Below are 139,812 nucleotides of genomic sequence, written 5' to 3' on the forward strand. Positions count from 1 at the left end.
GATTTACCACAAGTATTGCAGGCGGTATTTCCGTGATACCATTTGCTGGGAACTGCAAATGAAAAGAGTGGCTGTTGTGCTCATGTCCTTCTCGTGGGCTTCCTGCAGGCATATGGTTGGCCACTGCGAGAGCAGGATGCTGGACTAGGTGGGTCTGTGCCCTAGGGCGCCCTCTAATTTAGCCTGGATCAAGCCATGCCATCACCCATTACATCTCAGCCTCTGGGTGAGGGAATCACTAACATCTGCCTTTCCCCCGACAGCTGCCAGACAACGCCGGAACGCAGGGATCCTTGGCGGGATCTCTGTCATCGTGGCCATCCTCAGCATGTGTCTTTATTTCAGCTGGTAGGTGGCTCCATTTTGGCTTCTTTGCGTACCTTCCAGCAGGTGGGGTTCGAAGGAGGATGGAAACAACATGCAGAAAAGGAAATGCACATAAAAACCTGTGATTTAAAAAAAAATACCACTGCTTTACGCAGCGCTGCTAATATTGAACAGCTTTAGCATACTCAGGAATCACACGTTCCGTGTCCCTTTTGTAGAAAATGTTACAGTATACTTTGTGCTTGCAGAACCTGGCCATTGCATTTGCTCACGGTGCGTTATGACAGCCATTTGTGAATTCTCAGGGTGGGTTTTTTTAAAAATCCTAAACACTGAATCACAGAACTGTGGAGTTGGAACGGGACCCCAAGGGTACCATTTAGTCCAGCGTCCTGCAATTCAGGAAGCTCAGCTTAGGCATCCACGACAGATGACCATCCAACCTCTGCTTAAAAACCTCCAAGGAAAGAGAGTCCACCACCTCTCTTGTGAGTCTGTTCCACTGCTAAACAACTCTTACCGTCAGAAAGTTCTTTCTGATGTTTAGCAGGAATCTCATTTCTTGTGATTTGAATCCATTGGTTCTGGTCCTACCCTCTGGAGCAGGAGAAAACAAGCTTGCTCTGCCCTCTGTGTGACAACCCTTAGAGGTTTTGCTAAAAGCCCAGCCAGCTTTAGCTACTTTATTTTGTTATGATTGATTTGATCAGCGGGGGAACTTTGGTGCTTGTATTTGGGATCAAGATGGCAAAGAATTGGTGTGCAAAGTGTGAGTCTTTAGCTTTATTACCATTGTATTTGGGGAATGGAGCACGGGGGGTTGGAGTGCCCATGGCTCCTTTTGAAATACTGTGCTTCTGCCTTTTTTTTCCAAAAGTGAAAGTTCTCAAGGGTTAATCCTTGATTGAGAACTGTTTTAAAAAATGCTTTTCTCATGGTAGTTATATTACGGGGTGGCTGGGGGGTGGGGGTGGGATCTGCCCAACCGCTCCGGAGATCTTGTTTTCAAATGTATGGCACTTACTATTTTTATTTGGGTGATATCTCGGGCTCCCCCCCCCCCCAGCCTGTGGTTTTGTTAAAAGTGAAAGTATCGTTCTTGGTGTTTTGCTAGAATTGTACTGTGGCCCGCTTTGCAAGGCTGCTGCGAGAATGAAAAATTGTGGGCGCAGCCTGTGTATCATAAAAGAGCATGGATTACTCTCTCCCTGCCCAACCCTAGCAGACACCCGCACACTGGATCTGCTGAGCACACGCATGTAAAGTCTAATGTTTATAGGCCAGAAGGACCTGGTTGTGTCCCATATTCTTTTTATTTCATTTTTAGGTTTGCTTGGTTTTGCATTATTTCAAATGCTGCCTTCCCCACCCCTTTCAGAAGGCCCTATCTAGTTCCTGTACCAGGTCCAGAGTACTCCAACCGCCAATAGTCAGATCTGTTTCCCCACACCCATAGTAAAAACTGCTCTCTTCCACAATAATATGGGAGTCCCCTAGTACTTCTAGTCTAAGCCCATAGGAGGTCTAGCTCCCTTTAAGAAACTCAGAAACCTGGATCTGCCAAACCTCATCTTACCTTCCCAATCACCACTGACTTCACCTTTTCATTCTTGGGACCCACCTGTAACAAAGTACCCCCTTTTTTTTAACATGACAGGGGATGCCCCTTTCCGCTTGCTCTATTTACCACCCCCCTTGCCTTGCCTCAGTTTCCATCCTAGTTTCCCTTTCCACAACCACACCTCCCCTTGCCTTGTCTGTTTCCTCCTCGAGACCACCATTTGTTGTCTTTTCCTCAGCTTCGGAACCCACAAAAAGGCGGCCGCATCTCCCGCGATATTGCAGCTTCCCACCACATGAACGACACTCCTCCCCGTGCCCCACTGTCTTGCTCACCAAAAGGGCAACATCTGTCCTCTTCCTCCCTCCCCCTTTCCTTTCCTCCCTTTATTCTTTTCTCTCCCTCTCCTGCCAGAAAAATCCTCCCTCAGTGTAAGGGAGAAAGAGACAAAGTACAAGTCACCCCCCCCCCCAAAGTCATGGTCAGGCGGCCCTCCAGATGTTTTGGCCTACAACTCCCATCATCCCTAGCTAACAGGACCAGTGGTCAGGGATGATGGGAATTGTAGTCCAAAACATCTGGAGGGCCGAAGTTTGGGGATGCCTGGTCATGGTAGTGAAGCTCCCTCCCCCAAGTTGTGCCTCAGTCCCTGTGCCTCTTGTGCCCCCTACTGGCAGGGGTGTCACCTATTGTACAAAGGTGAGCATCTCACCTGTTTCTCTGCCAGATATTGCCACTGCCCCCCCCTCCACCAGAAGGCTGTCCCAACATGGCATGAGGCCCCCAGGCTTTTAAAGGCCTGCTTCCCCTTTCCCATTTGGGCTTAGCTGTATACAACTGATGATAATTAGTTCTAAACTAAAGAACCAGCAAACCAGAAATGAGTGAAGATTTGTAGTGAGGACGTACTCTTTCTCCTCCTCCTCCTCTTTGCCATATTTTGTGATTTCTCTCTAGAAAAGCAAATCCCTTAACTCTACCAGTGCAACCTTCCTCGGGTTAGGCCGAGGCCCTCTTGACTCACCAGTAACGCTACCCCACACAGGCTCCTGGAATGCTTAGGAACACAACTGTTGTTAAAGTAGCTGCTTTTTTTCCCTAGGAAAGGTCCTGGGCCTTGTCCATGACCCAGTGTGGCAGTGGGGTTAGCGGAGCTGTCAGAAACATGAGGAGCCTTACCACCAGTGGCCTCATATTTTAGCCAAAGTTATTAGAAAGGCTTGCTGTCAGAAAGAACTAGGGTGCGTGCAGAAGTACGTGATTTCAGGGGGCAGCCTGCTGTGGAAGAGCAGGTCCGTACTCAGTCGTGAAGCAGCACCATCCCTCATTCACCCCTTTGTGGAGCAGGCCTGTGCTGATTGCCAAGTCACCTCCCTCATCCCATTAGAGCTGTTTTCAAAGGGTAAAAACACAGTGAGAAGAACCGATAGATAATGAAGCAGTCCCCGAATACCATAGCTGCCAAGTTTTCCCTTTTCTCGCAAGGAAGCCTATTCAGCATAAGGGAAAATCCCTTTAAAAAAGGGATAACTTGGCAGCTATGCCGAATACTCCTCTCCCTGAGATCAAGAATCTCATGCTCCAGATAAGGGGGGAAGCAGCCAACTTGAATAACAGAAGCCAGGTGTATTTATCAGTAGAGGAGGGGATGTTGTGGCCGGGGTAGGGGGGGTAGGGGTAGCAGAGCGCACCCCATAGAAAACCCTACATGCAGACACCCACTCCTGCATGCCTGCATGCCCTAGGAAATCCACCTTTCCCTTCTTCCCTCCCCATGTTCTGATATGCTTCTCTCCCAAACAGGAAGTTTAAGGAGTTCCAAGTAAAGGAAAGAGAGATGGAGAGGCCGCGGAGCGAGGGCGAAATGGCCGATTATCTGGTCAAGCTCCTGGACGAAGAAAGTGAAGTGGACGACGCCCTAGATCACAGGAACCCTTGGATGCAGGGAAATTATGGGAATCAGCCGCGCTGGAGCACAGAAGCGAGGATGGGAAGCATGGAGCAGCCGCCGTGGAGTGCAGAGATCACCCCGGAACCGAGCCCAGGGCCAATGCAGCCAGCGGAAACCCTGGCGCTGGCCCCGCCGCCGCCCCCCCCAGAACCCCCACCAGCACCACCTCCAGCACCTCCGCCAGCACCGCCTCCAGCACCAGCGGGGGGACCTCCACCCCCAGCACCTCCACCCCCACCTCCCCCGCCACCTGCGGCACCTGCGGCACCAACCCCGGCGGCATCTGGAGAACCACCCCCAGCAGCTCCACCACCCCCACCACCTCCAGCACCAGCCCCGGCGGCATCTGGGGAACCACCCCCACCAGCTCCACCACCCCCGCCACCCCCGCCACCTCCAGCACCAGCCCCGGCGGCATCTGGGGAACCACCCCCGGCACCTCCACCACCCCCACCCCCACCCCCTCCACCAGCTCCTCCACCAGCATAACCACCCCATATAGCACATATATATTTATTATCAATAAAAAAGAGTTTAGTTTCCCCAGCCTCTGGTTATTGCTGTGGTATCTAGATCCAATCCCCCAAGAATCATTGGTCCCCTGGGAGAGAAATCAGGGGTCCCATTCCCCTGGCCACCTTTGACAATCCTCCCATCCATCCCAGCTCTACTTCTCGACCCCATTTTTCTGCCCTTGCGACTTCAAAAGCTTTGAGGCAAGAAGAGAGGAGGCCACTTTCTCGCCCATGGCCCCGCCACTGAGTAGAAAGCCAGAATTTCTGTTTGTTGTGCCTTTGTTATGGGCCCTGGTTTCAGAAGGGGTGCCCACCCACATTGCAGCAAAAGGAAAAGAACGGAGACCTTGGGGGTGGGGTGGGGGGAGGAACGCATTATTGAAATGTATGTAAAGCAAAATCCACACAGAAACGACTGGATGAAGATGGGCGCAGCTGGTGGAGAGATGAGTCTAATATCCCTTTCCTGGGATATGGTCAAAGGCCAGGTCCAGTCCCAGGAGTCCAACCTGGCGAGTCTATTCATTCATCCCGCAAGTGGGCCAGTAGATCCTCCAGTTAATGGCAAGCAGGACACCTGCAAGAAAAGGAGAATTGGGGGTTGTTGGAGCAAGAATGGAAATAGTGGCAACAGCTCCCAAGTCAAGTAGGAGGAAGGGGAGAGGCACTTAAGAGGGTGAAAATGAAATCCAGGCAGTGGCATGCCGGAGAGTCCCCTGCCCCGGGCAAGGATGAGAAGCGCCCAGCACTCGCACGAGGTTTTGTAGCTGTTAAATTTGTATCCTGCCTTTCCACCAAATGGTGCTCAAGGCAGCCAATGACAAAAATGCAAACATTGTAAGATGCAACAGAACACAATAGAACACAAAAGTTAAAAGAACACCACAAGGCCAGTAAACAGAACTAAAAACAACCAGGTACAACGGTTTTTCAGCGTATTTGCAAGTCACCTGGTGGCTCAAAGGCCTGTTTAAATAAAAATACTGTTGCCTGCCAAAAGCAGGGCATCAGAGGGTTCCAGAGCCAAGAAGGCTCCTCCCTGAAATTGCTGCCCAATGTGCTCCAGATGTTGGTGGGACAGGCGGGAGGGCATCTGAGGCCTTTAGCACCTGTGCAGGCTCACAATTTAGTACCATTTTTTTAAAAAGCCTTGCTAAAAAATGTAAAACAGGTGGCAAGCCTAGACGCCCGGACATTGCGAGGCTGCCACAGGAAGCAAAGCCCACACCTTAGTGGTAGGAAATGTGCAGACAAAGCCCAACCCAACCCCCAGCACCTCTAAGGTAAGGCTGCCTCCGGTCTGAATCCCCAGAGGACGTGTGGCTTGCTGGTGCCTCCCATGCTCAGCGAGGATGTTTATATGGCAGTAGTGCTGCTGATCCCAAGCCAAGTTTCCCCCAAAGAATCCTGGGAAGTGTAGTTTGTTAAAGAGGCGCTGACAGTCGTTAGGGTTCCCCTTGCAGAGATGCAATTCCCAGAGTGGTTTAACAATCAACTCCTCTTCTTCCAAGGGCACTCTGGGAATTGTAGCTGTCTGAGAGGGACAGGGGTCTCTTAATAGCTCTCGATCACCTTAACAAACTACAGTTCCCAGGATCCTCTGGGGGAAGCCATGACTGTCAAAGTGGTATAATAGTGCTGGTGTGGATGCTGCCCAGTGGTCTATCCTGACCAGCGGCTTCCTAGCATTTCAGAGAGGAGACATTTCCAGCCGTACTTGCAGATATGCCAGAGATTGAACCTGGGACCTTCTGCGTGCAAGACAGATGCTCTACCACTACACTTTGAGCTCTTCCTTTTCAAGCAGATGCTTCTGCAAAGCAGGACACATGGCCATCTTAATGGCAGGAAAGGTTCAGGTGATTGGTAGGCAAAGAAAAAAGCGAGAAATGGCTTGCTGGGCGGAGGGGGCAGGGGGGAGTCTGCGTATGCCGCTGTGAGCCCCTTGAAGGAAGGGCGTGAGAGCAATAAACTAAATAAATAGAAGTAGAATCATAGAATGGTAGTCCAACCCATCTAGTCCAACCCCCCTGCAACGCAGGAATCTCTTGACCCCACAAACCTGAGATTAAGAGTCTCCTGCTCTACTGACTGAGCCACATTAGCAAGTTTGGGAAAGCGGAGGGTGGGGAGATGCAGGTTTAGAAAGCTCAAGAAACAGGGCTGTGAAGAACTTGAAGAGCAGCTGAATGCAACCCAGTGAGCAGACATTTATGTGCCCCCACCCCTTCCACCTCTCATGCAGACAGAAAACAAAACTGAGCTTGTCACATATACAGGTGAAACTCGGAAAATTAGAATATTGTCGAAAAGTGCATTTATTTCAGTAATGCAACTTAAAAGGCGAAACCAATATATGAGATACCGGTAGATGCATGACATGCAAAGCAAGATACATCAAGCCTTTATTTGTTGTAATTATTTGTTGTTAGGCGGGTCAATTATAAATGGAATGTAATTAATGAAATGTAATAGCAATGTTTATTTTTGTATCATTGTGACTATTTGTTTTATTACTGTGGAATTTCCAAAAGGAAGCATTTGTAAAAATTAAAAGAAAATAAAAAAATATTAAGTTACATTACTGAAATAAATGCACTTTTCGACAATATTCTAATCTTCCGAGTTTCACCTGTATAGCAGGAATGATGCTGTGTTCAGCATAGAAGGTGGTCAGCCTCGCAGTCTGCCAGAGATACCAGGATGGGTGTATGGGTGTGTGTGTGAATGTGAGGATTGTCTCGTTTCATCCAGATTAAAAAAAAAAAAGCCCAACGACACCTGCTGTCTCTGGTTTCAGGCCATGTTGTGTTAAAAGTTTAATGATGATACTGAAAGAGGAACAAAAGTGAGAAGGGAAGTTAAAAGGCAGAAGAGAGAGCAGGGCTGTGGTCCTCAAAGGATGCGGAAGGACAGAAGCTGGCCTCTGCCGGATTAGACCAAGGCTCCACCTCGACCATCCTTGATTTAGGTCTCTTGGGCCATTTTTTCCAGGTCACCCCCTCCTGCCTTGCACCTGGTATCATGTCTATGGTGTCAGGTGTGGGATAGATTGGCATAGCAGCAGGGTAAAAAGGGTTTTTTTTCAGGCACAGCTGATGGACAGCACCTGCAAAGCCCTTTGCAAGGAGGCTGAAGCGCCGACTATCAGCTGAATCAAGTTCTTAAGATTCTAGAGTCAGAGTGCCCTGTTTCCAAGGCTGCCTTGGGGAAGATCCCTGCAAGGCCTTCCCCCCTCCCCCCACTGTGTCTTCCAGAATCTGGTATATATTGCCTCTGAACATGGATGATTCATTTAGCAAACATGGCCAATAGACCTGTTCTCCACGAATGTGTCCAATCCTTCTTAAAAGTCATCTTAGCTGTGGTCACATCCCAAAAAATCTGCACAACAGGCAGAAATCTATCAGGTGCAACTTCTTCTGGCATAGAGATAGTGTTGATCAGCAAAGTTTTGCTGGCTGAATTTATGCTTGCTGCTCATCGTGAAAGAACAAACACACACACACACACACACACACACACACACACACACACTTGCAGCTGGTCGATAAGGGTGACGGGGGCTCTTTCTCAGCTCTCCAGGGAAACATAAGTGAACAGGTAATAATGCTAAGCATCTGCTCTGCCATTCTCCAACCCATCCACAAAATGCTGCGGGTCAACAAGCCTCCCCTTCCATTAAGGCTGTGGTTCCCAAACGTTTCCCTGCCACGGACCACTTGAAATTTGCTGAGGGTCCCGGCAGACCACTAAATGAGTTTCTGCCTGTTGTAGTGTTTGCCACGTGCTGTTGCTAGAGGCCGAATGATTTTTTAATCGTAGTTTTATTGCATCTTTTATTTCTTACATAATGTATTCTTTTGTACTGCAATTTGAATTCTATAGAATCCAAATGGTAATGAAATAAAAAGTAAAAGGAGCAATGAAGATATGATTAAAAATCAATACTGTATATTTAACTCAATGGATGTGCCATCTTCCGTCTTCAAATTCAGAGACACACCACGGCCCACCTGAATGAAGCTTGTGGACCACCAGTGATCTGTGTTGGTTTGGGAACCCCTGCTTTAAATGATCTGCAGCAGAGGGGTGCTGGGGTTGGTAGAAGCAGCCCATTGAGGGAAAGTGTGGCTGCTCACCCTACAAATCTAATCTGTCCCAGAATAGCTGCTGGTTCGATTCTCACAGTCACAAATGCCTTGGGGGAAAGTCGGGTTTAACTCCACCTCTTCCATGCTAATTGTAGATCAAAAGGAGACCAAGGGAGCAACTGGTCCAGGTTAAAGCATGCACATCCCACAGTATTAAAGGATTATGACAGGTTGGGACAGACATTGCCTCAACCAAAGCATCCAGATGGCCAGGAAAAGAAAACTTCAAAAACACCTAACTCCTGGCGCCTTTTATCAGCAAGCTGGTGTGCAGAAATCAGCAGGGGAAGATTTTCACGGCATGAAAGCGAAACATAATCGCCCACCTGATGTCAGTCAAGCTATTAAAGGCAGCGGGTTAAAAAGTCTGCAGCTCTTGTGGCTGTAGAGACTTGCCCAAGGAAATCAGAGCAGGACACAGGAAGGTAATTTATGCCAAGGCTGGGTTCACACTCCCATTTACTGTGCACTCACTAGGTTTCCAGTGCTGGTTTTTTAAACAGAATAATAGAATCTGAAAATAATAGAATTGTAGAGTTGGATGGGACCCTGAGGGTCATCTAGCCCAACCCCTTGCAATGCAGAATTTCAACTAAAGCATCCATGACAGATGGCCATTCAAACTCTGCTTTAAGACCTCCAAGAAAGGAGTCCACTACCTCCAAAGGGAGTCTGTTCCGCTATCAAACTTTTTACACATGTATTCTTTGATGGATCGCTTCTCAAGCCAATTTGTGAACCCCTTTGCATCGTGCAAAGACATCCCGCCCCGTCAACGCCTCCTGGTGTTAACACAAACGAATCTGACCCTATTGATGGGGCGCTGATGTGAACAGTTGGACGGCGGGAAAGAGCCATCCAAGGCGTCGAAAACGACGGCGGACAACTCCACTGCACCCTGAGGCTAGTAACGTCAACACACCCCGAGCAGGACCATGGGACCGGTCCATCTAGCCCAATACTGCCGACCCTGACTGGCAGCAGCCGTCCATCGGGAGACGGGGCTGGCGGGCAGGGCTGAGTATTACCTCGTCTAGGCTGCTTCCCGGCTGCTCTGCATCGTCCTCATGGCCAGCCGAGTGTCCTGGCGCCGGGACCACGTCCGCGAGATCTTCCTGGCCAGGCGGGCCAGCGTGCCGCCCTTGGCGCCGTAGTCCCTGGCCAGTTCTTCGGGGGCAATCTCGATGTTGCCCGTATACCACATGATCCAGCCCAGCAGGCTCAGGAACACCAGCACGGCGCCCGAGTAGATCAGCAGGTCGCCGAAGTCGCGGCCCCGAAGGCGCAGCCGCGCGAAGATGCCCGTCAGCAGCGCCCCGGTGCCCGCGGCGTCCATGAGCACCGCGAAGGCCAAGGCCAGACGGCAGCGGCCCAGCCCCGAGGGGGAGCCCATAATGCCCGGGGATCGGCGGCGCCCGTCGTCGAGGGGGGCCGCGCGGCACGTCAGGGCTCCTTCCCAAGAGGGAGAAGCGGGGCGAGCTTCAGGATCAGGAAGGGCGCTGCAAAAAAAAAAAGGGGTGGGTGGGTGGGACGTGGGAGATTTTGGACGGCACAAAAAAAGCTCCCAAGTCACACCGAGGCAACCCGAGAGGGAAGGAAGAAGAGGGGAGCCAGGATGGTGCCCTTCCAGACAAAACCCCGTCCAGAGAAAGGGAGGGAGGAAGAGGGCGAGGAAGGACAGCGGGGAAGGCGTCCCGGGCAGGAAGGAGGAGTGGCTCAGGTGAGAGAGACCCGGGAAAGCGGCCCGACCAGTTTCATAAGGGGAGGGACCAGCAAACAAATACCGTAGTAGACGTATCGGCTTGGCTTTGCCCTCTCACGATCCGGGAATCCAGGCTCTCCAAGCCCCCTGCTGACCTTGAGCTAACCTGTGTCCCAGCCACCGCTGCCCCGCCTAATTTGGGAGTCCGCGATGCTTGCTCGTTTTCTCTCGCAAATGGGAATAACTGCCCCACCTCCCCAAGAATGCAAGAATCTGCCTCTCAGTTGGCTTGCAGGGGGACCCAGGAGTCCCCGTCTTGTCCTCTCAACCCCCCCCCGCACCCCTCCTTTTCACCATGTACAGAATTAGTCATCAACTCATGCACTACAATGGGCCCAATCATAAAGGCGCAAGAGAAGCTTCCTGCTCCCTTTTGTGCGGACAGCCAACCAGACCCAAGGAAAAAGTTGGAAGGGGTGTGGCGGGTGGCGGTGCTATTTACAGCCCAGGATGTGCAGGAATGCATTGTGTTTCTTATTAAGCCGCCTTTTATCAAGGATGCAGCCCTGCAGGAATACAGTAACTGCCGTCAAGACTGCATTCCTAAGCGCACCGACAAGAGCCTAACGCCCACTGAACTCAATGGGACTTGCTTAGGTAACATTTGGAAACAGCCCGCCATCTTTCGCCTCCCTAAAGTAGGCATTTCACATTTGCCGTCATGGGTGCAGGTGTCCTCTCTTGACTACACACACCTGTCGTGAAAAGTTACGTGGTTTCAGCAGGAAGTTATGGGACATACAAGGATTGGAAACGAATCGGTATGTCCCTCCCGTAACTTTGCCGGCACAAATAATAGTATTGAAGGCAGGATGACATGTAACTGCCCCAATAGCGCCATGAGCACAAATAATCATGAGTGCACAATAAAAAGAATTCTGGAAGGACTGCAGGCATTCCCAAACTGCGGCCCTCTAGATTTTTGGCCTACAACTCCCATGATCCCTAGCTAACAGGGCCAGTGGTCGGGGAAGATGGGAATTGTAGTCCAAAACATCTGGAGGGCCAAAGTTTGGGGATGCCTGGACTAAGGTAACCATTATATTGTATTTGAAATCAGGGTGGTAAAGAGCATTGAAATGAGAGCAGCAATAATTTTCTCCAATTATTAAAAGACCGGGGAAATTCATGGAGCATATACGGCTATCAATGGCTACAAGCCACAGTGGCTATGCTCTGCTTCCATGGTCAGAAACAGTAATGCTTCTCAATATCAGTTGCTGGAAACTACAGGAGGGGTGAGGGGTCTTGTGCTGGACTGGATTGTTGGCCATTGGTCAAATCCATGTGTGATGATGACTGCAGATGACATTAACAGATAAGGCATTATGGGTGTGCATCCCACCATAAGCTTTGGGTCACCCCAAATGATACACATGCAGCTCCAGGAGACTGTCTTTTATTAAAAGGCATTGGGTGATTTTTTAAACCTTCATGCAAATAAGGAGCTGGGAACATGTAGAGTTCCATCTCAGAGTGATCTCAGGTGGTGCAATGGGTCAGTGTGTCTGGCTCTTAGCCAGAGGTTTGATGGTTTGAACCCAGCCAGGGACGGCGGTAGACAGAATTCTTGCATTGCAGAGGGTTGGACTTGGCATCCCTCTCAACTCTACAGTTTTATTATTTCCTGAGATCTAAGGCCATTGTGCCAGAAGCTACACAGAGCCCCTTAAATGCTTTCTGTACGTTGCCTCTAAATGGTGGCCACATATAGCTTCTGACCATGTGGCGAAACTCAGGTTTGCCGCCTCTCTGCAGCTTCTTGGGAATTCAAGGAAGCGGAAAGCTTGGTTCGTGTTTCCTGTTTAGCAGGACAGTTGCTTCCTGGTGGGAGGATCAAACACACTTTGTTTGAACAGCAGAATCGTGAGAGACCAACAGATCACATGCGAAGTGCTGGCACTGGCGCTGCAGGTCCTCAGGGAGACGGAGCGCTGGTGTGGGAACTCTTCACATGATCTTCCTATCTCATGGAGTTCTTTCATTCATTCCTGCATTGCCAGAGCTCCAATGGGGAGAGCAGCATCCTCAATACCATGCTGGTGACATGTGAATCAGATCTCTGGCACATCAGATGACACAGCTAAGGATCCCGTGGCTATCTCCAAATGGCCAAGATCCCCCCCTTTTCCATGGAACATAATAATTTTGCACTGTTCCAAGACACTGCACTGCTATTTCTGAACATACAGTGCACACTTTGATCTTTGCAACTGTTTGATGTAGGAAAAGCTTCATGGCAGCCTCCCCCCCCCCCCCAAGGCAGTAAAACGATTTGCATTTTTAACAAGCTTTGTTCTGCACTCCACTTCTCCCTCTGGCTGGAATTAGCTATTTTTCCATTCTGCCTGATTAAAGTTTCTGTGTAACTCAAAAGTTTGTAAGCTTCTCTCCCAGGCAAACCTTAAAACAAATCAAAAACCTAGTTCTTTTTTTTTGGGGGGGGGAGGAGTGTATTGGAGTGTCTTGTGCAATGGGTTTGGTCATTTGGGTGGTAGGATTCAAGCCCCACCTCAGCTAGAGACACACCAGGAGGTGGTTTGGGCCTCAGTATCTCTATCTTTAAAATTGGAATGTTATCACCAGGTGGTTTATGAGAGCACTATTTATCCTGAACAAGTAGGAACAACAACAAAATGTTACAGTGTATTTTCACCTTCTACCAGGAGTACTCCTGTTCAGAGTTCTAGCAAGCTGGCCACATCCTCTTCCAGAATACTGTTATCTAAAACATTTCCTCTTGCTGCAACTGTTTTCACTGAGCCTCTTGTGCTTGTGGCTAACTGATTGAGGTTGAATCCTGACAAGACAGAAGTACTGTTTGTGGGGGACAGGAGGTGGGCAGGTGTGGAGGACTCCCTGGTCCTGAATGGGGTAACTGTGCCCCTGAAGGACCAGGTGCTCAGCCTGGGAGTCAATCTGGACTCACAGCTGTCCATGGAGGTGCAGGTCAATTCTGTGTCCAGGGCAGCTGTCTATCAACTCCATCTGGTATGCAGGCTGAGGCCCTATCTGTCTGCAGACTGTCTCGCCAGAGTGGTGGATGCTCTAGTTATCTCCCGCTTGGACTACTGCAATGCGCTCTACGTGGGGCTACCTTTGAAGGTGACCCAGAAACTACAACTAATCCAGAATGCAGATCAGCAGGTCGCCGAAGTCGCGGCCCCGAAGGCGCAGCCGCGCGAAGATGCCCGTCAGCAGCGCCCCGGTGCCCGCGGCGTCCATGAGCACCGCGAAGGCCAAGGCCAGACGGCAGCGGCCCAGCCCCGAGGGGGAGCCCATAATGCCCGGGGATCGGCGGCGCCCGTCGTCGAGGGGGGCCGCGCGGCACGTCAGGGCTCCTTCCCAAGAGGGAGAAGCGGGGCGAGCTTCAGGATCAGGAAGGGCGCTGCAAAAAAAAAAAGGGGTGGGTGGGTGGGACGTGGGAGATTTTGGACGGCACAAAAAAAGCTCCCAAGTCACACCGAGGCAACCCGAGAGGGAAGGAAGAAGAGGGGAGCCAGGATGGTGCCCTTCCAGACAAAACCCCGTCCAGAGAAAGGGAGGGAGGAAGAGGGCGAGGAAGGACAGCGGGGAAGGCGTCCCGGGCAGGAAGGAGGAGTGGCTCAGGTGAGAGAGACCCGGGAAAGCGGCCCGACCAGTTTCATAAGGGGAGGGACCAGCAAACAAATACCGTAGTAGACGTATCGGCTTGGCTTTGCCCTCTCACGATCCGGGAATCCAGGCTCTCCAAGCCCCCTGCTGACCTTGAGCTAACCTGTGTCCCAGCCACCGCTGCCCCGCCTAATTTGGGAGTCCGCGATGCTTGCTCGTTTTCTCTCGCAAATGGGAATAACTGCCCCACCTCCCCAAGAATGCAAGAATCTGCCTCTCAGTTGGCTTGCAGGGGGACCCAGGAGTCCCCGTCTTGTCCTCTCAACCCCCCCCCGCACCCCTCCTTTTCACCATGTACAGAATTAGTCATCAACTCATGCACTACAATGGGCCCAATCATAAAGGCGCAAGAGAAGCTTCCTGCTCCCTTTTGTGCGGACAGCCAACCAGACCCAAGGAAAAAGTTGGAAGGGGTGTGGCGGGTGGCGGTGCTATTTACAGCCCAGGATGTGCAGGAATGCATTGTGTTTCTTATTAAGCCGCCTTTTATCAAGGATGCAGCCCTGCAGGAATACAGTAACTGCCGTCAAGACTGCATTCCTAAGCGCACCGACAAGAGCCTAACGCCCACTGAACTCAATGGGACTTGCTTAGGTAACATTTGGAAACAGCCCGCCATCTTTCGCCTCCCTAAAGTAGGCATTTCACATTTGCCGTCATGGGTGCAGGTGTCCTCTCTTGACTACACACACCTGTCGTGAAAAGTTACGTGGTTTCAGCAGGAAGTTATGGGACATACAAGGATTGGAAACGAATCGGTATGTCCCTCCCGTAACTTTGCCGGCACAAATAATAGTATTGAAGGCAGGATGACATGTAACTGCCCCAATAGCGCCATGAGCACAAATAATCATGAGTGCACAATAAAAAGAATTCTGGAAGGACTGCAGGCATTCCCAAACTGCGGCCCTCTAGATTTTTGGCCTACAACTCCCATGATCCCTAGCTAACAGGGCCAGTGGTCGGGGAAGATGGGAATTGTAGTCCAAAACATCTGGAGGGCCAAAGTTTGGGGATGCCTGGACTAAGGTAACCATTATATTGTATTTGAAATCAGGGTGGTAAAGAGCATTGAAATGAGAGCAGCAATAATTTTCTCCAATTATTAAAAGACCGGGGAAATTCATGGAGCATATACGGCTATCAATGGCTACAAGCCACAGTGGCTATGCTCTGCTTCCATGGTCAGAAACAGTAATGCTTCTCAATATCAGTTGCTGGAAACTACAGGAGGGGTGAGGGGTCTTGTGCTGGACTGGATTGTTGGCCATTGGTCAAATCCATGTGTGATGATGACTGCAGATGACATTAACAGATAAGGCATTATGGGTGTGCATCCCACCATAAGCTTTGGGTCACCCCAAATGATACACATGCAGCTCCAGGAGACTGTCTTTTATTAAAAGGCATTGGGTGATTTTTTAAACCTTCATGCAAATAAGGAGCTGGGAACATGTAGAGTTCCATCTCAGAGTGATCTCAGGTGGTGCAATGGGTCAGTGTGTCTGGCTCTTAGCCAGAGGTTTGATGGTTTGAACCCAGCCAGGGACGGCGGTAGACAGAATTCTTGCATTGCAGAGGGTTGGACTTGGCATCCCTCTCAACTCTACAGTTTTATTATTTCCTGAGATCTAAGGCCATTGTGCCAGAAGCTACACAGAGCCCCTTAAATGCTTTCTGTACGTTGCCTCTAAATGGTGGCCACATATAGCTTCTGACCATGTGGCGAAACTCAGGTTTGCCGCCTCTCTGCAGCTTCTTGGGAATTCAAGGAAGCGGAAAGCTTGGTTCGTGTTTCCTGTTTAGCAGGACAGTTGCTTCCTGGTGGGAGGATCAAACACACTTTGTTTGAACAGCAGAATCGTGAGAGACCAACAGATCACATGCGAAGTGCTGGCACTGGCGCTGCAGGTCCTCAGGGAGACGGAGCGCTGGTGTGGGAACTCTTCACATGATCTTCCTATCTCATGGAGTTCTTTCATTCATTCCTGCATTGCCAGAGCTCCAATGGGGAGAGCAGCATCCTCAATACCATGCTGGTGACATGTGAATCAGATCTCTGGCACATCAGATGACACAGCTAAGGATCCCGTGGCTATCTCCAAATGGCCAAGATCCCCCCCTTTTCCATGGAACATAATAATTTTGCACTGTTCCAAGACACTGCACTGCTATTTCTGAACATACAGTGCACACTTTGATCTTTGCAACTGTTTGATGTAGGAAAAGCTTCATGGCAGCCTCCCCCCCCCCCCAAGGCAGTAAAACGATTTGCATTTTTAACAAGCTTTGTTCTGCACTCCACTTCTCCCTCTGGCTGGAATTAGCTATTTTTCCATTCTGCCTGATTAAAGTTTCTGTGTAACTCAAAAGTTTGTAAGCTTCTCTCCCAGGCAAACCTTAAAACAAATCAAAAACCTAGTTCTTTTTTTTTGGGGGGGGGAGGAGTGTATTGGAGTGTCTTGTGCAATGGGTTTGGTCATTTGGGTGGTAGGATTCAAGCCCCACCTCAGCTAGAGACACACCAGGAGGTGGTTTGGGCCTCAGTATCTCTATCTTTAAAATTGGAATGTTATCACCAGGTGGTTTATGAGAGCACTATTTATCCTGAACAAGTAGGAACAACAACAAAATGTTACAGTGTATTTTCACCTTCTACCAGGAGTACTCCTGTTCAGAGTTCTAGCAAGCTGGCCACATCCTCTTCCAGAATACTGTTATCTAAAACATTTCCTCTTGCTGCAACTGTTTTCACTGAGCCTCTTGTGCTTGTGGCTAACTGATTGAGGTTGAATCCTGACAAGACAGAAGTACTGTTTGTGGGGGACAGGAGGTGGGCAGGTGTGGAGGACTCCCTGGTCCTGAATGGGGTAACTGTGCCCCTGAAGGACCAGGTGCTCAGCCTGGGAGTCAATCTGGACTCACAGCTGTCCATGGAGGTGCAGGTCAATTCTGTGTCCAGGGCAGCTGTCTATCAACTCCATCTGGTATGCAGGCTGAGGCCCTATCTGTCTGCAGACTGTCTCGCCAGAGTGGTGGATGCTCTAGTTATCTCCCGCTTGGACTACTGCAATGCGCTCTACGTGGGGCTACCTTTGAAGGTGACCCAGAAACTACAACTAATCCAGAATGCGGCAGCTAGACTAGTGACTGGGAGCAGCCGCCGAGACCACATAACACCGGTCTTGAAAGATCTACATTGGCTCCCACTACGTTTCCGAGGACAGTTCAGAGTGTTGGTGCTGACCTTTAATGCCCTAAATGGCCTCAGTCCAGTATACCTGAAGGAGCGTCTCCACCCCCATCGTTCTGCCCGGACACTGAGGTCCAGTACCGAGGGCCTTCTGGCGGTTCCCTCGTTGTGAGAAGCCAAGTTGCAGGGAACCAGGCAGAGGGCCTTCTTGGTGGTGGCGCCCGCCCTGTGGAATGCCCTCCCATCAGATGTCAAAGAGAAAAACAGCTACCAGATTTTTAGAAGACATCTGAAGGCAGCCCTGTTTAGGGAGGCTTTTAATGTTTAATAGATTGTTTTATTTCATTTTTCTGTTGGAAGCCGCCCAGAGTGGCTGGGGAAACCCAGCAAGATGGGCGGGGTATAAATATTATTATTATTATTATTATTATTATTATTATTATTATTATTATTGATTGGAAGGTCGGCGGTTTGAATCCACTCAACAGGGTGAACTCCCGTTGCTCTGTCCCACGTTTTGCTAACCTAGCAGTTCGAAAGCACGCCAGCGTGAGTAGATAAATAGGTACCACTGTGGCGGGAAGGTAAATGGTGTTTCAGTGCGCTCTGCTTTCCGTCATGATTTTCCATTGCGCCAGAAGCGGTTTAGTCAGTCTGGCCACATGACCTGGAAAGCTGTCTGTGGACAAACACCGGCTCCCTCGGCCTGAAAGTGAGATGAGTGCCGCAACCCCACAGTCGCCTTTGTCTGGACTTAACCACCCGGGGGTCCTTTACCTTTTTACCTTTACGCTAACCCAAGGCTTATGGTCAATTGCTCCCTGCTTGAAAAAAGGTAGGAGTGCAGCACTCAGTAGCATGCACTACCATCCCTTAACCATACATTATGGAAACAAAATAAAAAAATTCCTTCCAGTAGCACCTTAGAGACCAACTAACAGAATTCTGTTTCAGTGTATCTGAAGAACTGTGCATGCACATGAAAGCTCATACCAATGAGAAACTTAGTTGGTCTCTAAGGTGCTACTGGAAGGAATTTTTTTATTTTGTTTCGACTACACCAGACCAACACGGCTACCTACCCATACATTATGGCTTAGCCTGAGACACATGAAGCCAGTGTGTACAGTCATCATGAATTCACAGGAAGGGGTTAAGTTTTCTTCCCATATTTTCTGATAATGCTAACTGTGGAGACTGTTGTAAATGAAAGAGTAAGGACCCAGAGCAGTTCTTTTCTTCCTTTTCAAGACCATCCTCTCTAAGCTCAAATAAGAAGAACACCCTCTTGTTTATTACAATGCTGATTGAGTCTGTTTTAAACTATCTTTCTTTCCCCTTTCCCCCAGCTGGCAAAAACCGAGATGTGTTTGGTACATTAGCGATGGAGCCGCAAGGTGCTGTATCTGTCCCAGTTTTTCAATGTTCAGTTGAATTAAGGCACTTACATTTGTGGGATGCAAAGGGTTAAGTGCAGTCACAGAGCTGAACAGTTCAATTCGATGTGCTAAATTAGACAATGCATAGGTTTAGAATCGACAATAAAAATAATGACTACACATATTTCTGTTTCCTAAAAAGTTCAATTTGAAGGGGTTTGGGGGGTGTGTGTTTTTCACATATTGCGTCAGAATTTCCAAAAACTTGTGCACCTCTAGTCCCCTTCTAGAAGGAGACAGAGAAACAAGCACACTGCCAAGCAGAGGCAATTGAGTACAGTACTTTCACAGTTAAGTCATTAGTAATATTAGCTCAGTGGCAGAGGACATGATTTGCCTACAGAAGACTCCCAGCATCAATCCTTGGCATCTATGATTTTTTTTTTTTAAGGGCTGGGAAAAACCTTTAAGGAACAGCTGCCTGTTTGATTAGTAGCCAGTAGCTTAGTTACTTCCAATTCATTATTTATATCCCAATTCCGTGAAAACACAAAATTTACACACACAGATTTACACACAATTTTTTTTAAAATATAATTTTATTAATCTAGATTTTCAAGACAACCTGCAAAAGAGAACCATAAAACAGATTTTTAAAAATCAGAAACAAAAGAAATTATTGTAGCAACGTTAAAAGTACAAAGAGCAGTAGATATAAAATCAGTTAAAATCACAATAAAAATATAAATAATACAAGATAAAAAGCAAAATTAAAATGATTATTATTTGTTTATTAAAAAATTGCTGCTTGTTTTTAAAACCTCAAGGTTACAAAAAAGAGAAACATTGAAATTATCAGTAAAAAACAGTTGAAAATATTTAAAACATTCAAAAATAAAATCAACAATAAGCTAAAAACCAGATTAAAACATATGTTTACATTCTGTATTGCTGGATAGGCTTGCCTAAACAAAAATGTTTTCAGCAGGTGCTGAAATAAGTAACATGAATAATTATATTAGCACTTTAAAAACATCAAAGACAAGAGTTCTAAAACACCCAGCAACTAACAGCAATATGCAGTGGGTGAAGTTGTAACCCTGGGAGGAAGCTCCTTCGGACCCAATGGGGCTTGCAAGTGGACACATACAGGAATGAGATCATCACAAATCCCAGCACCTCCTGACTCTTGTATCTGCCCCCCAGATGTTACACACAGATGGGACAGATAGCAGGGCTTCCATGGCCTATTTTTAAGGTCAGGCAGGTTCATATTGGAGCAGAAGAGGAACAGCCAGAATATTCATTTAGCCCAGTATTCTGCTTTCCATAAAGGCAAACCAGATACTGTATCTATGTGAAACCAAGTTCCAAAGGTCTAAGTCAGTACCAGAAAGATAAATCTATTGATACACAAACAAAACTTCTTCCTTTCAGGAAACAACACAGCGACAAGTACATTTAAAACTGTCTAAGGCAGGCTGTTCCAGTGGACGGGGTGGAGTGGGGGGGCACCCTCCAGAATAACAGGAGGCAGGGGTTCCAATTTAAATAAAATATTGGGGAGGCCCAGCCAAGCCCCCTCAATAATCGTTCACACATGACACAGTGCACACACACACCATTTGAATGGCAACTTATTGGGGGGGTGGCGGAGCAGTCCCTCAACTATTTTATGGAGCGGGGGGAGGTGAAGATCCCTCGGCCCCTACGAATTGGCTCCTATGGCAGGAGGGTGAAACTTTTCAAGGTAGGGTTGATCAGGCATTTCGGCACCTGAAGCAAACCACAAAACGGCACCCCACTCCCCGCCAGGGAAAAGGGGATGAGAAGATCTGCATCAAGAACAAGGCGGGGGGGGGAGAGATCTACACCAGGATCTTGTGGATCCTACCATCCTTGCCTCATGGGCGGCTGGCCTTGGGGTTGACCTGCTGCTACAGCAACAAGTGACTTTGAAGGGAAGCTGAACTGAAAACTGATCAAATAATCCAAAGTGCGGGGAGAAGAACCATCAACCTCAGCCACGAAACGTGCATACTGTATATCTATATACAGTATATCTACAGGCAGGCAGGCACGCCCAACCAGCTTTAACATGTCATATGACACGTGAGTGTCACGTGAGTGCAGAAAGTTAATACTTCTTGTCCCTCGGCTGCTGTTGCTTCTTCATCCCCCCCCCTCGCGTCTCCTGCCGGCCCTTTTGCAGGAAGACTCCCACCCCCCGCGCGCCATTGGTCATCGGAGCCTGTCTCGTCGCGCTATTGGCCGCCCGCGGGGCTTCCCTCACGAAAGCCGCGTTCCCATTGGTCGCTTTACGGGCTTCTGGCTCCGCCTCTCTTCCCTCTTGGAAAGTGACATGAAGTTAGGATCGCAGCTGTCGACGGCACCGGGCGGAGGATTCGCGGTTCACTGTGCGCGGGGTGGAGAGCCGTAAGGAAGGGGAGCCAAAACTCGAGGCAGGAATCGAGAGATCCCGCCCCGCGATCCCTCGGTACAGGGGGTGGGAGGGAGAGGCAGGGCTCCTGGGTTTCTAGGCAGTGTGGATCCTAGTGGTTAGAGCACAGAACCTGGAAGCCAAAGTCCTGGCAGAAGGAAATGGGCGTATTGAGACAGGGTGTAAAGGGAGTGCTGCCTAGTGGCTATAGCAAGGGGATTGTATATACGTGCATGTGCCTTGTGCTGGAAGGGACTGGGAAGGGAGTTAGGGTGTAACTGGCTGGAGGCAGGGTGGATAGTTTTTTTGGGGGGGGTAGATAATCCTGTGTACCCTGGAGAAAATTCAGGGGCAAAAAAATAAGGGGTCCTGGTTGCTCAGAGAGAGCGCTGAGAAGTACCAGTAGAAGCTTAGAACAGTGGCTGGACTCCTAGGTTCTGGGATCAGGGAGCTGAAGTGGGGCAAGAGATTTTGTGCTTAATAAGGTGGGATCTGGTGAATCAAGGAGCCAGGAAACCCCTGGGGTGTCTGAGGTAGGAGGCTGGAGAGCACAGTGGTTAGAGCAGGTTACGATGGATGACCCTGAGGAGATATTTGGAGGAGACCCCAACCCTGCTCCTTATGAGGAGCTGGTGTCTGCGATGGCCGGCGGCTTGTATGGGGAACTGGAGCGGCTTGTAGGGGCCCATGGGCCTGGTGCAGTTTCAGGACTCCTGCCACAACTGGTTTCTGTCCTGGAGTCGCTGCAAGGGGCTTGTGGGCAAGTGCGAGAGCGGGACCAGGCGCTGGAACGCTTGCGGGATGACCGGCTGCGGCTTCTGGAGCAGTATGAGCGGGAGCGATCTGGGCGCAAGCGGGCAGAGGAGGTTGGTGTCGCTTTCTTACTACTTGTTTTGCTACAACTACTATTTTTAAATGTTTGTCCCCCCCCCCAAATACTGGGAACTGTAGTTTATTAAGAATGCTGGGAATTGTATTTCTGGTGGGTAAACTACAGTTCCCAGGGGGTCTTTTTTTGTTGGGGGGGGGGAGATGCTTTAAATCAGGCATCCCCAAACTGCGGCCCTCCAGATGTTTTGGCCTACAATTCCCGTGATCCCTAGCTAACAGGATCAGTGGTCGGGGAAGATGGGAATTGTAGTCCAAAACATCTGGAGGGCCGAAGTTTGGGGATGCCTGCTTTAAATATATGGGGTGTGTGCAGCCTTAGTCTTGGCTGTGTGTTGCACAGGTCAGAGATGGGTGACAGTCTTTGGCCAAAGGTTTTACAACACTGGTTGGCAACTACCAGATTTGGCTAGCACACCAATCTGAGCCAAAACATGGTGAGTGAAGGCAGAGGTCATATTCCCTCCCTTGTCACGTTTAGCAAATCTAGTACTGTATTAGTTTCTCCAATCTGGTGCTTGACCAGGCTGGTGCTTTTTAGCAGACAGCACTTTTGCTACAGAACTAGCAGCAACGGAGAGGGATTTTCTGTCTGTGTGGTGCCACTTGTGAATGTACTTTTCTCTGGGGGTCTTGGTGTTATATGGAACCAAGAAACATCCAGTTAACAGAAATAGAAAGTAATAATCTAGGCTCAAGTTGCAAGCAGGGGAGGATGGCAGTTTCTGTCCCCGGTTGCTAATCCTCGGCACCTGCTAATGGAAGGGCAATTGTATTATGAAACTGAAAGTGTTCTTCTGTGTATCACAGGCAGTAGGTACCAATGGCCCTATCCTTCATGTAGTCATCTAAACTATATATATATTTTACCGTTGTTTATGTGAGCTGCCATTGCAGTATCTTGTGGCAAGGCATTCCATGGGCTGGTTACAGTTGCTATCAGGAAGTACTTACAGTATTTTGCTTTTTCTTAACCTATGGCCCGTCAGTTTCAGGGGATGCCCCTGAGCTTTCATGCTCTAATAGAGAAGGATCAGGAGGAAATTATTCATCCTTCTTTGTGCATCAGTTAAGATTTTAAAGAAATTTCTTTACATTACCACCACCTTTCTATTTAGCCTCTGCAAAGCTTCAAAGTATTAGCAGTTTGCAAGCTTTCTTGATAAGGAAAATGATCCTTGTGCCTTCCGTCTACATATTTTATTCTGAGTGTTAGATATGGGTGCATTGCAGGGGTCTGATGATTCTCAGGGTCCCTCCCAACTCTATACTCTCGAATGCCCATTTTAGCATGTTGAGACTTGGATTGGGTAGCCCAGGGCAGATGAAGTTGCAGATGAAAGAGACCCAAGGCTGTATATACACACCACACATTCAAAGCAAACCCGCCCCAATAAAGAATAATGGGAACTCTGCTTTCTTAAGAGTGCTGGGAATTGTAGCTCTGTAAGGGGTAAACTACAGTTCCTGGGATTCTTGTACGCAGCCCTCCATGGGTTTGGGAGAAAGTGCTGCCGACCGCAGCGGAGCTGGGACTGGGTGGGAGAGGATGTTGGGATCTCCTGGACTCTCGGGGTTCTCTTCCTGCAGAGGTTTATGGAGCTGGAGGACGCGATGGAGCAGGAGCGCAAGGCGCATGCAGTGGCTGTGAGCCGGCTGGAGGTCCAGAGCCGTGCCCTGGAAGGAAAAGCACGCAGCTACGCAGACCAGGGTGAGAGGGGCGGGTTCCTTCGCATCCTGTGCCTTTAAAATCAGAAGTGCTGAATGTTCTCCCCTGTAGATTGTTTGAAGAACCTGCGTTTGATACCGACACTCTAAGAAATTATCTCTCTGCCTGGGAGGAAGCCAGTTAGCCAGGCCAGACAAAGTGTGGCCTTGGATGAATTCTGTTTTCCCATCTTCCCGCAGATGGAATGCCTTGCCCGCCCACCCATGCCCCTCCCACCGACAGGCATGCCCTACCCTGCACCCTGCCATCTTTTTCCCCACTCTGCTTTTTGGAAGTTCTGGCTAGGCTGGTCTATCGAGTTTGCCAAGATTGGGGTGTAAGGCAGCGGGGAGCAGTACAACCTCATCGTATATCTTTTGGGCTCTTTGCAAAATGGGGCAACTGTTGGTCACAGTTGCGATTGTTTCCAGTATATGTTTATATGTGCGCCCACACACATATGTCTGGCTCTCTTTAGTTTCAGGTTGGGGGGGGGGATACAATGAGGGACATGATGGAGGATTATAAAATTATGCAAGAAGCAGAGAAAAGACAGAGAGGTGTTGTATTTTTTCCACTCCCATAACATTAGGATTGGCAATGCTCCACATAAACCGCTGGGCAGCAGATGTAGGGTAGACAGAAGGAAATACTATTTCACACAATGCATAATTAAATCATGGAACTCCCTGCCACCTAATGAGGCTGTAGCCACTGGCTTAGGTGGTTATTTTTTTATTTATTAAGGAATTAGACAAATTCACAGGTAGGGATAGTACCTGTCAATATCTAAGTGTCTTAGGCTGCAGTCCTGCACACAATTATTTGGGAATAAATCCCATTGAGCTCAGAGGGGCTTGATTCCAAGTAAACACATATGGGATCAGGGCTTGTAGGTGCTTTAGCAAAAGCTGAGGCAAAACTATATGTGACCTTGACACTAATGTGCAGGCTTTATAAATTGGCAAATTATGTCAGTTTCAATAATCTCATAATTCAGGGAGTCTGACAAGATTTGGAGAGAGAATGCAATCCTTTCTTTAGAACCACTGAAGGGAAGGGAATTTCCTGTTCTGAAGCTGATATTTGCTGGTGGTGGGAGGCAGGGGAATTTCTCACTGACACGAACAGAGGAGTTCCTCCCCTTGCAAATACCAGCTTCAGAAGAGAGATTTTTCTCAGAACTGCAGCAGGTGAGGAAAAGGTTAAATTCCCCCACATCTTCTCTACTCAACATCACAGGGCATATTGCCATGCTAACACCCATAAGGTTACACGTCACCTGTTCTATTTCTTTCAAAGGGTCTTAGTTATAATTAACTCATGTTGGATTTTGCCCTCCAACCAGCAGCTCTCAGCTGCTTTGCAGAGTCCGCAACCTAATTCTGCAACCTGCTATTATCTGGACTGGGTTACATTTAATGATGCTCTTAGACCCTGACCACATACCACCCAGGGCTGTTACCACTAATTTAATATCCCTTGCCAGTGATCCATTCCACAACCACCAGCATCGCCTTTATCAGGGCTGCTTCTCTTTTAGCTTAATTATGCCCTCCTATTCACAAGTTGTCATAAAAACGTTATGCTCAGTGCTGTTAAAAAGGTCCCAGCCCAATACACACAATGACATTTTTTGCAACCAGACAGGCTTATTTCCCCCCCTCATTCATTTAAAAAAGACGAAAAGAATTGTATACCCCATCAAAGTGTATCTCTAACAAAATTCTCCATACCCTCACAAAATGAAAACGTGGGTAACATTGCAATCATTGGGACATACTTTCTGGTAAGTATCAGATTGCAGCTTCAGTGTTCTTGGTGTGGATCTAAGACATTAGGATATTCTTACCCATGAGGCTTGAATCTTTTCTTCTTATTATTCATTTGGCCTATTTTGCCACTGCAAAGCTTGCATTGAGTATAGTCTGCTCAATGCAAATCTGTCTTTATTTAAAGATAGATTTTTCTGGCCCTTTCATTAGGCAGAGTGAAGCAACTGCCTTGGGCTATAGATGCTCAGGAGCAGCCTGTGGTTATTCCTCTTGAGCCTCCAGCCATTCCCTTCTGTTACCACATGGGGTTTCCTGGGCCCCCTAGTTTGTTATTGATTCTACTGCCAGTCCAGTTGGCTGCAGTACATGGATTTGGGAGGGGGGTGCCATTTTGTCCTTCGCCTCAGGCAGCAAAATGTCTTGAGCCGGCCCTGCCTGCACAAGATGCATTTTTAGCACCATTTTGAAAATGCCCTTAAGACTAATGTAAAACTGGTTCAGGTTTCTTGTATGTACAGCAAAATCACACCGCCATGCCTCCCTGCCCCCCTGCTCTCTCTTCACAGTGGCGGGTCTGGAAGAACAAAAATCTTCACTCCTAAAGGAGCTTTCAACTCTCAGCCAGAGCCACACAAAGGTACCGTCAGCCTGCAGCTGCCTTCCCTCGTTTGCTTTTTTATTTTCTCCACTCTTAAGCCAAGCTGGGCCACAGTCTCATTTTGTCTTCTGCCTTTTACAGATTGTGCAAAACTACAAGGAATTGAAATCGCAAAGGGTGGCGTTGGCTGCTAAAAGTCAAGCTGGATCTCTGACTACAGAAACGAAAAGGTTTGGAAGAGGAAGCTGGCCTGTGGGGTGGCAGCGGGGTTTCTTTCTTTCAGGGGTTCACTTAGGGGCACAGTGCCACCAATAATGATATTTTTTTGCCCAAGCTGCTGAGGTTGCAGAGTGTGCTGTATATGGCCAGCTGCTGTGCACTCCAGCTTCTTATGTTCCTTACCACAGCAGCTATCTAACCACAAACTGTTTTCACTCATTTCACGGGGAGAGGTAGAAGTCATTTTTTGTTACCTAGCAGTAGCTGGGCCTACTGCAAGTACCACATCTGGATTAAGGCAGGAATGGATGGGACTCTGGCCAGTGGTTGCCAGGCAACCCAACAAGGGCTGCATGTGACAGAATAGTTAGTTGGGGTGGCTCTGGGGTTCAAATCTAATCTCCCCCTACCCCAAGGCGAAGAAAGGTTGACAAGGACAAGCTGCCCCAAGGCAAACCTGGTGGAAATGGGGTGGGGTGTGGGGCTACGGGCGAGGAAACATGAGCCCTTTCTCCAATTGTCTTCAGGGGTTTGATGGGTTTCTTGGAAGAAGAGGGCCTTTTTAGTGGTGGTGCCCCCGTTACAGAATTCCTTCACTCCTCAGAAATGCCTGGCTCAAATATAGTACCACATGATACTTTTTGAATGTTGGCCATAGGCCTTGGTGAAACACACGTTTTTGATTCAGGAGGTACCGGGTTCAGTTCCTGGCATTTTTAGGTATGCCAGGGAGGAAGAGTCCTGTCTGAGAGCTGCTGTCAGTCAGTGCAGGCACTTCTGAGAAAGGACCAATGGACTGCTCTGGCTCTGCAAGGCAGCTTCCGAGATTCCCACATTTTGGCTATCTTCCGATGTCCCCCCCCCCCCAGTCCACTGTAGTGATTTCTTTTTAATTTCTGTGTAATGTTGGTGATTGACTTTGGCAGCCACATTGAGGGCTTTATTGTGTGAGGTGAGTAAGAATCCTTTTGAGAGAAGGAGACATTGAAGGGGTCAAAGGAGGATACAGGCATGTCTTTTCCAGGGCAGCCAGTCATGTACAGTAACAAGTAAATAAAAATAAATATTTTTTTCTCCCTCCTCCCCCTGCTCAGGTTGAAGCCCCCACCAATCCAGGCACCCCCAAAGTTCCTCCCAAGCACCTCGGATCCTGGGTCTCCTGAATTGCCTCATTCCCCAGGGGTAAGTGGCTTGGTGTGGGGGTCAAGCCCCCGAACTGTTCATTGGCCCTTCCCTTGGCAAACAGCAGCAGTGGTGGACAGGGAGGCTGGAGGGAGAAGCAGAGGCATTAAGGGGAGCCAGGAATGAATGGCCTTTTATGTTCTCCCCACCACCACCCGTCTCTTCAGAAGCCTGCAGAGTTTCGAGAGCTTCCCAGCACAGAGAAGGCTCCCCAGAAGGACACAGAAAGAAACGATTTTCCCTTGGCACAAGAAATGGTGCAGCCGGAACAGGATGGTATGAAGGGGGAGCCTCTGTTTCGTCTTGGTGTGGCTAAGCCAGGGAAAATAACTTGAGGGGGGGGCAGTGAGGGGTGTGGTCAGGGGTGTGGGCGTGGCCAAGGGAAAGCCCCGATGGCCAAGTGGAGAGGACTGGTGGGCCATATTTGGCCTCTGGGCCTCAGGTTCTCTGGTGCAGCTTTAATGACTTAGTAGCGTGCCGGTTCTAGAGTTGTGCTATATATTTTGCATTTTTACTGGGCTTCTGTTCCTTGTAAGCTGTGCCTCTTCCACACCCCTGCTAGAGTCGTTTCCACCACTGCCAACATTTAGATTTTAAGTTCTTGCGGGGCAGGGACCTGCCTGGTCCTCTTTATTCTTAGAACAGGAATTTCCTCCACATGCAGACAACAAAATGCCATATAGGCCCTTGCCCAAAGGAGCAATGCTTTTCTTGTTTTTCTAGGTTATTTTCAGTCTGGAAAGGACTGTGTAGAGCAGGCATCCCCAAACTGCAGCTGTCCAGATGTTTTGGCCTACAACACCCATGATCCCTAGCTAACAGGACCAGTAGTCGGGGAAGATGGGAATTGTAGTCCAAAACATCTGGAGGGCCGAAGCTTGGGGGTTCCTGGTGTAGAGGTTAACAAACAAGGGATAATCATCTTGAAAAAATAATGTGCTTTGCGTTTGCGTCCCCACAACCTTCTTCTCTTGTCAGCCTCTCCTACTCTGCAGCGGCGCTTGGAATTGGACGATCTCCTGAGCTCCACTCCAGAACTGGGATTGGACCAAAAGCAGCCAAGCAGGTAAGAGGGATGTGTCTACTGTACTTATTAAGCCTCTGAGCAGAAAGCACATGTGGGCAGAGTGGTCTGTGCTTGAAAATGGATGCTCCTTCACTGGAGTGAAGAAACAGCTAGGCTCTTCCTTCCTGTGTCCTCCGACCACAGCATGCCCAAACTGTCCTCTAATCCTCCAGGGTCCCATCTATTCCCTCCCCTCTTCCCCACAGGTGTTTTAATTTTGGGAGAGCTAGCTCTTCCAGTTATCCTGTTCACTGCTTTGAAGGGCCGCACATCGCAGAGTTTCCCTGCCAGATAGCCAACTTCTTTTTCTCCTCGCACCCGCCTTTGAAACTGCCGTTTCGAAAGCACTGCAACCATAGGATGGCAGACGAGGCCGAGGGAGGACTCCTCTGTGTTCATTGTCTCCTTAGGAAAAAAAAAAGTCCCACCCTTGGTTTCTGTCTACTGTGACGTCAGATGTGGGTGTGTGTTGTTGCCAGGTTAGGAGCGGGTGGGTACTCCTGTCTGTCTATCTGTCTGTCTGTCTGTCTGTCTCTCAGCCCCCTGAGTAACACCCTCGAGCGCAACACGGTGTCCCTTTTCGCCGAGGTCTCGGGCCTCAGTCCTGAACTCCTCAGCGATATGGACGGCGGTGCCGATTTGCAGGGTAGGTGAAACTCCCACCTTCCCCCTCCCTCTGCCTCCTTGTCCTGCTGGGACCTTATTCCTTTCCTAGAGAACCCAGGAGTCCTAGCTCCCCCCCCCCCGCCACACACACCCCAATTTTAATCCAGAAAACCTGCGTCCCATAGTTCCCCAGCCTGTGGGGGAGTTAAGGTTTCTACCTGTGTCCTGGTAGCTCAGCAGTGTCCATGCTTGACCATCTTTTCAGGGGATGCCTTGGAAACCCTGCTGGCAGAAAACGCTCAGCTACAGGAGGCACGGTAAGAGCGACCAGCCTAAAGCGATAACATTTGTTTATTTGGATTTATGAATCTCCTTTTACGTGTGTGCCAAGGCGCCTCACCAGCCAGCTGAAAATAATTATAAAAACAGTACAAAAATGCTCCCAACAACTCAAGGTAGGTGTTGGTTTTGTATTGTTTCTGAAACCTAAGGCAGAGACTTTTTGCATCCAGCTGGAAAAGCTTGCCAAAAAAAAATGAAAAAAAAAATGCATTCATTTGGTTCCAGAAAGTATACAGATAGGGGCAGCTTCTGATAACTTTGGAAGTTGAAGGAGAAACTCTCCTGCAGAACGCAGTGGCCCTGCTTGGGTGTATAAGGGATAAAGTCACCTCTCAATTTACCTGGTCCTGAACTGTTTATGGGTCTTTATATCTTGATGGGACCTGGAGCTTCTTAGAGAGGAAGGTCCATGTCAAGGGTGCTTTACGTGGCAGGCAGTTAAAGAGAAATGGGCCGAGGCCTGGCCTGCTTCTCTCCGCTGGCCCACCTGCTTTCCCTCTTGGATCAGGCCCTCCACCTCTTCCTGGGCCATCACAGCCAGTCCCAGGCTGAAGTCTTGCTGTTCCTCATGTTCCCACCTCCAGGACTGCTCTGGATACATGTATGCAACAACCGCGGCTAGGACTTTGTTAGCCCCAAAATGGAAATTACAGGAATTACCTACAATTGTGGAGTGGCAGATAAAAATGATGGACTATGCTGAACTTGCTAGATTGACATGCAAGATTCGTGACCAGGGGGAGACAAGGTTTCAAAAGGACTGGAGTAAATATGTGGACTATATGGAGAAAAACTGTAGATCATTAAAAACTCTCGCAGGATTAAAATAAACCTTACGAATTGACCAATATGTTAAAAAAGGAACTGCAAAAAAAAGGAATTAATAAGAAACCCGCATGAAGGGAGGGGGGGAAGTCATAGCTCGGCGGAGCAAGGTAAAAGTTGTGAATATAAGATTTTGTATAAAAGATTGGTTTTTGTTAATTTGTTGAATTTGGAAAATTGGAATAAAATGTATTTTTTTTTAAAAAAAAGGACTGCTCTGGATACAGCCCGCCGCCATCTTATTGACCGCGTAGAGGAGCTCACCGAAGAGCGCGAGTCGCTACGGGTGGAGCGTGAAGGAACACTGGGGGCCCTGAGCCGCTGCCAAGCCCAGCTGAAGGAGGCTGAGCTGGAACTGATCAGGTAAGGCCTTGTAAACTGCCGTCCCTGGTGTTTGGCAGCCATCTTGATTCCACCACCTACTGGTTGCGCTGGCAAAAAAAGGGAGAGGGGCACCTCAAAGTTAGTAGAACACAGGAACAACTCCTCCCCAACAAAGTCACAAAGGCAATGCAGACAAATCCCAATGTGTTTTGAGTTAGCCATTCTTTCAGAGGTCACATGCCTGTTCCCCCCCCCCCTTTATCCTCACAACAATCTTGTGAGGTAGGTTAGACCGTGTGTGTTTGAGAAGGGGGGGAGGAAGGGGGAGGGAGAATTTATGGTCCCAATTTCAACCAGTAAGCTTTGTGGCTGAGTGGGGGATTTGATTCTGATCCTACCCAGCACTCTGGACATTGCCACTCACTCATGGTCTCTAACAAAAAGCACCGTTTAAATGAAATCATTATATGCTGCCTTATGACAGCCAAATCGTAAGAGGTGTATTACAAATGCTCTAGTAATAATAATAATAATTAATAATAATTATTATTATATTTATACCCCACCCATCTGGCTGGGTTTCCCCAGCCACTCTGGGCAGCTTCCAACAGAAAAATGAAATAAAATAATCTATTAAACATTAAAAGCCTCCCTAAACAGGACTGCCAATACATAGCTAATGTAGGAAGCTCTGTCCAGTTTTCTTCATGCAGGTAGTCTTATATGCTTTAACAGTCTGTGTTGTTTGTATTCTTAGGATTATATTGTAGTGTCTTTATCCTGATGCTGTGAAGCAGTGTGTTCCCAAACTTGGGTCTTCAGCTCTTGTTGAACTACAACTCCCATCATCTCTAGCTAGCAGGACCAGTGGTCAGGGATGATGGGAAGTGTAGTTCAAAAACAGCTGGGCAGACACTGCTGTTAAGTAGCTAAGCTACAATAATAAGAGCCGCGTATCTGACAGCAACAAAAACCATAGCAGTACTGCTAATAAGGATTAATAATACTATAATAAAGGTAGTCTATGGATTTGTGTGCTTCTGCCTAAGCACTTCAGACAAACCCGAATCTATCTACACTAGCCTATTCCTCCGAACAAGTGCAGCTTAGCTCAAGAAATGCTGGAGCTTTATTGGAATTACTTAACAAATCATTGTGTACCTATCAGGGGTTAGTTACTGCAGCCTAACCATTGTTTGGCATGCAGTAAAAGAAACCCCTGTGTTTGTGTGTGTGTGTGTGTGTGTGTGTGTGTGTGTGTGTTCCGTTGTGCGTGTGAGGGGAATACTGTTTGTATGAGGTACGTTTTTTCTTTACATTGCAATGTAGTCGAAGCAAAATTCCAAGTATGGTTGATACTTGGCAATAAATTATTCTATTCTATTCTATTCTATTCTATTCTAGAGCTGGTTGGCAATAAATTATTCTATTCTATTCTATTCTATTCTATTCTATTCTATTCTATTCTATTCTATTCTATTGAGCTGGTCAGAGGATAAGGCTATCAACAACCACTAGCCACAATGGCTATGCTCTGCCTTTACTTCTGAATGCCAGTTTCTGGAAACTGCCGGGTGCTCAGGTCCTGCTTAGAAGCTTCCAGTCCAGTTGGCCACTGCGAGACCAGGACATGGGTGCGGATGGGCCATTAGCCTGAACCGGCAGGCTTTCCCTATGTTCTTCTGTGTGACCGACAATGTGAGCGTTCATTAGTTAGAAGGGAAGATGGAATCCACCCTCCCTGAGACATCGGCCTACAATGAATTCTTTTCCAAAAATAAACGAGCGAGCCCAAATTTCAGTCGTTCGTATTTCTCTTTCCAGGATACGGCAGGAGTTTCAGGAATCGAGACGTTCCAGTGAGGACGGGGAGGTAACCAGAGCAATTTCTGCAGAGCACCCTCTGCAAGGATGTTGTGAAAGGCCAGAGGGGACCAGGTTTCCCTTGAAGGCTGAGGGATGGGGTTGCGGAAAGGGTCTTCTACAGGGCTGTAACTAGACTGGGGTGGGGGTCAGGATTCTGGGAGTGGCATTTGTGTGCGTTTGAGGCTGGATCTGCCCTCTTCCTCAGCAGGCTGAGGGAGGCCTGTCCCGGCCTCAGCGGTTCACCCGGGCCGAGATGGCTCGTGTGGTGATGGAGCGCAACCTCTATAAGGAGAGACTGATGGAGCTGCAGGAAGCTGTTCGGCGCACAGAGCTGCTAAGGTGAGTGGCGCCGAGGTTTACGGCTTGGGGCTGGGGGGGGGCAGATGGGTCTGTGACCCCATAACCTAACGTATGACTCCGTGTGACAGGCCGCCCTGTTCCTCAGCTTGACGTGAGGTTGGATTTTCCCCGCGGAGCCGTTTTCTTTTTGAATGGTCTGAAAGCAGCTCAGTGACTGTGAGCCTTGTTGGAGCTTGCCATGTGGCACCAGGGGCATGATGGGAAATCGAAATCCCTCCCCCAACCCTCCTTGCTTCGCTCTTGCAGAAGAGCAGCGAGAGGCTTCTCCTCCTTTCTGGCGATCCTTCCCAAACAGCATCCCAAGTGCCAGGGAGTTAGGACTGGAGAAGACTCTCTCTCTCTGCTGCCAATGCAGCAGTAAGTAAAGGAATTAGTACTTCTGAGGGGTCTCAATGCCGCCGAGACCACTTAACACCGGTCTTGAAAGACCTACATTGGCTCCCAGTAGTACGTTTCCGAGCAAAATTCAAAGTGTTGGTGCTGACCTTTAAAGCCCTAAATGGCCTCGGTCCAGTATACCTGAAGGAGCATCTCCATCTCCATCTCCATCGTTCTGCCCAGACACTGAGGTCCAGCGCCGAGGGCCTTCTGGTGGTTCCCTCGCTGCGAGAAGCCAAATTACAGGGTACCAGGCAGAGGGCCTTCTCGGTAGTGGCACCCACCCTGTGGAATGCCCTCCCACCAGATGTCAAAGAGAAAAACAACTACCAGACTTTTAGAGGACATCTGAAGGCAGCCCTGTTTAGGGAAGCTTTTAATGTTTAATAAATTATTGTATTTTAATACTTCTGTTGGAAGCCACCCAGAGTGGCTGGGGAAACGCAGCCAGATGGGCGGGGTATAAATAATAATAATAATAATTATAATTATAATTATTATTATTATGCTCCCCCTTAATGTTGGAGGTGAGCAGTGGCTATTTTTCTAGAAAAAGAGGTGCCAGAACGCCTGCCTTGTTCTCTTAGAATGGCAATGGCACCCACCTGAGAGGTGCTGGAACTCAGTGCCTGTGAGTTCCAGCTTTAAAAAAAAGCCCTGGAGGTGAGAAGGACAAGTCACGGAGGCTTGTGTTGTGAGACAGGGAATTGGGAGACTCAGCAGCAGCACGAATGACACCATGTTATCCATTACGTCCCACCCCTACCCACCCCACGACTGCTAGCAGAGTCTTTCCCCTCTCGGGAGAAACCAGCAAGTGCAAGCAACCTGCTCATTCCATTCCCTAGGAACCGTTCCATTCCATTCCCTAGGAATGTGTCCCTCCATATGTTGTTGAACTCCAGCTCCCATCAGCCCCAAGCCTGCATGGCTAATGCTCAGAGGTGATGGGAGCTGTGATCCATCGGTGTTCAGAGGGCCAGAGGTTCCTTATCCCAATCCTTGAAGCTGCTCAGGGCAATCAATCACTCTGTGGTTGCCCAGCCAATAATTATTTTCCCATAGTACAAACTGGGCGGGAGGGAAGTGGGTCAGAATGGAGGCCGGGAAGAGAATTGGCTTATAGAAATACACTCTGGAGAGGTGAGATTTAAACAGAGGATTATAGACTCAAAACACAGGTTTGTAACTCGGACAAGAGGAGGCAGATGGCTCTTAGGTGTAGGAAGTGAAGTGCTGCCCTGAGTATTAACAGATGATCAGGGAGCCAGTCGTGCAAATGACTTGGGTTGCCTGTTTCCCCTTTTTCCAGCCTTGAACTAATGGCTAATGGAAGGAGTCACTGCATGGTGGCAGTCTTAAAGCAATTGTTTCTCTCTTCTCAGGGCTTCGCGGGAGGAACAAGCTGTTCAGATGAAAAAATCCTCTTTCTGGAAAATGTAGGTGCCGCCTAAGATCTGCCCCTGAAGCTGCAGCTGTGCATACTCTGCTTTGACATTGGATATTGGGCATGCAACTTAGCATCCTGAGAAATTTCTTTCTTTCTTAGCAAGACATTATGGCTGCATGGATTAGTTTGAAAGCGTGCAAGGGAGCAATGCCGAGTGAAGTCTACCAGTTGGAAGATGCTAGGCATAATGGCTGTGTTCTGTCTCCATTGTCAGAGGCAGTTGCTGGGAATCACTAGTGGGGAGGGTGGCTGTTGCACTTAGCTCCTGCTTGCAGGCTTCCCAAAGACATCCAGTTGGCCATTGTGAAAACAGGATGCTGGACTAGATAGGCCATTGACCTGATCCATCAGAGCTTTCCTTACGTCCTTGTGAGAGAACCTTCCTTGTCATTCATGGCAATGGCCCTGCCTTGGACCAAAGCTAAACAGGACTCTGCAATCAATCAATCAATCAATCAATCAATCTGTGGGCTCCTTTTAGTCTGGTTCCGACAGATCACAGTTCCATCATTCTTGGTGCAAAACCCCCTTTTCTTTCTGTCGAATTTTGATTTATTTTTCAAAACCGAGTACTGACAGTGCCCCCTGCCATTTCCTCCACATTTCCCCTGAACGCATTGTATTTTCCTCTTGCAGTTTTGATCGCTTATTTAGCCCCTCGGACTCCCCAGAGAGGGCTCCTGCATCCCCACTGCCACCTGGGAGGGCCCGGTCCAGCCCCAGCAGTCGCAGTGAATTGGGAAGGAATGGGGGGCAGCTGTCTCCAGCCTTGAGATACATCCCACGAGCTACCTCGCCAAACGAGTAAGTTGTGCAGCAATTGCTTGGCAGGGGGAGAGGTGCGAGCCGGAGCGTGCATAAGCTGATTTTGCAATCCCATCATCGGCACCTCTTGGGGACCTGATGCTCCCATTATATGGAGTTGGGCTGCTAGTGGATCCATCTAGTCCAGCACAGGCCAACAGCAGCTCCCAGGTTGGACCATTGGTTCGTCCAGCTCAGTATTGTCTCCTCCAAGCATGGAGAACCCTTTGGCCCTCCAGATGTTGCCAAGCTACTACAACAATCATCACCCCGGCCATTGGCCATACATACGGGGCCTAATGGGAGTTGTAGTTCAGCAGCATCTGGAGGGTCAAAGGGTTCCCATGCCTGGTCTACTCTGACTGGCAACAACCCTCGAATGCAGGGGTCAGCAAACTTTTTCAGCAGGGGGCCGGTCCACTGTCCCTCAGACCTTGTGGGGGGCTGGACTATATTTGGGGGGGGGGGTGAACGAATTCCTATGCCCCACAAATAGCCCAAAGATGCATTTTAAATAAAAGCACACATTCTACTCATGTTAAAAACACGCCGATTCCCAGACCATCCGCGGGCCAGATTGAGAAGGCGATTGGGCTGGATCTGGCCCCCGGGCCTTAGTTTGTCTTGGGTAGAGATGTTGCCCAACCCCAATACCTTCTTTTTTATTAACTGGAGACACCCTGGCTTGCACCCTGGAGCCTTCCACTTTCAGAGTGTGCCTTGTGGGCTCACTCTACATATGGTAAAATATGGAGTCAGGTTGCTAATGGGATCTATCTAGCCCAGCAGAGGCCGACAGCAGCTCTTCAGGGTCTCCGGCAAAAGTCCGCTCTGGGCAACAATTGCATGCAGGCCCATCTGGGTAAATCCAACTGAAACCTGAGCATTTCCCCTGGTTGCAACTGGACGCTGGGTTGTCACTGGAAGCTCTCTGCTGCCCCCTACTCTGTCTTTTATATCCACAGAGACGACGCCTCCCCTCAGCAGAAGCGGAGAGAGCTGTACCGTGAGATCCGCTCCCACATCTGGCAGGAGCATGGCCGGGCGCAGATCCATGGGTGGAGCCAGCCGCCTGTGCTCCAGGTGAGCATTCTAGCAGGAGCATCAAGGTCTCATGCATCCAGGTACCTGACCCTATGGAAATTCCATGCCAAGGGGTAGGTCCTCAAGTACTGACTTTTCAAACCAAGGCAGGAAAAATGTAGATGCAGCATTGTGTGTGTGTGTGTGTGTGTGTGTGTGTGTGTGTGTGTGTGTTTTATCATACCAGACAGTGTGCAACAATTTCCCCGCATTTGACAATGAAGTGATAGCCTAAAATTAATAAATAACAATTGCCATCAGCATTGGCATCCTGCCGGCTCCTGAAGACACACCTGTTTGGGCAAGCGCTTCCCAAAACTGAATTCCTGATGTTATTGCTTGAACTGTTATTTCATTGTTAGGCTTTCAGTTGTTTGTTTTTATTGTATATTTTTTATTAAGGATGTTTTACTGCCCCCAATGGCTCTGTTGTTGGGTATTTTAATTCATGCACTGATTTTCAGAGTTGTCAACTGCTTAGAAACTGTTTTGGGCATATAACAAATAAACAAATTCCATCTAGGAAATGGGGCCCACTGAATTAAACCCTATTGAGTCACCCAACAGCGTGGTGCTTTAGACCAGGCACCCCCAAACTTCGGCCCTCCAGATGTTTTGGACTACGATTCCCATCTTCCCCGACCACTGGTCCTGTTAGCTAGGAATCATGGGAGTTGTAGGCCAAAACATGTGGAGGGCCGCAGTTTGGGGATGCCTGCTTTAGACTATACATTTGCCTTGTTCCATCCCAGTCATGGGATCTGACCTTAGTTTTGAACTGGCCACTCTTGCGGCGAGTTTCCACACATTAAAATCCAGCCACCTTTTCTTTGCAGGGCCCTGACCCCCTTTCAGGGGCTGCCGACGTACCTGTGCTTGCACAATTACGGATGCTAGACCAGAAGGACCCCAATACAAAGGTAACAAAGCAGTGCGTTTCCAAATGCTGAATAGCTAGGGGTGTTATTTTCCTCCTCCTCCCCCAAGTTCTTATTATTACCGAACTATTATTGCATTTCTATCCCACCTTTCTTCCAAGAAGCTCAAGGTGACATACGTGCTTCTCCACCTGCTCTCCCCCCCCCATTTTATCCTTACAACAACCCTGTGAGGTAGCTTATGGCCAAGGGACAGTGACTGGCCCAAGGTCATCCAGTGGATTTCATGTGGTTGAGTGGGAATTTGAACCCTGGTCTCCCAGTGGCACTCTAACCACTGCACCACTGAATTGAAATCTGAGGCTACTCTAGGACAGCGTTTCTCAACCGCTGTTCCGCGGCACACTACTGTGCCGCGAGACGCTGGCTGGTGTGCCGTGACGTGAGAAGGGCGATTTTGCAGCATCGTGGTCCCCTTTCGCTCTAGCTGCAGGAAGCCGGCCAGAGCCTCTCCCCTTTTTTTTTTGCAAATAAATTTTGGGAGGGAGACCGAGGGAAAGCCGCCCGCTTCTCTCTCACGCCGCTTTACGGCTGCTGAAAACCCCTCGAGAGAGAGCAGCGCCGCCGTACAGCGCCCAGGCTCCCTCCTCTCCCAAGGTAAAGGGATCCGCCGCCGAGAGTGGGAGGGGGGAGAGGGGGCGGGGGGAAGGAGGAGCGCAGGCGAGAGCTGGTGGGCAGAAAAGTTGGCCAAGTCGCGGCAAGGCGAGGCAGGCGCGCGGGGGCGCGCGCGCAGGTAGCGGCTAGCGAACTGCGAGGCGCCAACCCGGCAGCGGAGAGCTAGAGCGCGCGAGGAGGGAGCGCGCGCAAGCGCCACCGCCGCTCTTCCAGCCCAGCTGCCATTCTCCCAACACTAAGCGCTCCCCTCTCCCCTCCTTCCTTTTATCCCACACCCCCATCTTTGCCTTGCTTTCTCCCGCCCTGCCCGTGGCCACAATGAGCTTGACCCGCCGGAAAGCAATATTTGGCAAGTGTTTCTTACAGTCATAATTATAATATGGGGCGGAAAAGAGTTAATTTTTTAAACTTTTTTAATGGTGGTGTACCTCGTGATTTTTTTCACGGAACAAGTGTGCCGTGGCCCAAAAAAGGTTGAGAAACCCTGCTCTAGGAAATGGTATGGTTTTCCTGCTGTAAAGTGCCCAAAAGGGGTTACTGTACTTTTTCATCTATAAGACGTCCCATGTATCTATAAGATGCCCCCTATTTTGGGAGGACTCAAATTTAAGAAAATGGGGGGAGATGCCACAGAGGAGCTTTTTTGCGGAGGATTGCCCACAGTTGTTGAGATAAATCTGCCTCTCCCATCTGTCCCATCACCAGCAGAAGCTGCCAGTCGGCCACCCAACTGCCGGAACGTCAGCCAATCAGCACCACCCATTGACCAATAACTAGCACAATGCTGACAGCATTGGCAGCAACCAATCAAACGTCCAGCCTATGCACTACCCATGTATAAGATTACCCCCACTTTTTAGAATGATTTTTAAAGAAAAAGATAAGTCTTATACATGGAAATGTACGGTAGTTTGAGTAGGTGTAGGAGTAAGAGTGGCTGGGTTCAGAGCACGAACTCGTCCAGAGAGGCAGTGGGCAGCCTCCTGTGAAGACAGGCTACCCAGCTGCACGTCTGCTTTGGGAGCGATTCACGTGATCTAGTTGCATTGGCATTAGCTGAGTTATCAGCCCCTCTGAAGGGTGAGTGGAAGGAGACCAAACCTGAGCAGTGAACCCTGCAGAGACTCTGGCAGTTCCTGTGTGGGTGGGCTCAGAAAAAGCTTAAATGTTATTAAAGTGGCACATTTGCAGTTCCTGTGGCAAAGATTTCTGGCTGCAAAATTGGGAAGGGTGGGGTGTCAGTCTTGTATGGAAAGCGACTCCTTTTACCAGGAGGCCAGCAGGTCTCAATGTCTTGCCTGCCTCTCTCTCATTGTAGCTCTGGTGTGCTGCAGCATCAGTTGGCGCTGAGACTCAAGAAGAAGCAGAAACCGTGAGTATCATCATCATCAGTTTTGCTCTTGCTTAAGAATTCTCACTTAAGCTCCTTCCCTTTTTAGGTTTTTGTTTTTGGTGTCTGTGAAGTGAAAACTGCTCATTTAGGCTGACCTTCCGTTCAGAGAGATGTTTGTCTCCTGCAGCAAGAGTCTTTTAGCACTTTAAGGACTAACAAAATTTATTATGACATAAGCTTTTGTGGACTCGAGGCCACTTCATCAGATGTGTTAAGTGGCAAGTATATAGATTGCCATTCAAGAATTACAGTTGGTGGTCACTGGAGCTTAAATATATACAAAATAGGCACATTTTTATAGCAGCAAGTTGATGATAACGGGCTGGGATTATTGCATTAATGCATTTATTGGGGCAGAGAACCATTAGCAAGAAAGAAGTCATGACTAGAACAGATATCCAGCACTGGTAACACATAAGCAATGATGTGTACCCCTTCAATAAGGTTTTTCCTCTGACTTTTCTCAGCGTTTTGTTTTTGTTCTGATGCTGTTTTCAATTTATTTCATGTTTTCATTGTTGTTATAATCACACACACATACACACATACACACACAAACACACAATTGTAAGGCACGTCAGCGGCTTGTTTTGTTCTGTTTTTGTAATTTATATATTGGCAAACAAGCCATGGTTGCAGTTTGGGGTTCTTAACTCGACCGTTCTATGACGCCCCTTCAGATTTAAGTCCAGAAACATTCCTTCCCCACCCACATGCTTAACCTGCTGTTGTGAAACGGAGAACTTGAACACAGGATAGGATGGGGGGGGAGGAAGGAGAAATTATGTAAATTTCCTTGCCTGGCTGCCTGGAAAGCCTAGGCATATGTGTGTTTGTCAGCTGAAGTGACAAAACAGGTACAAAGGCTGAAGTTTAGGGATTGTCAAGGGCATGCTCGTGTGTGTGTGTGTGTGCGCACGCACACACACACACACATGGCAGCATAAAAGGGAGTGAGGCTGGTCAAGGCCCACAATGTCTTGCTGATCTTTCTGGTTCTTTCTCTTCCAGGGCACCTCTCATCACTGCTCTCGGCTGTGGGTGGCCTCAGGGACCCACTCTGCAAGCGAAGTGACTCTGTTTGATGCCCAGAACCCAAACCAGCTCCTGGAACATTTCGTGCTGCCTGGAGTTCATGTCCTCTCCATTGCATGCGTGCCTGGTCAGTGCAAGGAAGGAGAATCTATCATTTTATACTGTCTCTTAATATGCACACATGCACACTTAGGCTTGTTCTTTAGTCCTGTGCTTTGGCTCTGCCTTTTGGTCCTCATTGCTGTCTTGTTTCATGGCTCCTGATACCCTCGCAACCCAGCCCTGGCATGGCTCTGTCTCTCCTGCTGCTCCTACATGTGGAGCTCCCTCCTTGAGATTTGCACCTGGGGCCAGCTCTCTTCCTTCCTTCCATCGCCTCTCAAAACACACCTTTTCCACTTGGCCCTTGTCTTCATCCTATTAATCCTTTTTCCTAGCTGTAGTCAAGCTTCAAGTGCACAAAACTTTGCCAACTTTACATATTTTAGACTGCAAGCACCATAGATTTTGGACTGAAGTTGTGTGTCCATTGAGATTTTATAGCATGGGTGGGAAAACTTTGGCCTGGTGAAGGGCAAAACCTGCCCTTCCAGGGGATCCCATTTGGCTCACGATGCCATTTTTCCAAAACCACATCCATCTTTCAATCAACTGATATCACTATGATGGGTGGGCGACATCAGCTGACGGGTGTGGGCAGGGCTCAATCCTGTATTGTCTCCACCCACCAGTTCTCCAAAGGGACCAGGGATACCAGGGTTTAAGCAACGTCTCACTCAAGAGCTGATGAGTGGAGACTCCAATCCTGCTTGGTTCAGCTTTATTGGTTAGTATCTCCCCGCAATCCTACAGGCCAACTTTGAAAGCTGGGCAGGACTCCTCATTATCACACCAGATGATTGGCAGATTGATAGGCCTATGTGCAGCTAGATAAAGATTTCACCTGCTGTGCCGAAAAGGTTCTCCCCGGCCCTGCCTTGTAGGATTCCTAAGCGGGGACTCCAGCTGTTTCTGTGCTCCCTGAGGAAGGCCGCTTTGCCTTCTCCGTTCCTCTTCCATAGGCCTCGCTGTGCCTGGTGGCGAGAGTCCCGAGCGAGAGCCAGAGATCCTCGAAGACCCCCTGGCACCTGGATCCGACAGTGAGGATGAAGTGCTGGAGATGGAGGCGGTTGGCACAGAACCCACCGTGTGGTTTGGCACCCAGGAGGGCTGGTAATTGACACCCAGCAGGGTTGAACGGGGAAGAAATGGGAGGTGGGGGTAAACCCCTGTTCCTGAATCAGGTTCATTGAGCTTCTCTGGCCAACCACTGCCTCTTCGTACTCCCACGAACTCCAACCACCAGGACCAGCATCCTGCCCTTTTGCTGCTGTTGTTGCTGCTGCTGCTGCCACCATTGCTTTGGCTGCCATATTTGACAATCCCATGGGTTCCGCCAGGTTTATTTACACTGAGCGTGCCCAGCATTCTCAGGAGACGCGACAGCCGGAACCGAAATACTGGTGGCTGATGAGAGCGGCTAATGCAAGGGAGGGAGGGAGCAGGCCTGGAGCTGTGCTGGGGGTTGGTCTGGTCATCAGGAGGGCTCAGGTGGTGTCACCTTTGGAGGCTGACCGCATCTTTCTCCCCCTGTAGCATCTATATTCACTCCGCCAAGTCTGACTGGCGCCGCTGCCAGGGCAAAGTGCAGCTGAAGGATGCCGTCCACTGTATTGTGTGAGTATGCGGACTTCCATCACTCATTGAATGCTGTGGAGCCCCACTGCCTATCCCTCGTGGATGTCACCTGCCTTCCCATGCTGGTGCTGTTGCAACTTTCCTTAGTTTTAGGGCCCCGTCTACGCTAAAGCAATGTCACATCGCTGTAAGCAGCCGTGGTTTCCCCCCCAAAGAACCCTAAGCTTAAGGGTGCTGAGAGGAAGCTAAATTTCCCAGAGTTCCCTGGGAAGAGGGACTGACTGTTCAACCACTCTGGGAACTGTGGAGGTCTGTGAGGGGAATAGGCCGTCTCCTAACAACTCTCAGAACCCTTAACAAGCTATACTTCCCAAGATTCTTTGGGGGAAGCCATGTCTGTTTAAAGCAGTATGATACAGTGCAGTGCAGATGGGGCCTTACTCTGCTGTTTTTGTCTCAGCCACACCCAGGGCCGTGTAGCAGCTGCTCTAGGGGACGGATCTCTGGCCATTTTCCACCGAGACACAGGTACGTCCTGCTCCTTTAATTCCTCCCTGCCCTGCCTTCCCCACAGCTCAGGTCCTCAGGTTCACCTAATTCCTGTCTTCCTCAGTCCGGAATTGGGACCTGCGCTCCCCACGCCTGCTTGACTTGGGGCGGCCACGGCGCTCCATTCGTTGTGCCATCCCCGTGCTTGACCGGCTATGGTGTGGATATGGGAACAGAGTCTATGTGCTGGATCCTCGCACTGCTCGCATCCAGGTGAGTGTGCCCCTCATGCAGCTTGAGGCGGTGGCTGAAACCCATATGGCTGGTTTTATGGTGTAAAAACGGGAGTTTGAGATGGCCAGGATCATTCCAACCTGATCTGTGTATTGGTGTTAGAACAGTATCGCTACAAGAACTAGCCAGTGAATTCATTTTGGCTGTTCTCTTCTTTTTTAAAAAAGAAAACATTGTTTTTATTGGGATTTTAGGACGAGTGCAAGAAGCAAAAACATATAAACTCTACAGAGGGGGGGGGGGAGAAATAACTGAACAAAGAATTGAAACATGAGACAGATAAAACTGTGAAATTAATTGGGGTGTAAGAACAAGCCTGTCAGGCAAAAGTATCAATGCATTACAAAAGTCTGGAATTTTGGCCATTCCTATTGAAATGGGTATATCCTGAGGAACAACTGCTAGCTGGCACAACTTGGAGAAGTGTTGAGATCCAAGATCTAGATGCACCTGTTGTGGATGTGGGTCTGGGGACAGGGTCTTGAATCCAGGCATGCCTGTTGCAACTCACTTGCTCCTCCTCCTCCTCCTCCCAGAGGTACTTTGAGGTGACTTCGCACCCTGAAAGCCAAGTGCGGCACATGGCAGCCGCCGGCAACGGCATCTGGGTCTCGGTTCGACTGGAATCCACTCTGCGCCTCCTCCATCCCGAGACTGGCCAGCCGCTGCAGGAAGTGGAGCTGGGGCCCTACATCAGCCACATGCTTGGTGAGTGTCAGTGACCACCATGACTTTGAGGCTTTGGGTGGGACTCTGAGCAGAATGCAGGGACAGCGCAGCTTCCGGGAAGGAGTGGGCAAAGCAAAGCTGTTGGATTAGCCACAAACAAGCCTTGGCAGAGAAGAGCAAAGCAGCAGGCTAGAGGGAGAACGTCCAGGACAGGAGGGTTTTCTGAGGGCAGGAAGCTTTTAATAGAAGATTTCCGGCCAGTTGTGGCCTGAGCGGGGTATCCTGCTGCTTCCTCCTGTGCATCAGTATCTGGGCTGGGTCAAGGGCAGTAGTCCGAGGTGAGTCAGGAGCTGGGAACCAGCCATTAATCCCAAGGCTGTGTCTATTTTACCATTTACTCTAGTTCCAGTGCACTCCCACCACAGTAGTCGTGTGTAAGTGACAAAAGCAAGCCAGAAGTCAGTTCCAAGGAATAACCAAGAATACAGAAACAGGCCAGAGTGCAGGCAGACCTTGGAACAGGAAGGCCTCACATGCTTCTTCCTGTCTGGGAGGAGCCAATGGCCAGCCTGGATGGGCAGTTAGTCCTGGGCTTTGGGGGAGCCTCACTGTGAAGCTGCCACTTGCAGTTCAGTGGCTCACCAAATGGGGCAGCTGGGCTCTCCTTCATGGGAGATCAGATGGCCATCTGCTTTAGGGGGTTGGACTAGATGACCCTTGGGGTCCCTTCCAACTCTACAATTCTCTGATATGATTCTAGGATCCAGGTACCCTACTTTTGGAATCTCCTGCCTGTTTAATGGAAAATTCCTCCCCTTTTTCCTCCTCACTCTCCAGGGCCGAACAGTCTTAGTTTAGCCATGAACATCTCAGCACTTGGCGCTTTTGGGAAACGGCTGTGGGTTGGCACCTCTGGCGGCACCATCATTTCCCTGCCCTTCATCTCAGGTGAGCACCTGTGTGGGAGAGGGAGAGCAAGAGCAAGAGCAAGTGCAGCTGCTATTTCTGTGAATTTTCTCTCTTGGGTTTCTCATAGAATTTGCTGGGAGCTCAGAAACGTCTTCTCCCACTGGCATCCCTTACTGTGCTCTGGAGCAAGCCCAGATCAGCTACCACGCGCACCGCGATGCTGTTCGCTTCTTTGTCTCAGTCCCAGGTAACCAGCACAGAGGAATCGATGCCCATTCCTTGGTTCTTTTGGGGAAATAGAATTCAGTGGATTAAAAGAACTTAAGAGCATGGAATCCAAAGCTGCTGCTGCTCCTGCTGCCGCCACTATTCTTTAGATAATGCCAATGATGTGCAGTTTATAGAGCACTAGAGGACAGGTCCTCACCCCAAGGAACTTACAGTAGTCCAAATGGGATGTTACTGGATTAAGAATCACTGTAGCCAGACTATCGCTGTCCACAAGAGGAAAATGGTGGATATATAAATACAAACTTCAGCTCTTGTCTACTCTTTGCTTACTTTAGGGTGTATGAACCCATCTTCTGAGAGCACCAAGGACTCGCATGGCCAAGAGGCACCAAGCAAACCTTGCAGCTTGGTGCTAAGTGGAGGGGAGGGATATATCAACTTCCGGATAGGTAAGCATCTTACTTTACAGGTGTGAGGGAATGACGTGGGAACAGGATATGGGGGCATCCCACCCCATTATCCCAGCACCAGGTACAATGTCTTCTCTGACTTCTTTTGGCCCTCTGGTTTCCTCCCCTCTTTACCCAGGTGATGATACCGACGACCGCTACGGCGACCTGCTCCTCCCGAACCCACGCTTACGCCGAGCCGAGCGAAGCCACCTTATTGTCTGGCAGGTGCAGGCCTGAGGCTCTGGTGATGGGCACAGTCACTACTTCAGGGTGGTGTGGCACAGCTCCAGCCTAGGAGGGAATTGCACTGTGGACAGATAAGACGCTGGTGGTTGCGGGCTTCCCATCCCTCTCTCCTGCCCTCTTTCCCCACGTGTTTAACCCTCTGGTGTCTGAGGGTTGGGGCAATGACTTATTGCAATGTTCTCAGGCCGATGATTGTAGCAGAAGCCATCTGGATGCCAGGATCTGTTTTTTGTGAATCTGCACGGTGAGGGGATCTGCAATGGGTAGTTCCTTGCCCCCAACCCCAACTGAATAAGCACTTCCACTGCTAAGGAATTGGAGCACTCTGCTGCTTTGCAGTCAGTCGACCTGCTCTGATATGGACTACACCCCTGTCGAATCCTGCTGTGTTCATGCCTCCCTCGGTTATATAGCACCAGCAACTTCCCTCTTAGTGGCCAGGTAGTTGGGAGCCAGATTGCAGCTACCTGGGCCATGTAGAAGGGAAGAGGCCTCTGTTACCAGTTGGGAATAAAGGAAGCAGATCTGGTGAGTTAGAGCGCATGAGGCCGAGAACCAGAACTCCTGGGTTTATCTGGAAAAGGAGCAGCATCCAAGCACATTGGAGCTACAACCACCACCATCCCATCCTCCTTTCATGTGTGATTCTTTGATGCACTTTTGATTCCACGGGTTGAGACATGAGGAGAAGACATGGAAAACCTTGAACTACAGGCATGGATTTGTTGAAGGCTGTGAGGCAGCACTACTCAGAGAGGCCTGAAGGGGGAGCTCTCTCCCTGCTGTGCTGCCTTTGATCTGGAAGCGGAATATTGATTGAATTGATTCCTGGTGCTATTGAGCTGACCAGATCCTGGCTGCAGTTTTGGAGTGATGCTAGGGCCAGCCGGGGCACACAGCTCACTGTTAAGTTTCTCAGGGTTGCTGTTCCTTGTTTGTCTGTCTCACCTAAGGGTGAGGGTCTCCGGCGGCCTCTCAGGGCCTATTTCTGTGGGTTGGTTTCTAATAAAGCTTTAATTATTATTATTACTATCATCATCATCATCATCATCATCATCATTGTCATCAGGTCATCCTCTTGTTTGCACATGAACTGGATTTAGGGTCTTTGTTGGCTTCTCCCACCACAAGTTCCCCATCTGTTGTAAAAGGTGTCCTACTCACACACACTTTTTTGTGTGTGTAAGGTAAAGGGTAAAGGGACCCCTGACCATTAGGTCCAGTCGTGACCGACTCTGGGGTTGCGCGCTGTACTCGCATTATTGGCCGAGGGAGCCGGCGTATAGCTTCCAGGTCATGTGGCCAGCATGACAAAGCCGCTTCTGGCAAACCAGAGCAGCACATGGAAACGCCGTTTACCTTCCCGCTGTAGCGGTTCCTATTTATCTACTTGCATTTTGACGTGCTTTCGAACTGCTAGGTTGGCAGGAGCTGGGACCAAGCAACGGGAGCTCACAGGGATTCAAACTGCTGACCTTCTGATCGGCAAGCCCTAGGCTCAGTGGTTTAACCACAACACCACCTGGGTGTGTATCTGCTGCTTTCTCCGTAGATGTTCAGACGTTACTAAAATGAGGGCTTTCCTTCCTACGGGATGACCATAAACACAACTCACATAGTAGAACCGGCAACGGGCATGGACATTGACACTGATAAAACCAGCATGACTTTTAGCAGGCAAGTCCTACAGAGAAACGGGAGGGTTGCTCTTGCGATAATTGCAGCTACCGCCATTAAGCACCGTCAAGGCCTTAAAGTGCATCACCGACTGGAGGAGTTTTCAAGAACTGGGTGTGCTCACTGCAGGGGGCTAGTCTCACTGCTGCTCTTTCCCACTGGGGAAAACCACTCTTTCACACTCAGTCGGAGAAAATGGGTTTCCAGCAGATTGCCTTTGTTGCAGTTCCAAGTACCCATAGCAAACTACAGTTCCCATGATTCTTTGGGGGGGACATCGTGGGCTTTAAATGTGCACTGGGTGTGCTTTAAATGTGTGGTGTGGCTCTCATACTAGAGAGGGAGCAGAACTTTTCCCTGTCCACTTTCTGCACATCATTTTATACACGTCTACGGTGCTGTCTTCTGTCAAGCTGCTAAAAGGAGAGAGCAGGATGCACAACTATCTGGTCTCGCTCCACTACATTTTGATCCCATGGGTATAGCCAAGGGGGGAGGCGGGGAGCAGCTGCTCCCCTAAATCAAGTAAATAAAAAAAACTAACTGACCAACCGTGTTGCAATAAGCTCGCTTCTGCTCCCCCCAACATCATTCCTGCCCCCCATCATAAATCCTGGCTATGCCCATGTTTGACCCTGTCCCCTTTTACTATTCGTTCAGCTGCCTGACAACAATTGAGCAGCCTGGCCCCTGTTGGACAGCTGATGTCACAATGTGGAGGCTTGCAAGCCAACATTATATTACACTGGGAGAGGGGTGCCTGTCAGTTTCTGGTGAACCAGTTGCAGAGACAAGAGGTGTTCGCAAACACTGATCCTTTAAGTCACAAAAGACAGCAGCTATGAACAAAAAACGCAGCTATGAACAAACACACTCAAGGTAGGAGGAGCTAAGATGCTGGGTTGTTGAGCTGGGTGGGGTGTATAAAATGCAAGCTACTTCCATGAAAATGTAAACCTACAGACTCCATTTTTGATTCTATAGCATTCTAAAGATAATTTCCCAGGGGCGTACCCAGGATCAAAACTTGGGGGGGGGGGGCAAGCCATGGTCGTTCAGGGGCGGGGCCAAGGCACGGGAGGGGAGGGGCCACAAAGTGGGAATGTGGGTGGGGCTACAGGGCCAGCGGGCCCGATGACTCAACAGTGGCGGCTGCAGCCGCTAAATGAACCCCCTAAACTCTCTCACACGAAACCCCCCTGCTCTGAAGCAGGGCCGTCTCTAGGCCCGGGGTGCCAGGGCGCCAGGCCACGAGGGGCACCGCTGCGCCCGCTGAGAGGCGCGGCAGAGGCCGCCCCAGGCGTGCCTCTCAGCTGTTCAGCGGCTTCAGGCTGCTTTCCAAAGGTGCACGGGCCTGGGGCCGCCTCCGCCACGCGCAGGGGCGTCGCAACAGGGGGCGGGCAGCACCCCCTGGCCCAGGGCCGGCCCTACGGCCAGGCTGGGTTGCGCAGGGCTCCGGCCCTCCGCTGCACCGGGAAATGGGGTGGGGTGGGGGCACCAGAGGGATCCGTCACACCACGGTGCCAGGGCGCCAGGTATGCTTAAGATGGCCCTGCTCTGAAAACACCGCTCCCATCCATTTATGGCTAGCCACCCCCCCTGAAAAACCCCTTTGGGCCCCGCTTTCCCTCCTCCAGGTCCCCCTGAAGCCTTGCCAGTTCTCACCCTATATATCTGGGATGGGGAAGGAGCTCAGAGGTCTGCTAGTCCTGGGGGGACATCCCCCCGTGGCCTGGGAGGATACTGGGGACCCCCCCCGCCAAGCTGAGACCCTCAAAGAAGAAGAAGAAGCTGCCACCGCCGGCACCCCATCACAAGGGAGCAAAAGATGGGAAAGGTGGGGTGGCGTAGCGCAGGCGAGCGAGCCCCCCCCCAGCTACGACCCGGCGGCGGCTCCCCTGCCCTCAATGCCCCTCTCTCAGCAGGGGCAGCAAGGGAGAGTGGCTGGGGGGGCATTGCAAAGAAGGAAACAGCAGCCAATGCCAGGAGAGGGCAACGGACGCAGGGGGAGCGGAGAGCTGTGCCGCCCCCCAAGGCAGCTCCTTTCCTATTGCCGGGGGTGGGGGGCAGCGAGGAAGGGTCACTGCCACTGGGCTACTCCTGCCGCCGGCAATCCGGCGCAAACGCCCCCACGCAGCTTCCTTGCAGCAGCCACGACCACCGCCTTCGGGCGCCACCCCCCACTCCTCCTTTGCGGGCTTCTGCCCGCCGGGGCTGAACTGGCTCCTATCGGTGCACTTCCTCTCCCGGCCCAGGAGGAGTCTCAGTAGCAACTGCTAACTCAGGGGGGTAGGGGGTGCGGAGGGGGGAAGGGGGCGATTCCCAGCCCGCGGCGCCGACGATTGCAGTGCAGCCCACCGGGAGGTAGAGCGCGGCAGCGGCTGCAACCAATGCAGGGAGCCGCGTCTCCTTCGCTTGCCAGCCCAGCAGAACTTTTAGGCAGGAGAGGTTGCCGCCCAGCAGGGCTTTCCATTGGGAGGCGTGAAGGCTTTAGTGGGCAGGAATTGGTGCAAATGTAGGCAGGGCAGGCTGAGAGGAGGAGGCGCGGCACCAGCAGCGTTTCCTCCCCCCCTCCCCTCCCGTGTCAACAAGCGGGGCGCCTGCGCAGGGTATTTGCTTCCCTAGTCGGGCCCACAGTTTGGCCTTCTAGGGGGGCAGCTGCACCCCCCTGCCCCATGCTGGGTACACCCATGTAATTTCCCAGTTTTCTGAAAAGGCGTTTTACACACATGCAAAACAACCAGAAGCATGACATGCAAGGCGACTCAGAATTCCTTATTTTGTTCAGAAGTTCAGTTCACGGCCCTTTGTTATATTGATAGTTTTGCTTTCTTTCTTGGTGAACTGACAAGAAATGTTACGTTAGGAATTAAATCTGATGAGCTTAGAACAATGAGTTTGCTACATTGGTCACAAAAACACATACTCAAACCCACCCCACCCCCCAATAACAGAAATGTCTACCGGTATATGTTTTCATTTTATTCTTTTCTTTGAGCTAGTTAGCATTAAGAAAATGTGATATTAACTGAAAAGTATTTTACATACAGCTTTTCTTGTGACCAAAGTCACGCCACAATGGTGCAACTTAAATAGCATACAAGTGTTGGCATATGTGTTATTTAAACCTCTTTTGAGGACTGTCAGATTCCCCCCCCCCGAGAATTTAATAATTATTAGGGGAGCAATCCTATGTACAGTACAAGAAACAGGTGTAAAGAAAGCTAGTGTGTCAACCTGGAGTAAAAGTGCCAGCTCCATTCAGCAACAGAGTGAGCAGAGAGAAAACAAGCTTTTAAAAACTGTTCTAATGAAAATTGTCATCATTTTGACAACCCATGAAATATTTGCTCTTTACATATATTGCCACAGATGGTTGTTCCCCCCACCCCACCCCCAAAATTCATACTTTTAGAGAGAACATCATGGCCCCAGATGAATTATCAAGGTTGCAGAACCTTTACACTGGCCACATCTTTTAAATCACAATAAGAATTAAGCATTCAAACTCCCTGAGGCATACTTCTTGTTTTTGTAGGGAAGATCCAGCCAGTTAACAAACAATTGGAGTTCAAATAATGTTAACTAAAACACAAAAAGGTAATGTCAACACAGAATTACCGCCCCCCTGTTAAAGCAACACACCCTCCCGAAAAATCCTGGAAGCTGTATTTACCCCCTTAAAGAGCTATAGTTTCCAGCCCCTTAACAAACTGCAGTACCCGGGATTCCTTGGAGGAATTCAATTTGGACACACTGGTATGTGCATGCAATCTGTGATCTTAAGGGAGAGGCCTCTAGGCTGGGGGAGGGGTTATGGTGGGATTAATTTTTTCATTTTATTTGTTTGTTTTTATTTCCCTGTCTGTCTCCTAGAACGTCAGTGGAGGAAGACTCCACGTAAGCCCCCCAAAGGCAAATGGGTTCCACAGGGCCGGTCCTCAACAACAGGGAGACTCAAGCAGTTGCTGCGGAGGCCGGAGTATGCTCCATTAGGAAAAGGGGAGATCTTGGAGGGAACCTTTCTACAGGTGATGGACCATTGGTCATGGCTGGGCAGAAGGGAGAGATTTATCTTGCATGGATCCCTGTCGGAGCAGGGGCATCAACTCCCAAGGGCTGAGGTGACTTCAGCCCACCCAAAGAATGCCACAACTACAATTTAGAATGGAGTATGAGAGGTGGGGTGCGCCAAATGTTGAGATTGCACAGGGCGCCACAGAAATGTGAGACTCCAAGATCTGCCACTGCTGGTGCCCACTGGGACTGATAGGGCAGAGAGTCAGGGAGCCCAAACAGGAGGAGGAGCCGGAGGCAATGACCATTTTGTGCCTCCTTCCACCTGGTTTTGATAGCGAGTTGAAGAGACTCCAGGCCCGCAGAAGGCCATCCTTTAAGGAACAGCTGGGGAAATGTCCCATTAGTCACCCCCTGCATTGCCCGGTCAGTTCCAGGTGCTCTAGCTTGTTTGAGGTGCCCATCACCCCTGCATTTGTTCTGTTCTTAGCAGACTCCTTACCCTCCTCTCTCTATGCAGTTAACCAAGACGGGGGAATATGCCGTGATCCACAACCAACCCAATTTAGTTATGGTTGGCATTTTGTCCAGCCGTCCAGGTTTGCTACTTCCAGACATGATGGTCATTGCCCGGGTGAGAAAAGGCATCAGAGATATAGAGGCAAAGGCTAAAGACCTGGAAATCACTAGGTGAGACTAGCACAGCCACCCAGCTCCTGTTCTCCATCGCCCCAAAACCTTCCCAGAGAAACCACCACCACCACCACCTCAGAGGTTCCTAGGCTGAGTCTTTCCTCTGCCCGCAGGCTGATCTCTTTAAACCTGGTGGCGTTTCAAGTGCATAGCATGAATGAACGGCAGCTGAGAGTGAAGATGGCGAATGGCCGGAAATATTATCTGCAACTCTGTGCCCCTGCAGGGCAAGAGGACATCATCTTTCAGCGCTGGCTGCGTCTCATTTACGTCTTGAATGTGGCCAATGGCAGGATCAGTGATCCAATCAGCTTTACGTCAAAGCAATCCGGGCTCCACACGATATGGAAGAGCGCTAGTTTTCGTGCTACGCCTGAGAAGGTCAGTCGCATGAAACAAAGCCCTCTCAAAGTCTACCACATTGGCCAAGCCATCGGTCTCTCTGTTTCTGATGCATACATGCACCATACATTTAAAACCTGCCTTTCCCCCAAAGAATCCTGGGAAGTGTAGTTAGTTTGTTATGGGTGCCTAATCCTCCCCCCCTCCCCGCATCCCAGTCCCTGGCTGCCATCCTTACTGTATCCTTATACATATGCATGACTCGCTGTCTTTCTCCATCAGCATTGGCTTCAAATTGTCATGGCTGAAGAAGACTCCAATGAAATGGTAAAGGAGCAACTGCGTGAAGCCAACCTGGTCAAAAGCACGTCAAGATCCATGTATGTGTTTTGTCTGTATTGGGATTAACAACCCTAAACATGATATCATTGCACGCAGCCCTAGTCTCCAAGTGGCAAAGAGACTCCAGGGGTGCCTGTGCTTACCCAGGGTTCATTGCCTTGAAATGATGGCCAGTGGAGACACTGTTGTCTTTAGGATATACAACCTGAGAGCATAGGATGGATGGACTTAATAATGATGATGATAATAATAATAATAATAATAATAATAATAATCTATTATTTATACCCCGCCCATCTGGCTGGGTTTCCCCAGCCACTCTGGGCGGCTTCCAACAGAAAAATAAAAAACAGTAATCTATTAAACATTAAAAGCCTCCCTGAACAAGGCTGCCTTCAGATGTCTTCTAAAAGTCTGGTAGTTGTTTTCCTCTTTGACATCTGTTGGGAGGGCGTTCCACAGGGCCGGCGCCACCACCAAGAAGGCCCTCTGCCTAGTTCCTTGCAACTTGGCTTCTCGCAATGAGGGAACCGCCAGAAGGCCCTCGGTGCTGGACCTCAGTGTCTGGGCAGAATGATGGAGGTGGAGACGCTCCTTCAGGTATACTGGACCAAGGCCATTTAGGGCTTTAAAGGTCAGCACCAACACTTTGAATTGTGCTCAGAAACGTACTGGGAGCCAATGTAGATCTTTCAAGACCGGTGTTATGTGGTCTCGGCGGCCGCTCCCAGTCACCAGTCTAGCTGCCGCATTCTGGATTAGTTGTAGTTTCCAAATCACCTTCAAAGGTAGCCCCATGTAGAGCGCATTGCAGTAGTCCAAGCGGGAGATAACTAGAGCATGCACCACTCTGGCTAGACAGTCTGCAGGCAGGTAGGGTCTCAGCCTGCGTACCAGATGGAGCTGATATACAGCTGCCCTGGACACAGAATTGACCTGCACCTCCATGGACAGCTGTGAGTCCAAAATGACTCCCAGGCTGCGCACCTGGTCCTTCAGGGGCACAGTTACCCCATTCAGAACCAGGGAATCCTCCACACCTGCCCGCCTCCTGTCCCCCACGAACAGTACTTCTGTCTTGTCAGGATTCAACCCCAATCTGTTAGCCACCATCCATCCTCCAACCGCCTCCAGGCACTCACACAGGACCTTCACTGCCTTCACTGGTTCTGCTTTGAAAGAGAGGTAGAGCTGGGTATCATCCGCATACTGATGAACACTCAACCCAAACCCCCTGATGAGCTCTCCCAGCGGCTGCATGTAGATGTTAAAAAGCATGAGGGAGAGGACAGAACCCTGAGGCACCCCACAAGTGAGAGCCCAGGGGTCTGAACACTTATCCCCCACCACCACTTTCTGAACACGGCCCAGGAGGAAGGAGCGGAACCACTGTATAACAGTACCCCCAGCTCCCAACCCCTCTAGACGGTCCAGAAGGATGTTATGGTCGATGGTGTCAAAAGCCGCTGAGAGATCCAGCAGGACTAGGAAACAGCTCTCACCTTTGTCCCTAGCCCGCTGGAGATCATCAACCAGTGTGACCAGGGCAGTTTCAGTCCCATGATGAGGCCTGAATCCCGACTGGAAGGGATCCAAATGGACTTACAGTATTAGCATCCTAACAGGTCTTGCTTCCCTACTTGGTTTCCAGGGGAGCCCCAAGTCCAGCACGGAGCAGACATGCTTCTGTGCCTCTGGCTTCCAGCATCAGCTCAAGGCACAAACATACCTCTTACACACAGAGCCCAGGACAAGGTGGCCTCCAGGGAGTGGAGGGAAATGCCCACCTCCCTTCCTGGAAAGCACTGCAGCCTAGCTCATTGTCTTTGCGATGCTGATGAGAACATTTAAGCTGGACAGGCCCTGATACGTTAGTCCAGAGCTTTCCAAACTTGTGTGTTGCGATGTTAGTGTGTTGGCTGCAGTGTGTAGGTATGTCGCATGAATCCTCCCCGCGCTCCTCCCCGGACTGGAAAGGGGTTAGTTTAACCTCCAGTTTGCTGGTAAAACTGAATTACTGTGTCGCAAAATGATGCATGTCTAAAAAAGTGTGTCACCAACATGAAATGTTTGGAAAGCTCTGCAGTACTGTAGTCCATTGAAGCAGTACTTTCCCCCCTTCAGCCTTTGTGCCCAATGCAGCTGCTCTGGAGCATGGAAGGAGTTGTATTTCATTTATTCATTATGCTTTGCACCATGGTCTTGTACCTGGCCAGCTACACTGGCTGTTCACATCAGCACAGCTTCATTACTGTCAGATTAGTTTCTGAATGCAGCAGGGGACATGGATGGGGCGGGGATGTCTTTACCCTATGCAAAGGTGTGTATCTCGGCTAGAAATTAGGAATGGTTTAAGCACTCCAATCAGTGCGAAGTTGGCTTGAGAAACATTTCACCCAACAGTATTATCTTATAACAAAACCCAGGAGACATAGGAATTTTGGATAATGTCACGTGAACATGGATTAACGACCCAACTCTGGAAATGCAATGAGTTCACAATCAAGGGGTATTTGGAAGTACTGGTACATTTTGTAGAGAGAACACATTGTCAGGCACCTGTGTTTTGCTCTTTAACCAAAAGGACAAACACAGTTGTTGCTTTTAAGTTGGTGGTCAGGCCACTCCAGTCCTAGGGGGTGGGGGGAGGACTGAGTCTTCAACAATATGCAATGGGGTGGTGAGGGGTAGTGGCGGAGGAGAGGCCTTGCTAGCAAACTTTACAATGAGAATACAGGTAGCACAAGTGTGTCCCTGTTCCCATCTCTGTGAAGTGAGTAAATCTGCTTTCCCCAATGTGCTGCCTTCCAGATGTTTTGGATTACAACTCCCACCATCCCTGACCTTTGACCATGCTGGCTAGGGGTGATGGGAGATGAGGAACAGTGGGGATGAGGCACAGTGAGGCAGTTGCCTCAGGTAGCAGATCAGGACCGAGGAGCGCACTGCTCTCGCCACTGCCTCTGTGCTGCCTCCGCACTGCCTCACCTGCCACCTCATCTACAACCATGTCCTTTCCACACCACAGCTGCGTCTGCCTGACATACTCCACTGCCGCACAGGCCAGAGTAGCAGGGAATCGAGGTGGGATGCCTCAAGTGACAAGGTGTCCTGGGCCCAGCCCTGGTTAGAGTCCAAAACATCTGGAAGGCACCAAGTTGGGGAAGGCTGGAGTCAATGATTCAGCTCTGGTCAAACTGTGGTGTGTGGTTTTTTTTGGTGCAGTTTTCATTCCAGCCTTTCCATTGCAGGGAAAGTGTCCCTGCTGCAAAACGTACCATCCGAAAATCAGGTAAGGATGGAAGGATTGAAGTCAAGGGCCCCGCTCAGGTTAAACATCAGCTTTTATGCAGCTGAGTGTCTGAAGCGGCTGGGGGAACAGGGGTGTATTTCCCTTTTCTACAGACCCCTCTTCACCCACAGGTCTCTCTGGAGCCTCCACAACATTCACTATCTTGCTTCCTGCCTCCTCTCCTTTTCCTCCTCTAAAGGTGTTGCTGGCCGCTCTGCTCAAGAAACCCGTGGAATCCCAGCCAGGGAGGTAAGGACAGTTAAAGAGTCTGAACGTTTCCTTCTCTGACTCTGTAGATGCCATTACAGATGAACCACTGGCTGTCAGACTCGGGGTGCTTTGTGACAAAAAAAAAATGGAACCAATGTGGGAAGCCAGAGCCTGGGAGAAGAGCAGTTTCAGTTCTTCACAAGAAATCAAATGCTGTCCATGTTCTACAATCCATATTCAGAGCTGCTTTATTGGACCTGCTTGCAGGTTTCCTGTAGGCATCTGGTAGGCAGTTGTGAGAACAGGATGCTGGACAAGATGGGCCATTGGCCTGATCCAGCAGGATCTTCTTATGTTCTTATGACCAAGTTACCAAAATATAACAAAATGGTGTGCAAGCTTTTGAGTTCTCCAGAACTACTCTTCAGGCAAGATGTTTAAAAGCAAAAGATCGGGATGGGGGGGGTGCTCCATGTTTTATATTGTAGTACTATAGGCAAAATGTTTTTACATGGTCCCCTGCCCATGTAGTCTAGTGGACTCTCCCACCCAACAGCTAGAAAGCGCTCAGCTGGCAGTGCTCAGGTGACCACCTTCCTGAATGGATTCAGAAAGCAGGAGCTCTAGCTCATCAAGAATTGGGTGGGCCAAGCTTTCCTTGGAAGCAAAGGTATGATAATTGCCTTTTTCTTTCCCTGCCTTTTGGGACTTCATTCCCCACCTAGGCCAGGAGGATAGCATCTCCTTTTTCCTTTCCAGGGGCACACTTCCAGATCACCACCAGCCACTTCTGCCCCAAGATCTCCCACCTCAGTGGCCGCTGGACCTCGTGGAGTGGGTGCTAAGGCAGCCGCGTCTAACCCATCCAGACAACTCAGCTGGCATGATCGAATGACTTCTGGGGAACTGGCCACTTTGGCTGCTCCTTCTAAGTTTGGGAGTCGGAATCGGAGCAGCCCCTCACGTTCACAGACAGCAGGCGTGAAATCCCCAAAGCCAAGCAGGCCACAGACTCCTTTAAGCCCCTCCCCAGAGCAGGGGCGCCCCCCTTCTCAAAGTCCATCCTCGAAGGGGCGCCCCCCTTCTCAGAGTCCATCCCCGAAGGGGCGCCCCCCTTCTCAAAGTCCATCCTCAAAGGGGCGCCCCCCTTCTCAGAGCCCATCCCCGAAGGGGCGCCCCCCTTCTCAGAGTCCATCCCCGAAGGGGCGCCCCCCTTCTCAGAGTCCATCCCCGAAAGAAAAGAAGCCTTCTCTACAACTCCGCACAGATGTGAAGTCCCCAAAGCCAAGTAGGCCACAGACTCCTTTAAGCCCCTCCCCAGAGCAGGGGCTCCCCCCTTCTCAGAGTCCATCCCCGAAGGAAAAGGAGCCTTCTCTACAACTCCACACAGATGTGAAATCCCCAGAGCCTAGCAGGCCACAGACTCCTTTAAGCTCCTCTGCAGAGCAGGAGCGCCCCACTTCTCAGAGTCCACCCCTGGAGGAAAAGGAGCCTTCTCTACAACTCCGCAGGACAAAGGCATCGCTGGCAGTGGGACCTTCTGATCAAGGCTGGGATAATGCGGATGTGAGGCCCTCCAAAGCAGGTGGCCAGATGTCAAGACCTCAGAGCAAAGCACTGGAAACAGAAAAGCAAAGTAGAGATCTAGCTAAGCAAATCCAGTCCAGAAGCGCCACAGGGAAACCACACAGGTAAGCTGGGAGAACCAAGTGGCAACTGGCACTGAGAGCCCTTTCTTCCTATGATCAGAAATCCTGCACATTCAGGATTCTCTGTATGTTCAAAGGGAAGGCACATGGGAGCAGCCTACCACCCTATCACCCCCCATGTCCATTCATTTCTATTCTGTATAACACTTAATGATATCTGCAGTCATATTATTTTCTCACTTCTGCCTCAATGAGATCTAGAAGGTGTTGGTTCAAGGGGAAAATAATATAGAAAAGAGAATTCCTGGATGCCAAAATCCAAGTTTGGGGCAAGTACTTTTTGCTGAGAGAACCCGAGCAGAGATTTAAAGTCACAATATGTGCAGCAAAGTAAAGCGTGGAAATATAGGAAGTTAGACCTTTAAAATATGCCCTTTCAAGTGAAATCCAAAATGTCCCCTTAAAAAGTTTCTTTCCAAAATCCCCCTGCTCCATAGGAAAAAACCACACATTTGGTAAGTTAAAAACGGTTTGCTTACAAACTCTCTAAAAGTCAGATTTATGTGTTTAAAAAAGTTGCACAGACCTTAGTTACAAAGTGGTGAAAGTTCCTACATTATTGGTTTAGGAACCCAAGTATGACTGATCAGAGTCATGCGGTTGAGCTGGAGCAAACAGCTCAAATCTCTTCACCCACTAAGCTTCTCAGGTAGACTAGGGGAGAACAAAAACTTGATTACCTAGTACAGGGGGGGCCAAACTCAAATTCATCGGGGGCCGCATCAGCAGTTTGGTCACCCTCAAAGGGCCGGTTGTATCTGTAGGACTATGTGTCCACTCTTTATTATCATAAATTATTGTCACTGCATTCAATTATTACTGTTTTTTGTAATAATGTAAGTAATAACTAGCTCTGAAAGCAGAAACATAGAATAATGACAAGTAGATATTCAAATGTACAATTATTGTACAATTTATTGAAAAATGATTTTTGGTAACTGCACTGGGTGGTGGAGGCTCGCTAGGGTTTCATGCAGAACCTTTGCAGAGCTACTAGTACCTGGAGATGCTGGGGTCCTTCTGCATGCAGGACAGATGTTCTGCCAGTGAGCCACCACCCTTCACCAAAGGGACTGGCTGAGGTTGACTCACTGGAGCTGCTCTCCTGGTTCCAGGGTTTAAGGGCCAGAAGTATAAAGCAGCATCCTATGTTTCTGAGGAGAGGGAGAGGGAGGGGAGGGGGGAGGAAGGAAGGAAGGAAGGAAGGAAGGAAGAAAAGAGGGAGTGGGAGGGAGAGAGGAAGGAAGGAAAGAGGGGAGAGAAAGAAGAGTAGGAAATAAGGAAGGGAATAAAGAAGGAAAGAAAAAGAAAGAGGGAGAGAAGACGGAAAGGGAGAAAGAAGGAAGGAAGTAGAGGGAAAGAAAGAATAAGAATGAGGGAGAGGAAGAAAGATGGGAAGGACAGAAGGAAGGAAGGAAGGAAGGAAGGAAGGAAGGAAGGAAGGAAGGAAGGAAAGAGGGAGCAGGGGGGAGAGAGGAAGGAAAGAGGTGAGAGAAAGAAGAGTAGGAAAGAAGGAATAAAGAAGGAAAGAAAAAGAAAGAGGGAGAGAAGACAGAGATAAAGAAGGAAGGAAGGAGAGGGAAAGAAAGAATAAGAACGAGAGAGAGGAAGAAAGAAAGGGAAGGGGGGGTCGCCGCCTTGATTCAGCGCCAGAAAAGAGCGCGAAGGGACCCAGGGGCAAAAAGCATTTCCTGTGCAGCGTGAGGCAGCGGGTGTCCGTTTTAGGAGAAGTGCGTAAAGCCTCAGAGTTGCACATTCGTGAGGCTGAGCCGCAGCAGGAGGAGGAGGAGGTGAGGCAAGAGGAGGAGGAGGCGGCTTTCCGGGTCGGTGCCCGGCAGTGCCATGCGGAGAGTCCCAAGCCTCTGGGACGCAGCAGTGCTCTGTAGCACTTTGAATCCTCCTCCTCCTCCACGCGGCGCTGCTGGGTGCTTTGTCTGGGCTTCAGCAGCAGCAGCAGCAGCAGCAGCAGCCGTTTCCAGGCGCCGAGCCGTGGCAGGAGGAGGAGGATTCAAAGTGTTACAGAGCACTGCTGCGTCGCAGAGGCTCGGGGCTCTGTGTGCGGCGCTGCTCCGGCCGCCTTTCTACCCCCCCCCCCCGGCCCCAGCTGTTTGTCGGCGCTTTGTCGGTGCGGTGCTTCAGCAGCAAGGTCCCGCTGCTGGGGCGCGCTGGCTGGGGTGCTCGGCAGGCCACATGACGAGGTCTGGCGGGCCGGATTTGGCCCCCGGGCCTTGTGTTTGACACCCGTGACCTAGTAGTTCCAACGTGAGGGGACATTGCTAAATCTCATGGGCACGGCCAAGGGCAGACAGCTGCTCCCCAAGCCTCAAAAAACATTAAAAAGCCTGCCTCCCCAACAAAAGCTTTCCTCCAGGTTTGTTTTGTTTTGTTTTACATTTTAAAGGAAATGTCCGTGATCTGTGATCTCCCAAAAAACTTCAACCATTTTTTTAAAAAAGTTCAACAACTCTTTCATATGTTAATTAGACATAAGCATGTTGGTTATATACGATCTCACAGACACATACTTCTTTTAATTAAAACTTGATTCCTGGGATTCCAAGCAGGCCAGTAAATGGTCTCAGGCCATTTTAAACCTTAGAAGAAGAAGAAGAAGAAGAAGAAGAAGAAGAAGAAGAAGAAGAAGAAGAAGAAGAAGAAGAAGAAGAAGAAGAAGACTAAGGAATCAATAACTATATGTTTAACTCTTTGTACAAATTGAACTAATTAAACTTCTTTTTTACTAGGAGCAATAAGTCCATGAGCAAATTGGGGAAGGCTCTGAGTTCAGGTAAGACGAAATGCCAATTAAGTGATCTACAGCAATGCTTAGCTCCCATATCCCCCACCATAATGGTCACTGAGAGCCAGGCACCTACGGTACTAATGGCTCCATTTGCTTTGCAGTGAGACAAAGAAGCAGCCCTACTTTCATAACCATCTATAGCGTCCTGTCCTCATCGCTGGAGAGATTGAAAGGCAAAGGTGATTACAAGGTACTGGACTCTAATGTAAGTTGCTAAACCTAACCCACACCATACATTTGAAGTACTCTAATGCAACTTTAAAGATTTTGTCTTCTACCAAAGATTCCTGGGAACTGTAGTACTGTATATGCTTAGGACGCGGAACTCATAGACCTACAATTCCCAGCACCCTGAACAAACTACAGTTGCTAGGGTTATCTATGAGACCATGATATAAGAGTGGTATTAAATGGATGGTACTGGTGAGACAGCAAAATGTGCATTTCAGGTGATGATCTGTGATATTAAATTATTATTCCCATGTGCCAGCCTTCACTTGAGGTTGCAGTCATATATGAACCAGCCCATAGTGTAGAAGTTCTCCCATGCTTTCTTCTTTCTTCCAGGGGCTTCCAGGGATACCTTCTTTCTTCCAGGGGCTTCTTTCTGCATTTATAAACTACTGAAGCTCCAATGGAAATTTGTCCATAAGTGTTAGTTTTACCGCCCCTCCCCAAAACACTTTCCATTTTAACGATAATGACAATAATGATTTAAAATATAATGGGGGTCATAAAATGACACAAATCACAAGGGTTATGGGAAAGGTGTGCTGCCCCACCCATTGCAGCTACATCATGGCCACCAGGCCATGATGATGATGATGATGATGATGATGATGATGACAACCAGGGTAGACAGAACATTAGCCCCGAGCAAAAATGCCGGACTACTGATAGTGTGGAAAGTCAAGTGCAGTTCCACTTATAGCTTACAACAGAAGGGCAAAGGCTGTATCCTGCTTAGGTCCTAAAAAGGTAAAGGTACCCCTGACTGTTAGGTCCAGTCGCAGACGACTCTGGGGTTGTGCGCTCATCTCACTATATAGGCCCAAGGGAGCTGGTGTTTGTCCGCAGACAGCTTCCGGGTCATGTGGCCAATATGACTAAGCTGCTTCTGGAGAACCAGAGCAGCACATGGAACACCATTTACCTTCCCGCCAGAGCGGTACCTACCGTATTTATCTACTTACACTTTGACGTGCTTTCGAACTGCTAGGTGGACAGGAGCAGGGACCAAGCAACGGGAGCTCACCCCGTCATGGGGATTCGAACCACCGACCTTCTGATCGGCAAGCCCTAGACTCAGTCCTAGTAGACAGCTAACAGGGAGAGGGTTTCTCTGCCTAGTCATGCTTGCCTGGCACCATCATTACTATCCTTTAGGTCCCTTCTAGTTACCCAAGCTTTTTAATGGTATCTAAGATCCTGGATGTAGGGAAGCAATGATAAAGAGGACAACCACTCTTTGATAGTTATGATTTATATAGCTTGCATTTGTTAGGTAAGCTGCCTTGAGGCCTCTAAATTGCAAAACAGGATAGGACCACCTTAAATAGATGGTGTGTTGTAACCCATTGTGCTCCCCTGCTCTTGCTTTCAGAAGTTGTAACTGAACCACTTTGAAAGGACCATGTCTTGATGGAGTCCACAGCACATTTGGTTCCCGTCACAGCCCGTGTTGAAGTGATGAGTGAGCCAGGATACTACTCAATAAAGGTTACTTATGTATATAAAAAGAAATTGGAACAACTCGTTGCTATGGATATGCCAAGTATCAGACTATTTTTTAATAAACATAGAAGAAAGAGGAGGAGGAGGTCTTGTTTTCTTTCCTTTTCTGGTTAGAGCCAAACCCAAGCAGAACTCACAAATCATTGACATGAGGCCTTGATGCCTATGACTGTAAGCCAGATGGTCACCCTCAAGTGCAGGGGTCAGCAAACTTTTTCAGCAGGGGGCCGGTCCACTGTCCCTTAGACCTTGTGGGGGGCCAGACTATATTTTGGGAGGGGAAATATGAACGAATTCCCACAAATAACCCAGAGATGCATTTTAAATAAAATGACACATTCTATACTCAGGTATAAGCCATCCCCACACACCGACTCTACCCTCCCTTCTCCACAGCACTGGACGAGCCCCGGCGAGCTTACCTGTGTCTTGCGAGCCGCAGGTGCTGGCAGCGGCAGGACGGTGCGAAAGGGCTCTGGAGAAGGGCTGGCAGCAACAAAGCCCGAATTGAGCCTGCTTACAATGGCGGGCACTGGAGCACTAATGCTGCTGCTGCAGCCCCCTTCCTCTCGGCTCTCGGCAGAGGCAGGGAGAAGCCAGGAGGAGGGAGGGAGGAAGAAGGCGCCGCTGTATGCGCGTGCTGGCACAGCCCGAACGATCAGATCCACGCTGATCCACACAGTGATTCCCGGATAGTCTGTGGGCCGGATCCAAAAGGCAACTGGGCCGGATCTGGCCCCTGGGCCTTAGTTTGCTTACCCATGCTCAAGTGTGACCTGCCAAATGAAGAAATGTTATCACTCCACTTGTGGATAATTTGTTGGGTAGGTGGGTGGGTGAGGTGGAGGGTTGGAGCACCATTAAAATTTTCTCCCTCAGGAGAAAAAGCTAGCTTGGAAAATCCAAATTGCTGCTTGTTCCAACCTAGTGTTTAAAGAGCAAGTTTTTGCAGGGAAAGTGCTGGTACCCAAAAAAGTGCTGAGACACAGTGCTTTAAAGTGCAGACCTGTACCTATAAAGCTTGGGTCAAAAGGTAAATGTGGATAAGTCCACAGCTTTTGACAAAGTATCTTACCCAAGACTCCGGAGTAAGCTTTGCAGTCAAGGAAGAAGAGGAGAGGTCCTTTTGTAGATCAGGAATTGGTTAAGCTGCAAAAAGCAAGGAGTAGGTATGAATGGCCAGTTCTCTGAATGATGAGATGTAGAAAGTGGAGTGCCCTAAGGATCAGTATTGGAACCTGTGCTTTCTAACTTGTTCATTGTTGTCGTTTAGTCGTTTAGTCGTGTCCGACTCTTCGTGAACCCATGGACCAGAGCACGCCAGGCACTCCTGTCTTCCACTGCCTCCTGCAGTTTTGTCAAATTTGTTCATAAATGATCTAAAATAGGAGTGGTCAGTGATGTGACCAATTTTGCTAATGATACTAAATTTTCCATGGTAAGTTAAAGAAAAAGAGATTGTGGGGAACTCCAGAAGGAACTACCTAAACAGTGTATGGGTGGGAAAAGCAGGGCTTTTTTCAGCTGGCAAGTGCTGGAACAGTGTTATGGCACCTCTCGGGTGGGCCCCAAAGTGAGGGGAGAGACGCGACCAGCCTCTGCAAAGCCCCTCTGGCTCGCAAGGAGATAGTCTCTGGGGACCATAGATGATTTCCCCTTCAGGCTCCAAGGAGGGTCTACTTGTGAGCCGGAGGCAGAAAGGGGCTTTGCTGAGGCTCTTCAGCCTCCCAGAGAGGCAGGGAGACCCTCATTAAGCTGCTCAGCTGAGTCACAGAAGGCTCCCCTTGTATCAAGTGAGAAGCCTCAACAAGCCTCTGGCTTGGAAGGAAATCCACACACACACACATATGATGGTGCTGCCGGAGGTGCCAACTCTCAGCTGCTTGCCCAAAGCACCAAGTGCTGAGATGTCCATGGCTAAACTAAGACTATTTGGCCTTGGAGAGTGAGGAGGGAGAACATTATGGAGGATTTTTTACATTAAAGAGGCAGGAGCATCCAAAATCAGGGTACCTAGATCCTAGAATCATATTAGAGAGTTGTAGAGTTGGAAGGGACCTCCTGCAATGCAAGCAATCTCAACTAAAGCAGATGGCCTATCCAATCTCTTATTAAAAACCTTCCATGAAGAAGCGCCCACCACCTCCTGACAAAGTCCACTCCACTATTATTTAGTTACTCAGGCCCAGGAGAGGGCTCACTGACCGCAGGAGCTGCTGGACCTTTTGGAGTGGAGTGTGCTAAGGCAACAGCATCTAGTCCATCCAGGCTAGTCAGCCAGCCAGCCATCTGAAATAACTTCTGAGAAACTGGCCACTTTGGCTGCTCCTATGCTAGGGAGTCGGGATCGGAGCAGTCCCTTACACAGACAGCAAACATGAAATCCCCAAAGCCAAGCAGGCCACAGACTCCTTTAAGCCCCTCTCCAGAGCAGGGGCACCCCCCTTCTCAAAGTCCATCCCAGAAAGAAAAGGAGCCTGCTCTACAACTCTGCAGGACAATGGCGCCACGGTTGGAGGATGGGTGGCGGCTAACAGATTGAGGTTGAATCCTGACAATACAGAAGTACTGTTTTGAGGGGACAGGGGGCAGGTGGGTATGGAGGACTCCCTGGTCCTGAATAAGGTAGCTGCCCCTGAAGGACCAGGTGCGCAGCCTGAGAGTCATTTTGGACTCACAGCTGTCCATGGAGGTGCAGGTCAATTCTGTGTCCAGGGCACCTGTCTACCAGCTCCATCTGGTACGTCAGCTGAGACCCTACCTGCCCGTGGACTGTCTCGCCAGAGTGGTGCATGCTCTAGTTATCTCCCTCTTGGACTACTGCAATGCGCTCTACGTGGTGGGGCTACCTTTGAAGGTGATCCGGAAACTGCAACTAATCCAGAATGCGGCAGCTAGGCTGGTGACTGGGGGTGGTCGCCGAACTACATTGGCCTCCAGTACATTTCCGAGCACAATTCATGGTGTTGCTGCTGACCTTTAAAGCCCTAAACAGCCTCGACCCAGTATACCTGAAGAAGTTTCCCACCGTTCAACCCGGACACTGAGGTCCAGTCTGAGGGCCTTCTGGTGGTTCGCTCCCTGTGAGAAGTGAGGTTACAGGGAACCGGGCAGAGGACCTTCTTGGTAGTGGCCCCCGCCCTGTGGAATGCCCTCCCATCAGATGTCAAGGAAATAAACAACTACCTGACTTTCTGAAGGAAAGTTTTTAAAGTTTGATGGTTTATTGTGTTTTTAATATTCTGTTGGAAGCTGCCCAGAGTGGCTGGGGAAACCCAGCCAGATGGGCGGGGTATAAATAATAAATTGTTGTTGTTGGCAGTGGGGCCTTCTGGCCAAGGCAAAAATGCTGGACTACTGAGAGTGTGGAAAGCCAACTGCAATTCTACTTATAGCTGACAACAGAAGAGCAAAGGCTGTAGGAGTATCTTTTAGGGAACAGTCCTAGTGGATGCAAGTTGTCTACCCTGCCTTTCTGGTGTGAGCTGCAGGTAAGATCTGTTCAGCTGAACAATAAACATATTTGCTTTGTGCCTAACTCTTGTGTCTACTTTGCTTTCTTTTGGGGACACTGGCACCCTCCAGGGAAAGGACACGGCATAGATTTATGCAAACACCAAACTCACTGCAGTTACATCCCCCTCCCCCTTAAAAAAGAGCCCTCTCCAAATTTGGCAACAGCCATCATTGGGAGTCATAAAAAGGGGGTGTGGGGAGGCGGGATGGACAGACTTCTATTCTATAATTTGAATCAGGAAGATTCCACATCATTTTTTCCCTCAGCTTGTGTGTGTGTGTGAAACAGGATTGAACGGTGGCCTCTTTTCTCTGGCAGAGGTGGGAACATTTTGGCCTATCTGGCTGCTAAGACACACCACTGTCCATTCTTCTCTTTGTACGCCTTCCAGAAGATTCTGTGGCAGTTATTCCCAACCCACTGTCAGTTGTGCCAGGAGGAGGGTATCTGCCATTTGATTGGCTGAAGGGCTTTCCCTTCAGCACCTTCTGGAAATTTCTTGGGCTGCTACTCCATGCGGGGGTTGGGGGAGAGAAAAGTTGGAACGAAACCACTACCTCAGTCCTCTAGGAAAACCTTGCCAGTTTGCAGCTGCCATACAATCCATAATCCCGGGGTTGGTTTTCCTTCAGTGCTTTGATTGGCAGAGAGGCCTATGAATGCCCTAGGAATCACCAGTGAGGACGGAGCAGGATCATGAGGGGATCGTGAACGAAAGAGTACCATTGTACTCAGGTCCTGCATGCGGACACATCCGGTTGGCCACTGTGACAATAGGATGCTGGACTAAAAGGGCCTTTGGCCAGATCCCAGAGTGTGTCTTTCACCCCACGTAGGGTGAAAGATTCCTGCATTGCAGGGGGTTGGACTAGATGAGCCTCGTGGCCTCTTCTAACACTACAAGTCTCTGATGCTGCTCTGAGCGGCAGAGTAGCACAGGCTGCTCTAGGCACCTTGGAAGAGGAGCGCAAGTGTCGGGTGGGGGGCACCGATACAGCTCCTTGCCAAGGGTGCAAGGGAGCCTAGGTACACCACTGGTGGCAACAGCTAGGAGTTAAGAGGCCCATGACGAGTCATTGTAATGTGACATCTGTGGAAAGGAAGGACTAAAGCAGAGAAGTCGATGTTGCAAGGAGGGGAATAAGAGTTTGGAAGGAATATGAGAACTGCTAGGCTAAAGCATGGGCCGGGTTGGGTTGAACACTAGGCCAAGAGAAAACCAGGGGTGTATCAATTTTGCAGCGCCTTGGGATTGTTAGATAGGACTGCCACATGTCGGAATTTTCCCAGGCGTTACTGGGATTTCAAAGGCGGAATTGATGTCTGGGATCAATCGAAAAATCGCGGTTTTGTAAAAAAAAATATGCTCAACAACTTTGGGGTATCCTGGTTTTTACTTTTTGAAATGTGGCAACCCTGCTGTTAGAGCAAAGGAACTGGGAATTAAACGCTATTTCTTAGGTTCTCTAGGATGTAGCTGAGAGCTGGGGTGGTTGTCTGCTCTGACGATGAGCGGTGTTGCAGGTTACTTGAGTCTCTCATCTTTCCCCCACTCAGAAATGCAGACCTTTTCAGCTGCTGCACCATCAGCAGAAGAACTCAACCAACTGAAGAAAAAACAGGGTGACTATCTCACAGCCCCATTTGACCCACGCTTTCCAAACACCAACCAGACCAAGAACTGCTACCAGAACTACCTGGGTGGGTAAAAGAGGGTGATATGGCTGCATTGGGCGAGATTATTCATGCATTGTATTGAACTACTTTTGAGATATTCGGGAGGGGCAGGCTGATAAGATATATTTTATTTGTCAGAGGCTTTTCATCGTATATATGCTTAGATGCACTTCCTAACCTCATGGGTAGGCAACCTAAGGCCCAATCGCCTTCTCAATCCGGCCCGCGGATGGACCAGGAATCAGCATGTTTTTACATGAGTAGAATGTGTGCTTTTATTTAAAAGGCATCTCTTGGTTATTTGTGGGGCATAGGAATTCGTTCATACTTTTTTTTTCTTCCAAAATATAATCCAACCCCCCACAAGGTCTGAGGGACAGTGGACCGGCCCCCTGCTGAAAACATTTGCTGACCCCTGCTCTACAGCTTTATGTATTGTTGTTGTTATTCCTATATAGCTTTAGTAGTGTGGTGTACTATACACAGAAGTAATAAAGACCCATTGCTAAGAAAGTTTTAACTTTCTGTTGCTCAGGCAACAAGGCAGCTGGGGGCTGCCTGTGAAAATGGCAAGAAAAAAAAAGAAATTGTCTTGGGTATCAGGAGGATCCCTTTTTTCAACTAAATGCTGCTTTGAATACATTCTGATACATAAACCAAAAAGTCAAAATTCTCCCCATCTGGAAGTAGCACTCTGTCTTTTAAATTAGTGGTCCTCAACCTTGGGCCTCCAGATGTTTTTGGCCTACAACTCCCATGATCCCTAGCTAGCAGGGCCAGTGGTCAGGGATCATGGGAATTGTAGTCTCAAAACATCTGGAGGCCCAAGGTTGAGGACCACTGTAAATGAAACTCTATATTCCATTGTAGCTCACCAGCACCTCCTGGAGAGTTTGGGATTTCACCCTAGTGAAATGGTGGGTGGGTCTGCCAGTAAGCAAAATCCCCCTCCACTAGATCTTTCACACTCCCATTGAGCTCAAGAGGGCTTACTTTTTCTGACTAGACATGCATAGGATTGTACTGTTAATGTCGCTGGAGTCAAAGCCAAGAGGAGCCATGTGCTCTTCTGCTTCAGTATATCCTGTTGGTAGGTTCAGACTGAGATGCCAGTATCTTACTTGAATGTATTCCGGCTGGCTAGAGGAACTTTTAATCATTACAGGGAGGGTGACTCCTGCTGGCTGACACAAAGCTACAGCTGATATGGAACTGAAGCAGACATTAAATGTCCACCATTGCAGAAACAGGAGTGATGACACTTTAGAAGTTGACATGTTGCTTCTCTTTCCTTCCGTGCAGATTATCACCGCTGTGTGAAGACTGTAAAAGCCAACGGCAAGGACATCAAGGTGTGTGAATGGTACCACAGGGTCTTCAAATCCCTGTGTCCCGTTTCCTGGGTAAGTAAAAAAGCATCAAGTTAGCTGCACTCTTTCTTTTCAACAATGTCAATGAAGTTATAACCAACATGGAGTTGAAACAACAGGTATGGTTTCATTTTGTTTTTGCTTTAAAATGCTCTTTAACGTTTTGGGAATGAAATGGGGCTTATTTTGTACCTTGAACCAAATTTCGGCCTTGGGGAGGGGGATGACAACTTGCCTTACTTTAAAAGGGGGCAGCTTGATCCAAACGTAGCAAATGATATTTTTTTTGCCAAGACTCAAGTTGTATCCTGCATTTTGGGCAATTTTTAGTATCTTTATGCAAAATCCTTTATCACAGAGGATCCTTGGAGCACAATCAGATACATAGCAAGATATGCTGGCTGAACAGCAGAAATATATGTATGTACACTATCTTTAAAGTCACTTCAGACTGCTAGTGCTCCTTTGCATTAAAAAACAACAACCTTCCAGTAAGAAGAAAACTACCACAGCAGATAGCTGATCTGGTAGCTTTTTATTTGCCTTGAATGTTTTATTTTATTTTCTTATGAGGACTTTCACACAAGAATGGTATCCCACAGCTAGTGTCTGAAGTGTTGTTGTTCTGCCTCAGGATCATTCTGGTATCTTAGTTTGCTGCATAGACCAGGCCCAAAATTCCAGGCCACTAGCTCTTCAGGACTAGCAAAACCAGAGTTTTGAAAAAATACAGTATCAAGTGCAGAATAAGCTATACAAAACATTTTCTAAATTTACATAATTTATATGGGTCACAAAATCCAATTTTCTCAGCATAGAATTTGGATTGCTTAGCCACAGATGGGGAACCTGTGGCTCTCCAGCTGTTGCTGGACCACAACTCCTGCTAGCTCCGACATGGTCAATGGTCGGGATGGCATAATGGGAGTTGTCACTCTAACAACAACTGGAGTTTCCCATGCCTGGCCTAATCAGATTATTCTAAAATTAAAAAATACAGCAAAGTACACAGGTTCTTGATCACAATATTTCTCCCTCAGGTGGGAGATTTTGGAATACTGTTTGAGAATACTGTTTGAGAACTGATCATTGTGAATTATGATAACGTTGATGATATTCATTACTGTGGGAAGATATAACTTGATTTATTTTGCCCTAAGTACTACAATGTCTGGGGCTGTTGACTAAGCTTCCGCAACCTCCTTTCTATTTCCCTCCCTTCAGATACAACGCTGGGATAGTGAGCGTGCACTGGGAACCTTTGCTGGTAGAATATAAACTTCAACCTCCCCTTGCCTTATGGGCCTACAGCAGATGTTCTACCAAAATGTTATTTTGGTAGGTTTAAAGAAGGGGAAAACAACATAAAATGTTAATTCAAAACAAGCTGAGGGAATGATCATTCTCAATAAATTTTTTCCTATAAATGACAGTGTTCAGGTCATTTTCTTTCCTTTATTTCACCCCCTCCCTCATTCTTATGCATGAATGTTTGATTTATCTCCATCCAATATTGTTTAGACCTTTTCCATTATCCTGAGGTGGCTTTTGAAACTGTTGAGCGTTTCTGCAATCATCTCCCTCTGTGAACTCTGAACATAAAAGCCACAGAAAATTGCTACATTTATTTTTCATTTAAATCTGTACAGGTAAGTTTTCCCTAACAGGTCAAACAACAGCTTCAGAGAGATGGAGGTGCTTTTAATTTGGTGGGTGGGGAGCAGATCTAGTAAGAAAGTATTAGGATTAAATCCCCCTCCAGTGACATGGTCATTGTCTAAATTCCACCCACCCACTGCTGTGTCTTTTAAAGAAGAAGAATATAAGAAAACTGGTCAGTACTTCTTGTCATCTGACCTTGTGGGACACAAGAGGCTTGAAGAATCACAAGATCATGGAGCTCAGAGTGACTCAAAGATTACCTAGATCAGCAATTTGCCCGAAGCCAAGGTCCTGCGAGCACATTCTAAAGGCACACCCAACATACACTGGAAACAAATGAAAGGTGTGAAGTCAGGTCATAAACACCCACTCCCTGGCCCACACCCAAGCCTACAGGACCAGGGAAAAGGGTGTAGGGGAAATGTAGGCTCATGTACTGTGCAAGCACACCCCCCAAGTCCCAGCTGAAAAAAAGGATTGGGGTCGGGGAAAGTTACACACACCCGAGGCGGGTGGGTGAAAGTGCATATGAAGGGGAGTGTGGCAAAGGGGAAGCAAATCTCCGCCCAGAATAATGACTAAGGAAACAGGTGTGGGAAATATATTTACGTACATGCAGCATCCAGAGGGTTGGCAGCACTCATGAAGCTACGATGCCCTGGCCCCTGCCAAATACTGTGCCAAATTCTCCCACCCATATGCCATATCTGAGCCAAGAATACTGCCCCCAACATTCACACACCTATGATAGCATGCATACGGACTGAGTGCAGACAACACACTGTTTTTCCTTAGCTTGCAATTAGTTTTGCTTTTCCTGAACAGTGGGGATCTAAGTGGAGCATATGGCTCCTGATTTCTATGACTCCCATAATACCCATCCTTTGGCCATGTTGGCTGGGCCTGACGGAAATCAGAGTCCAACAACATATACACACTAGCCATCATGGGAGTGGTAGTTCAAAACATCTGGAAGGCAGCAGGTTAGGGAAGGCTTCACTAGGCTGTCCCTAAGGCTGTTTCCCAAGGTATCTACCCTATTTTGATCTTTACTATTGCATTTATTGCATTCAGTTTTACAGTTTTTGTAAATCGCTTTGAGAATCTTGCCAATCTGCCCATATCTTCATAGCATAGGCACAACTACAGTGGCTGGTTAAAATGTTGGCAACCTTAGCAGCATGCCACAAAGCTGAATCCTGCACATGGTAGTGGAGGGATACAACCAGCTCTGAGGAGCCAAACTATGCAGGCTTTTCACATAGCTTTCCTCAAGGCCAAATGACTCTGCCTGTAGGCCTCACTGATGACAGCAAAGCCATCAAATGTCAAAAACCGCACACCCCAACTTCTGATTTTCTAAATCTATCCCCTCCCCACCTCTGTTTAACTGCCTGGGGCTTCCTGCTCTTGCTAGTTCAGATGTCTTATTAGCCTGTCTGCCCCACTCCCTGCTCCTGCCCCCTCCCCGGTTCTTGGGAGAGGCCCTGCTTCCCAGTCAGTTTCCTGCCCCCCCCCACCTCTCTTTCCTGCCCCACCTCCTGTGTGTGAATGACCAGAGGCACGGGAAATCCGTGCGCAGTCATCGCTGGACTTAAGTTGCACACAGCACACTCAGGAACGCCAGAGCTGAGAGTGGCCATCATACCCCAGTGGGAGATGCAGCCTGGCCTGCTGGATGCGTGAGAGTGGGTGACAGTGGGAGACTGCAGCACCTGGGGACACCCTGTGGAACAGGTAAACATGCGGCAAAGCTACAGAATTCAAAACTGGGGAGGGACATTAAACAGGTGGGAAAATGTGTGCTGAACTCGTTTCCTCTTCTGCCCATTGAATCTCATGCAAAGAGAACCCAAAGAGATCTGTCTTTGGCCTTCCTTCTTATGCCCAAAACCACCTCTCAGGGAACCCAGGAGACCTGGCTCCTTGCTTCTGATTTACCTGCTTGATAGATTCTATTTCAGTATATAAAGTGTTCAGGCCCTCCTGCCTTCTCTTTCTTTCTGCCTCTAGAAAGCTCCTGATAGTGTGGAGAAAGGAGACGCTTCGGTTCTCTGCGAGATGTGCAAGTTTACAGTCTGCTCCGGCCCTAACGTTAGGCAGGGTGAAGCATTCTGATTGGAGGGGCAGATTTAGATGTACCTTTATAAAGCAGCAGATGTTGGATAGATGGGGTGGGAGTGGAGGAGTGGAGCACCATTTAGGTTTTCTCCCTCTGGCACCAAAGAAGGGTTTGTGTTGTCCCTGGTTACAGTTAGAGGTGATGAGAGCCAAAACTCATGGGTTTTCTTATGGGGAGACGAAAAGAAGTCAGACACCAGAATTCTAGAGGGTTAAAGAATTAGGACTCAGTATTTTGGAGAGGACCCTACTGATTATGATGGAGAAGCAGGAGGTAGGGCGGGAATGGGCTATGAGTTGATGTGTTTATTGCTTTCCTTCATTGTGTCCCATCTCCTAACAACCCAGTAGCTTAGAGGGTACCTTTGTGAGGTGTGGCTTCAAGCTATCCTAACCCCTCAATTCATTTTTCCTGCTTTTCCTGTTGACGTAACTGTTCGATTCAGGGCCTCTGACTCACCCCTCGTGGTCAGGGTGGAAGTACAGGCCTGGTGCCTCTGCTGCCACTTTGATCTGGGCTTGAACTCCACCAGGCAGCTCTCCCCATGAAGCAAAGTGAGCGAGTGTGTTCTCTGGGAAATTAATCACAGTGCCATGAGAAAACCGCCAATCAAAAGCATAACATTAAAATAAAAGAAAATTATACAGTATGATTGCATCTTAAGTGTATTTGACTTGCTGAGATCCCACAAATTAAATGCAAGCAAGGTGGAAATCTTAAAACCTCTTCTTAGATTGGGAAAACTCAATGCAAAAATAGCTTTTAAAGCTCTCCGCCTTGCTTGGGAAGCAAGGTCCTTGCCTGCTTCCCACCTTCTGCCTCAGCTGACATGCACTACAGGGCTGTGAATGTGGCAGTTGCCCCAAGGTTCCATTGGCCAGGGATCAGATTTCACTCTTATATAATTTTAGGCTAACTGTGTTTAAATTTTGGCTGCTCTAAAACTATTCCCTGCCCCCTGCCTCTCTCTCCTCAAAAATAGTTCAGTTGGTACAGCATGAGACTTTTAACCCCAGGGTTTTGGGTTTGAGACCAATATTGGGCAAAACATTCCTGCATTGCAGCGGGTTGGACTAGATGACCCTTGTGGTCCCTTCCAACTCTACAATTCTAGGATTCTACAATATATGGCCTGGCAGGCCTTAATGATATCCAGGGAGCAAGTCAAAACAAGGCTTGGTGTGGCCAGGTAAGAGAAAGGTAGAGAAAGAGGAAGTCTGTGGCACAGGACACCACCAAGCTTCTTGCTCAAACCAAAGAACCAACCTGACTGGAAGCTTTTATAGGTGTTGGACCTCATCATGTGATCTGCTCTGGCCAGTTGAAATTCCATATTGCAGATCTCTGATGGGCCATGCTGTCATCTCCTCCTTTGGCTCAGTGGTGGTGCATAGAAATTTTGTTCTCCTCTCCCCAGATTCAGGGCACTTGGAAATAAAGCCTAGAAGAAGCATGCTGTTTGGGGTTGCCTGTGTGTTTTTAAAGAAAGTACAATCAATCAAAGCTGAAATGTTCAGCTGTTTCTTGTGACAAATGTAGATGGACAGGATGCACGGGTCTGCTTATTTTACGTGGGGCTACCTTTGAAGGTGACCCGGAAACTGCAATCAATCCAGAATGCGGCAGCTAGACTGGTGACTGGGAGCAGCCGCCGAGACCACGTAACACCGGTCCTAAGAGACCTACATTGGTTCCCAGTACGTTTCCGAGCACAATTCAAAGTGTTGGTGCTGACCTTTAAAGCCCTAAACGGCCTCGGTCCTATATACCTGAAGGAGCGTCTCCACCCCCATTGTTCAGCCCGGACACTGAGATCCAGCACCGAGGGCCTTCTGGCAGTTCCCTCAATGCGAGAAGCAAAGCTACAGGGAACCAGGCAGAGGGCCTTCTCGGTAGTGGCGCCCGCCCTGTGCAACGCCCTCCCATCGGAGGTCAAGGAGATAAAAAACTACTTGACATTTAGAAAACACCTAAAGGCAGCCCTGTTTAGGCAAGTTTTTAATCTGTGATATTTTAATGTATTTTGGTATTTGTTGGAAGCTGCCCAGATTGGCGGGGGAAACCCAGCCAGATGGGTGGGGTATGTATGTATAAATAAATAAATAAATAAATAAATAATTTTACGCCTCTTTCTCTCTCTCTCTCTCCCCCCCTCTCCGCGCGCATATTCACCTGTCAAAGGCTCTAGGTCCCTGTGATCATGTTTTCGGATGAGCGAAAAGACGGGAGCCCCCGCTTTGGGAAGCTTCACTTTCCTGTTGGCCTTTGGATCAACTCCCCAAAGAAACATTTTGCCAAGCTGGGACGCAGGTGGCCTAGTGTAGGGTCTGTCAAGTAAGTGACTGCCTTTTGGGGTCCAGCTAGACTGATCACTGTCTTGTTGTTTTGCTCCCCTGTCCTTGTCCCTGTCCCCCTCTTTTTAGGGGTTTTTCAATTAAGATTTCTTTGTATTTTTGCAAACCTTAAGGATTCCACAAGCCTGCTGGTGCCTCCTCCTCCAACACGGATGGTGCCATTTTGGCTATATATGAATAGGTACCTGAAGAATGAGTTCACTGTTGGTACATAGGTCGTTCTGTTGCTTGTCGGTCTGCCTAAAGCACTTACTCGATCAGGCAAAAGAGGCACCATGAAAATAGTGCAACTGTTAAGAAGATTCACAGCCCTGGGACATGAGAAATCACCTCTCAATAATTCAGAGAAGAAAACTACAGCAGGGTGGTCTGTGTATGTGGACTTCTGTGCCTTTCTGACATCAGTCCAATCCAGTTCTCACATCTATTTGCATAACTGCAATCCCTAACAGTAATTGGCAATTAGCAGCTGTGCATTCCATGCCACCACTGGCTCTCACCTCAGACTAAGCTGTGTACATGCACTGTAGCCTTTGCCCAGTTGTGCAGCATTCAGGGAAGCATCATGTGCCAGGGCTACGTTACAGGGGGATTCAAAGTTAATCCATTCAGAAATCGTATGGAATATTTTAGTAGACAAAGCACACAGCAGAACACAAATGTGTGATCTGTGCTAATGAAATGGGGACTGCAATGAACGAACATTCTCTGGGGCTTGGGTAAAATGAGCAAAACAGACAAAAACTAATTTGCAATCAGAATTGAGCAAGAACTTCTCATAACTTATTTACTCAGAAGTGAAGCTTGCCTTACATCAGGAAAATTCCTGACATATCCTGGTTTTCAGGTGTAAAAGTGCCATCAGGAGAATTTTGCCGAATCGTATGTATGGCAGGAGCAGAAATAGCTCAAAAAGCTTAAAATCAATTTTGGTGGGTTTCTTTAATGCGGGTGTCAGGAATTTAACTTTTTGAAATATGGCAAGCCTAAGTATTGCTAAACTGTCCCCCTTCACCTTTGTTTTGGCACCAGCCATTTCCTGATCCTGGCAGCAGCAGTGATCACACCTGCAGAAATTTCAGCTGCTGGTGGGCACCATTTTTCTTTAACCCACCAAACTCCAAAGTGAGGGCAGGAAGAATTGCCCTCACTCTTATTTGGCTTCATGATGACAACTAATGCATGATGTCATCATGAAGCTGGTGAGTAAATGGGGGGGGCATGTACCAGCAACCTTGAGTACTAACCCTCTAGTAAGTTTGCCCTATACTTGGCTCCTTTTTGCCAAATTACTGAAATGTTCCCTCCTAGCCTTGCAGTGACACAGTAGGGGAGGGCACTATTTATGATCACTATTTATGATTCTACTTGAGCAGGCTACATCATAATTTAACTCATCTTATCCTTGTGAAACTTTCCTGCCGTCCTCCAAGGCTGCCTGTCCATAAAATTTCTGACTATGTGCCAGAGAGAAGGTGACTTGTTTAAGGGGAGAGATGACTTTGCTGGAAACCAAGGGGGTGGAGGGGAGAGTGCTCTTGTACTTGGGTCCTGCTTTGGGGTTTCTCATAGGTGCCTGGGTGGCTACTGTGAGAACAGGATGCTGGACTTGAAGAGCCACTGGCTTGATCCAGCAGGCTCTTCTTATATTCTTATGACTTGCCCAACAAGCTTTGAGGCAGAGCAAGTTTGTTACGGTAGATCTCCCACCTCTGAACCCAGCAGCTTGGCCGCTGCATCATCCTGTCATTGTGGTGCCACCCTTGCTGTCTCTTTGAGTCTGTCTATCCTCTTCACAGATCGACATCCTCGGATACAGCCAGCCGTGGCAGTGAGCCTGTGGAGATGCGCCCGGCCACCAAGAATAAGGCCAGTCGACACAAGAGGCTTTCAACACTCTTCCAGCGGGGTGGGGCTGGAGTGCCCACCAGCGGGGGCAGAGGTCGCTGGGCCAGTGAGAAGAAACTGGCCGATCTCATTGACCCACTGCCCGAAGACCGAGCTGAGCCCCCGTCTCAAGGAGAAGTGCCAGGGATCCTGAAAATCTATGGAGGCGACATCTCCACAGGTGCCAACTACAAGAGTGTGTTGGCCACAGCGCGCTCCACTGCCCGGCAGCTGGTGCAGGAGGCGCTCGAGCGCTACGGCGTGGCACAGGCCAATGCCGAAGATGCGTATGTCTTATGCGACGTGGTTGGCAACATCCACAGCACAGATGGCTCCTGGCAGGCCCAGTATCTTCGTGCAGTAGGCGATTCTGAACGCCCGCTCGTGCTGCAGGATGTGTGGAAACCCAAGACCGGCTGCACACGCCGTTTTGAGATCCGCCGGCGATGTGATGTGGAGAGGATGGCAGAAAGCGAAGATGGCGATGGGTCTGGTATGTGCAGGGTTGTTGGCAGTGGGTGAGGCTTCCAGGGAACTGTCAATAGATGCTCTTCTGGGTCCTAGGTCTCAATTTCTGCTCTAGGGTTTCATGGTGTTTTCAAGTTCTTTAGAAGCTTGGCTTTCATTCATTTCATTTACCATTGTAAGGGGAAAAGAGTACAGAGAACCTCCCCCTATCATCAGAAGCAGTTCCTCCCCAAGCAGCAATGGCAGCGAGGACGCTGAGGAAAGCAGCCAGGAAGTGGGGAGAGAGGGCCATGGCTCTGGCAGCACGAGAGAGCCCCTGCGACACAGGAGGGAGGAAGAGAGAGGGGGGAAAGGGTGGAGAAGGAAAACATGGAGCGTAGACCCTTTCCTCCGGTTCCGGAATTACGCAGGAGAAGGCGGGGAAGGAGGTTTGCTGTCCCAAGACTCTTATGCTGGAAGAAGTCAAGGGGCGGTTCAGTGCCGGATTCTGCATCGGACTGAGCAGACATGTTGTACATACCCAGCTCACTGTAAATAGCCTGCACTAATAAAAAGCTGCTTAAAGACAAGCATGCGGAGCATCGTTACTCTAGAGTAGTCGCAAGAACCCCTGACAACCATCCAGTTAGGTTTCTAGAACTTATGATTTGTCAGGAAGAGATCAAAAAGCTTTGCTGCTGCAAAGAGGCTAAGCAACTGCATTGTCAAGTGCTTAATTAGCATGTGGAATTTGTTTTGCCACAATATGATGTGGTGATGGTCTTTAGTTTAGTTCAGGCATCCCCAAACTGCGGCCCTCCAGATGTTTTGGCCTACAACTCCCATGATCCCTAGCTAACAGGACCAGTGGTCGGGGAAGATGGGAATTGTAGTCCAAAACATCTGGAGGGCTGAAGTCCAAAACATCTGGAGGGCTTCTAAAAAGGCTGAGGCCAGTGCATGGGGGATAGATTAATAAATGGCCATTAGTGCTGACAGCTGAAAGTATATTCAAGGGCATTATACCTCTCTGAGTACCAGATACTGAGGGCTAAGTAAGAGTGCTCTCTCTCTCTAAGTTTTATTTATGATTTTCCAATAAACAAACATACATTGCATACATTGGATTCCTAAGTACTCACACGTTACCTTTTTTACAAGAACAATTTTCTTTATATTGGAATGTGGACACACAGGCAGCTGCAAGGGGAAACAGACTAATGTGGTCACCTTTCACACATTCCATACATGTAAATGGAGCAAAAGTCCTTAACTAATTGAAAGGGAGACAGAATTCCAGCTCCTTGTATACAAAGATATCAAAGGGGAAGTGTGACAAAATTATTTTTTCCCCAAACTGCTTGGATATTTCCCAGTACTCCTTCCCTTCCATGGGCCCCCAACTTGGGAGATTTTTCAAAATATATCGGTTAGGTAAGGGCATTGCTTTTATTTTGCACGACTATACACATATATTAGATTTGCTTGCCTTCTCTCCCTGCCTCTTGTAGGTATCTCCCAGGCCCGTCGGCAACAATCTCGCCGCTCTCGGGCCGCTTCAGGAGGCCATGTGGCCCCCAAAGAGAGGGCGGACAACCTTTCCCTCCGCCGCAGCATCAGCGAGATGAATCTCAGCACAAAACGCCGCAGGGACCGCAAAGGAGTGCTGAGCATGGCGGTTGGGGAACCACAGGAAGCGGGTCTGGCTGAGGAGTCACGACTGAAGGCAGCGGAGGGGGCCGAGGGCACAGCGGCCCCCCCAGCATCTGAAGCAGAGGCCATGGATGTGGCCAACTTGGAGCAGCTCTCACAGTGCCTCATACAACCACCAACAGAGCACCCCTATTTCCTACAGTTGTTGGGCTACAATGAAAAGCAGGTAGGTACTTTCCTGCTTGGAAGATTGGGGCAGCTCTCGTCTTTTCAAACTCTATGGTTTTGATGAAGCTGAGTGACTGTGGGGTTCAGTGTCCTTCAGGTTCCATGTCAACATAGAGTTGGAAAATACTAGAAACTTCTGCTGAAGGAAGGTTGGTTGCCCTCACCCCCACCCCTGTCAGCCACTCTTCCCCTCTCTATTATCCCATATTGCCAGGAAAAGAGAGCAAAATTAAATAAAGAGGGATCTGCCTAGGGGTAGGGAAGAAATTCAATCCACTTTGGATCTGGATGCAGACTTAACAGATTCACACTTTCTGAAACCACGTGCAAACTGAAACACAGCTATCCTTCAAAATTTGCACTTGTCTGAATTTTGTGATGCAGTTCTTTAGCCAAATAATGTGTACAAGCATGTGTCTATGAAGGGAAAGTATTAAAAAAGTGTGTATTAGTAATAAATAAATAAATAAATAAGCATTATATTTGGCAAAAATTCTGGTGAAACTGTGTATCTCACGGGAAATTGCATAGGGAAACTGTGCATATTTGGAGAAACGTGCACTCACATGTTGACAATTTTTGTGAAGGCTTTAAAAAAAAAGAAATCACAAACTACTGCAGAAATGTGTAAAGCAAAAAAAGAAAGAAAGAAAGAAAAGAAAAAGAAAACTGGGAGAAACTGAAATTGACAGACTCTTCTACATTGAGGCCTGTGGAGCAAATAGGAATGAATGACCCAAGCAGGACACTTCAGTGTCAGGCCACAGAGAAAGGCAAACACACACACATTCTGATGCGATCTAAAAACGGTACAGCCCAGAATGCTCTCACTGCAGCCTACCACCTCATTCAGATTCAGGTGTAACCTAAGCCTGAGTGAAGTCAAGATGATCCATAAACTTTCTTCAAGTTTAGTTCAGGCAACCTCTTAGAGAAAAGGGAGGGTGATTTCCCATACATTTACATGGGAGAGGGTGGGAAGCCTCCTCCTTCCAAGTGAGCCACATCTGAGCCACCAGTATAAAAACCTCTGTTGTGGTGACTTAGGGCTCATCCACACTTCCTTTTGTGCTGAGTTTCTAGGCACAGGACTGGGATTTCCAGGTCTGTGTCCAAGCATTTCCCCCACTTCTGCTGTTTTCCCTGGGGGGGACCCCCCATTTTACAGCTGAATTGGAGCAAACATCAAGTGGGTTTTCTGTGGATTCAGTGGTAAAATGCAGGTTTTTCTGGGGAAAGCTATGGGGCAAAATAAAACCTGCTCAGGCACAGACCTGGAAATCCTAGACCTGTGTTTAAAAGGAAGTGTGAATGAGCCCACAGTGGATCTTTTAATTGTTGCACCAGCCACACTACAACTGACCTGTGACTATTTGAGCACCCAGAGGATCTCTTACCCCTCCAAAGCCTCATCTTCATTTGTTTCTGTTGCATCTGTTGCTCCATCCCTTTTGCCTCTGGCTCCACCCACCACTGGTGTGGGCCCACCCTTAAGGAAGGGACTGAAGGGACTGAAAAGGTTTCCCACCTCTGGCCTAAAGGGCCAATGCTTCAGCCGAGTGCCCCACATGCGCTTGGGGTAACTCAGGGCCACTAGCAGGAATAGCAACCACTGCAGCTGATCTTTTCTTCCTGTGTTGCTCTATTCCCTTCTCTCTCTTTCACCAACAGGAGTTTGTAATCCACGTGATGACACGCCGCCGACACATTTTTGGCCGCCCTGAGCGCTGCCCGGCTCCGGACCACTCCAACTATGTGGACACGTTCCTGAGCGCCCCAGACATCCTCCCGCGCCACTGCTGTGTTGTGTCTTCGGTGCCCCCCGCAGACCCCAGCCAGCCCCGGGGCTCGGCCATGGTGCGGCCCTTCCGGGGAGCGTTGATAACCCACAACGGTGCCCCACTCCATCGCCAGGTCGAGCTGGCTCCCGGGGACTTGCTGGGAATGGGGCAGCACTTCCTCTTCATGTACAAGGACCCACGAGCTGCAGCTGCGCCGCCGGCCTGGCTGCCCAAGGCCTGGGTGTCCCCAGGGTTGGTGGGGGCCTTGGCGTGCCAGGCCTGCGGCCGTTCCCTGCAGGAGCGCCAGGAAGCTTTCCGGGCCTACCTCAAGAGCCGAGAACCTCAGCTGCGCTACCGGCCCCAGGAGCAGGAGGCACTCTTGGCCGAGATTGTGAGGCTGCAGGAGGTGCCAAACTGCAGGTTGGGCCCTGCCTTCCTCTTTGGGCTCTGCCTGGAACATGCCGCCCGGGAGCTGGAGCCAGGACACCTCCCCAGGTTGATAGCCAGAATCGCTCAGCTGGTCAAGGAGGCTGTTTGGGTAAGTGACTCGCAGTTCAGTTCATGACCTTTGGGCCGCTTTGACGTCCTTCCCTTGTATCCCCTCCACCTCCATATCCAGTTCTGATGCCCTTTATGTAGGTCTGTGTATGTAAGCTGTAAGATGGAGTTGATAATAAGACATGGCATGGAAGGAATCCAGCATTTGTAAAAACATGGATCCTTCTAGCCCTTAAGTTCTCCCTAAAGGCAACTAAAGTAGTTCTAGCTAAGCAGAATTGGAGCTGGTATGAGAGAGCATGTAGGAAACTCTGAGTTCCTAAGAGGAAGTTGTAAATGTAACGAAAGGAAATAGATTTTCCCCATCAGTTCCTTCAGTACCTGTTTTCCATGGACTTCTTTCCCTTTGGCTTTCAGGCATGGAAAGGGCTCGAGGCTACTCTGTGTTGGGTTCCAAACCTCCATAATTCATTTTATTTTTTTCATATTCTTCTCAGGAGAAGATAAAAGAGATTGGAGATAGACAGCCGGAAAAGTAAGTAAGAGCTAAAGTATGTCTCATATTTGGCTTCCGGAAGGTGTTGTTCCGCATCTCGCAAGATGTTTGGGAGGTGCTATACTTAGAATCTGAGCAGTTTATCTTAGTTTTTGTCAAACTGTTAAATTGTTTCCTAGGATGAATTCTTGAAGTTGCCATGTCTGAATGCAGTCCTCATGGATACATTCTGGTATTAAATTGGGTTGGGGTTGATGCCAGCGACTTGGGGATTTCACCATAAAGGTGCAGGGGTAGAGTGATGCCTCTACAGCAAACAGCACAAAGGGCATTTTCAATTTAACACCGGGAGTCCTTGGACTCCCGGTGTTAAATTGAAAATGCCCATTGTGCTGTTTGCTGTAGAGGCATCACTGTCTCTGAGGGAGCTACAGACTTTCTAAGCTTCAGTTTGCTCCGCTTTATTTGACGTAGTGGTCTAGTGAAGAAGTTACTTTTGACATAAAGAGACAAATATCAGGTGACTAGCAACTGAAGAAATATTGTGTGATGCATGACAAATTATCTTGCAGGTGAAGACATCCTTGTGTATTGTTTAGTTCAGGGCTGAGGGAACTGAACAAGATTGTCCCTGATTATTGGCCCTGCAAGCTGGGGATTTGGAGTCCAAACATCTAGAGCAGTGCTGTCCCCAGATGTTGTTAGACTACAGCTCTTATCATCCCTGACAATTGCTTAAGGCTAAGGTGGCAATTGCCTAAACTAAGCTGACAAGATGATTGGAGTTGTAGCCTGACAACATCCAGGGATCCAGGTTGAAGGACTCTGATCTAGAAGGCCACAGACTCCCCCTTCCCTGGTTTAGTTCCTTCCAACCTTCTGCAGCTTTAACACTTCCTACTCTTGTATAAGTTACTACCTCCCAATATATTTGCATGTGTCAGCTCCTTCCATCCACTTCTATGAAAAAACTTTAATTTTGGCCTTTGTATGATAGATCTTTCTGCAAATACCATTTCAAAATCAATAGCATGATAACTTGATGGGGGGGGAGAGCATAACTGATATGGGATGGCAGGAGGAGGCAGATTTTCTGAAGGAGAATATCAGTATTATGTTCACCATTAAAACAAACGGCGCATGTATGCTCCACTGCTGGAGAGGAAGAAGCACACTGTAATTGGGGACAAACTGCATTTTCTGTGATGCAAAAAAGATAATTCAGTCAAGGGTGCTGTGAAAATGCAACATCTCCATTGCGGTAGTTCAGTTGTGGGAAGGCAATTTGTACTCACTGCAGAAATGAGTAACAACTGTAATGCAGCCAGAAAGGTCCATAGGTAACAACATATTAGTAAGTCCTCCTTAATAATATAGCCAGTACAATAGCAACATTGCAAATGTGGAAGGCAAATCCACAATTAATGAAGACCTAAGTCCCTTTGAAGCAAAGTTCACATATGTCAAGAAATCCTGAACTCGGTGTGAACTCTGAAAATTTGTGGAATGGATTGAATTCCAAGTAGTCAGCCCAGCTGTTGTTTTAATGCCCCAGCCAAGAGTCAGCTGCCTCTGGGCAGCAGGTGAGAGCACCCTCCTGTCATTTGGCAGTGTGCTAATCCCCCTTGCGCTGTCTGATCCCTGCAGCCAGCAGGACAAAGGAGAATCGGGGAATCTCAGCATCGAGGAAGTGGCTGCCGACTTGCGCCCCCTGATGCTCTGGATGGCCAACGCGATGGAGTTGCTCAGCCTAGTGCAGAAAAGAGTCCTGGACATTGAGAAGGACCTGGACTTGGAGGGTGAGCCAAGAATCCTGAATATTCCCTGGGGTGAGAGGAGAATGGAAGGGTAGCTGTTGGTCAGGATACCAGGGTTCTCTAGGACGTACATCAGAATAGAGGGCCAAGAAGAGACAGATAAAGGAAGACCCTGAGGGTCAGAACTTGATGACTGAGGGCTGTTTGGGTTTTCCAGAAAGGGGAAGGGTCCCAACAGCAAGGAAGCTTATAGTTTCTGTGGGTGCCTCCAGACGGTCAGTATTTTGCAGGAGGGATTCAAGCATGTAACAGGAAATTTTGTTTTGCACAATTCAGATGGACTGAAGCACTCTTGTCGTGCTAGCACAAGGAATGCACATTGAACAAATTTTTCACAGTTATTAAAGTGACAGGGAAATGCATTAAAATGTATGGGAGGAACAAATAATTAGTGGGAAGACGTAGAAACAACCCACAAACAAATCAGGATGAATGCTCATTGTCGCAAAATCTCCCCACAAACCAATCAAAACAAATGCTCAGTAAAGACAGGACATAGCCCAACCTCTGCATAAGCTTTGTTGTGGAGCCTTATGTGAGGGACGTATCACATAACTCTCAAGACCCTCTATACACTGTTACCAGATGAATAAGGCATTATGCCAGTTTGCCAGGCAAGGCCTCCCCCAGAGAATCCTGGGAATTACAGTTTAAGGAGGATGCTGAGAAAGCTGCAGTAAAGATGCACTACAGTGCTACAGTTCCCATTGGAGAGCAAATGACTGCGCAACCAGTTTGCTTTCCTGTGATGTAACTACACACTGAGACTTGCTCTCTTGCCCCATCTTTGCAGGAGCTTCCCACAATGCATTGCTCTCCAGTGACTTGGAGACGTGTGATGAGGCAATGGCGGTCTTGGACGAAGTCATCATGTCCACATTTCAGCAATCTGTGTACTACCTCACTAAGGTGGGTGAACAAACTCTCAACGATAAAGCCCCCGCCCCGCCTCCCCTTCTCTTCCCACCCACCCTTTGTAGTAGCCTGTGTTTCTTATCCCTTTCCTCACCCGGCAGACTCTCTACTCAGCTCTTCCTGCCTTGCTAGACAGTAACCCCTTCACGGCCACAGCTGACCTGTCCCACGTGCCGGAGCTCAGCAACATGCCAGAGGGAATCCAGGGGACCCTTGCCATCTACCAGGCCACGCTCGAGTTGACCCGTGACTGTGACCTGCACCCAGACCTTGTCTCGCAGACCTTTGGATATCTCTTTTTCTTCTCCAATGCCTCGCTCTTTAACACTCTCATGGAGAGAGGTGAGCCTAGAATAAGCTCCTGGCTTCTCAGGGTGGGAAATAGAAGAAAGGCTCAATAGCCCATTTTGTGAATGAGCAGGGTGCTAAAGGATGCTCTCCCATCGCTCCCATTTGCACAGGTCCTGCTTGTGGGTTTACTACGGGCATCTGGTGGCCACTGTGAGAAAAGGATGCTGGACTAGACGGGTCTGTTGGCCTGATCCAGCAGGCTCATCTTGTGCCTTAATGCCGCCTAGCCTCACATTGTCACAGCTTCCCTGCACATAGATCAGGATGAATGCACTGTGAAACAGGTTGTATGAAAGTGATTCTTGAGTGTGTGGAGGAGCTAAACGGAACAATAGTGATAGTGTGTGACAGACTAGGACTCTTGGGTCTTCTGAGAAGCAAGAACAATCCAGTGAGACACAGGGTGTGTGGAGATCAAGGCAGTGAGTTATAATATGTGCTGGATCTGAGAATGTTTTCACAGTGAGGCATAAATCACTTGTAAGTTACATTTTGAGTGAGCATTCCAAACAGGAGAGTTTTCCCTATTCACATTGCAAAAATGCCCAGGGAGAATGCCTGAAACCTCTCTTTGTTGCTCCTGACCAGTGAGAAGAACAAATCCCCTCACAATCCTCCCCCCTCCCTCTCCTGTTTCCTCCTATTTTCTGTCCTGGTCTCTGGTGGAAGCAGGCTGTTTCCTGCCTGTCCCAGAGTTCAGGGCTGCCCCCAAGCAGGACAGGAAACAAGCAGGCTGGCTTGGGGCGGTGGCTCCCTCATTCAGCATTTGCAGAACAGAGGGGGATGGGCAGGGGGATCCCAAGACGGTTTGCCGAGGAAGGTGGAAGATCACCCAGGCTCTATGTTCTTAACATGCTTTCCCCTTTTTCCAGGCAGCTCCCACCAGTCCTTATTCCAGTGGGCCAAGGCGGTGCAGATCCGAACCAACCTGGACCTGGTGCTGGACTGGCTACAAGGGGTGGGCCTGGGGGACATTGCAACTGAATTCTTCCGCAAGCTCAGCACCACAGCCAACTTACTGTGTGTGCCCAAAACCAGCTTGCTTCAGGTGATTGTTTCCCCTTCTTGGGGCTTGAGGGCTAGGGTGGCAGCGGCTCAACTCTTGGGCATCAGAATCACACATGCACACACCACAAATACTAGGTGTCACCATTTTTATCTGGGAAGAGGTGGCTGAAGGCCAGAAGAGGGAAGCTTCATTTCTCCCCCCTTTTTATGGTCTGTTTCTTTAAGATGAGAGTTTGCTGGAGAGACTATTAAAAATGAACAACATTTTGAAGCACCCACCCTCCTTGCTTTGTGTTCAAGAAGGAGGCCTGATTTAATGGACACAGGTGCAGGTTTATGCAAGTCCACACCAATGCAAGTTTTCCTGTTGGGCTCAGAAAACAGTACCTTGAGGTTCTCACTTTCCCTTAAAAAAAATAAAAAAATCTAGTCCCTATGGAAATAGATGCAAAAGGGGGTGTGCAATCATCTCAGAAGCATGACATTTGTACAATTGTGTTGGCTATGTTGCCAGCCCTGCTGCTGATACCTCCTTATATCTGGCAGAGGTCAAATACTTCATGTAAAAAAACCCACCCTTAACAACATGCAGATATACTAATTTGCATAAAATATGCAAGTTGCAGAATCCCAGATATCTTGTTGCAGAATAGTATTCATGTTTGTATGAGCCAATCTGGATCCATTGGCTCTGTAAGCACCTTCCTACCCTGTATCTGCTTGGGGCCCACTCCGGTCTGGGACTGAGTTGGTTTATCACTGTCACAGGGGTAAAAGCTATAGGGTGAACGGTTGTGCCTTATATAGCTAGGCATGGTGTCAATGAAGTGGCCTTTCTGTATCTTCCTGCTAACACTTGGAAAGTGTTTTGCCAATAAACTGCTTAGATCAATTTAATCTCTTGACTGAGAAAAGGAAGGCTTTTCTCGTTAAGCAGTCAACATCTTAATTTTTCTTTTAAAAATGTGTGTGCTTGTCAAAACTGCAGGTGGCAGCTGCCATCTTAGAAGAGGCATCCTCCTGCCCAGTGCTGTTTTTCTAGAAAAAGAGGTGCCAGAACTTACCACGAACACCTCCCTCTTTCTCCTAGAATGGCTATGGTGCCCACCTGAGAGGTGGGGAACTGAGTTCTGGGAAGAGTTCTGGCTGAAGAAAAGCCCTGTTCCTTCCTCTCCCACACATAGGTAGGAAGGGATGCCTCTCTTAAGATGGTGCCTGCATGCAGCAAGGCTATACAAAGGAAGTTTGTTTCTTCCTTCAGGGCTATTTTTTCATTCGTAAGGAAATGTTATTCTTTTAATATGTCAATTATCACATGATTTATCAAGTCTAGTTTCTGCCCCTATTAAGGTAAATGCTGTGGTTGGCATAGGGAAAGAGCTAGCCAGTCATGGCAGCCGCTAAGGAAGAATGGTGGGTCTTTTTCTTCCAGGGTTTATTGCTAACCTCTCTTTTCCCTGCTGCACACAGACATCCTGGTCTCGTATGAGAAATGACTATCCGGCACTGACCCCGGCTCAGCTCCAGCACGTGCTCACAAATTACCAGCTGGGACCTGGGCGAGTGTCTCCCGAATGCTGGAGCCCACCTGAAAACGAAAGAGATGAGATTGCACATAGTAAGTCAAGGAGATGCTTTGTTTTTGACCCACACAGGGCTCAACTATTTGGAACATTGAAAGCATTTCACATCTCATTTTATTAGCAGTTTCTCCTATAGTCCCTTACTAGGAATGTATGAAGGCAGTGCTGTTTTTATTTGGACTGGTATCTGTGACAATCAGCACTGTTCTGTATCTGCTGCAGTTTGGCTTCTGCCAAAAAATTATGTTTTTCGTCTCTGTCTGCATAATTAATATACAATTCCACACCATTTCAGTGCAAAGGGAACACCAGAAAGCCCAAGGGAAGGGGGCACGCCATTAATTGTGGAGAGAGGTTTGCCAATTGTATTATTGAGCTAAATCTGTATCATTTGCGGACTAAAACGACAAGAACAACAAATGCTTCTTGCATTTGCTTGCCTGATTTCCACACCTGACCACAAACGATCACACAAACTGCAGCAATTTCTGTCCCTACCTCTCATCCAGAGGGTGTGATCCATGTGTCATTTAGAGTAGAGCTACTGGTGCAGTTGCCCAGGGAGCAGCTGGGAGCGGGGAGACGGGCGTGAGACAGACAGGGTGGGCCTCACATGTTTTAATCTATGCAGGGCACTGAAATTTCCAGTTAATCCTCTGGGTGCAGCAGCCTCTAGAGCAGCTTGAGCACACCTGTTGTTTTAGAAATGCCTTTTCTTCCCGCAGGTGACATATTTGAGAGTTTCACAGACCACCCGCCCCTGATCCTTCCATGTGACGGTTTCCGCTTGCGCCTCTCAGAGCCTGTGTCAGACGACACCCTCCATCGCCAACTCACACGCCTGCGGCGTTTCCTCTGGGAGCTGGAGCGCGAATCTCTTCCAGCCAACCAAAGGGCGGTGTACGGGCTGGATCCCAGCCAATGAGAAGGAGGGCACACACCACTACAATGATCAAATGGCTCCTGAACCCCTGGAAACTCTTGCCAGTAGACAGGCGGAAACCTAAAACTGATTTCGGAAGGGTGGAATCATCCGAACCAGTTATTGCTTGTCTGAATACAGGATTGTCCTGAAGGTCAACGGTCATTGTGACATCTCAGGCTTTGCAGCCTCGTACTCACTGCCGGAAACTGGTGGCAGACACTGATCTCAAGGACCAGAAGCCCGGAAACTTCTCTGAGAGATCAAAGCTTCTCCCTGACCCAAACTTAGCTGTTACTTTTCAGCCACGCGGAAAGCATATATTGTTTATAGCAAAAGCTATGTAGTGATTTTTCCTCCAATGCAATAAAATTATTAACTTGTGACAAAAACATTGGACAGATATTTTGATGTGATGGGAAGCTCCCATAAAAAAAAAATCCAGTTGGCATCTGTCTGTCTCAGGAGACAATGGACATATGCGCAGTCGCATGTGTCTTGAACACACATAAATGGGGAGTTGCATAGTGCTGCAGGATGGGAGGATATTAGGAGTGCAAGGAGGAGAGTGTCTTGGTTACAGGACTCCTCGTAGGTGTATATTTTTCTGGTTTTGATTGTGTGTGTGTGTGTGTGTGTGTGTGTGTGTGTGAAACACTAGGTTGTAGGGATTGGAAGAATAGATGTTTTTTGGTGTCTTCTCCACACAGGCCTCGCTGTCTCTGGGACGTGCCTCTTTCCCATTGTCCCAGGCCACAAGTGCTATCTTTGTCGGTGGCGTCAGGTCCACGGCTGCTCCTGGAATTAATCTCTGAAATCTGAGCCTGGGAAAGACCTATGAGCTCACCCCGTCCACCCAGCCAGCCAGCCACACCATATGCAGCTCCCAGCAAAGGAATCGTACCAGGGTCTGGTTTTGGAGTGATCCGAGGATATCACAGCCAAGGTGTAAGAATCCAGAGCCATTCACCTGAGACGCGGCAGTGGCCTGCGTGGAAAGAAGGGCAAGGGAAAGAGCAGCCAATTCAGCAGACATACATGGGGTGTTTCAGCTCTGAATCATGAGGCATCTTTCTCTGTACTGTCCAACTGCCAAATGCAGCAATGTCGGGAGGCTGGCGCACACATACAGCTCGGTCCTTGGAGGGTATCACTCAGAATGTGATATGCATAAAATCCTGAAAGGGCTGCAAGGGTTCTTAGAGATCATCCTTGCTTAATGCACAATCCACCGGGAATGATGTAACCAAGGAAGCCTTCAGAGGAACAGCTTCGATACCTCAGCTGAAGAAGAGCCCACCACCGCCTGAGGCAGCCTGCACCACTGATAAACAGCTCTGCCCAGGTGCCTCTAATGCCCTAATGTCCAGCCAAAATCTGCTTCCTTGCTATGTCCAACTTGCAGGAGTCATTCATGTTGCCCTACAGACACCAGAAGGGGAAGAATACACCTATGTTGCCCTGAAGGGCACCTAAGGCTGTAAATCACCAAGTTTCTCATTAAAATGCACAGGGAGGAAGAAAGAACTGGGCCAGGGTTTGTGTTAAGAAAAGCAGAGTGTGCTTTTTGTTATCTGCAGGCCTTTTCACTCGGATATTTGAACGTACGCTCGTACAAAATGTTTTCTGAGACATATGGCTATACGTCCTGTAGAAATCTATTATAGCAAACACACATTTTTATTTCTCCCTTTTGCACACAGGTGCATGCATGCCACAATACCCCGTTGTCCTCTGTCTGCTTCACTCACTTACCCAGCCCTGTGCTTTTGCATTCCCCATGAGGGTGTCCTTTTCCACATAAAACCAGGAGGGGTCAGTGTTGATCATTCATTCACCCCCCATATGCTCGTCCTATTGTGCACATACCAACCACAGTGAAGATTGGGCACACATCTGCACATTTTTTCCTTGGTGTGTGTGTGTGCGTGCGCGTACGCATGCACACACACATGACCTTTCGCTCCAACTCCAAAGCTGGTTGGGCTCCAGAGGAAGGTGGGCCGAAGGGTGGTGCCAAGGGGCAGGGCCCAAAGTAGGGGGGCAGGACAGGGAGCATGTCTGACTTTAAATACCCTGGTCAGAACCTGATCCGCCGCGTCAGTGAAATCCAGCGCGGGCCCCTGACGGCTGGCAACAGGTGACACCTGTTGTGTGAAGAAACGCTCTCTGTGGCCCGACAGCAGCCGCAGGGAAAGGGCAAAGGGGACCCAGTGAGCGCCCACCTCAGTCACTCTGGGTCTTTTGCAGTGCTGGGCTCAATGATGAGAGGACCCCTGTTTTGATCGCCAGTCTCGGCTCAGTTTGCATTTAGGGCTACCTGGAGCAATTGCACAGGATGGTCATTTCTGTTTCCAGCAAGGAAGCTCCCTGTCCTATAAACAAAACCAGGGGCTTATTTTCAGAGCCAGCAGGGCTCAGGTCTGGAACCCTCTGGAGAAACTTTAAAAAGAGAAAAGTGGGACCTCACAAAAAAATATATCACTGTATCCGCACATGCACCAAGAGGAGGGTTTCTGTCCAGCCTTCCTGCAGAAGCTGCTAGGGTCTCAAGCAAGACAATTCACCCACCTCCCTCCTTGCTTGGTTTTCAGCTTCTCTTTTCCAACTGTCACTCTTATTTCTCGGGACCCCTGTTTCAGCTCCATTTAACTTTGCCTGGGAACACTGAGTTTGCTGTTGGAGGGAGTGATGGCCTCTGTGCATGTGCAAAGTATACGCCCCTCACTGTAGTGCAGATGGCTTATGCAGCCATCATAGAACTATCAAGGTAATGTTGGCTCAGCAAGCCCTCCCAAGCTGCCAAGGGATAGCTGTTTACCAAGCTGCTGGCAAACTATGGGGATTGCCCCACGAATGCACAAATGTTGTAGATGTTTCATGCTGCTTTGATGCTCATGGATCAAAAGTCCCTCTCTACTGTACTCGCATCACTACAAATGCGCACCAACAGTTGGTCTCGTGCTTAGAGTTTGGAACTTGTGCGAGGGAGATCTGAATCCAAATTCATCTCAGGACGACACCTCACCATCTTTCAGGATAACCTGCCTCTCATGGTTGTGGGAAGCATGAAATAGGGGAGACAACCATGCATGCTGCCTTTTGCACCTGGGAGGGAAGAAAGGATATAATAAATGCAATGAATTAATAAATAAACAAACAAAACTGCTTTTATTCTCCTCCCCACCTTGCCCCCAGGTGCCTTTCCGGTGTTGAGCACACAACTGCTATAATTAAAAGGTTACGCCGCACACTGCCAAATTATCTGTCAGCAAAAAAGCCATCCATACATCTAAAGCACATTTAAAGCAAAGGGCTCCCCATCCTGAAATAATCATGGGAACCATAGCTGTCCCCCCCCCCAAAGCTACAATTCCCAGCACAGGGAATGAACCACAGTGGCCATTATTCTTTGGGGGAAGTCATGTATGGTGTGTATGGAAGCCAGGGCTGTCTTAAGCATATGCGGTGCTGGGGTGCAAAGATCTGCCCGGCACCTGCCCCCCACCCGTTGCCCAGTCCCAGGTGTGCAGGAGGGTGGAGCTGGCCAGCCACCTCAGCGTCTCGCTGGCTCAGTCACCCCCGAACTCGCAGCGCAGCAGAAGAGCCCGCCGCAGCGCTCCAACCAATGGGTGGGCTCTTCCCTGGGCTCAACTCTCAGGTCCCGGACTCTCGCCCTGGCGCCCCTGAGAGCCCAGCGCCTGGGTGCCCCACACCCCTAGCGCCTATGGGTAAGACAGCTCTGATGGAAGCCATCCAAATTTCTAGTATTTCAGATTAATCTGACTTGGTATCCCCGGCAAACGTTTTTCTAAAATCCCCACGCTTGTGCTAAGGGATACGTGGAGAAATCATAATTCCTGGGTTCCCTATGAAAATCATGAGCAAGCCACCTTCTCATTCCAGGTGGGGCCAAAGACAAAGATGAGATAGAGCAAGCTTTCTACAACAGGGACGATTCCCCCTTAAAAAGTCAGAGGTTTCTATGCACCCACCCACATACTGCTCCTTCATCTGGGCAAGCAACATGCATTATGGCTGTGTACACACTATTACCTTGAAAGCACATTCAACGCACATCACCTTTCACAAAGAATTCTGGACACTGTACTGTAGTGTGTTAAGGGCTGCTGGGAATTAACTCTGCAAGGGATAAAACTACAGTACCCAGCTTTTTTTGTGTGGGGTGAAATGTTCCAGGACACATTGCAGCCAGGCGAAAGCAGCTATGGAGGATGCATTGGAGGGGCAGTGACGGGTTGAGACCAAGGGAGTGGATATGGTCTAGGGGGGGAAGTCCCATGGACCAGACAGAGAGGCCCAGAGAGCTATGCACCCCCACCCAGGGCCTGAGGATTCCAACCTCAGCAGCAGATGTGTTTCCTGGGAACTCCTGAGTTTCTTGGAAAATACATAGTGACTGTGAGATGACACCCAGGGGTGTTGTGTGGAAAGAACTCCTGAGTTCCTTGAGAAGAACATCTGCTACATAGTAATAATAAGGTAGGTAGCTGTGTTGGTCTGGGTCGAAGTAAAATAAAAAAAAATTCCTTCAGTAGCACCTTAAAGACCAACTAAGTTTTTATTTTGGTATGAGCTTTCGTGTGCATGCACACTTCTTCAGATACAGTGAAAAAGAAGTCCCCAGGCACTTATGTAGAGAAGGGGTGGGGAGGGGGTGGGGATGGGGAGGAGAGGGGGGATCACTCAGAAGGGTGGTGGAAGTGGGTGATTGACTGACTGATAGCTGTTGATGACCGAAAACGACTGCAAATGGTTTTGCATGAAAAAGCAAGGGTTGAGATGGCTGAAGATCGCTTATCATGTATAATGAGATAAGAATCCATATCTCTGTTCAAACCAGGTCCCTCCATGGTTTTGAGCTTGGTGATAAGTTGTAATTCAGCAACTTCTCTTTCCAGTCTATTTCTGAAATTCTTTTGTAGTAAGACAGCTACTTTGAGATCTTGCATAGAATGTCCTGGGAGATTGAAGTGTTCTCCTACTGGTTTTTCTGTCTTCTGGTTCCTGATGTCAGATTTCTGTCCATTTATCCTTTGGCGTAAGGTTTGGCCTGTTTGTCCAATATAGAGAGCTGAAGGGCACTGTTGGCATTTGATGGCATACACAATGTTAGAAGATGAGCAATTAAATAGTCCTGAGATGGTATGTTGGATGTTGTTGGGGCCAGTAATGATGTTGTCCGGGTGTATGTGGCAGCATATTTGTAAATTTGTAAGTTGTAAGTTTTATGATTTGTGTGATTATGTGTATTGATTTGAAATTTAATAAAGATAATTTATAATAAAAAGAGAGAGAAAGAGAAGAAATAGTGGGCAGGCGATGGTGCTTAGGGATGAGAGACAGTGAGGTGTAGTGGTTAGAGTGTCAGGCTAGGACCTGGGAGACCACGGCTGAAATCCCCACTCGGCCATGAAGTCCACCAGGTGCGGTGACCTTGGGCCAGTCACTGCCTCTCACCCTAAACCTACCTCACAGGGTTGTTTGTGTGGGGATCAAATGAAGGGGGCTGTATTCTACCTTGAAGTTGAGCTCCTTGGAATAAAAGGCGAGGTATAAATTGTATGCATAAACAAACAAAAAATAAATAAACAAATGGGGAGCGTGTGGCGGGACGGGGGCGCTAGGACACCTGGGTTCCTTGAAGAATCCGGGGAGGGGGGTGTCCACTACCAAGTACCAACCCTCGGCGCTCGCAAGGGATGCTGTCAGGACTCCTGGATGTCCCTAACAGCAAGATTTGCTGGGCAGCCTGGAAGATCTCCTGGCCAGCATAAGGAGGCGGGACGGTGGCGATCTGTGGGGAGCAAGGGGGCGGAGGACGAAGACGGGGAGGATGGCGGAGGGGGGGTGGTCCTTGCTGAGCCAGCAGCGCGTTCCCGGTGTCGGGTGTCGCGGCAGGTGGCACCCTCGGGGAGGGGGTGCATGGCAGAGGCACGGGGACATCCCAGCTGCCCGGGGACGGGGAGGGGGGCGCGGTGGCGTCCGACCCCCAGGCGGGGGGCAGAGCCGTCGGCCCAACCCTCTCCTCCGGAGGTCCGTGCGCCTGGCCGTCCCTCGCCGCTGCCATCCTCACCTAGGCAGCGAGGAAAAGAAGGACGCCACCCCCTCCCCCCAGGAAAGGCCGCCGGCAGACCCTCCCGGAGAAGCCGTCGGGGGCGGACGGTTCCCAGCGCCCCCCAAGCCAAGCAGAAGGAGGAAGAGGAGGAGGAGGAGGAGGAGGAGGAGGAGGGAAAGGGTTGCACCGTCCATTCCGGTGAGTCGGGGCGCCTGGGTCTCCCTGGGCTTTGGGGAAGGGGCTGGCATTTGAAAAGGGCTGTAGCTGGGAGGCGGAAGGGACAGCCAGGACTCCTGGGTTCCTTGAGAGAGGCTTTAGGGCGATGGCACAGGCAGGGCACTCGCCTCCTGGGCTTTCTCCCCGAGGAGAAGATCGCGGGTGCATGCGGACAGCAGGTGATTAAAAAACACAACAACAGTCAAATCATCTCTCTCGCTCTTCTTTCTTCCACACACGCCGCCAGCTGGGCTCCTGCCCCTTTAAACAGGGCAAAAACTCAACAGGTCAAGCCCCGTCTCCAACTGCATCTTTAGCGACGGAACTGCTCCACCTGCTGCTGCGTTTCTGCTACTTGCCTGCTCCTAAAATTTTGCTATTTTGTTCCACCCGCCCCCGCAAGGAACTCAGGAGGACCTGAATGCTCCTCCCTCCATTGCCCCTCCCTCGAATTTATATTTATTTATTTATATTTATACCCCACCTTCCCACTCCCCCGCCCCACCCCAAGGTGCTCAATATATCACACTTATCTCTTCCAACAACCCTGTGAGGTGGGCTTGGATGAGAGACAGTGACTGGGCCAAGGTCACCCAGTGAACCTCATGGCTGAGCAGACATTTGAACAATCCCGACTTCCCAAATCTTAGTCCAGTAGTTGCTAACCATTACACAGCATTGGCCTTACAACGACAACCCAGTGAGGTAGATTAGTTTATTAAGTGTTGCATTTTTAAGCCTACATTTTTTTCTGAGAATCTCAGGGTGGCATCCATGATTTCCCCCCCCCCCCAATTTTATCTGCAAAACAACCCTGTGAGGTAGGTGACAGTTGAGGCTGAAAGTTACTGCCCCAAGGTCACAATGAAAGAGTCATGGCTGTGTTGGGATTTGAACCCAGATGTCCCTCGTCTCCACTCTTGCTGATATCCAACTCTGTGTCCCAAGGCCCAGACACTCTGTTTAAAAGGTCTGTTGCTGGCTTCTCAAGATCCTAGTTGGAGATTAATTCATCATTTACTTACCTTCCCTCTTTTCCTCCCCCCCCCTCTCTTCTGAATATCCATGGGGCCTACCTCAGATTTGGGATTATACCTGCAAGGACTCCAAAGATGACACTCCTGGCTTCTGAACGATCCATGCTGATCCGAAGCAAATTCCGCTCCGGTAAGTAGGATCTGAGTGGGTCTTTAGTGTTTTTTTTACTGTTTTGTGCATGCATGTCCTTGGTGCTTTAAATTTTTTAAAATAGACTTTTTGCAGGGTGGTAATTGTGGCAGGCAAAGACAGAGGGACCTCAATGCCTACTGTTTCACCTTCCATTTTCTTTTTTAAAAAATCATTCTCCTCAGAACCTTCCTGAGATACCCTGCAATGTAAGGGAAAGGCTGTGGCTCAAGGAGTATATCATCTGCCTTGCATGCAGAAGGTCCCATGTTCAATTCCCAGCCCCTCCAGGTGCAGCTGCCTGAAACCCTGCAGAGCTCCTGCCAGTCAGAGCTGCCAGTGCTGAGCTAGGTGGACCAAAGTTCTGACTAAGCAGAAGGCACCTTCCTGTCCTCTTAACAGAACAGCCCACACTGCATTTTGTTGCTTGGAGTTATTAAAATAAATAAATCAAGGCAAGACACATTCTACAAGCAAGGTCATGCCAGTTCCCATGCGTGCGTAAATCATAGGTGTTCTGTGTAGTTTTACTGCTGCTGCTACATTTTCTGCTGCAGTTTTCAAGACAGTTTGATTATCATTTTATATTTTCTTTATCCTGTGAGCTGCTTTGGGGAGGGGGAATCAGCGTAAGATATATACATAAGAAAATAAATGATGCAGATGGACAGAATTGGAAACAGATTTGCTTATTCTGAATAGTTTTCCCAGCTTCTGCTAGTTGCAGGAAAGGTTAATAAGCTAAGCAAAGTCTCTGATCTGCACAGGAGACCTTCCTGGTGGTGAATTGTGCCCCAATTTGAATGGCAATGCCTATCAACTTTGGGGAGGCTCAGCCCCCTCAAATATTTTATGGGGGAGAGGGGACAAAAGGATCTTGGCCGCTATGAGTTGGCTCCTATGACTGATTGCATTTATATCCCGCCTTTTCTCCTCCTCCTCCTCCTCATTTAATCCCCACAACAACCCTGTGAGGTAGGTTAGGCTGACAGAGAGTGGCCCAAGGTCACCCAGGGAGCGTCAAAGCTGTGTGGGGATACAAATGCTAGTATATCACGTTCTAGTCCAACACTTAAACCACTGCACTGGCTCACCGCACTGCATTGTGTGAAGCAACAACATAGGCCCAGTTCCCCAAATCTTAACTTGGGCCAGCTTTTCGTGGTCAGGTCTTGCTCTAGGAGCAAGTAAAGAGGAGTTGTCTATAGGCATGTGCAGAGTGCTTTCCCATTGCCCCTTTGTAACAACAGTTCACCACTCCACTAGTCAGGGGACTGAATTAAGGTCGGAGAGTGTCACTTTCCTCCAAAATAAGCCCTTCAGGGCCCCATCAGTGGGGATTTTAATGGAACACATCTCAGCCATGTTTCTGCAAGGCTGAAACCAACTCTGAAGTCAATGTGGTTGGTGATACTCTCGATCCCAACGTCACCACACAATGTGGGCCTTATACCAGAAGTTGCCAGCATACCACCTTTGTATGCCAGTGTCCCTCCTGTGGCACCTGCGAAAGGTCCCAGTAAATGTCCCCTCAGAAATTCATAGCCCATGAGAGACTGTTTGCTCTTCCTGTTTGCACCAAATACTTATTTTTGAATACATCTTCAGGCTTTGAATGGTTGTTCATGTAGATTTGCGCACCAGATGAGTGAGGGAAGGGAAGGTCTGGCATATTCCATTTTCAAAAACCGCAGCAGCTTAGACTGAGTGCCTCTGAACATGTGCAGAGTTTAATACTGGCAACTGGGCATTGCCTGTCTATGTAGGCGGAGGTACCTAAGGCAGAACAGAGAGAGGACCAGCCCTGATTCTGAATATTTCTGGATTACCTTCAAATCTAAAGGGTTTCTTTTTGTTTTTGTTTTTAAGGAATACATTTAAGGTTTCCCCCTGCCCAGCCAATAAATGTGTCACTTTACCACTTGCTTGACCAGGCTGGGCAATGGGACGCACAGTGCAGCACAGAGCAACCCCTCACAGAGCTATAATTCCCAGGACCCATAACAAACTACATTTCCCAGGATTCTTTGAGGAAAACCATTTGCTTTAAATGTATGGTCTGTGACAGCCATATGAGTCCGTTGTAAGGACCAGGGTCATGCTCTTCCTCACAACCACTTGTCACTTTTCCATTCCGTTGGTACCTCATAACCTAACCCTGGCGTACAGCAGCCATTTTGTTCAGGCCCAGCCAGTCTTAAACAATCAGTCAACCTGCCTGTGGCATCATAGGCATTCCTCGGTGGCAACTATGGTGTTTTACTGAGCCTCGCGTGTTTCTTTCCTGTGACAAACCACCCTTTTCGTAATTTCTCCACACATAGTTCCCGCTTGTGCAGTGCTTATGGAAATACGAAAATCAGCATTGCTTTTAATTGGTAGGTTTGCTAAAGCTTTTGCAGGGACCATTTTTAATCAAGGACGGCCCACTGAGCAACACTGACTGTGTTGGTTCTGGTGCTAGGGAATAATAATAATGAAAAATATGATCTCTCCTGCAGCTAAATATTTATTATTATTACTACTACTATTACTACTACTACTACTACTGGCCCTTCACCAGCAGGTCCTAGGGTAGGTTACAACAATTTAGAATTAGAAACAGTTAAAAACAGAGTATAGTCACAGGAACTTTTTAAAAAATTGTTTTTGTCAAAGATTTTCTTGAATTACAAAAGTACACACAGCCCCTCAGTTTTCCGTTCATAGAATCTTTTCTGCAGATGAGTTATATTCCATCTGAGACACTTAATATTATAGACAGTATAAGGTTGGGGAAGAAGAGAAGTAGGGAGAGAGAAGGCTGGGGTAGTAAACTTTCGTTCTTTTACGTAGTATATGTGCAGTGGCAGCTTTTGTTTCTTAACTTGTAAATTATTCTGCTTCTTCCGGTTTCTCAAAAAGGCTCCTGCAGTGAAGCACTGATGCAAAAATGTGTTTTACATTCAATCAGTGTACTGTATTGATTACAGGCAACAACCGTTTTATGTGCGTCCATATATGTGCGTGACTGCACACGCAAACATCACACTGAACCCGGAAGTGACTAGAAAAGGGGTGAAACTGGCCCTGAAACAACCCCCAGGATGCTTTAAGTACAGACTATGTGGAGAGTACGCAGGTTCTCATATTGAGGGCCTAGAACGGCTACAGTTCCCCAAAGCGGTGAAACCCTCAATGCCCCCATGTCTTGCCCCTCATGTTGAGTATTTGCATACCCTCCAACATTTCTCCAAAGAAAATAGGGACATCCTATTCTATAATACTGATAATAATAACAATACAGTACTCTGGGTGGCAACATGTATAAAAACATAATAAAACTATATAGGGCTAGTCTTCTAAAAGTTGTAACATCTCCTTGGTCACATAACTCCATACCTTCCAACATTTCTCTGATGAAAATAGGAACATCCTAAGGAAAAGCAGGGCCTGCAATCAAATCAAAAACTGGGACGGCTTCTGTAAATTTGGGGTGCCCCTGGAAAAGAGGGACACTTGGAGGGCCTGCAATTTGGTGGTGGGTTCCCCGCAAGCAGTCCTTGCAGCCAGCCTCCGGCCTGGGACTTTGGGACATCTTGTGTTTCCAGCCTTTTAAATAAATAGCGAGTGGCGTCACCCCAGCTGCTGCTGACAACGGGACAAATGCCCAGGCAGGAGAGAAGCGGGCACAGGAATAGAAACGCTTGCAGCAGTCCCACCCTCCAAAGGTATGACGTGCCTGCTGTTTGACAGCAGAGCAAGGGGAGGGTTCACCCCCTGAGCCATATCCCTTTTGTGCTCTTCCTTAGAGAAGGTTATCCTTATCAGCGATTTCCCCTGTGCAGCAGCATTTGAATTTCTGTGGGCTTATACATGGTTTTTGTTTGTTTGTTTTAAAAGGGCCCTGAAAACTGCTTCTGTTCCAAGGTTGGGGGTGGCAAGAGTAATGTTTCCAGTGAATTTGGACTTACTTTATAGTTGTGCCTCTGTGAGCTGGTGACCGCTCCCCCCCCCCCGACAATCCCGATACAGAGCTACAATTATCAGAGTGGTTTAACAGTCAATGCCTCTTCACAGGGAGCTTTGGGAACTGTAGATCTGTGAGGGGAATAGGGGCCTCCCAATAACTTATCAGCACCCATAACAAACTACAGCTCCCAGAATTCTTTGGGGGGGGGAACCATGATTGTTTAGGGTGATATGACGTGTGGTGTGAATGTGGTCCAGGTCTGGCTTACTTGATTCACTTTCCATTTCAAATTGCCATGGCTCCCCTCGCTTCCCAGGGAACAGTGGGAGCTGCAGTTTTCTAAATGTGCTGAGAATTCTGTTCGACACCCCAACTTCATGGCCCCCTTAAAGAATGAAAATGCTAAGGATTCTGGGTGGAGAAAGGGGCAGAATTATTACCAGTTAAATTAATTGACATTTGATGCATAGCACTAAAGCAGGGGTGGGGAAGCTTGGGTCTAGGGGCCAAATGTGGCCTTCCGGGCCTCTCACCTGGCCCTCAGGACTGTCTCCAGGCTACACCCGCTTTCCCCAGGCCGCACCCCTCACTGCCCTCGCTTTGCACCCTTCTCAAATGTTTTCCCCTGGTTGGAATGTGTCCTTGTACAATGCCCCTTGCTTGGCTGTATGGAGAGGGGTGTATGAATGTGTGCTGAAACCAGCCTACTGTACACAGGCAAAATTTGCATTTCTTTCTCCACCCACTTTTGCCCCTGGTCCTGCCCACCACTTTGCATGTGGCCCCTGGCAGGTTGCCCGAAAGCAAATGTGACCGTTGGACTGAAGAATATTCCCTGCACCTGCTTTAAAGGGTGTCAAGAAGCCTCCCAACTCTACCTGGTTCCCTATGATGTGGGGGACACCTACAGAGAATTCTCAACATCCTTGCAAAAATTATAATTCCCAGGTTCCCAACCACCCTCTGTTTGTGCAGGGTATGTGAGAGAGCATGCCAAATAGACCAGTTTGTTGTACAGTTATGCCTTCCATCTTTCCTTGGTGGGCGCCTTTTGATTCACTTCCTTGCAATTATTATCATTACCCTCATCAAACATTTAGATTCCAAACGATGACCGAAAAAATATTTTGGCCTGTGCCTTGTCAAACTGCCATAGTTAAGGATTTGCCCCATTGCTCATTCAATTGCCCTTTGTAAATGGACACTAAATAACAAATGGATAACCCAAATACGTACTGGAAAACATTAACTCTGTTATGCTAAGGGGCACATATCCACTGTTGGGAGTAAGAGAGACAGAGTTAACCAAGGAGGTTGCAGATTTGCTCTTGTCTTTGTCCAAATCAGAGCCTCCTAAATTAATACTATCTGGCTCTTCCTTGTTCGTTCCTCCTCAATGAATGTACAGAATCGCCTCGCCATTCCGTTCCATCTTGAGCATGTTGTTCCCACTGGGAACCAAACGGGTTCGTCATTGGATCACCCCATCACATTTTATTTCTGCCAAGGGGATGCACTTGATCCCTGGGAATCTATTCTGTACGGTGGGAAAGTCCACCTGTTGTCTTGCTTGGCAGACCAAATAGCTGGCCCTTCTACACTTGATATCATAGATGGCCTCGTATTGCAGCTCTTTTATACCAATCCCCTGTCATGTTTCTCCCATGGCATATGGGAACAAAGAAACAGTCTGTGCATACATCGTTCCACAGCTCTTTTTGTACGAGTTAATGTTGTCATACTACATCAGCTAATGTTGTCAACCAACCATAGATATAACAGACTTCAACACCACGCTATATGGCATATATCCACAGGAGGTTTCAGTGGCGAGTTGTTAATTTCTCCTTTAGCTTTCATTTCGCCGTTCATTGACAAGTAATTACTATATGAATTTATTCCGTTAAGGCAGACCTTTCTTCTGATGCTTGGATTTGCCTCCCAAAGGGCTGGATTTTGTCATTTGTTGGTCATACAAGATGTAATTCCCAGTTTTTCAATTTTTACTTTGTTTGTTTAAATGGAGGCTTCTGGGCAATACTTAATTTGCATCCATTTCATTTTTATATATTCATTTCCAGGCCAGTTTTGTGTGATCTCCCCCCACCCCCCAGTTTAATTTTCCATTCCATTTCCACAGTATAATTATCAAGTATCATACAGCAGTCAGTAAAAGCTTGATGCATTTTGTTCCCAGTTTATTTTATTGAAAAGCAGTTCCAGAGAAAATTGTGTTGCCTTACCTTGCCTCACGCCTTTGCAAACCTGAAGGCATCCTGGGTTGTTGAATAGGGTGATCTCTCCAATCCCGTTTCCCTCGATTTCTTCAAGTCAAAATACATCTCGCCCACTCCACTCCAATCTCCTTCAACGCAATGTGAACAGTCTTGAGTTCCCCAGAATCAAATGTGGTGCCGCCTCCCTGCCTTCCTTCAGACCCCTCCTCAAAAGTGTGGGGTTTACTCCTGAACAAAGTCCACAGGCCTTTTACTTTTCTCCTTAGTCCCATCTGCAGCCAAGCTTTACACATAACTGCAACACCTGCATTTTTCCATCCCTGCCCTCATATCTCCCATTGTAAGTTTCTTGGGGCCAGCAATCTGTTTTTACCTGTGTAACATCATGTGCACTGCGGTGCAGTATACATAAATACTGACTGTGTTAGCACCAGGATTTGGGGGGCTTTGGGCATGGCACCCTCACTGGTGGCCCCTAATCTGGAAGAGGTGGGAGTTAAGAAAATTCTCTGGCTGCACCTGATCTTATTGGATATTCTTGTAACAGTGTTAGGGCGGTGAGCCTTCTGCTGCTCTTTGGCCCCAGCAAATGCCCCGCCTTGCCACTCTCTGGAGCAAGCCCTGAATAAGTAACAGTTGTCAAAGACAAAGCAAAGTAGCACCCAGTATTTCAGTTGGTTGCTGGGCTGAACATTGGAGACTCCAGAGCATCTTGATCCTTGCTGGTTTGTAAGTTTGAAATCGGAAAGACCTTAATTCTATGGTGTAATCTGTTTTAGTTATTTCTGCTTAACATGTATTCATTAGCTTGCTTTTATTTGTCACTTTAAAATCTCAAACCACAACGAGTGCAAACTCCTTTCCCTTTACTTCAGGAGTGGATAACTGCACGCGTCCTTTGTGCATACTCAGAAAAAAACCCACCTTCATTTGTTTCCCAATTGCTCCCTCCTGCTCTTGTAACAGTTGTGCTGTGCATGTGCATTTTTCTGCACTGCCCCCCTGGGAGCTATAGTTCTCAGCATCAGCTGTGGAGGAGAACTGCTGGTAATCACAATAAGTAGTTAAGGGTTTAACTGAGCGGAAGTAGGTTGACAGCAAAGAAATGTTCTGCATGCGCTTACAAAGCTGCAGGCTTAGGTCCAGTCGCGGACGACTCTGGGGTTGCGGCGCTCATCTTGCTTTACTGGCCGAGGGAGCCGGCATACAGCTTCTGGGTCATGTCGCCAGCATGACTAGGCCACTTCTGGTGAACGAGGGAAACGCCGTTTACCTTCCTGCCGGAGCGATACCTATTTATCTACTTGCACTTTGTGCTTTCGAACTGCTAGGTTGGCAGGAGCAGGGACCAAGCAACGGGAGCTCACCCCGTTGTGGGGATTCGAACCGCCAACCTTCTGATCGGCAAGCCCTAGGCAGTAGTAATCATTATTTACTTTAATTTGTAGGCTGCTCTTCCACACGGGCTTGCCAAAGCAGCTCACAGCCAGATGAGAGCAGGGGGTGCATATCAAAGCACAACCACAGCGAACCATTCATTTCTAAAGATAACACAGCGATTGCAACAACAATTCGTTTGAGTACTGATCTAAGGATTTACAACCCCCTGAAAAATCTAACTTCTCATTCTGAGCCAGAGAAGAACTTTTGGGGGAAACAGTGCTAGATTCATAATGCAGCTGAGCAGTAGGAGCTGGGCAAATAGGCCTGTTCACATTTGCACCATACATTTAAAGCGCTGTGATCCTACTTTAAACAGCCATGGATCCCCACCCCCTCACAAATTCTGAGTGCTGTACTGTAGTTTGTTAAGAGTTGTGAGAGTTGTTAGCTCTGAACGGTGAATAGGGATCTCCTAAGAACTCTCAGTCCAAGTGATTACAAACTTTGCCAACATCAGTAATCTGGAGTTATATATCAATTATTGTCTTCATTTTAGCTTTGTGATGGGAGGGTGGGTGGCGCCGAATGGTTTAAGAGTTGAATTTGTTTTTTTATTGCTTGTTGGCCAAGACGAATAAAGTAATTACCATTATTCATATATTGTTACCTCCCTTACAGTTCTGCAGCTGCGCATGGAACACCGGAGGTCCCAAGAGCAGCTCTCCAAACGCCACTTACTCCCAGGTGAGCCCTTCCCTCACACCCCTTTGCAAAAAGTGAAGGGAGTCACATTGTAAAGAGGATTTCTGCATGGATGAAGGAATGGGTGGTTGCTAAGGAAAGAAGAGCTGGTCTTCTAACCTTGAGTTAAGGTTGTCACTTTTCTTTTCTGTTTCTTTATGGACTAGCAACAACAGAATGGCAGGCCAAAATCAACAGGTAGGGCTGTTTCTTCCAGAATTTGCTAACATGCTCCCCTTTATCAATCCTCCAGCACTCAACAAACCCCTTGCAAGTTTCTCGCAGCCCAATGGGACCCAGGGCCAGAACAGGGTGAGTACCAGCTGGGCTCAAGGCTTTGAACAATGTGTGGGAAGCAGCGCTATGAGGGTCTGATGGGACTCTGTGAGAGTCCACTGCTCACTGACTATTAAGCACCCAGCGAGGAGCGACTTCTTCTTGCAGGAAGCAACACACCACTGCTCTGGGTGCACCTGAGTGAGGTGTGCAAGCAGGAACGTGGTCCAGACCAAACTTTCAAATGTGGAAAAACCCCACCACCATTTATTGTAAAATAAAAAGACATAAAAATATATTAATCACAGTGCGGTATATGACTAATTCATGCACGGCAGCAGAGGCATATCTAAAACGGCAGGTGCTTTTAAATTTTATTTTTTTATTTACTGCATTTATATCCCACCACTGGAGGAGGAGAGCCACTACTAGTGGTCACTTTGCTCAGGCCTGGAGACAGCCCAGCCCCAAAGTAGAGAGGTGTGTGAGAGAGCAGAAGCAATGGAAGGCAGGCATTTTGGTGTTGTGTAATTTTAGGGGTGCAGATTTCTGTTATTTTAGTCCTGCAAGCTGCAGCTACCAACATTCCCTCTTCTATTAGGGTTGCCAGACTGAATAGAGGACAGGACTTCTGTGCCTTTAATTGCCCTGCTCTCTTTTGAGTCTGGAAACCTTAAAGAGAAACCAGCAGACCCTTTGCTTGGAAATTAAACAAAGGGTCTGCTGGTTTCTCTTTAAGGTTTCCACACTCAAAAGAGAGCAGGGCAATTAAAGGCACAGAAGTCCTGTCCTCTATTGAGTCTGGCAACCCTATCTTCTATGCACTGGCCGTGGGCGTGCATAGCTGAAAAATTAAACGTGGATCCCACGTTGCAGGGTTGCAATTCAAGTAGGGTCTTCCTGGGTATGAAAAAAGTCGGAAGGCATAACTCTGGCAGTGGTTCTCCAGAGCCTAAGTGAGCGAAAGATGCCTCCTAGATCTTCTACCTGAGCACCTGGCTAAGGATGCTAAAGTTTCCCCTGCTTCTTTCTCCTCAGGCCAATGAGATTGCCAAGCTTAAAGTCTCGCCCCGGCCCCACAAGACCAGCGCTGCTAAGGGCCAGCTGTCAGAAGGTAAGGAGCAACTTCTCCCTAAGAGGCATTTGGTTTGGCGTATATTTTAATGTGAGCCTGTCTAATTCACCCAAATGCAGCTATTGTTTGAAATTTATACGTACGTACGTACATACATACATCATTTCATTTGTACGCCACCTTTCCACAAATCAAACCATGCTCAAGGCAGCTCACAACATGAAAAACACACATAATTGCAACAAAATCAGTCATAAACAATAAGTAAGACATCAAATAAATACACAACCATATTGAACAATTTTCACATAATCAGGTCAAAAATAAAGATACAAGAAATTAATATCAAGAACAACCCCTAAGCAATACTGCAGCTCAAGAATCTGTTCTGCAGCCTCAACTTTCGTGGCTGGATCCGTCCTGGCCCTGCCCTCCCAGGCCTGGTGGGAAAGGACTGCAGGGCAAGAAGCAGGCTTCCAGGACTCACAGCACTTCTCTGAATTTTGCAGTGCAGATTGCCAACCAAAAGGAGCAGATAAAATGCGTATCATTAGGAGGAAAATGTATGCAAAAACACACAAATTAGCGAAAAGAATGTACAAAGATTACATTAGGGGAAATTGTTTGCCAAATATTAGACAAAATAGCATTTAAAAATGCACAATTAGGAGAAATGTGCATATGATTTTTGTGTGGACTTCTTTAAAAAATAAATAAATCACAAATTGATTTGGAAATAAGGCAAATGGATCTTGGATTTCCGACTGGATTTCCAGGTCACCCCAGGGGATGGCTATCATCCCTCAAACGTTATCTGGCTGGCTCCTGTTGGGAGGTAGGATTCTGGACTGCAGAGGCCTCTTGTCTGATCCCACAAGCCTGCTCTTCTGATAGTTGCTCTGCTTCCCGCAATCTCACTGCAGTGTCTCCGGGGGACCCTTCTGAGCTGCAGGACAAGAAGGCTCGCCTGGCCGAAGACCTGAGTGAGAAGATCCTACACCGCCCTGGACCACTTGAGCTGGTGAAGAAAAACATCCTCTCCTTGGATCCAGGTATCAAGGATGCTATGGCAGGTAAGGACTTGACTTGGCATTCTCCTTACGGGGGAATCCTCCTGTCTCATGGAGTGGAAACAGGGAATCCTGCCTGGGAGAGAGGAGGGATCCAGTGGCTGTTTATGGAGGGGAATGTCCTAATGGAAAGTGCTTGGACTCTGGTACAATCCCAGCAGGAAGGATTGTAACAGGATAGAGCAAATTTCAGTGAGGGCTAGGAAGCTGGATTTGGAAAAGTGGGTTTGAATATTGCCTCTGTCCCAGGCTTGGCACGCAGCCTTTCGCCCCGTTCTCATCTGCAAAAAGGGAATATTGGAAGCGCGAGGTTATGAGAAGAAACGTGATGGAAATTGGGGGAGCGTTTTGCAAAAGGTTTGCAAAAGGGCTGCCTAATTGGGACTGGCCAATGCCGCTTGGCCTGGGGTCAGCTTGGCTCCTTGGATGGAATGTTTGCAGAGCAGGGTTCCAATGGCTGCTCTGTTAGCACCCATCAAATCACCCTCCTTCCTTTCTCAGGCCAAACGTGTGTGGCTGGGGGTGAGGGCCAGGCTGCAAGGATAAGCAAACAAGCTCTACCCAGTCACAGTTCTCAATTGCCTTCCGGCTTGTGGATGGTGAGCTTCTGCAGCAAGGAGCCTTTTGTATACATGGGGACTCGCCTTCTAGAACTCTTGATTTCCCAGGGTTCTAAAATGTATGGGGAGACTCTGTCAACAGGCTCCCTGCTGCAGATAGCCACCTTCCACAAGTTTGAAGGTGACGAAGACAATTGTGTGTTTCTTTGTGTGTGTTTGCTTGTCCGCCCCGCTCCCCGTCCTCCAGTCACATGTTTAGGATTAGGGCCAGAACTAGGTATCCTTGCACTTGGGCAAATGACATGGAACAAGCCCCTAAGTCATCCCTAGATTTTACAATGTGACTAACTAACAACGGTGTGAAAATTATGTGAGAAACAACAGTTGTTTCTTCCACCCTGCTATAATAATGCCACCCCTCCTTTCTCTCACTTAAAACGTCTGCAGATGCAACTCTCGCTGCTCCTGATTCCTTCACCTTTGAGGAAGATCTCAGTAGTTCTTCTTCTTCTTCCTCCTCCTCCTCCTCCTCCCCGTGCTTTGCACTGTCTCCTGGAAGTGCCCACCCTTCCACCACAGCGGCGGCCTTTCAGGTAAGCAACTGCATCGAACTCACCTGTAGATGCTGAAGTGACATGAGATGAAAGGGGAACAGAGGATAAGAACAGGATGCTTGGTGCATACTCCTGGAAATGTAACATTTTGTAGGTGTCCGGCTTTCCCTCTCAATATTAAATACCTGATTTTTGTGTCTGAGCATTGCTTAAGTGGGCACTGCATCTTTGAAAGGGAGGAGGAAGGGGGGGGGGTCGAGACCAGAATAAGTTGACTCCAGCCCCATCTACACTATACTTTTAAAGCAATATCATGCTCCTGCAAAGAGTCACAGCTTCCTTCAAAGAATTCTGGGAACTGTAGTTGGTTAAGTGTGCTGAGAGCTGTTAGAAATCCCCAATTCCCCCCACGGAGCTGCGATTCCTGGATTTCCCCAGGAAGAAGAATCGGTTGTTAAACCACTCTGAGAATTGTAGCTCTGTGAGGGGAATAGGGGGTCTCCAAACAGCAGTCTTTGCAGACTGCCCTTCCCATTATTCTTTGGGGGAAGCCATAACTGTTAAAGTGGCAAGGTACTGCTTCAAATGTGCAGGGCAAATGGGGCCATTAGTTGTTCATCCCCACCTCATCAGCTCCAATAGTTGCCAGCCACCGCAGCCTCTCACCCTTTTGGGAGTATCATGTGAAGGGTAGCATGACTTGCTCAACAGATTAGCCAGAAATGGCTCCTGAGGTGGAAGGTTTGCCTCTTCATTGAGTGGTCTCCACACTTTTGTTAAGAACACCCCTTGATACCCACACCTCCCTTGGCTTATGGCTCAGGTCCACACAGAAATACATTGGACAAACTGGGTTGTCAAAAAGGCCTAGTGAACTCGCAAGAGAACTGGAGTGATCTTAAAGTCCAAGTTTCATGCATGACTTTACGTCCAAGTACATACACTCCGAAATATGAAGGGTTGAAAATATTGGAAAAGCAAAGTCGTAAAATCAGCCAATCAATCAAAATAATCTGCCATATCTCTCTTTCTGAGTAAGTAATATAGATAGATAGATAGATAGATAGATAGATAGATAGATAGATAGATAGATAGATAGATGTATATGTATATGTATATGTATATGTATATGTATATGTATATGTATATGTATATGTATATGTATATGTATATGTATATGTATATGTATGTATATGTATGTGGTTGTGCTGCCCTCTACAGGGGATGTTTGAATATTGCAGGACATAAGAATCACAGTGATGAGTGAATTGTGAGGGGTTGGCCTCTTTTCCCCTTTCCAGGACACAATACCCACCCACCCAAATTATACACAGCAGAACTAATCCGTAATTTATGTAACTAGGCCTGCTGCCAGTCTGCTGCTCTTGCGGTGGGGGAGTTTCAGGTTAGAGCTGCCACTTTCAGTACCTCGATTGCCACGCCAACAAGCCCTTACATGCACGACCCACCGAGGCCTAAACTGGCAAGGGTGGAAGGACAGAATCCTGCACTCCAAGAGTCATTTCTGATTCACTTAGAAGCCAAAACCTTTGACACCACCATTGGCTTTCCCCAGCTTCACATAGGACACACACACACTCCCAAATTATTCCTAGTTCTAGAGAGGGTTGGCGGCACTGAGGAGGTCAGAAGCCTTTGGAGGCAGAGAGAGAGAGAGAGAGAGAGAGAGAGAGAGAGAGAGAGAGAGAGAGAGAGATTGTTCAAATAATGCTGCCTGTCTTACCTGAAGAGATTATTCTGAGGTGCTATTCTGGCACTCAGCCCCTCCATCCTTCACACTGCCCAAATCTTGAAGCCAGCACTACCTGTGTGCTGTGCTCTCCCCCTGCCTCCACACCACCCCAAGATTGCATTTAGCATAAGATGAGCTTATTGGATCAGGCCACAGGCCCATCTAGCCCAGCATCCTGTTCTCCTTGCAATGGCTGACCAGGTGCCTGTAGGAAGCCTGCAACTGGGCATGAGCAGCAGCACACTCTGCCCCCCCCACCTGTGAATTCTAGCATCGTCACTAACCATATCCATGATTTGAGGCTGTCCTCAACTGCTGTTAGATTTCGTTTTTTTTTTTGAAATTTGCATTTATTTATTTGTAGTTCTCACACATTCAAAAACAAACATTTCAACATACACACAAAATGCATACTCTCAATCCAAAATTTCTCTAATACATTGCTGTTACGTCAATTTGCAAATCCATGAATAAACTATTGCCCCCCCTTCCTTTCCATCCCCCCTCCCCATCCCCACCCGTCCACTTTCCCCTCCCACTCCCCTCTCACCAGTTTTACTTATCTTACTAACTTTGATGACACTTACATTTTTCGCGTCACCCGTATTAATAAAGACTTTATTTCTCCAAATCAGATTGTTGTTGTTTTTTTAATAACGTAATTGTTTTACCCATCCATATAGGTACGGGGAGTGATAGGGGGAGTTGGTGAGGGGAGAGTGGACCTAAGTAGTCTTCTTTATATCAACTTATTTCATTTCACTTCTCGGACTCCCTGTCATTCCCCAACGTATTATACTGCATTTTCTAACATTGAACGTACGTAACATGGTACCTTTCTCTATAAGAAATGTCAAATGCGTTCTTAAACCATAGTGCATCAATAATTTGCTGTCAGCCGTTTACTTCTTCTCGCCCAACATCAATTTCAATCCAATACTAGCATAGGCAATGTACCTTTACTATATTTTCCTACATATATCTTGTATTTTTCCCACTTTGTGGCAAAATTTTGTCTTGATTTGTTCCTTAGGTTGTTGGTTAAACATGCCATTTCAACTAACTCTTGTAGTTTAATTTAATTTGCCATTCCAAGATTGTAGGGACCTCCGTCTCCTTCCAACTTTTGGCGACCAGAATCCTGGCCGCCGCGGTCGCATAGAGAAACATTTCCTTCATTGATTTTGGTATTTCTTTCCCTATTATACTCAATAGTAGCGCCTCAGGTCTTTTTGGAAATTTCCAACTGCTGTTAGATTTCGTACGTCTTTGTGCACATGCCAAAGAATTCCCATTCTAGGCTTCAGGACAGAATGTAGGGTTTTAAGGCTGGACGTGGTGGGCAGGTACCGTATAGTAAACCAGCCTCCCCAGCTCCCTACCACCTGCTTCAAAGCCCTGTCCCACTTTCTGCCCAGCAGTATTGCCTCCCGCTGTTCCCACTGCTGCAGGTCTTCTCCTTCTCAGCTGAAATTATACACAAGAGGGAAAACTGGGGCATGCCAGCTGATGGGAAAGCGGAAAGCTTAACTCTCAGAAGGGAAGGAGGCCTGGCTTTATAGGAAAGGAAAGTTTGGGGGCTGCCATTTTAGAGAAGGAGGTGCAGGAGCTGGGAGGTAGGATGGTACATGGGCTCCATTTTCTCCCTCTTCTCCCTGCAGCTTGACCTCCCTCCGATCCTGGATCAACAGCTGCCTCCTGTGTCGTCATCCACCTCTGAGGCTGAGTTCCCTCCCCAAGGGGGGAGCCCCCTTGCCAAGCCCTCCGTTTCACTCCTCAAGGTAGAGACAATCAAGAGCAGGAACAGGGGGTGGGGGTGGGGGGAGGTTGGGGAGGAAGCAGAAGAGAAGTCCACTCCCGTGTCTTTTATCAGAGAAAAACATGAATTGGTGCAGGATGAATTGCAGGCCGAATCCAAATAGCTGCCTATTTTGAATAGAGCTGCTGGGAAACTTCCTCTCCTCACCCCTCCGATTTCCACGTAGGAAAAAGTGAGCAAAGGTTTCTGGGGGAATGCAAGGCTTACTGGTGGTGACGGCAGCAGCTACACCCCACAGCTGCCCTCAAGGGAAAATGTGTCCGCTGTTGTCTTTATTGCCATTCAGGAGCCCGGCTAAGTCCGCCTTATTGCTTTTCACTGACTGAAATGGTTTTATTGGCATTTGTGCTGCTGCCATGCAAAACCTGTTCTGAGGGTTCTTGAATATTTCTGCCTTTTATACATCCCTCCTTTAGTTGGGAGGCTAACCCAACTATATCACCCAATGCAAAAAAACAAACAGGTGGCTGGTTTTCACCCCCTACCTTTGCTCCTTCATAAGGACAGGGTCAGATGTTCTTTTGCGGCAGGGAGGACAGTGGGAGACTGGCCTCTCCCTCTGTTGCTAACCTGTGTGCTGAAGGCCCAAGAATTTAGGTGTGGGGGGGAACCCAAAGTAGCAGCATTACCTAGCTCTAGAGAGCCCCCCTGCTTTCACTAAGGTCCAGCGCCGAGGGCCTTCTGGCGGTTCCCTCGTTGCGAGAAGCCAAGTTACAGGGAACCAGGCAGAGGGCCTTCTTGGTAGTGGCCCCTGCCCTATGGAACGTCCTCCCATCAGATGTCAAAGAGAAAAACAACTACCAGATTTCTAGAAGACATCTGAAGGCAGCCCTGTTTAGGGAAGCTTTTAATGTTTAATAGATTATTGTATTTTAATATTCTGTTGGAAGCCGCCCAGAGTGGCTAGGGAAACCCAGCCAGATGGACGGGGTATAAATAATAAATCATTATTATTATGAACTACTATGCCCCACTGTCTTTTGAGAGTCCCGTTCCTGCTCTCTGTCACACGCTTTGATGCCTTTCACAGGCCCCATCCAAGGTCCCTGAGGCCAGGAAGCCCCCGCGCCCCAAGAAGGCCAAGGAGCCGCGCCCCAAAGTGAAGAAGCTCAAGTACCACCAGTATATGCCGCCCGACCAGAAGGGGGAGCAGGCGCCGGTGCCCATGGATGCAGCCTATGCCCGCGTCCTCCAGCAGCAACAGGTCTTCTTGCAGCTCCAGATCATGAGCCAGCAGCAGCCCACGCCGACGTCGCCAGCCACCTTCTGCGTCCGAGCCGTGCACGCTGTCCCAGCCAGGTAAGCCGTTCTGCTTCCGGGAACGCTCTTCCGAGACAAAAGCACACTAGCGAGGCCAGAGAGAAGATCGGGATGGGGAAACCCAGCGCCAACGCCTCTCTTTTTTCCCCCCTTTCCCCAGCAGCGCTCCAGAGCAGGTCCTGAGCTTCGCTGGGACACCTGCACCACCAAGTGGGCCTCACCCGCTCCCTCTCCCCTCTCCAGCCACACCAACCTCCCCTTCGCCGCCCAAACCGGAACTGCTGCCTGCCAACCTGGAGGAGCTAACGGTGAGTTGGGGCAGGAGGAATCCCAGTCATCACACATCAGATTCTACGCGGACGGAATTCCGCTCTCAGAGATGGTTTCTGCAAATCAAGTCCAGTTGCAAAATAACCGCTTCAACAGTTCTGTTGCTGTGAGCGCCAGGTTTCCAAAGAACCTGGTTAGATGGGGAGATCTAGAGGAGGGGCACGTAATCGCTGTCAACACAAGGGGACAACTTTCTGAGGGCCACACGGCTAAGGTGGGTGGAGCCAGGGACAAAAGGTGGGGGGGCAGAGGCAGCAAGCGGCCAGAGCAATGGATATTGCTCCTTTCTTCAGCAGGCTACACAAAAGCCAGAGGTCTCTTTACATAATTTCACCCCCGACCCCCCTCCATCCAGGTGAGCAAGAGGCACTATCCAAGGACACAGTCCAGCCAGGCAAAAGCTCTTGTTGGGAAGGGGCAGAGCAGGGCCAAAGGGAGTGGCCTAGAGGGAACTGCCAAGGGCCAGATGGAGAAGACAGGAAGGCTTTATTTGCACCCGCGCCTGAGGTTCTCCTCTGGAGGACAGGCCTCCTCCTTTCCCATGAACCACCTGCCCATGAGTTAAGATCTGCATCCAAAACCCTTTCTCTGATTGCCCCTGCCATCCGAGATAAGATAACAACAACAACAATTTTATTATTCATACCCTGCCTACTCAGGGCGTCTTCCAATACATATAAAAACATAATAAAATGTCAAACTTCCCAAAGTGGTGAGGAGGGGGCAGGGGCTTTTTCAGTGCCGGTGCCTCGATTCTGGACTGGTTCCTGCACTAGTGATTAGAATTAAGCACCAGACTAAGACTTTATTTTTCTTTTTAACCCCAAGCCTTCTTTGATTTTAGAGCTGCTGTTTCAATGGTATTTTCCCACTGCTTACTGCCGATTCTGTTTGTATTTGGTGGTGCTTGCTTTATTTTTCGTTAGTAAGCCACTTTAGACTTTAGAACTTTAAAAAACAAAAGCAAGCAAAAGCCAATAAATAAAATGATAGCGGGGGAAAGATATGAAGAAAGAAAGAAAGATGGACACCTGGAGTAATGAAATGAAGGCAGGGAACTCTGGGGAAGCTTCCACCCTTGAATTATACCCGTTGGTAATTCCTGATCTTCTAAGATGAGACTGCAGAGTATGTGCAACTTCAACTGCCCGTCATAACCACCCCTTGAAGGCTGCTGACCAGCCATTCCTTTCATCTGGCAGATTCTTGGTGAGTGGCCCAGGAACTATCTGAGCTTGGAAGGGGAGACACATTCTCTCCCAACTATTGGCGCCTGGTGCCACAGTCAGAGAGGCCAGGAGTAGGTGGAGCTAGAGCCAAGGACAGGCAGGGATAACTTAAGTTTTGCCCTCCATCCTCCTGCTCCTCTTTGCTGAGTTCTGCAGGCTAAAGTAATTGGGGCAGTGCCCCGTTTTCCCTAAAGGGCTGCACTTCCCTGTTTCCAAACAAAAGGAAGACAGAATGAGGCAAAAAGAGAGAAGAGAGATCTAAGTTAATTGAGGGCTGGAAGCATCTCTGGGTATTTCTTTGGGTGCTTCTCTCTAGGGATCTAACATGGTAGGACTTGCAGATCTGCCACCTGGCAAAAGTGTGCCTGCTGCACATGCCTTCACTTATCCCCCCACTTGATAAACACTTAATAATAATAATAATACTATCCAGAGCAAGCAGAGCCTAGGTAGTGTGCCGTCATGGATCTTTTTATTGCTCAGGGAAGGAACATGTAACAATAAAACAATACTCCACGTGCACAATGTGTGTATTTTAGGGGTGGGCAGTAGGCTGTGTGATTTGCAATAGATCGGCAAGGCTTCCTAGCTGCCGGTTGTTTAACAATAGCTGCAACAAATTGACCTCTAGGCCTGCACTCTAAACTATACTGCTGAATAGTGAAAGCAAAGAAGTAAACCAGGAATGGGTTGCCTGCCTGCATGAAAGGACTGTGAGCTCCATTCCATTCTGGCATTCAAAACAAATTCCTGGGCTCAGAATTCTTTAATGCTGAATGCCAGTCTTTTGCACCATGCTCCCGTCGGCGGATCTTCGCGAGGTGAGGAAGAGTCCTATAAAAAGCAAAGTAGATCCCACATGCCTGACACTTGACCATTTCTGGTGTGTTGTGTAATATTCTATAATACCTTTTGTAGGACAAACATACACAGGCCAGTTATGATGTTTAAAATGCATTATAAAAATGTGACACCAGAGGATGCTGTAGAGCAGCGATCCGTCGTCAATTGGAAATTGCCTTAAGAGCCATTATTGCTTGTTTTTTATAGCATTTTTACAATCAGTGTAGATCCAGCCTTAATTTCCTTTGTCCGCTGCTTTGATTCCCAGGTCTCTGAACTCCGCCAGCAGCTCCGGAAGCGGGGCCTCCCTGTTTCTGGCACCAAGCCCGCCCTGCTGGAGCGCCTCAAGCCTTACCAGGTGGCCAGGGCCAAGCCCCCACCTGTCCCGCTCTCCAGCACCCGCTTGGCACCCTCCGACCTAGAGGAGGAGGCTCAGGCCCTGCGGGAGAAGCAGCGGGTGGCTGAGAGCCTGGCGCTGAAACTCCACCGGGATCAGAAACACCACGACGACGACCTCCGAGTGGAGCTGGAGATGCACAAACGGATCAAGAACCGCCGCAAGGGAGCCCTACTGCCTCACAGCCAGCAGGGGGCACCTCCGCCCTACGTCCCCAAGAGAGAATGCGCCAAGGAGGGAGGAGGCACAGAGGATGGCTTCATGGTGAGCAAACAAGCATTCTTCAGTGGGGCTGGTAGCAGGGAGGGCTTTTGCCTGGGGCAGAAAACGCTAGACTTTGTATTTCCTCCATTTTCCTGCTAGGTTTTGTGCCCTGCCTCCTGTGAGCCAATCAATTCTGATATGGAGCTGCCCCTTGAAATAACAGCCAGCCCCCCAGACCCAGCCCCAGGAACCCGTTCCCTGGAGGAGGAGCTCCAAGAAGCCATCCAGAAAGCTCAGGTACTGTACTGTGGGGTAAGGAGGCCCAGCTGGGCTTCTCCAACCTCTGCACATGCACCGAGGAACGCTTCCCCTTTTTAATTATACTTATCCCACATGTTCCAATTCTGAAGTCTTGAAAACAAATTTATGGGATGAGCTCCTAGGCCATATTGAGCTTACCCCCTGCCTGAAACTCACCACTGCATAAAGCCCCCTGTACAAAAAAGGACCCTGCCCCAGAGCTGGCTGAATGGCTGGGCTGGGTGAGGGATCCCTTTATAACTGCTCTTCTTTTTCCTTCCCTGTTTGCAGCTGGTGCCAAGCCAATCGATCGAAGATATCCTAGAGGAACCGCTGATGTGTTCAGGTGAGAAAATGGCCCCAGTAACCCAGCTTACCGGTAGGGGGCAGTGATAAACCACAATTTGCTATTGGAGAAGCTCCAATAATGGAGCCAATGTGGCAATGATACATTTTTTTCCCAGAAGACTAGGAATCTGGGACTCAAGCCCTGCTTCAGAATCATATTCTCTGCCCTGGAAATATAACCCCCGAACCCCAGACAGGTGGGGCAGGATTGTTGGTTACTAATTGGTGAGCAGCAGGCATTCTGCACATGCCCAAAGCCATTGTTAGCCATGCCTTCCTGTGCAAAGTCCTGACACAGAAACAGGTTATGCGGCTTAGATCTGAATGAGCTCAGGGTTAGGAGGGCATGGTAGGTGTGCTGCTATGCCAAGTTATATCCCGTTTCTCCTGATCTGCTCCAGGTGACCTCCTTCAAGCACCTGCCTTGAACCCAGAAGTCCCTGATCGAGTTGCCCCATCCCCGCAAGAAGCGTCACCACCAAAGAAACCGCGGCCCAGCAGTGAACCTCCTTTGGTGACCTCTGCCATCTTTGATTTCCCCGGTCCCTACGACTTCCTCTCAACGGCCTCTTCTTCCTCTGCGTCGCTGGACTCACTGTCCTCTGTTTTCTCCCCTGACTCTCTGGAGATGCCCCCATCTCCCCCAGATGCCTGGCAAGGAAACGGTGCCCGTGCTGGATTTGACCCGGTCGATTGGCTAGAGGCATTAACCTCGGGCTCAGCTTCAGGCCTCGGCTCCACCAGTCCTGTTGGGGGCAGCATCTTCTGCACGGACTTCTTTGATTCAACCGACCTTGGCGTCAACCACATGATAGACCTAATGGTGGAGCAGTGGTAGGTGGGGTGCTAGCAGCCCATTCAGAGACCCCAAGGCCTGGAGGGAAAGGGGGAGAATCCTCTGTGTACCCTGTAAGGCCTTGCCGGCACTGGGCACCACCTTGAATGGGTGAGAATGAGAGAGCAGTTTAACATCAAGCATTGTCACAGGTGGTTTTGTTTTGGTTCATGCAAAGTCCAGTTGCTCTCTTAGAAGAATTAAGCACCCTGATGTTTGGGTTGTGTCAGCACCAGGCACCTCATCTTCCATCGCCTGACAGTCCCAGAAACCCTTTGCTGTCCTCAGTGATATCTCTAGCTTGAGATGGATGAAACCAATATTTGCAAGGACAGTGGTCCAGCCAGCCTGCTGCATCGAGATGGTTCAAGACATCGAGGACCTTTACAAACGTTGGAGATGAATTAAAATGTGTGCCTTTCTGCCATGCCACCGTGAAGCAGTTCTATTTTTTTTTTTTTAAAGGAGGTTTGGAAGGGCACCAGTTTTCAACACCACCTTCCCTGGAACCTGAGTTCTTAACAACTGTGGACACCATCTTGAATGAAAGCTTTGTCATATGGGTCATGCCACATTGAACATTGGATGCCTGCATCGTTTCAACTCCAGAAGTCATTAATAGGACGGGAAGTGCCGTGGTCTACCCTCAAAGCTTCAAGAGGTCATGTTGGCTCGGTTGAACCATGAGACCACCAGCAGCTCTGCACACATCTGCGTGGCCCCATAGATCTAGATGCACGCTGGCTTAGGATGAGAAATGCAGGTTCTACCTTGGTGTGGGGAGATACCATCATTTTATTGAGTTAAACAGAGGAAGTGCCAGCTTCTAAACAATTTGGATTGTGCCATCTCAATCCCTTGGCACAACGGGGGAGAAGCTAAGATTTCCTGGGGCTGCCCTGAATGGGCCACACTAGCAGTGGCAACCTCATGTTTTACTGAAAGCAGGGGGGGGAGCGGGAGGGAGGAAAACATCTGTGTTGGGGACCGAACCATCTTTTGTGGCCGCTCAAAGAGAGATGGGATTGGAAGGGCAAAATGCAGCTTCAACCGCTCGTGCCATTCTAACCCTTACTGTCATTCTTGGTGTTGCAAAGTAGAGGGTGCATATGCAGACACAGGGCTCAGGACCACTTCTTTTGGGTCTGGGGGTACGGGGGTGGAAAAGCTCCCAAAGGGAGCTGGATATGGAGGGATCTGTTTTCACAAGGGAGATGATGGTAGTGGTGGCTCATATCCTAGTAGCCAAAGGTTGCTGGGACATTTAGGGCAATAGGCTTGTGGCAGGATCCAGGCACAGCTATAGACACTGCTCATGTGGAAACATCTAAGCAAAGGCTTAATTCTGCTTTAATTTATAGCCATTCCATCTTTACTGGAATCCCTGAAAATTGTGGTTCTGTGTGACTGGTCTAGGGTATTCTAACAGAGAATTTCCACCACTCTCATCAAGCTAAGGACTTATTCACACTTCTGTTTGCCCCGTGATTTCTAGGCACGGGTCTGAGAGGTTTTTCTTTTGTCTTGCGGGTTTCCCCAGCAAAGCTCCCTGTTTACTGCCCAATCAGAACAAAGTCAATCTGCTAAAAATCCAATTGGCGTTTATTCCGATTCAGCAGTGAACAGCAGGTTTTCCTGGGGAAACTGGGAAGACTAAAGAAAAAACCTCCCAGACCCTTGCCTAGAAATCATGGGGCAAACAGAAGTGTGAATAATAAGTCCCTAGTTTGGTGAGAGCGGAGGAAATTCTCTGTTAGAATACTCTGGCCAGTGTGGATGAGCCCTGTGGGCTTGCTGATCAGAAGGTTGGCGGTTCGAATCCCCACAACAGGGTGAGCTCCCATTGCTTGGTCCCAGCTCCTGCCAACCTAGCAGTTCGAAAGCACGTCAAAGTGCAAGTAGATAAATAGGTACCACTACAGCGGGAAGGTAAACGGCATTTCCGTGCGCTGCTCTGGTTCGCCAGAAGCGGCTTTGTCATGCTGGCCACATGACCTGGAAGCTGTACACCGGCTCCCTCGGCCAATAACACGAGATGAGCGCCGCAACCCCAGAGTCAGTCACGACTGGACCTAATGGTCAGGGGTCCCTTTACCTTTACTTTTATGACAGTTAAACTGAGATAATATTGCCAAATGTTTCAAAGCATACATAGACTATTAGGGTGTGCCTACTGCAGCTACACTCTCAAACTACAGTCTAGACCTACATAAAAACAGGACCCACTCTGTTGTAGAAAGCAGACTCATCCCGGTCATGTCTCACACAAACGATATTCTCTTGAGGACCAAGTGCAGGGGAAATAACTTTTACTGCTTTGAAGTAGAAGGGGTGGTGCAGACTGTTGACTGGCTGGGCAGCTGTGATGTCATAAGTATAGCTTCCCCTCCCCAGAGCAGCCTTTCAGCCTCAACATGCATGCATGCACACATATACATACATACAGATACTGTATAATTGTATATCTGTAGTAAGAAAAAAAGGCACTGTATACCAGAAGCATGTAGGAGAGGGTCAAAACTGGCAAGAAAATTTGCATTCCCCATAATTTGAAGAGCAAAGGGAAGGGAAGCTGAGCTCTCCCCCCGCAGGGGTCAAAGAGTGCCAGGTCCTTTTTTTATGTACCTGTGTCTAACCTCTGAACAATTTGCTGCACCAGCCATTTCAGCTGTAAAACGCTTTCACTTCTGTACTGTTCACACTGTTGACTTGCCAAGTTGGACTGTACGACAGTGAAGGCAGTTTGAGAGTGTAGGCATTAAAAAAAGCAACACCCACTTCAAAGCACATACAGTGGAACCTCGAAAGTCGGACATAATCCATTCCGGAAGGACGTTCGACTTCTGAAACGTTTGAATTCCGAGGCACAGCTTCCGCCTGGCTGACAGCTAGGCTTTTGGCAGATCAGAAGCCGTGTCAGATGTTTGGATTCCATGAAACGTTCGAAAACCGGAACACTTACTTCTGGGTTTTCGATGTTTGGGAGCCAAAACGTTCAGGAACAGAGCGGTTCGAGAACCAAGGTTCCATTGTACTCCTGTTGCCCGAGAGCCAACAGTGCACACAAGGCACTGTGACTTTGCCTTCCTAGTAACATAATACATTTAACACGCAGTTTCCTCCCAAAGAATCCCAGGAACCATAATTTAAGGGTACTGGGAATTGTAGCTGCCATTCCCAGGATTCTTTATGTGGGGATGGAATGTGCTTCGAATGTGTGGCATGGGGGTGACATGGCAACTCATGGGCTAGGGTAAACCAGTCGTAAGATGCGGCGGGCAGGGTCCTTGGCATTCAGCATGCAGAATTGTGAGATTCTGCTTATTTTAAAACCATCTAGCTGATTGTTCTCCACAAGCAGAAAAGCTGCCATGGAAAAAGCCACCAAGTTAAGCCTGACAAGGAAGATAGCCATGTGTGTACCCTGTTCTTCCAACACAGAGACCTTCAGCATTGTAACCATCATCACCTTCCATCGCCTGCTGTCTCCAAATAAACACCATTTCTTGCTGCCTCAAAGATTGTTGTTGTTGTCTTTTATAATACCCTCATGAAATTGGCTTAGGTTGGTTCAAGGTGCCGTACAGGGCTTGTGTGGAGGAGAAACTCAGTAAGCCTGAATAAATCATCCACGACACCCAAGAAGTTTAAGTGTTGGGATCAGCCAGGAAAAGAAGGCAGCAGCCCCCTGGTCTGTTGCAATGCCACATCTTATGGGTGAATACATGGGGCAGGAGAATGGAAAAAGAAGGCTCCATATAATCTTCCCAGGTCTGATTATGGTTCCACTCCTCAGATATCCTGCTGGTTCCTCTGAACGTGTCCTTGTAATAAGTGCTTCCTCTTCTGTCTTGCTGCTCTAGCCTGCTACAAGCCCCATGCTCTGGTGCCTGCCTGAATCCTCGTTCCAGTCCTATTTAAGATAGATTTTTCAGCTCCATCCAGGTCCAGTCTTAATCCTGCTGGGACTTGCACTCCCTGTGCACCCGGGTCTTTCGATAGCCCTGGTTTCCAGGCTCCTTGTACTGTAGACCTCTGTAGATCTTTCTTGCCTGCTTTCAAAGAACTCAATTTCTGACTTTCAGTCCCCTTAATAATGCAGGCATGGGGGACCTTTGGCCTCTGATGGAAGTTGTAATTAAGCAACATCTGGAGGGCCACTGGTGCCCCCACATCTGTCTTAATGGAACTCACCATGGTTTGCCCTCTTTCACCATAAAACATTAAATAATATATACATCCAATCACACAGACCCAGTTGCTCTCTGCCCCTTCCCCAAGCATTATATTTATGAGGAGTAATTTAGACTGGAAAAACAGCAAGGAAAGGGTTAGGGTTCACTTCTTCCCTACCCACCGTTTCTCCTTAAGGCTACTGTTCCTCAGAAAAAAGCAACATTGTGTGCTTCCTACATTGCTCCATCTGGGTTTCCCCCTTCCAAATTTTTAACCCACCCCAGTAAGCACACCAAGGGCACTTGCAGACTATCAACAATCTTGGACTGGGATTCAATCACATTCCAGCAAATTCAGGCTAAGAAATTAAACCTGATTTGGAGCTCTTGTGCAACAAACCTCCTCCCCCAAAATAATGGACCTCTCAATAAAGGAATGAGATCAAATAATGTACAGGGAAATGTGGGATTGATTAGGCAACGTTGCATCCGTCTCCCCATAAACAAATCGGGATGAATGTTGTTAAATAGCAAACTCAATCCTGACTAGCTTATTTGCAAAAAAAATTCAGGCTGAATGTTCACCAGACAGATTGTGTGGGAGCTGTTTGCAAGCAAACTCAGAGCCCTGACAGTTATGTCTTCCTGATGCCATCTTCATACTCTCCCACAGAACCCAAGAGAGGCTTTTATCTAATAAAATACATCCACTATCTTTATCAATTACTGTTAAATAAATAAAGTAGACCAGCTAGTACAATTTAAGAGTGCCTGTGGGCAGGAATCTGTGTCTGAAGAACTTGAAGGGGGGGGGTTGACTGAGACTTCACATTGCCACCAGCTCTGATGATCCACTCTCACTTTCGTCATCGTCATCATCTTCCTCATCTTCTTCTTCCCTCTTACGACGAAAGTAAGCAAACAGGCTATAAAGTTAAAAGGGGTTATGGAGCAAGAAATAATTAAGAGACACTGCCAGCAGATTTCAAACTTTCTAGCTTCAGAGAATGCTTTCCTCAGGGCCTTTTCCACTCACGAAACTCTATGTATGTGTCATGGAGCCCAAATATCTTGCAAAGGATTCTGGGAAGCTGCTTAGCATGAACAGACCTGACACAAGGCTTGAATCTGAGGTGGCTCCCACCGGGAATGTAATCAAACATTTTTTGTTGTCCTTTTGATAAGATCTGAGGGAGCTTTTCTGCCATTACTGATCTTAATACAGAGAGTTTACCAGGCATTTTCCACTCTTGCCTTATACACTGCTATGTGTACCTCTCCATAGATACACACACATGCACAAACACCTGATGGCAGTCTATATCCATATGTCCGTCTTTTAGCCCTCTGGGATGGTGGTGCAACCTCAAAGGTGCCAGCTGGCCCGCTGAGTAGGGCATTGTGTTATTTCCAAGCTTAAAGGTGGCATTTGGGAGCAGAGGCTCTCAAGATGGAGGGGTGGGCCTGGCGTACCCTAGTGTTAACCTATTACCAGTCACCCTCGGGGTACCATCCCAGCCCCCCCCCCCAAACTCACAATGCAAGAAGGATGAAGACAAACAACCCGCCTGTGCCACCAATCACTATCCAAACGGAGAAGTCGGCTTGAGGGGGTGGAGCCCTGGATGAGATCCCCAAGGCGAGGGGGACTGTCATCGTTGTGTGTGACGGCCGGGGGAACCAAGTGGTCTTCCCAATTGCAGGCACCACTGAAAAAAAGAGATCAGAAAGAGAAGGTGAGGAGGGGAATGGATGTTAATGCTTATCCTTCAATCAATATATCAGCTAGATGAATTAGTTAAAACTCCTTAAAATAACCTTTTAAAAGGCATCCCTGATTAACTGGACAATGCTTTTTACACACAGAGGGGAGGGAGAGAGATTTTAATATAGGTTCTTATAAAGACTTATGGGTGCCATCTTAGATGAGGCAATCCTCTTTCCCTCTCACACTGGTAAGAACGTCTCTTCTTCCTCTGGTTACAGGTAGGTAGCCATGTTGGTCTGAGTCGAAACAAAATAAAAAAATTCCTTCAGTAGCACCTTAAAGACCAACTAAGTTTTTATTTTGGTATGAGCTTTCGTGTGCATGCACACTTCATCAGATACACTGAAACAGAAGTAGCCAGACCCTTATGTATATTCAGAGGGTGGGGGTGATGGGAATGGGTGATGGGCTGATAGTGGTAAACATGTTGATGACTGTTAATGACTGTTAATGACTGCAATTGGTCTAGCGAGGGGGGGGGAAGCAAGGGCTGAGGTGCTAAGGAAAGCTTGATCGTGTATAATGAGATAAGAATCCTGTGTCTCTGTTCATTCCAGGTGGCTCCATGGTTTTAAGCTTGCTAATGAGTTGCAATTCAGCAACTTCTCTTTCCGGCCTGTATCTGAAATTACAGAAAAATTCCCCCCACCCCCGCTAGACCAATTGCAGTCATTAACAGTCGTTTCAGTGTATCTGATGAAGTGTGCATGCACACGAAAGCTCATACCAAAATAAAAACTTAGTTGGTCTTTAAGGTGCTACTGAAGGAATTTTTTTATTTTCTTCTTCCTCTGGACGTCCTTTTTATTGTGTGTTCATGTGCTCATGATGCTGTCGGGGGGGGGGGGGGGTCACATACAATCCCATGTTTGTGCCTGGAAAAAGCTTCAGGGCACTTGCACTGCTTCATTTCCAATCAGTGCACAACCTGTAACTTCCTGCTGAAATCCTGTAACTTTTTGTACCACCTCTAATAAAGCAGGATGAATCTACTACCGTAGTAGTGCACTATCATTGTGTCAAGAACATGCTGCAGAATTCACCCACATGGAAACAGCACTTTGGAGGGGGACCTAGGATGGAGTCTGCTGTGACATACAGGCAGCAACCATTTTGCATGGGGGTTCCATTCCTGGCCCCCTCCCCCTGCATGTCAGTGGAGTGCGCAAAAGCCCACTCTGCCCTGTTCGGCATCAGTCGCGCATCAACTAGATGTGTGCAATATGGTCACTGCCTGTATGTGCAACATCGAATGGCAAATAAAAAGGTTACCAGACGTCCCCGTTTCCCGGGGACAGTCCCCGGATTTACAAATCAGTCTCCTGGCAAAATCCATCTATTTAGTAGGAAGTTGAAAAGTGTCCCCGGATTCATTGAAAAAAAAATATCTGGTAACCTTAAAATAAAATAATTTTATATTCAAAACTATTATTTAGCCAAATGCAAGCATGCAGACATAATTAGTTAAATCTAATTTTGATTTGTTCAATAAGGCTACATCCCTAAACACACCAAGGAGTACAGTACTGTAAGTTTCACTGAACTCAATGGGACATACAGTACTTCTGAATAAGCATTGAGTTTCAACTGCCCCCTGCTGGCTATTTGCAGCTCTGCAAAGTAAAATGAAAGCTAGTTCATCTACCGTAGTGGTAACAGAGGCTACTACTGTAGATCCCTTTGGCCATATAACTACAGCAGGCAACATGGTTCTGCGGTAAAGTGCATGTTCTCCAGCTGCTCTATTGAAAAGCCAGCTCCATCAGGCTCTTTCCTCAACTTTCACCAGCAGCCAGTTCATCAGGCAATTGGAGACAGAGACAGATGGGACAAGAATTCTGTAGCTGAGATATAGTGCCTGAGGTTTTTTTTCCTTTTTTTGCCTGCCTGCCTTCCTATCCCTTTTCCTTTCATGTCATGTCCTTTAGACTAGTACAAGTCTCTCTGGGAGACTTTTTGGTAAAAAAATAAAATAAAAAAATAAAAAAATTTAATGCTTCAATATATTTTTTTAAAAAATGTACATATAAGGTGAAAATTCCCTATCCATTTCCACTTAAACAAATGTCAGGCAGCAGACCTGTGAAAGTCCCTTATCTCTGTGACCTTGGAAAGCTACTGCCAGTCGGAGTAGACAGTTTGGGGCTAGGTGGATCAATGGGTCAACACCCTCCCAAGAATGCATGAGGAGGCCATGCGAACTATGTGGGATAACCTTAAACTCCAATGCCCCTGGCACCCAAAACATGCACTGCCATCTACTCATTAAAGGCACATGTAAGGAGGGGTTCTCTGCACATGCACAGTTGAGTTTCTCATGACGGGCTGACGATTGCCCCTTGCCTAGAGGAGCCTTCCTTGCACGTGACTCCATATGTGTGCAGACCCCCTTCTCACATGGGAGTGGCATGGTGGGGGATGGGGTGAGTGGGCTAACCTATAATGTAGTCACATGTGTTCTATGAACGTGTGGTGTGTGTGTTGGGGGAATGTTATCTTAGCCCTTTAATGTAGTCCACTCTTCCCCATGTTCACTTAACTTACCTTGTACTAGGAAGTCAAGGTAGCTGGAAACAAAATCCTCCGAATTTACCATATCGCACCGGTATCTGCCCGTGTCATTTACGTTCACCTCCTTCTTTACTAGAAAGGAATCCATACTGCTGCTCATCGGTTTCAGCTTGCCGTTCACTACCTAAGAGGAAAGGTTGCATTTGAACGCTAGCGTTAAGGAAGAAGTGGCATTTCGTGCATGTATGTGTTTTCCTGCTGACAGAAACCCCTGCAAGGCCCTCTTTGACTCCAGCCCACCACGATCAGTTTTCAAATCCAATGCCAGACCCCCATAGGGAGTTTCAACACCACAGAGAGCCCCAGCTGAACAACTTGCTTCAACAAAAAGTTGAAAGCAGAATGAGCCCTTCTAAGAATCTGCCTCTAGACTACCTTTTCCGGGCTCTGCCTCCTTGTGGATAACTTAAAGATGGGCACACCTTCTCTGTTCCATAGCCTCTCTCCTAGGGTGCTTCCTGGAGCACTAGACTGGTGAGATGCAGCAGGAGGCATTGGGTTCCTCCGGCTCCGGTGTGTGAAAGGATCCCTGGCTCTAGCCTTACAGGCCCTGGCGATCTGGGTGCTTGTTCAGTGGGGTCCCGTCTGTCAGCCCCAGGTTCCGTGATCTCCTGCTCTTCAGCATCAGACTCAGAGCCCTGAACCTGGTATGACTGCATAGCTGGGGACACTGCAGCCTTTGACCCCAAACCTCAATCAATACTAGATTCTGCAGTTGTACAACCACCCATAATAGTAATGGGTTTTTTTGTTTCTGGGCCAAATGCTGATTAAGGCCCTAAATGGCTTGGGACCCAAATACCAGAAGGATCACCTCCCCCTTCCTATATTGTAAGATTCTCAAAGGAAGGTCTTTCCCATCTTCCATCGCTGGGCGAGGTGTGTGCTCCCACTAGGTGGGAGAGAGAGCCCTTCCCTTAAAAGCCCAATGGGCACCAGGCTAAGACTTACTTATTTGCCCAGACATTTTAGTTAGCTGGTTGTTGGTTTAGGGTGCTCTGTGGTTTTATTGTTGTGTATTTTATGGTTTTGTTTATTTTGGGTGCCTCCTGCACAGACAAAGGGCGAGTTATAAATATTAGACATTATCAGCATTGGATATCTTTTCCACACAGGTTTGAACTCCAACTTATTTCCTTTTTAAAGTGAGGTCCAGAGTGGTGTGGTGGTTCAAAGTGTTGGACTAGGGTCTAAGGAGACCCAAATCTCTACCTGAGACATGAAGCTCACAGAGGTTGTGGCCACCTGTCACACTCTGCACTTAACAAGGTTGTCGTGAGCATAAAAAAAGGGGGCGCATGTATGTCGCCCTGAACTCTGCAGCATGAAAATGTGATTGACACATAAGCTAACTCTTGGCATGGGTGGGGAGTTACAGGTCAAAAGTAAGTGGCAGTAGATTTTTGGGGAGGCAAGTGGGCTGGCAAAGGGGAAGGCCACTTCTTAGAGGCACTGCCTACCCGGTAGAAGTTGTATTTCTTCACACTTTGGGTAAGCTTGTGCCACTGCAGAGCACAATCCAGAACTAGATCTTCATCCATTTCCACTTGTATCCTCCTTTCTGCAAAATCCAAGTATCCAAAATCTGCTCTTCTAGGTACTTAACATTTAATCCACTACTGCCCATACCACATATGCAACATTATCACTGATTGCCCCACAAATCACAAGTAAAACCGTTAGAACATACAAACAGCACTCTAAGAAGCCACTTTTTTACTGATACAGGGACACGTTGTTAGTTGTTCTTATTATTTAAGGCATTTGTACCCTGATCTTCAGTCAAAAGAGAGTCCCTATGGTATACAGCCCAGGAAAGCTATCATCTAACTAGTAATGGGACTGGCAGGGAAGGAAGGAGCCTGGTGGGGATTATTGTGTTCAAGGTGGAGGAAGAGGATTGGTGAAGGGTTTGGTGGAGAAATCTGGGGCTGGGATTTTATTCTCAGGGCAAGATGAGTTGAGTGGTCACTTGGGCATCACGAGAGAGAGAGAGAGAGAGAGAGAGAGAGAGAGAGAGAGAGAGAGAGAGAGAGAGAGAGAGAGAGAGAGTCACGTCACATATTCACATGAAATGTGCATGTGCTCATTTATATAATAGATGCAAGTTAGAAATACAACCTAGTTCACCATAGTGGGGAAAACTGAGTAGGTGACTTGTGTGCCTGCTCAGCCTGTTTCCCAGGTATTGCTAAGGATGGATAGGCAACTTATGGTTGCTCTCTGGTCATATGGTTTTTTAAAACAGACATCCCTTGGGCAGAAGATTCCTGCATCGCAAGGGGTTGGACTAGATGGCCTCGGCCCAGCATACCTGAAGGAGCATCTCCACCCCCATCGTTCTGCCCGGACACTGAGGTCCAGCACTGAGGGCCTTTTGGCAATTCCCTCGTTGCGAGAAGCCAAGTTGCAGGGAACCAGGCAGAGGGCCTTTTCAGTAGTGGCGCCCGCCCTGTGGAATGCCCTCCCATCAGATGTCAAAGAGAAAAACTACCAGACTTTTAGAAGACATCTGAAGGCAGCCCTGTTCAAGGAGGCTTTTAATGCTTAATAGATTATTGTATTTTATTTTTCTGTTGGAAGCCGCTCAGAGTGGCTGGGGAAACCCAGCCAGATGGGTGGGGTATAAATAATAAATTATTGTTGTTATTATTATTATGACCCTCGGGGGTCTCCTCCAACTCTTTGATTCTATGATTCTAAGGACACTAGCTGTCAGAAGCCATTGCAAGGTTTGGATTGGAGGAGGGGAACTCTCCCATTTGCTCCCAAAAGTTCTGAATTCCCACACACACACACCACAAAATTTGTAGCTCACCTGGTGAGAAGGGCAACATGGCTGTTTTCCACTGTCAAACCCAGTGGAAGCTTGTCCTCTAGGGCGAATGGGACACTGCCCTGCCAACTTCAGTCTCCTCCCCTCAGCCAATGCTCCCCTTCCTGCCTGCCTTATTACTTACAACTAGTCCCCGTGGGTCCGTCTAGACTGGCCTCGTGCGTCATTCTCTTGTATCTCAATCCTGCCAGGCCCTGTCTTCTGCCACAGATTTGTGGGCCCCCAACCGAGCCTGCTCCCTTTACTCTGCTCTTACCTCCACAGTAATATTTCTTGTTGCATGTGTAAGTCCGTGTGAGGCACGAGAAGCAATGAGTAAACACGTAGACCATCACACCTGCAGAACAAGAGGACCAGAAGAAGGGTTCTGGGTTCAGGCAGAAGGGCAGAAGGAGGGCGAACTGGAGAGAAGGTAGCAGGTAGAAGGTGGCAATAAGAGAAGGACCAGCACAGCAATCTGGCTCATCAAACACAAACTCCCCTGGGAACAAACCTCTTGGGAATAAATGATGGCACTGGCTTTGTGCAGCTCCTGTTCATTACTGCTTTGAGGCTGGAACATAGGGGTCACCAACTGATTCTCTGCCTCCACCCCTCTGGTCTGCCCCACTCCTACACCTTTAACAACAGAAAGTAGTGCATGTGTGAAGATAAGCATTGCCATCCTGGTTTTAGCACATTGGTGTTACCAAAAAAAACTCAGCTTGCCTGTCATTTTAAATAAATCTCAAGCACTGGAATTTCATAATAAGCTGCTGGGTCAGGCCAATGGCCAGCATCCTGTTCTCACTGTGGCCAACCAGATGCCTGGGAAGCCTGCTGAAAGCAGGACTTGATCACAAGAGCACTTTCCCCTTTTGCAGTTTCCAGCTACTGGTATTCAGGAGCATTACTGCCACCTGAAGGCAAAGCATAGTGAAGGGAAGTGAAAGCATTCAGGACAAGAAAGTTAATAGTTTTTATTTGCTAATGTCAATACTGTACTGATCAGTAAGGGAGACTCTTCTTACCAGTTCAGCATATCAGAGTGAGAGCACTCGTGGGAGCAGGTGTGTCGTGTAAACAGTCAATTCACTCTCTCTCCTACCCTCACCCCCCACCAAACTTAAACCTAATCAAGGACACAGCAAAAACAGCAATGGGGTTTCTGCCCCTTTAAATCAGGCTGCTAAGACTAAGAAAGCTTGGAAGGTGACATGGAATGGAGTTTTGGGTGAAAGGATGCTGAGCTTAGTTCAGGTACTGAGAACAAAGTCTGTGCTCTGTTCCTTCAGTGCCCATTTCTTCCACTGCCACTTCTCTGTTTCTGCCTTTCTGTTTCTCTAATTTCTCAACCAGGGTAGCTACCGGTATGCTCCTTCTAGCCAGCACTGCTTCTATTCTGTTCTAACTTCCCACTCTAAACTAGCTGAGCTGTATTAGTGTCTATGTGGCACTCAACACCTTCCTCTTATGTTAACTGCCTCTTATCCCTATGGACTTTTAGATTTAACCCCAAAGCCACCAGTCCAACTGGAATGTGTGTGTGAGAGAGACTAACAAAACAGAAATTTTAAATTCTTACAGCAAAACATTTTGGCTTTTGTCTTCTTTATTTTAAGCTTTGGTTTGTTGCTTGGTTTTAATTCACCATAAGGCAGGGTCCCCAAACTAAGGCCCGGGGGCCGGATGCGGCCCAATCGCCTTCTAAATCCGGCCCGCGGATGGTCCGGGAATCAGCATGTTTTTACATGAGTAGAATGTGTTCTTTTATTTAAAATGCATCTCTGGGTTATTTGTGGGGCCTGCCTAATGTTTTTACATGAGTAGAAGTGTCCTTTTATTTAAAATGCATCTCTGGGTTATTTGTGGGGCATAGGAATTCATTCATATTTTTTTTCCAAAATATAGTCCGCCCCCCCACAAGGTCTGAGGGACAGTGGACCGGCCCCCTGCTGAAAAAGTTTGCTGACCCCTGGCCGTTGTGCACTCATCTCGCTTTACTGGCCGAGGGAGCCGGCATACAGCTTCCGAGTCATGTGGCCAGCATGACTAAGCCGCTTCTGGCGAACCAGAGCAGCGCACAGAAACGCCGTTTACCTTCCCGCTGGAGCGGTACCTATTGATCTACTTGCACTATGTGCTTTTGAACTGCTAGGTTGGCAGGAGCAGGGACCGAGCAACGAGAGCTCACCCTGTCGCGGGGATTCAAACCGCCCACCTTCTGATCAGCAAGCCCTAGGCTCTGTGGTTTAACTCACAGCGCCACCCACGTCCCTTTAATTCACCATAGCAACAGTTTAATTTGCCCCATTGGGTGCATTGACTCTGAGCATATCAGTTGGATACACGTGGACAAGGACATCGCTTTACATATGTAGACATGGTCACACTGTAACATCATGTTGCCGTTAATGGCAGGTCCACAGGAGCTGGCTGATAATCTATGGGCTCTAATAGCGCAGAACTCTCCTGGGGCTTGTTTCCTGTATTAACTAGGTGGGAAGGTTTGGCGGATCATTTGGGGTTTCTTCCTCTGGCAACAAAAGGCCTCAAGAGACTCCTGAGGGAAGGAGCCATAGTTCAACCGCAGAGTATATGCTTTGAATGTAGATGTCCCCAGATCTGGTCCTGGCATGCCTAGCTAGGAAAACCAGATCACATGTGAAATGAATGACTTTTCTCTGTTTGAGACCCTGGAGAGCTGCTGCCAGTGAATGTATACAACCATAACTCAGGTAAGGCTTCCTATGACCGGGGAAGCCTATGCATGTAAGCATCAATTTGCAGCCATTTTGTTCTCGGGTAGGAGGAATTGATCCATTTACCCCAGACATCTGGCAGGTGCTACCTCCCTCCATAGCTGCCAAGTTTTCCCTTTTCTTGCGAGGAAGCCTATTCAGCATAATGGAATTTCCCTTAAAAAAAGGGATAACTTGGCAGCTATGCCTCCCTCTCCATCATCTGGCAGAAGAAAGTCGAAACACTTCTGCAAATAGCCCCTCTCTGATAAGGAAGTCTTGAAAGACAGGGAATGGCTTTTCCCCTGCCCCACTTACAACAGGATCTCTTCCTTATAAAGGAGGCACCATACCTGTAATGTTGTCCAGGTATGGGCGAGAACCAGAAATCCAGGACATACCAACTTCCTTAGTCAAAACCGCTAAAAAGATTGTGACGGGCCTGAAGATGTATGGCTGCAGAGACACAATACTTTGAAAGCACAATACTTTGAAAGATATTATATATTGGCATGCACTGGGAATAACAACCTATCTCTGCAGCTATTTTATTTTTGCATTGGTTGCTGCTACTCTTGGCTGTTTTTGATGGCTTGTTATTGAATTCAGGATCTAGTAATAATAATTTTTTGCTTAAGATATCTTACTGGAGAGAGGGAATACAGAGAAAAATGTGTTCCCCAGCCTTGATTGGACACAGTGCCCCTTACGCAGACCCTAATAATTTCCCCCTCTCCCTTCCACCCTCTGCACACACACATTTCCCTCAAATTGACATTTACTCAGTGCTTGGAATGAACTAATTCGGTTTCATGGAATTAGTTCAAGAATCTCTCAACTATGCCTGAAAGTAGTTCCCACAATTTCTGGGTAAACTGAATGTGAATGAAGTTTGTTTTGGGGTAGAACTTTGAATAATTTTTAGTTCATCTTCAAGTTCATTTTCTTACATGTATTCCCCTCCCCCCTTTCGATGCTTTAAGCTTTAAGATCATAGTTGTTGGGGAAAATATATTAAGCAATTCACATTCCACTCTGTGTTCATTTTGTTGGTTTCTTAGTGTTTTAAAGTTTATTTCATCCTTCAACACAGCAGCTTGTAACATTCTAAATGTATGCTGGCCATATTGTCCAACCGTGCAAAAAAGAACATCTAAAAGTTAACAATGCCAAAACTAAGGTTGCCATATTTGTTAAGAGGGTTTCCAAATCCAGGTGGACATTAGATGGTCATACCCTCAAGCAAGTACAGTATATTCCTGCGTATAAGACTACTTTTTAACCCAGGAAAATCTTCTCAAAAGTCGGGGGTCGTCTTATACGCCGGGTCGTATTTCTTATACGGCGAGTATATCTCAAACTCTATATTTTAACTGGAAAAGTTGGGGGTCATCTTATACGCCCAGTCGTCTTGTATGCCAGAATATACGGTACATAGGTTTAAATACCTATGATTACATATGGACGAAAAGCTTTCATGGAAACCCTACCTGGATGCAATCAGGTTATTTTACCTGCCTGCTTTATTGGGCAGCTATTCAGGTTCTTCCATTCAAAGGGGGGGGGGCAGTTAACCAATCCAGCCATCAAGATCTATGCATCAAAGATCATTGCACAAATGCTTTCCGGGGCTAAGATCTGGGGAAGTGGTATTAAATCTGAACTAGAAGTCCAACAAAACAAATTCATGCAGCAGATATTGGGGCTTCCACCGGGGATGCCGGCAGCCCACTTTAGAGATGAGTTGGGTCTCCCCTCGATAACAGCCAGACTCGATCTAGCCTACCTCAGATACTGGCACAGACCTAATGCCTCCGAGGACCATATTCCTGCTAAGCTCTGTTGGTTAGAGCAACTAAGTTCAGGTGGCTGGGTGCAAAAGTGTCACAATAAGCTTAGGGCTAAGCCTTACAATCTCCAAATGGATAAATATTTAGCCCTCAGTCCACATGACCTAAGAAATTGGATCTTTGATCAGGATGCCATTGAAGATAGAGCATCCATTATGGCTGCCCATTATTCTATTTGGTACCCCCAAATCAAGATCAACCACTCAAGGCCCTGTTACCTTGAGACACAGACTTTCCTGCAGCTGCATAGGGCATTTGTTGAACTAAGGTTCCAACAGATGCCTTTAGCATATTTAGAGGGGAGATACCTGGGAATTCCCCATATAGAATGCAGGTTCATTTATGGATGCAATCAGGTTGAGGATGTTGTGTGTTACATTCTGCTCTGCCCCTTATATTCAATGCCCAGAGAATTTTTTTAATCCACCTGTTCTTGACTGTCTCTCAGGCTGATATCCACAGGAGGTCACAGTTGAGCTCCTAACTGGTAATGATCTACAGATGACACACCTAGTAGCCAAATTTGCTCTAGCAGCTAAGAAGCTCCGTTCTGGATATGTTAATACTCTCTAATTTTAATTTTTTATGCTGTAAACTTTTTATAGGGTAAGTCGTGTGATTTCAAAGGAAAGCCTTTCCTTGCTCTCCGTTGTACATTGTAAAGGCCTTTGGCTATGCGCACACACAAAATCTAAATGTTGTGGGGTTAGAAAATGACAGAGGATCATGTGGATGGACATGAATTGAACTGTGAACTGTATGTGAGCCAAACTAGTTCATTTCGCAAAGGGCTGAACATGAACTAGAATTAGTTCCTCTGGGGACAGGTCGAACTAGTTCCCTTTAAAAATGAACTAAGTTCATTTTACTCACCGCATTCATTGCTGCATTGATCTGCAAAGAGAAAGAAGTAAGTAAGTTGGCAGTTGCGTGTGTCTGTACAGCCCCCTCCCCTGCCCCCACATCATTGTCAGTAACCCAGTTAGGATTGCCAACTTTTGAACTGGCCCCTGCAGACCTTCCCTTACAGCTGATCTGGTTAGCATCTATTTAACTTCAGAGGACAAATGGGTGTTTGCATGGTGCAATGGGAGAAAGAAGGACCTATAACCCCTATCTAAAGGGAAAGGACCCCTGACAGTTAAGTCCAGTCGCAAATGACTCTGGGGCTGCGGTGCTCATCTCGTTTTACTGGCCAAGGGAGCCGACATTTGTCCACAGACCGTTTTTCCAGGTCATGTGGCCAGCATGACTACGCCGCTTCTGGAGAACCAGAGCAGCGCACGGAAACGTCGTTTACATTCCCGCTGGAGCGGTACCTATTTATCTACTTGCACTTTGACATGCTTTCGAACTGCTAGGTTGGCAGGAGCTGGGACCGAGCAACGGGAGCGCACAACGTCGCGGGGATTTGAACCGCTGACCTTCCGATCAGCAAGCCCTAGGCTCAGTGGTTTAGACCACAGCGCCACCCGCATTCCATATAACCCCTATCTACTACTGTTCATTTTATTTTTCTATTATTAACTAGGGACTGCTACCCTTGCTTGCCTCACCTCCAAACCCCTTCGCCCACCTGCCCCATATGGCTCAGCCAAGCTATGCACAGCTTACGTGTTGCGACTCTGGGCAACAGCTCGTGAAAAACAGTCAGTGTCTTCTGAAAACACGAATCCATCTCTTTATGAAGCTGAGGCTCTGCAAAGGAAAAGCAAACGGTAAGAGCAGGAGGTTTAGGTGGGCTCCATGTTTCATAGGGGCCTTGGACAAGACACCCGCTCTGGGGCCCCCTCCGTCAGGAAGCTGACCTCCTCAGGGTCATGATCACTAGCTCCTCCTCCTGTTCCCCACGGTTGCTACCAATAGAGGCTAATGGGGCACTGCCCTACCAACCTCAATCTGCCCGCCCTTCTTGTCTTCTTACATATAACCAATCCAGGGGGTGGCACTGCCTATCAGCTTCCTACTTCCTTGGCGCAAGCGCTGTTCCTGTGGAACTCAGCTGGGAGGAGGATGGGGACAAAACTAGGACTAGTTGGCTCTGCCTCCACATACTGTTTGGGCTCTTTGCCTTCTGGCTCACCAGTCTCAGAGGGCACCGGCCACCACTGAATTGCTACCACTTGCCTGCCCGCTAGGCAGAGAGCCAGTAAGAATGCAGGCAGGCAGTGGCACCTCCTTCCTCTTTTCAGCACTTCTGTGACATAGAGAGATGTGGGCAAACAAGTAAGCAGTTGACGAAGAGGAGGAGCAGGCCCAGGGACCCCCACAGATGCCCTACCATGAGGACCCCTGGCGCCGTCCCTTTGCATGATGAGTTGCGATGTTGAAAAGGAGGAAGGGCCAACCGTGGGAGGGCAATATAAGCCGGAATGTTTAGAAATGCGCATTTTAAAATGTAGATTTTTGTTGGTGTTTTTCTTTTTTTAAAAAAAATGTTTATTCCTATTATTTATTAAATTTATATGCCACCCTGAAGATCACAGGGTGGTTTACATGACACACTGCACCATTTTTGTGCTTTGCCCCGCCCCATGTTTTTCATCCGATCTATCCTCTAAACAAAGTTTAGCAGCATGCAGGAAGAGCAAGAGTCGAAGGAAATGCTTCTTCCAGTTCCAAATTCCTTCCCCCCCCCCCACAAAGACCTAGATAACAACAGAAACAGCAGTGTTTCCAGCAGGGGCACCCAACAACTATATTGCCTATATAATAAAGGCTTATAATTCAGTTAGGAGGCAGCAGAGCTACATAAGTATAAACAAACCTGCTGTCAGCCATTGTGATCAGAAACATGCATGTATCTGAGCATGACCTGTTGAGCCACATTTTACATTCTCCCCCCCCCCCAATTTTATGGGAAATAGGACTGGGGTCAAAGTTTCATTTATTTCTGAGCCAAGAGCTTGTGGAGTGGAAATTCATTCTAAAAGTGTTTGTTTGTTTTTTAAGACTGTGTGCCTATTTGTCATTTTACGGATCCACTGTTTCCCTTGGCAACTGCCCTGCCGTCACTCTCCCTCCCAATTTGCTGCTTCTTTCTCCTTCCTCTGGAATAGTTACATAGGTGACCCCACCCAATCAAGAATCCTAAAGTGAATATAATGTCATGAAGCCATATAATAAATCATATTTGGCTGGATAATGGTGTCAATGGGGGCAAGTGAGGCCAATTTAAATGAGCAACTGAATAGCGCAAAAATTAATCCAAGGAGGTTGTCTGTATACATGCAAGCTAACACCCCACTCCATTCTTTTGGGAATGGGCTGTAAGCAGAGTTTTGGTTAATGTGTTTATTGTCAGATAGGAGCTCTTAGTGGATGCACATTGTTTACTGTCTCCATACAATGTTCTGAGCTTCAAAAGAAGCCAGGAGTTTTGTTAGGTGAGCAGGCAAAGTTGTTGAGCTGCTTTTGGGAAATCACAGGTAAAAATACCCCCATTGCAGGGAGCCAGCTTTCGGGGGGGGGGGATCTGCTGGGAGGGGGGGCAACTGAACCTCAATTGAGTACCGTACTTTCAATGTTATGCCCATGATGCCAGCCTGCGTTTCTCCCATTTAATTCAGATTTTCCCTTTCAGTGGGAAATCCTCTGTGTGTTTGTCTTTAATGTTATGAACAACCCACTTGGAATTTTAAAGTCCCATCTGGAAGCACTCATAGACTGATTTGTCAACACAGTACCTACCAAAAAGATAGTGGTGCACTATATTAAAGAAACCACCAGATGGCGGCACCTAGTTGATTGTGAGGTAAAAGGCACTGAAAGATTTACTGTGCAGTGTAAAAGACTGGGCAACAACTGGTCAGATATATGAATGAGCTGGGCAGCCAAAGCAAAGTTATCTTGACCTACATTTGAGGAGCATGTCTTCAGAGGCCGCACACAGACACTTTGCCGAATACATTCCAATATACATACATGCAACATATTACAGCCATTTGGAAGAAAACAGTCATATATTCCTGAGGGCCATTTGGTACCATTCATTTTAGCATATCTACCTTTAACTTCATTTTCCATGATGTGTTTCAAACAGCGTTTGAAGTGGGCACCTAAGTCTGCCAGCGAAAACTCATCTGAAGAGAATGGAAGAGAGAGGAGGAGAAATACAATTTTAAAAAAAGGAGCCAGATTCATTCCATATTTTTTTATTCTGAATTGCCTTGCAAATCACTGAGAGCTGTGTGCCTCTTTTCCCATAAAGCTTTCCTGCAGAAGGCAGGCACCTCCACAGATCAGAGGTGTATACTGCCTTTGAACATGGAGTTTTTGTTTAGAGCAATTGCAGCTTGTTTTCCTCTTCCTTCCATTGTTTTTCTCCCTATTATTGTATGTATGCATTTTAATATGTATTCATTATGCATACAATCCCATGTAAACCTGGGAGTTAAATCCCACTGGAGTCAATATTTATTCAGTCAATCTCTATGTATAATCCTTCAAAATAAACCACAGGGCAGCTCACACAACTATAAGAGCATAACGTATGCCTGCAGGATCAGGCCAGTGGCTCTTCTCACAATGGCTGACCAGAACATGGCCGTTGTGGCTAGCAGCCCTTGATAGCCTTATCTTCCATTAATTTCTCTAATCTTCTTTTAAAACCATCCAAGTTGGTGGCTGTCACTGTCTTCTGCGGGAGCAAGTTCCACAGTTTAGCTACGCACTGTGTGAAGTAGTACTTAGAATCCTTGAATTATAGAGTTGGAAGGGATCCAGTGGATCACCTAGTCCATCATTCAGCTTGACTGGATGTCCATGAGTTCCAATGTTATGAGAGAGGGAGAAGAAAGCCCCTCCACTTTTTCCACGCCATACATGATTGCATAAACTCCTATCACGTGGCCTCTTATAGGAGCATAAGAACTCAATGATAACTAACTTCTTCTGACTCGAATAAAAGGTGTAGGAATATGCTGGAGAAGATTGGCGCCCCATCTTTCTTTCAAGAACAGAAATCCTCCAAATTAGATTTAGAACACAGCATCAAGAGAAGAACAATAAGATTCAAACCCAGATTGAAAGCACGCCACACACAAAAGCGCCGTAAAATAAAAATTCAGCAGTGACGGCCACCAGTCATCAAATTGTCGAGTTGCTAAACCAAAGGCCTCAGTCAGGACACTTTCTCGCCAGAGGTGAAGGCCAGTATGGTGGCCGCTGCTCTCCTCAGTTCCACACACAAAGTCATTTACCACAGCTTAGGGGGCACATGGCAGGTCAGGCCATGAGCACCTGTCTCTGTCCTCTACAACCTGGACTCCATCCCTTGGTCACCCTCCGCTTAACTCTTTAGCCAAACCATAAGAGCTCAAGGACGAAAAAGCCAGGTGGGCCTATCTACCTGCCAAACTTTAGGTGGTGGGCAGGCACAGCATCTCCTTAAATTAAATCTCCACACACAGAAATGTTGAAAATATTATTGCTTGTCATCCTAGCTGATTCATATCCTTCTTTCCTAGGGAAGTGAGTTTCTGTGAGGGGGGTGAGGTTACCTGTCAGGGAGGCCTTTATTCAGGCCTTACCTGGCAGGAAATTATTTCCCTCAGAGTTCTAGATTTTGAGGCTGGTTCTTGGCTGGGTCCCCAGCCCAAACTGCCTTCTGCCCTCTCTGTTTTATTTCGTAGCATCTAGGATATGCCATAAGCTACTAGGTTTTGTTGACTGGGCCTCTAACATTTTAATACTAAGGGCAGGGCAATTAATGCAGTTTATATGATAATATGCTATCTGACCCACAACTTGCACAATTAAAGTTCCAGTGCTAAAAATATATATGCATGCATATCCTATTAGGGTATGCTGAGGTCAGGGTGGTGCCTTTGGCCCCTGGAATTCTTAATATTCAACCCCCCCCCAAATATATGGATTCCCTGGCAGGAGCACTGGGGTGGGTGCAGCCGTACCAATAACACCCATGTATTTTTTTGCATCGATTCTCTGATGAGTGAGCTCTTCTACGAAATTATCCAAGTCTGCCTTTAGTTTTGCTTTGAGTTGTGGGTTCCAGAAGAGGTGCCTGTCCAGGTAGGTATCTTTGAATTCCCTCACAACTGCCATGGCATCTGCACTGCATTTCAGGCATCCATGGGATCCTGCAATGTCCTGGGCTATTAGCCAAAACACTAGCCAAGGCATCACCCTTTGCTGTGGTTGCCAGAAAGGAGCCTTGGCCTGCGTTGAGGTGATGTCATAGCTATGACATCACAAAGCCCACATGTTCTCAACCAATGGAATAATGATCACAGTTGAGATTTGTTTATTTGAAGCATTCCTACCCTGCTCTTCAGCTGAGAAAGCATCTTAAAAAGATCAGTAATAAGCCAGCCCTTTCCTACGGAATTACAATATGAAAGACATGACACAAAAGGAAAAAGGGATTAGGAAGGAGAAGGAAAAACAAACTCAGCCATCAGTTCTCTCTGTTGTGAATACTTTTCTGCATCCCCCCCCTTTGACCAAATAGGACCCAGGGAAAGGAGAGGGGACGAGAAATAGGGCTTTATATCCATTTCCCAGATACCAATGATACTTCAGACACAGGTAGCATACAAACTGTACATTGAAAACACACCTAAAGCACACATACCACAAAATAATTCTGGAAGCTGTGGTTTATCCCTCACAGAGCCACATAGAAACTACAGTTCCCAGGATTCTATAGGAGTAGAGGTACTTTGAATAGGCTTTAAACGTATGGTGCATATGCAGGTCCTGAGATGCAGATATTCACAATGGTACAACGACTAGCACAGAATGCCTCATTGTAGGCCACACATACTTGTATTATTCT

The 139,812-nt window shown here is 48.2% G+C and overlaps 7 protein-coding genes across 10 annotated transcripts; 5 read left to right on the forward strand and 2 right to left on the reverse strand.

The window, feature by feature from the left end:
• Nucleotides 1-4,316: 4,316 nt before the first annotated feature.
• TMEM238 (transmembrane protein 238) lies at nt 4,317-10,558 on the reverse strand. Its single transcript, XM_035135604.2, has 3 exons — nt 10,293-10,558; nt 9,537-10,007; nt 4,317-4,931 (listed from the first exon to the last, which is right to left on the reverse strand). The coding sequence occupies exon 2, from the start codon at nt 9,899-9,901 to the stop codon at nt 9,542-9,544; it is 360 nt and encodes a 119-aa protein (XP_034991495.1). The 5' UTR covers nt 9,902-10,007; nt 10,293-10,558; the 3' UTR covers nt 4,317-4,931; nt 9,537-9,541.
• Nucleotides 10,559-20,839: 10,281 nt separating this feature from the next.
• On the forward strand, nt 20,840-46,384 carry LOC118094872 (C-Jun-amino-terminal kinase-interacting protein 4). Of its 3 annotated transcripts, XM_060281640.1 has the most exons (28): nt 20,840-21,802; nt 23,415-23,535; nt 25,874-25,944; nt 26,047-26,135; nt 27,219-27,306; nt 27,474-27,582; nt 28,285-28,372; nt 28,912-29,018; nt 29,244-29,295; nt 29,905-29,921; nt 30,373-30,508; nt 32,294-32,342; nt 32,541-32,674; nt 34,459-34,512; nt 35,160-35,327; nt 36,293-36,410; nt 37,247-37,330; nt 39,282-39,335; nt 40,368-40,518; nt 41,453-41,603; nt 42,027-42,107; nt 42,529-42,596; nt 42,682-42,830; nt 43,388-43,559; nt 44,358-44,468; nt 44,557-44,676; nt 44,996-45,109; nt 45,249-46,384. In XM_060281640.1, the coding sequence occupies exons 1-28, from the start codon at nt 21,509-21,511 to the stop codon at nt 45,347-45,349; spliced, it is 3,051 nt and encodes a 1,016-aa protein (XP_060137623.1). In that variant the 5' UTR covers nt 20,840-21,508; the 3' UTR covers nt 45,350-46,384. The 3 variants fall into 3 exon arrangements, with proteins under 3 accessions (XP_060137623.1, XP_034991493.2, XP_034991494.2); XM_035135602.2 differs by lacking the exon at nt 29,905-29,921 and having other exon boundaries at nt 30,356-30,508; XM_035135603.2 differs by lacking the exon at nt 29,905-29,921 and having other exon boundaries at nt 30,356-30,508; nt 32,544-32,674.
• A 5,157-nt stretch (nt 46,385-51,541) lies between these two features.
• On the forward strand, nt 51,542-62,873 carry LOC118095793 (serine/arginine repetitive matrix protein 2-like). The gene is made up of 8 exons (XM_060282053.1): nt 51,542-52,126; nt 52,370-52,467; nt 55,681-55,721; nt 55,921-55,970; nt 56,691-57,622; nt 60,385-60,428; nt 60,545-60,633; nt 62,574-62,873. Exons 1-8 carry the CDS (start codon nt 51,899-51,901, stop codon nt 62,871-62,873), a joined length of 1,782 nt encoding a protein of 593 aa, XP_060138036.1. The 5' UTR covers nt 51,542-51,898.
• Nucleotides 62,874-67,202: 4,329 nt separating this feature from the next.
• On the forward strand, nt 67,203-70,019 carry LOC118095505 (cytochrome c oxidase subunit 6B1). The gene is made up of 3 exons (XM_035136755.1): nt 67,203-67,395; nt 68,674-68,774; nt 69,966-70,019. The coding sequence occupies exons 1-3, from the start codon at nt 67,203-67,205 to the stop codon at nt 70,017-70,019; spliced, it is 348 nt and encodes a 115-aa protein (XP_034992646.1).
• Nucleotides 70,020-71,997: 1,978 nt separating this feature from the next.
• Nucleotides 71,998-89,089, forward strand: RASIP1 (Ras interacting protein 1). Its single transcript, XM_035136565.2, has 12 exons — nt 71,998-72,140; nt 74,707-74,859; nt 76,679-77,259; nt 78,725-79,092; nt 80,766-81,413; nt 81,871-81,908; nt 83,517-83,668; nt 84,480-84,595; nt 84,703-84,943; nt 85,825-86,000; nt 87,431-87,578; nt 88,269-89,089. The coding sequence occupies exons 2-12, from the start codon at nt 74,726-74,728 to the stop codon at nt 88,466-88,468; spliced, it is 2,802 nt and encodes a 933-aa protein (XP_034992456.2). The 5' UTR covers nt 71,998-72,140; nt 74,707-74,725; the 3' UTR covers nt 88,469-89,089.
• Nucleotides 89,090-94,460: 5,371 nt separating this feature from the next.
• On the forward strand, nt 94,461-117,544 carry LOC118095255 (myocardin). Of its 2 annotated transcripts, none has more exons than XM_035136348.2 (14): nt 94,461-94,742; nt 95,842-95,927; nt 104,178-104,243; nt 104,494-104,552; nt 105,555-105,630; nt 106,515-106,664; nt 107,669-107,814; nt 111,190-111,309; nt 112,378-112,646; nt 112,768-112,915; nt 115,278-115,670; nt 115,770-115,907; nt 116,202-116,256; nt 116,660-117,544. In XM_035136348.2, exons 2-14 carry the CDS (start codon nt 95,873-95,875, stop codon nt 117,094-117,096), a joined length of 2,112 nt encoding a protein of 703 aa, XP_034992239.2. In that variant the 5' UTR covers nt 94,461-94,742; nt 95,842-95,872; the 3' UTR covers nt 117,097-117,544. The 2 variants fall into 2 exon arrangements, with proteins under 2 accessions (XP_034992239.2, XP_034992240.2); XM_035136349.2 differs by having other exon boundaries at nt 112,771-112,915.
• Nucleotides 117,545-122,094: 4,550 nt separating this feature from the next.
• On the reverse strand, nt 122,095-139,157 carry IZUMO1 (izumo sperm-oocyte fusion 1). The gene is made up of 9 exons (XM_060281247.1): nt 138,926-139,157; nt 137,021-137,095; nt 134,628-134,711; nt 133,887-133,907; nt 128,700-128,780; nt 127,068-127,168; nt 125,581-125,731; nt 122,806-122,977; nt 122,095-122,194 (listed from the first exon to the last, which is right to left on the reverse strand). Exons 1-9 carry the CDS (start codon nt 139,155-139,157, stop codon nt 122,095-122,097), a joined length of 1,017 nt encoding a protein of 338 aa, XP_060137230.1.
• Nucleotides 139,158-139,812: the final 655 nt, after the last annotated feature.

The sequence above is a fragment of the Zootoca vivipara genome, chromosome 13 (assembly GCF_963506605.1).
Source record: "Zootoca vivipara chromosome 13, rZooViv1.1, whole genome shotgun sequence".
NCBI lineage: Eukaryota > Metazoa > Chordata > Lepidosauria > Squamata > Lacertidae > Zootoca > Zootoca vivipara.

Coding starts and splice junctions, on each gene's coding strand:
- TMEM238 (XM_035135604.2), bottom strand. CDS start 9,901: ATGGGCTCCCCCTCGGGGCTGGGCCGCTGCCGTCTGGCCTTGGCCTTC.
- LOC118094872 (XM_060281640.1), top strand. CDS start 21,509: ATGGATGACCCTGAGGAGATATTTGGAGGAGACCCCAACCCTGCTCCT. Junction 32,675..34,458: donor CGGCGCACAGAGCTGCTAAG/GTGAGTGGCGCC, acceptor CTCTCTTCTCAG/GGCTTCGCGGGAGGAACAAG. Junction 43,560..44,357: donor CTACATCAGCCACATGCTTG/GTGAGTGTCAGT, acceptor CTCACTCTCCAG/GGCCGAACAGTCTTAGTTTA.
- LOC118095793 (XM_060282053.1), top strand. CDS start 51,899: ATGAATGAACGGCAGCTGAGAGTGAAGATGGCGAATGGCCGGAAATAT. Junction 52,127..52,369: donor TTCGTGCTACGCCTGAGAAG/GTCAGTCGCATG, acceptor TTTCTCCATCAG/CATTGGCTTCAAATTGTCAT. Junction 52,468..55,680: donor AAAAGCACGTCAAGATCCAT/GTATGTGTTTTG, acceptor TTTCCATTGCAG/GGAAAGTGTCCCTGCTGCAA.
- LOC118095505 (XM_035136755.1), top strand. CDS start 67,203: ATGAGCGGTGTTGCAGGTTACTTGAGTCTCTCATCTTTCCCCCACTCA. Junction 67,396..68,673: donor CTGCTACCAGAACTACCTGG/GTGGGTAAAAGA, acceptor CCTTCCGTGCAG/ATTATCACCGCTGTGTGAAG. Junction 68,775..69,965: donor CCCTGTGTCCCGTTTCCTGG/GTAAGTAAAAAA, acceptor CCCTCCCTTCAG/ATACAACGCTGGGATAGTGA.
- RASIP1 (XM_035136565.2), top strand. CDS start 74,726: ATGTTTTCGGATGAGCGAAAAGACGGGAGCCCCCGCTTTGGGAAGCTT. Junction 83,669..84,479: donor GAAGGACCTGGACTTGGAGG/GTGAGCCAAGAA, acceptor CCATCTTTGCAG/GAGCTTCCCACAATGCATTG. Junction 86,001..87,430: donor CCAAAACCAGCTTGCTTCAG/GTGATTGTTTCC, acceptor TGCTGCACACAG/ACATCCTGGTCTCGTATGAG.
- LOC118095255 (XM_035136348.2), top strand. CDS start 95,873: ATGACACTCCTGGCTTCTGAACGATCCATGCTGATCCGAAGCAAATTC. Junction 104,553..105,554: donor GGACCCAGGGCCAGAACAGG/GTGAGTACCAGC, acceptor CTTTCTCCTCAG/GCCAATGAGATTGCCAAGCT. Junction 115,908..116,201: donor AAGCCATCCAGAAAGCTCAG/GTACTGTACTGT, acceptor CCCTGTTTGCAG/CTGGTGCCAAGCCAATCGAT.
- IZUMO1 (XM_060281247.1), bottom strand. CDS start 139,157: ATGCCTTGGCTAGTGTTTTGGCTAATAGCCCAGGACATTGCAGGATCC. Junction 134,712..137,020: donor CATGGAAAATGAAGTTAAAG/GTAGATATGCTA, acceptor TTTCCTTTGCAG/AGCCTCAGCTTCATAAAGAG. Junction 128,781..133,886: donor TCAATGCAGCAATGAATGCG/GTGAGTAAAATG, acceptor CTTGTTCTGCAG/GTGTGATGGTCTACGTGTTT.